This window comes from Dreissena polymorpha, chromosome 15, assembly GCF_020536995.1.
Source record: "Dreissena polymorpha isolate Duluth1 chromosome 15, UMN_Dpol_1.0, whole genome shotgun sequence".
Lineage (NCBI taxonomy): Eukaryota > Metazoa > Mollusca > Bivalvia > Myida > Dreissenidae > Dreissena > Dreissena polymorpha.
In genome coordinates this window covers 30410296-30554474 of record NC_068369.1, presented here as the reverse complement: position 1 = coordinate 30554474, position 144179 = coordinate 30410296, and the positions used below count along the sequence as shown (strand labels likewise).

The 144179-nt window shown below is 35.4% G+C and overlaps 4 protein-coding genes and 1 non-coding gene across 5 annotated transcripts in view; all 5 read left to right on the top strand.

The window, feature by feature from the left end:
- Nucleotides 1-47067: 47067 nt before the first annotated feature.
- Nucleotides 47068-47139, top strand: Trnap-agg (transfer RNA proline (anticodon AGG)). The gene has a single exon. It is a non-coding gene; the product is annotated as a tRNA-Pro (tRNA).
- A 1238-nt stretch (nt 47140-48377) lies between these two features.
- Nucleotides 48378-94167, top strand: LOC127859660 (uncharacterized). Its single transcript, XM_052397166.1, has 11 exons — nt 48378-48544; nt 51110-51241; nt 64668-64752; nt 65490-65628; nt 65914-66042; nt 66283-66364; nt 66614-67104; nt 90299-91711; nt 93395-93490; nt 93628-93702; nt 93815-94167. The coding sequence occupies exons 1-11, from the start codon at nt 48378-48380 to the stop codon at nt 94165-94167; spliced, it is 3162 nt and encodes a 1053-aa protein (XP_052253126.1).
- A 19341-nt stretch (nt 94168-113508) lies between these two features.
- Nucleotides 113509-116305, top strand: LOC127859659 (uncharacterized). Its single transcript, XM_052397165.1, has 3 exons — nt 113509-113575; nt 114295-114709; nt 116299-116305. The coding sequence occupies exons 1-3, from the start codon at nt 113509-113511 to the stop codon at nt 116303-116305; spliced, it is 489 nt and encodes a 162-aa protein (XP_052253125.1).
- Nucleotides 116306-117171: 866 nt separating this feature from the next.
- On the top strand, nt 117172-123002 carry LOC127860638 (uncharacterized protein CXorf38 homolog). Its single transcript, XM_052398862.1, has 4 exons — nt 117172-117309; nt 119230-119880; nt 121584-121742; nt 122457-123002. The coding sequence occupies exons 2-4, from the start codon at nt 119305-119307 to the stop codon at nt 122772-122774; spliced, it is 1053 nt and encodes a 350-aa protein (XP_052254822.1). The 5' UTR covers nt 117172-117309; nt 119230-119304; the 3' UTR covers nt 122775-123002.
- A 20227-nt stretch (nt 123003-143229) lies between these two features.
- Nucleotides 143230-144179, top strand: part of LOC127860637 (uncharacterized) — a 2828-nt gene continuing 1878 nt past the window's right edge. Inside the window, exon 1 of the mRNA XM_052398861.1 lies at nt 143230-143874. Within this exon, the coding sequence (XP_052254821.1) occupies nt 143239-143874 (636 nt within the window). The 5' untranslated portion in view covers nt 143230-143238. The remainder of the gene's footprint in view (nt 143875-144179) is intronic.

The window sequence follows — 144179 nt, the reverse complement described above, 5'->3', positions numbered from 1 at the left end:
TCTAACACAACGAATTGAGGCGGCCATGTAGCTTTGTAATTGGTCGAGAATGAAGAATCTGTCTGAAAAAAAAAAACATTAATAGATTTTCGTGATCATTACCACAAAGCATGGCTTTGAATGAATTTGCAATTATTTAACACCCTTCCCAGTTAAAACTGCTTAATTTCTTATTGTGTCGACCCGGACTAAAACAGCAGAATGAAAACGTAATAAATTACTTATTTATATAAATTAAAAATGTATACAAGCAAGCATCACCAAATTGACGTATATAAGGTAAACGATAAGAAATTAATGTTTAGACTGAGTGCACAAAGTTACAGGATTTTAAAGTGTTAATCATTAATCTGTCTTTACGAATTTTACTTTTTGACTGCATGCTTCGAGTAAGTAAATGGAGGGAGAAATCACTTGCGCTTGCTGCGCTCTCTGAAAATTGAGGCACGGCAATTATATACTTAAAAAGAATAATATATTTTTTCGCATCGATACGTGTATTCATAAACTTTTTTTCACAAAGTAGAGCAACATCTCTCTTGTGAGAAAAAACTCTCGGACATAACATGACAATCGTTACCAGTCCTCTGATGGATAATTCGACTCAAGGATGGTAATTGTGATAAGCCTGCTTTCCGTTTGGTTGTTGGGTAAGGTCAATGGTGATCTTATGGAGCTAAATACGCCGATTTTAATAATTAAATCAATGCGTTCAAATTTAATATATTATCTTAACCGCGTACCTCGCTGGAAAAACCATAAGCATTCTTAATTGATTCACCGGCTATATTTTTGTCATCCTTTGCCATCTGTTATACTTAAACTATTACGAAAATATACTTTTAACATACTTTGTATAATTTTGTTGTGAATTCGCACTTCGAGGCCGTAGAGCCAAACGGGATATTGTATCTTCAGATCCGTTGTTCCATTGTTCCACATCCCCCAGCTCAACATGGTCTGCTTGCTTTGTCGACATGTCATGTACCCGTCATACCACGTGCTCGGCGGGTTGCTTATAAAATTGGCCTCTGGAAAAAAATACTAATACTTATAGAGATGGCTCTAGCAAATATTGCTCATTCTTTCATTTAACTCACGCTAAATCCGTGTCAATATGTATATAAAGAGTCCTGATTTTGGAAAACATGGTTTAATGCAAGAGTGCAAAGTGTCAATCCAAATATGCCTTTGAAATCCGCACATGCTTATCAGCGACAACACTTTCTGCATTTATGGTATGTATTGTTTACAGCTATTACATTCTTAGCCAAAATACAATTTAGGCGAAAACTGTCGTCCCTGATTAGCCTGCGCGGACTGCACCACTTAATATTGACGACTCTTTGCACACATGCATTAAACACCGTTTTCCTTGTGTAAGACATGCATTAAACACCGTTTTCCTAGAGTGAGACATGCATTTAATACCGTTTTTCTAGAGTGAGACATGCATTAAACTCCGTTATTTTAGAGCGAGACGTGCATTAAACACCCTTTTTCAATAGTAAGACATGCATTAAAACCCGTTTTCCTAGAGCGACGCATGCATTAAACTCCGTTTTCCTAGAGCGAGACATGCATTAAACACCGTTTTCCTAGAGCGAGACATGCATTAAACACCGTTTTCCTAGAGCGAGACATGCATTAAACACCGTTTTCCTAGAGCGATACTTATTATTGAAACTTATTTTGTCATACAAAAGACACGCTCATATATTTTCAGACAGTTTAATACTTTGTCAGATATCCTCATACTTTGGACAACTCACTTCCAATTATCGGCTATTCATACATATCCGGATAACCAAATGCATAAAACTCCGTTCTCCCAAACTTAGCCAGGCGCATGTACAGACTGGCATCATTTTTTATTTTACTTTGTAAAATGTGTCCACATACAACGCAAAAGTAAACGTATATGACGGAATAACATGCCATCAAACAACATCCGGTGACAATCCACGGAAATTACATTAGTCATAACAAAACAAATAATATATTTTGCTTCTATTAAATTGAACATTAATAAACATTTAACAGAAATTAGTAGTGGTCACACTTAAATGTCGCAGAACAATCATTTGATACTTAAGAAGTTATTCAGAAAAGGTAAATAAAGAAAAATCCGTTGGTCATGTTTTATTATTGTGTTTGTTTTTAATGTGTGTGCTGTAGTTTTAAGTTGGTTGCGTTTGCGGCCGACTAAATTTACAGATTTTGCAAATCAGTATGTGCTTAGAAGCCTTAGCTACGGTAAGAACCGCAACTCACTATGGTAGGAGCGATTACCGCTGCCTGTCTGCACTGCATACGACAAATGCTTCTGCTCTACTTCTGCAGTGAGTGTATATACCAGCTTGTTAGACGACATTAGCCAGTCAAGTGTTTATCATTGAAATCTGTACATATTGGCTGCTTTCAGGGAAAACGGGGCTAATTGCATGTCAAATAAGATTAGCCTGTGCACACTGATTAGCCTGTGCAATGCGCACAAGCGAATCAAGGGCGAACAACTTCAGTGCCTTCAGCGCTTTGATTATGTTGTCGTTGTTGTTTGTTTGCATTTGTAGTTGACGGCGTTTGTTTTTTGGGGTTTGTTAGTTTTTGTTTGTTTTTTGGAGTGGCGTAGGGTAGGTTTTATGTTGTTGTTTTTGCTCTTTAGTTTATGCGACATAAATTATCACGAAGCAATCTAATGTTTTCGGAACCGTATAAATTTCTTTATGTTGGCCGTCCTGACACATAAATCTTACAATAGACTGGTAAACGAACATATCCCCAATACGTAATTAATTCCTCATTAACGACCGTGCGGAGTTTCGGTAATTTTGAGTTTCGGTAAACAAACCCACTCTGTTACGAAGCGAACTTAAACATCAAGCAGTTTACTTACCTATGCAAGTACCTACTTCATAACTAACAAATGTAGAATAATAACACCATTGTTGCATACTGACTTGATATGCAGTCAGCCTTACGAATAGACCTCGGTACGTAAAGCTTAACGAATACCCACGGCGGCGTATTTCGTATTGTGAAGCAAGTTGCGATATTTGTGTTATGGAAATTCTTTGTTAAAAATGAACTATGACTTAAACACATGATGATATAAAATACGTGTGCGAAACTACATGTTAAACAGAACGATGCATGCACGTTTCATACTTGTACACTGATACCGGTGTGGAAAGTATTTTCGGGCTTAGGAACAAACGTCTAAATTAAATAATCGAATGTGGTTCAAGTATACCCCTGAACCTTGCAGTTCAATGCTGGAGAGATAAGCACAGTTTAATGCAGCATACGGAGACAAACAGCAAAGAAATAGTGGAGCCTTGATCTGAGAATACGGGGCTTAATGTGGGTGCGTAAAGTGTCGTCCTTGATTAGCATGAGCAGTCTTCACATGATAATCAGGGACTACACGTTTCTATTTTATAGAATTTATTTGAATGAAGTCTCTTCTAAACACAAATACAGACTTACGAAAAAATGTCGGACCATACTTATTGACTTACAAATGACCTAAATAATTGCAATGCATAATCAAGAAATAAACTGTCAATTACTGTAAACTCATTTGCATTTGTCGCCATGGAATTTCATGGTTTCTGAAATAATGAATTTATGTAGACACGTAGGAATTTACGCCGATCATTTTCTGATGTGTTTGTGTTACATTCGTGGAGCGGTAAACCTACAAAGTCTACGGAAAATAAATGTCAAACGAATGTTTATGATTTTACAGTATTTCACGTCTATTTCCATATAATAGTATTTGTTAAATACAAGCATAAGTGTAACATAAACACGAGAGTGTTGCAAAAAATGTACACGGAGAAAGAGATTATATTATAACATACTGGTAAAACTTATTTATTCGTAAAATGGAAATTAACACGTGCGAAAGTAAGTACCGACACATAAAATGATCATTTTTTTTATTAATGAAAGTGACGTCGCATTAAATTTGTATAAAACATGTCAATTACATGATGTCATATGTCAAAACGGACCACCCTTTTTGACAGGACTTGTTCATAGTTTGGCAAAATGTTTACTTGCACTCAAATGTGGTATAAAAACGGTTTAAAGATAGCGTGTGACAGTTCACTTCAAAAGGGTTCCGGGTTCGAATTCCGATCATGGCAATATATTTTATTCAACTATGTGCGCTTTTATTTTAATAAAGACTTTTTCGAATATTAAATGCGTGTTATAATATGCAATAACTAATACGTTTAAAGGTATGCTAATCGGTAAACAAGTCCTTCGGACGCGATAAAGATTACAATGCAGTTCACAGACGATTAACCTTTGCGGACAGCACAGACTAATCTTGGACGACACTTTACACACATACATTAAACCCCTTTTGCACAGAGCAGTGCCCACATATTTGTTATATATATAGCTGAATACATTGTATATCAATCCAATAAAACATTTAAGATTACATGCACAAAGTGTGTGGTTTGCGGAAAGAACAGCGGAATTCGCAATCGGAAAGTGTCGTTTTGTGAACTTAGGGTGGGATCTTTGATATACAACATCCATCTAGCGTACGTGTATACACTACTGCGCTATATGACAATAAGTTATCTCGAACGACCAAAGTGCAATTTGATTTCTTTCAAGCGTCAACTCAGTTTGGTTTGATTCCTTACGAATAACAACTGTGTTTGATTTGATTTTGTACGAAATACAACGTTGGTCTGGGTAAAAGCAAACGCTATCGAAAGAAAAATATGTAAGGTATGATTCCTTAAAAACGAACTTACACAATTAATTTGCCTTGTTTCCTTACAAAAGACAATTATGATTGGTTTAATTTCTTAAAACCCAACTACGTGTCTTAAGATTTATTTCAAAAAATAATTGTTTCGGTTTTGTTTCTTATAGTTTGATGTTAACTCTGTTTAATTTGATTCTCAAAGATGGAAAACACAGTTTCGTTTGATGTATACGAAAAACAACTCTGGTTGGTTTGATTTCTTACGAACGGCATCTCAGGATATATTGATTCAGTCGAAATAAAACTGTATATTTAGATCGATTATTTGCAAACAACAACTGATTTTACTCAAAACGAGAGACAAATCGGTTTCGATTAATTCCTTACAAAAGACAGATCTGTTTCGTTTGATTATTCACAAACAAAAACTGTGTTTGAGTTCATACCTTATGACATATACACTATCTTTTATATGAGCACATAAATTAAGATAGACCCGTTTAATTCAAAACAGGTGATTCAGTAAGATATCAAAACATAATGGTAGTTTTCAGATAAACATTTTTTAGGCATAGTCTCGGATGCGCTCTAATTTTCTTAAGATTAAAATGTCTTTACTTTAATCATGTTGGTGGAATAATTCACGAGTGATCATAGACAATGATATTTTTAAGTGGCGCATCATGTATTCCACAAAATCCAACACATTTTATTTTTATTTTATGCTTACAAATGATTATTTTCGTATTTTTGCAATCTCGAACAATACAATTCACCGTTGGGCGTCCCCATGTATTTTAAAAGGAAGCTCATCCGTATGTTTTTTTATAAACATCAATGCAGAGTAGTCGCCCTTGGTAAAATTGGCTTTAATTAGGGGTCACAACGTTGTCTAAAATATATTAGTATGAGTCTCGCTCTAAAAAAAGGTGGCATAATGCATGTGGGTCACAGATTAGCCTATGTAGTGCACACAGGCAAATAAGGACCGACTCTTTTCGCATTTACTTCATTTTCGCTACGAAGAGACTTACTTTAACGAAAAATACCATACGAATGGACAGTTTCGAGCCTTATTAGCTGTCGAGGCCTGCACAGGCTAAGCTGGGACGACACTTTACGCACATGCATTTAGCCCCGTTTTTCCAGAGCTTGGCTCATATTTTATCGTCTTGTATTTGTGTAACATCTGGTGATAATGAACTATTAAACATACTTAATAATTGTCATGCGTAACCTAGAACGGAAACTATAATATATATTTTTTAATTTGTTTGTTCTAGTCACAATAACACATCGAGAAACAAAATGTCAATGAAACGTGTTCTGTTTTGTATGTTTCGTTTTTCGTTTTGCCCAACCAGAATAAATGCTCACACAAAAAATGACCCGTTTATTTCCCAAGTCACAAAAAACGCATAACAAATATACATGAATGTCCATTTATTTTACATGAACGATAATTTGGAATTTGCGATCCCTAGTTTACATTGTCTGACATCGCAAAAGATAGACAGGAAATAAATCAAGTCGGTTTACCGGTTGCGCTTGTGATAATCCGGAAAATCGATTGTGACAGCACGGGATACTTTTGTGTTGAGTATGACTTTCCATAACTTCCTAGTTTTAATATTTTACTCCCAACCACGTTCAACTTCTAAGAAAGGAACGATTAATGCCTACGAATTATCGGAATCGTGATAGGCGTTAACTTAGTAAAAAATGCACACATTTGCAGTAAAGGGTAGGCGAAATTACATTTACGAAATTCATTTTTCTCTAAAGTAAGTTGTGTGCGAATGTAGGTTAATATCGTATATGCAATAATTATTTTTTGCGAGGCCAAGAAACATAAAAGATATCTTGATAAAACTCCTGAAAGCGATTTAATACGGTAATCCATTTATTTAAATAATTACAACTGGCCGCGCGCCGCGCTCTTGGAAAACGGGGTTTAATGTATTTACGCAAAGTATCGTCCCAGATAAGCCATTGCAAAAGCTTATCAGGGACACCACTTTCTACAGAATCTGGATTTTCGCCATGAAGAGAATTCATGTCAACGAACAATACAATACAGGCGGAAAGTATCGTCTGTGATTAACCTGTGCGGACTGCAAGGGCTAATCTGGGACGACACTTTACGCACATACATTAAGCCCCGTTTTGCTAAATTTATTGTTCACGTTGGTGAAATAATGTTTATAAAACCAATCTAAAATAGTATTTATAATATTATTGTTGAAAATACATAAACAATCCATTAATGACACGCACTGTGTCCATGATAATTAGATACTTCGTATACCCTCATATCAGATACTAATTGCTGGTCAAAATATCATTGCAGTTCACCTTCAAAATATATTTCCAGTTTGCCTTAGTTAACTCGATGGCGTTGAAATAACGATTCCCACTCATGATACATCGGCTATCTCCGTACTCCTCCGTAAGATAGGCAACTAGGGAGGCGGAAAACTACAACGGGCGAGGCATGGTCAGGGGTGATTACCCCAAAAAAGGGTTAGGGTAAGGGTTAGGGTTAGGGGTCGGGTTAGGGGTCGGGTTAGGGGTCGGGTTAGGGTTAGGGTTGGGTTTAGGCTAACCCAAACCCTAACCCGACCCCTAACACTAACCCAAACCCTAACCCTAACCCTCTAACCCCCCCTTGCGCAATACCATACCATGCCTCGCCCGTTGTAGTTTTCCGCCTCCCGATTTAAGCAATAAATGTCTGCTGATCCAGAGTGAGCGATTCCGGGACTGACCAACCGCGAACTGACGTTGATACCTAACGGGTTAGAATGCAATGCAGTTTAAGAGAGGTCACTGTTCGCCTACTGAAACGATTTATTCCGTTAATCAATTTACGGAGGATTCCGGAGATAGTCGATGTTTCACGATTGTGTAAGTGAGGTCACGATTCACCTGCTTGATCTACGTATTGTTTGAAACTTAATGATATAACATGTTTAAAGGCAAATTTAGAAGAAACATAAATTGAAATGATAATACTTGGTTTAAAAAACTATCCTGATAGGTATCAACAATCCATATATTCTATAAAATATACTAGTGCTCATAAGGCATTATAGTAGCCATATGAGAACACAGCCTTTAAAGTTTAAAAGCTAACGAACTGACAATGTTCAAAATAAAAATGAGCGACATTCACAAACTGTATTGACTTCTAGACTTGAGTGATAAGCTGGTGTATCCCTTTAGCCGTGTTATTGTAAATCAAATAGTAAAACCGTAAGCGCACAGTTTGCATTGTTGTAAAACGCAGTGCTTATTTCCCATGCATATAAATGCACGCAGGATATAAATTGTGTTTCCGCTATACTACGCAAAATAGATAGTCAATTGAATGACCTGCTTATATTATTGCGATAAAGTGTTGTATATTCCACGCTTTCTATTTCGCGCAGTTGTGTTATTTTTCATTAATACGAAAACTCCATTTCTTCATTTGAGCCTATTTGCCGGAAATTTTCGGCAATTACAAATGTCAGCTGAGTTAAAGTCTGGGGGAGACAGCTAAGCCGAAAAAAAACTGAATGAAAACACACACGCGCGCACGTTCGCACGCTGATATCTTTATACAGATTCATCCCTGTATACTTTACTCTTCATGTTAACATACAAACGGTCATTTGCAAATCTATGTGCGACCCCCTATCCACACCCGTGCAGTGGACATTGCAATGCCTTAAGTGCCACAACCCTCGAGTTTTGTCCGCCCCCTCTTGATGACCGATCGTGATACATCAACTATCTGCTGAATGCTCCAACACCTATTTAATCTACAATACCAAGGCTAAAGGGATACAAGTTATTCAAAAGCTTCACACTCAATTCTAGAAATCAAAACAAATTGTGTGTTTCCCTAATATTTTTTGCACATTGTCAGCACCCGAGCTTTGTATTATTCAAAGGACATGTTCGTATATATATTTGTATGACTTCCATATTGCATTATGTGCACTAATGTATTTTATAGCATACATGCTTTGTTTTTTTAAAAAATCCGGATATTTGTTTAAACTTTTTTTTAAATTGGCATCTAAACATGTTAAAGCATTAAGTTTTCAAACATTCCGTAGATCAAGCAGGTGAATCTTGACATAACTTAAAATGCACGCTATTCCATAATCCCGCAAGTTATCAAGGTCAGTTCGAGGTCTGTTTCTCATGGAATCGTTATTTCAATGCTATCGAGATAACTTAAGCGAACTAAAATTATATTTTGAATGCGAACTGGAATTATACTTTGACCAGACATTACTTTTAAATAAGATATTACTATGGTGTATATAATTATCATGCACACATCACATGTCAATTATAGATTCTGTATGTACGTTCTACAATGTTGTTATAAATTCTTTTTTAGATTGGTTTAATAAAAAGATATTTCACCAACGTGAACAATATATTAAGCATGATCGCGATTATATCCGACACTATCAATAATCGGAACGAATTATAATGTCCGTCAAACCATTTAACAGGTCTGTTCGAATAACGCGCGCATAAATATTATAAACATGCATGGATTATTCGCGTTTGGCGGTTAAACTTTTTAGAAATCTCATTTGTATTCTTCGTTTGTATTTATGCATATATTTTATAAAAAATAAAAACAATGCGAAATTAGCCACGAAATCTTTCGCAACACCCCGTTATTGACGGTCGTCTAATGCAAGTAAAGACTGCACAGAATAATGCACTGGTGATTTTTTGTGTATCTCATTGATACAACTATCGTTAAAATCTCATCGATAATTTTTGAAAATGCGTGTAATACGAACAGAGCGTTCGTGTGGTGAAACATGTATTTAACTCGTTTGTTTTGCTTTGATTATTAATAAAGACTATTCCCTATACTAAATATGTGTTAGTATATAATATTTGTGACATTTTAAGGTTAGGATAATCTGTAAACAAGTCCCTTTATTACGATATACATACACTGTAGATCACGTTATAATTTTACATTAAACACAATGGTTGTATTGTCTTAGCTTCAGTAAATAAAACATATCTAATTAATCAATATAAAATGATTTTCCAACAATAATAAAATGGGACTTACCTAAAACTCCAATAGTAAAAACAAGTAAACATCCTGTATACATGACTTTATGTTTCAATCCCATGGCGTCAAACCAAAACGTTGAAACCCCAAGCATATTGTAGTCAATATCTCTTCTTCACAACACTAACACAAGTATTTTTTGCTCGTGAATGTTTGTCAAGTACGCCCGTAATATTACATAGATTAGTGGAGTATTTTCTTACAATTGAAAGTCTATCTTCCGTTTATAAAGTGATTAAACACCCACATCCGAAACGTTCAGTGTTTTCGCCGGAGAGAAGATGGGGCAAATATGTCTGCTTTTTCACAGTATCATTGTTCATAAACAAAGTCAACCTTGAGTAATTCTGATTTAAGCCCTCACCTTATATTCCGTTAAGTCATAACTCCATGAGCATTGCTTATTTTCTGTCATCAAAGCTATAATTATGACGCTTTAATTGTTACGCTACCAAAAACAAAAAAAATACTAAATGTTATAACTGAATGGGTGTTTAGAAGAGACTTCCTTGAAAATATAAAAGTACAATAAAATCGGAAAGTGTCGCCCCTGATTAGCCTGTGTGGACTGAACAGACTAATCTGGGACTACACTTTACACAAATGCCTTAAACCCAGACTTCCAATAAAGAGGCTTAATGATAATAGCTCTCTTAAGACAATTTGAGAACATTTTGGCCATGTGTTAATCTTGCAGCAACAGTTCCTAACATAATAACCTACATTATTTTGGCAAGATTGGAGTACTCCACTTTAGGACCCGTCTTTGACCTTTACGCTTCCGTTGACGTCAGTAGACAACACAAAACACATCAAGAAACAAGTGATGCCTTCAGTGTAACAACAATAGGTTTAAACGACGCAATTGTTTCTACAGAGAGTGACTGTATGAACAGGCTAGGACTAAAGAATGGTTTTGACCACATCAATATTAGATTTCATGTTAAGTGTTGAGTTTTATCTGTTGGTCTGTATCGTATAAGGCAAGAAACAATTGGCAATAATGGCATTACCGCGAATGCTAAACCATAAAAAATGTTTACCCGAACCTAGGTTTATCCGAAACCATGTTGTTCGTGTTTATTAAGGTATTCATATATCAGCAGCCGGATTTCGTTTTATTTGCCGCTGTTTTAAAGGCAAATTAACTACAGTCGCTGAAGTTCATTTAAATGGTTCGGTTTATTGAAAGCTCTCGAGTCAGTTTCCTGGATAGAGCAATATGGGGTGTGATTATAGACGTGTAAAGAACGCTAAAACAGTGGGAATTGAACCCGTGATATCTCGGTGCCAATGCGGAAAATTATATCCACAACGCCACGTCGACCGTTGTTTTCAATTTATCGTACCTTATCGGCAAATACACAACGATTTTAAGTTTTTTATGCAAGGATTTAACCAACGGCCAATAAATAACAATTCAATTCAAACATCATTGTATTGACATTGCTTCTCTGGAAATCTTTTTTTAAAGTAGTAGTATTACGACGGTTATTTGGTCTGCATATAAATGGAACAATAAGAAAGTATTATGTTAAAATGCGAAACATACTGACAACGTTTGAAGAAACATATTATTTAACGTGATTATATTTTAAGAGGCGTACGTTATTATGTTTGTCTTTGGCTGCGGTTCGTTAAACATTTTCGCACTTACTATTTTGTCAATGTAACGCAAGGAGGCCCGTCCATGGTCGCCTATATTCTTTTGTTTTACATAGTTTGATTACCATTGGTAATATTAAAGCGAGTTTATACGATTTTAATAGCAACATTTTATCCTCGCAAGATTAACAAACATATCAATATGACCGTGTGCTGTTATTTAAGCTCAAGTATTATTCTTTATTTGGCGAAATTAACCAAATATTGTTAAGTTGAATAGAAACCCAACCAAAGAAACAAACAAACAATAAAAAACACACATATAATTTTATCCCACCATCAGACGTGCATTGTCGAAATAAACCGCTTTGGAATAAATTTTCCTCTATTTCGGCAGTGCTGAAATATAGCTGTCACGCGCGGCGGAGAATGGTCATATAACTCGGAATCAACTATAAAGTAATCATTTTTAGTAAAGTCGAATCAGATTCAACAAAACAAACAATTTGATACCAAGATGTACTATATTTTTTTAACAAATAATGCAACTCAAAAAGCAAAAAAACATTATTTACAAATATTAAGTGCGCGTACTCGTGACGTCATTATTAACACATCATACGACACATTGCATGTTCTTTCACGCTAACGCTGCAGTTGTTTAGTGTTTTTTTTTCATTGTTTCTTAAAAATAGGGGACGTCGAGGTATGATAAACAGAAAAACAGGTTAGTTACTGATCTTTTTGTAAGGTATTAGGCTCGGCACGATTTAAATAATGAACCAATTTTTGCTTAAAATAACTTTGGGATTTTCCGTGTAGTTTTATTTTTCTATTCTTTTAATAAAGAAATAATTTACGACTTAGAAAATTGATGGGATAAATCGAATACTAGGTCGGTGCCGAATAAAGCAAAGTTTATTTTGCTCGGGACGAAAATCTGAACCACTCGCCAAGGCTCGTGGTACATATTTTCTAAGCCTCGCAAAATAAACTTTGCTTTATTCGGCACCGACCTAGTATTCTCTATTTGTCTTTCAAACATGCGCACAGTTCCTATTTGGCCTTCAATTAATTTGATGCAAATGTTTGGGGTAAATATATAACAAAAAACATGTACAGGCATATATTTTCTGCTGTGTCTTCAGCGCGTGCGATGATAATTTAAGAGGTTAATATCTTAAACATATGCAAGTGTTCAGTTTCTATTTGGTCTATTTAAACGTGATTTAGTTAGTAAGGTCAACATGTTAACAAGTACCGGCGCTCGATAATTAATCAGATTTGTTTTTATAGAACACTATATTTGCTTTTCTTTTAATCTTAAGTTGTCTTGATGCTGATTACATTTTTCAAGTGCGATTTGCTTCGAACAAATGCGTGCGTATCGACTTGGTAAGTGAATTCTTTATCAGCAGATGCTATATATCAATCTTACGGAGGATTCCGGATAATGTATACCTATCTAACGAAGGATGCCGAAGCTAGTCAATGTATATCTATCTTACGGATGATTCCGGAGATAGCCAATGTATATCTATCTTATAGAGGATTCATCATACATTTGTATATCTATCTTATAGAGGATTCATCAAACAGTCAAATAGTCGGTGTATCACGATTGGTGCTGAGTCATCAAGAGGAGACGGAAACAACTCGAGGGTTGTGACACTTTAAGCATTTGCAAAGTCCACTACAGTACATTGTATTTTGTTCAGTTTTATTAAAGGGGCTTTTTTCTGCTTGGGGCTGGAGAAAGGGGGGATCGCATATAGATTTGCAAATTACCGTTTGTATGTTAACTTGAAGAGGTGAGTATAAAGTGATGAAATTTAACATAAATATCCGCGTGTGAACTTTTGCACCAAGGTGCTTAGATTCAGTTTTTTTTCGGCGTAGCTTTCTCACCCAGACTGTACCTTAATTTATAGGCCTAAATGAATAAATGGGGTTTCGTTTTGAAGACAAAATAACAAATAGAAATAAAAAGCGTGCAATCTACAAAACCTTATCTAATTTACATCAACAGGTTATTCAATTGACTGCCTATTTTGAGTATTAAAGCGTAAGCAAAATTCCAATTCTTCTTTGAATTTATATGAAATTGATTCAGCACTGCGTTTTGCAACGATGTACACTGCGTGTTTAGCGTAAAACTTGCGCGCGTGGTGGTTGTATTCATTTTTTTCGGCTTAGCTGTCTCCCCCAGACTGTTATCATAATTGACATTTGTAACTGCCAACACATATCCTAAGAAAATTTCCGGCAAATAGGCTCAAATGAATAAATGGTTTTTCGTATTAATGAAAAATAACAACACTGCGCGAAATAGAAAGAGTGGAATCTACAAAACTTTATCTCATTAACCTAAACAGGTAATTCAATGTACTTACTATTTTGCGTGAATTTATATGAATGGGATTCAGCACAGCGTTTTGCAACGATGTAAACTGCGTGTTTAGCGTTTAACTGTTTTATCTACAATAACAAGGCTAAAAGGTTACACCAGCTTCTCACTCAATTCTAGAAATCAATACAGTCTGTGTGTGTCACTTAATATTATTGTGCACATTGTCAGCACGTGAGCTTTTAACCCGTTACCATTTAAATACTTTGTTGATGCATTTGTAGTCACTTAAGAAGTTAAATTGAATTAAAGACTTTTACTACTAGATTCAAGTTTTAAAGGCTTCATTTCCAACCCTTAGATACTCATGAGCAGCAAACAGCATAGAACCTGAACAGACAGAGAGTTACTCGCAGGCTGTTCTGGTTTTAATGTTGTTTTGTACATAGCCATTTTCAATTTGCCTCTGAGAGAAAGGGTTAAACTTCAAAGGCTATGTTCTCATATTTAGTAATGACTGCCATATTGCATTATGCACACTTATCTATTTTATAGCATGTATGGATTGGCGTTAACAATCCCGATAGGTTTTTTTTAAACTTTTTTTTTCAAAATTGGCCTTTTAACATGTTAAAGCATTAAGTTTCAAACAATACGAAGATCAAGCAGTTGAATCATCATCTCTCTTAAAATTCTTTCATCCCGCAAGGTATCAAGGTCAGTTCTCGGTCAGTCTGTCCGGTAATCGTTATTCGAACGCTATCAAGTGAACATAGACAAGCTGGAATTATATTTTAAAGGCGAACTGGAATTATATTTTTACCAGTAATATATCGAATGAAGATATACGGCGATATAATTATCGTGCACACATTTGCATGTCAATAATGGATTATTTATGTATTTTCAACAATAATATTGTAAATACTATGGAAGAATGGTTAAATACAAATTATTTCACGCATGTAGTTTGTGTTATTATTTTTTCATGTTGTTAATTAAATAAAACATACTTTACAATCACGTTACTCTTGCTTATTTTAATTTCTTTAATACTAAGCATGCTAAACTTTTGCAATCATGTCATGTCAATGTAAACATTAAAACATACAGTATGTTCCACTTCATACATAAACGTACCGTCGGTTGCGGTTTATAAATAACACACAATATTACACAATACAAAGATGATTCCGATTTGAAGCAACGACATATTAGTAATAATACCATTATTTTGTTATAAATGGTAATGTTGTTCGGGTATTGAATTGAAGCCATATTTTCCGCTGATTAATATAGCATTATGAACTTGTGTTTACAAACTTTCCCCTGTCTGGTCACAGTTAATGAAAAATAACGTTGTTATACTTAAGAATACGGGAAGTACTACATTTAAGTGCAATGACATGTTGAATGTTATATGTCAACATGTTATTAAACATTAGTTCGAATTGTTGTGTACCGCTAATCTACACGTTCTGTTTTACTGTATTTGTATGTACAAAAGTGAGACTTACATAAACTATTATGTCTGCCTGTCTGTCTGTCTATCTGTCTGTCTGTCTGTCTGTCTGTCTGTCTGTATGTCTGTCTGTCTGTCTGTCTGTGTGTCTGTCTGTCTGTCTGTCTGTCTGTCTGTCTGTCTGTCTGTCTGTCTGTCTGTCTGTCTGTCTGTCTGTCTGTCTGTCTCTGTCTGTCTGTATGTCTGTCTGTCTGTCTATCCGTCCATCCGTCCGTCCGTCCGTCTGTCCGTCCGTCTGTCTGCCTGTCTGTCTGTCTGTCTGTCTGTCTGTCTGTCTGTCTGTCTTTCTGTCTGTCTGTCTGTCTGTCTGTCTGTCTGTCTGTCTGTCTGTCTGTCTGTCTGTCTGTCTGTCTGTCTGTCTGTCTGTCTGTCTGTCTGTCTGTCTGTCTGTCTGTCTGTCTGTCTGTATGTTTGTCTGTCTGCCTATATGTCTGTCTGTCTGTCTGTATGTCTGTATGTCTGTATGTTTGTCTGTCTGTCTGTTTCGGCGATGTACATTGATTAACGTTAGTCTATTTGAGAAGTCGGGTCAAAATAACAATATACCGATTCTGTTAAAAGCTTTATCATCAGTATGATTTTTGTGTGGCTATAATTCACGTACGATTTGAATAGTATTTTCAGCATTGAATTTGTATATGAACTGTGAAAAGGGAGCTTAATACATTTGCGTAAAGTGTCGTTCCAGATTAGACGGTGCAGTCCGTACTGGCTAATCCAGGACGACTCTTTCAACTTTAATGATATCTATCTTTTAAAGATAAATCTTAGCAAAAATATTGTTTAAGTGGAAAGTGTCGTCCCTGATTAGCCTGTGCGGATTGAACAGGCATATCTGAGGCCACACTTTACGCACATGCATTAAACCCCTTTTTCACAAAGCAGGGCACATTTGTTTATAAACAATAATGACTCCTTAGTACACACACATCGAAATTCTTATATTAAATGTAATTACTCAGATGGGTTAGGGTTAGGGTTAGGGTTAGGGTTATTTGTTTATAAACAATAATGCCTCCTCAGCACACACACATCGACATTCTTATATTAAATTTAATTACTAAGATGAGAATAATATGTTATTTAAATATTCAAATGACCCAATCGAAACTTATCCCCTGAACTGCGAATCCGCTTGAGCATCGTTTTAGAGAAACCGGGCTTCATGCATGTGCGAAAAGTGTCGTCCCAGATAAGCCTGTGCAGTCCGCACGGGCTAATCTAGGACGACACTTTTTGCTTGTATGTAATTTTTCGTTTTGAGTAGGTCTCTTCTAAACCAAATCAAATGCGGCGTAAATTATCTTCCCTGATCACCCTGTGCGGACGACACAGGCTATTCTAGAACGACACAAATGCACTAAGTTTCGACACAAATGCACTAAGCCCCGTTTTCCCATGTCACGGCTCGTATTAACTTTGCCCGGAGACCAGTCTAAAAAGAACCCCCACTAGTGCAGGAAATCTCGTCTGCAGGTTTCACGTGTGCAATTAACTAACTAGTGCATCATGACTAAAACACGCCGAAATAGAGTCAAAGCACTGAACGCCCTGTTGGCGTTTAACATAGTTGCTAGTAACTTGCACTCGTTTTGTGCAGGATTGCTGATGGCCATTAAAGGGGCCATTTAACAGATTTTGGCATGTATAAAAGTGTGTCATTAAATGCTTTATATTGATAAATTTAAAAATTGGACTTAAACATCTCCAGTAAAAAAAAAAAAAAAATCTATTAAAAAAAAGAAAAAAAGTAACCCCCAACTGGGCTCAATTCACTGACCCCTGGAGTCATGGAGAAAAAAAGTCTCCCGCTTAGCCCACTCGGCTTTCCGTGCTCATGTTACGAGGGCATGTATTTTTTACTTTATATAAGCAATCCTCGTAGTTTTACAAAATATGACGACAACAACGGAACTTTCCAAATTATTCAATTGTTTCGCGTTGCAACGCTTTATAATTTTCAGGTTTTCAAATCGTCAAAAGATGCATATAATGGATATTTTAGAGCATGGTAAATGTTCAGTATTACCATTTCCTCACAAATATCATAATTAAAACGAAAATTAGCGAATCTGAAACAACTTTTTTTAATTTTGTCAATTTACCAAAACGTGGAAAGGCCCCTTTAATGATGCAAATATAAAAAATGTTTATAGTATTTTATGTGTGAGCATCGTGTAAATAAAACACAAAATAACAGACAAGAAAAGATTTTTGCGTTCCATTTCCAAATTTTTGAACGCAAATAGATATGCAGACGGTTCAATTTTCTATTTGAATACAAAGAAAGAATGCGCACGACTGCGCGATTATTAAGTGTGCTGGTGATATTGATGTGAAACAAGGACGCTAATCATGATATAAGATAAGATATTGTTGTAAATTATGTTAAAATGATACTTGTTAAAGTGGTTTTCTAAGGAAATGACAAAAATTAATGATACACAAGTTGTTTTATAACTGGTTTTCAAGGAAATAAATACAGAAATTCATTCGAAATATAACAGCATTGCAGCAATAGGTTGTGGGTTGATTGTATTCATATCTGATACATTAAAGCAAACGCAGAAAATTTAAATTAAGGAAATTAAAGCGAGGTTTAGAGCATATTATATAAGAATGAATAGCATTATGCGTTATGATGAATTTATTGGCAATTCGTGTTAAAATAATATTAATAAATGTATCGAATAATTAGTCATTTAGTGACTTGTGAATAATGCTGACGTGTTAACGTGTACACCAAGCGAACAATTAGTGATTTATTAACTTGTGAAATATGCTACCGTGTTAATCTGCGACTTCTGTGAAATGAATGTGCTGAACATGTATTTAAAAGGTGAAATACATATGATGGCATGAACTATTGCAAAACTACTGACCGTTGCCGACGAAAGGTTCACTTGTAATGTATGTTCTTGCTAAAGGTTTTTGGATAGCGAGTCCTTTGCAATCGCTCTTTAATTTGAGTATCGATCTGGGAAAACGGGGCTTAATGAATGTGCGTAAAGTGACGTCCCAGATAAGCCCGTACATTCCAGTCAACGAAAATCCAGTTTCTGTAGAAAGTGTTGTCCATGATTAGTCTCTACACAGGCTTATCTGGGACGACACTTTACGCAAATGCATTAAACCCCTTTTTTCCATGATCGCGGCTAATTGTGATTTATGATTTAGGAGTTTTTTCAAGATATCTTTAATATTTCGTGGCCTCGCACAAACAGCCTTGACTATTGCATATACGATATGAACCAATATACACCCACAACTTACTTCCGATAACAAATTATTTCGTAATTTATTTTTCGCCTACTCTTTACTGCCAATGTGTGATTTTTTTTACTAAGTTAAGACTAACGCAATTCCGATAATTCGTGGGCATTAATCGTTCCTTTCTCAGAGCTTGAACGTGGTCGGTAGTAAAATATATGAACACTAGGAAGTTATGATTAGTTAGATTCAACACCAAAGTACGCCGTGCTGAACGTGGTCGGTAGTAAAATATAAAAAAAGTAGGAAGTTATAATTAGTCAGACTCAACACCAAAGTACGCCGTGCTCTCTCAATCGATTTTCCGGATTATCACGTGCGCATCCGGTAAACCGACTTGATTGATTTCCTGTCGAAAGGCCGCTGGTGCACAAGCTATCTTTGGCGATGTCAGACTGTGTAAACTAGGGATCACAAAGTGCAACTTATCGTCCAAATTAAATAAATGGACATTCAGTTATATTTGTTTTGCGTTTTAGTGACTAGAGAAAAATAGTGATCAATTGTATGTGAGTGTTTATTCTGGTTGGGCAATATGAAAAACGAAACATAAAAAACAAACACGTTTTAATGCGATTTTGTTACTCGATTTGATATTGTAACTAGAACAAACAAATTTGAAAAATCCTGTTCATAGTTATTCTAAGTTACGTAGAAATAGTATTTTAGGAGAAAGTTTATTCTCACCAGCTGTTACAAAAATACAAGACGATATACTGCGATAAAATATGAGCCTCGTTCTAGAAAAAACGGGGCTTAATGCATGTGCGTAAAGAGTCGTGGCAGATAAGCCTGTGAAGTTCGCAACGGCTAAAGAGGCACGATACTTTCCGTTTTAATCTTTTGTTTTCCATTGACGTAAGTCTCTTCACATCGAAAATCAAGTTTAGGCGAAAAGTGTTGGCCCTGTAGCCCACATAGGCTAATCTGGGACGCACATGCATTATGACACGTTTTCCTAGAGCGAGGCTTATATCCTTTATATATCTTTGAATTCCCCATTGTGACCCCAATAAAAGGCACTTTTACCAAGGGCGACTACTATGCATTGATGTTTGACGTAAGGATGATCTTCCTTTTAAAATACATGGGGGCGCCCAATGGGGAATTATATTGTCCGGAATGGCTGCGTCACTCGTGAAAATATCATTTTCTATTACAACTCGTGAATTACAATCGATATTCACCAACTCCAACAAAACTCCTCCATATTTCTACTCACCTATACTCCGCTCACCAGCCATAAATGTCCCATATTTTTATGTGTGTACAACATGTTTAAGGTAGCGCACCCGTAATGGGCACCTTTCCAAATATAATCTAATGTATTATTTTCTTAATCAGCATCATTTCACTAAATACATGCAAATTTTTAGGTAGGCTTTCCATGCTTTTACAAAAAATATACTGATTTTTTCAAAACCAACCCTTGCTCGGCTTTTGTCCAGTTTATTTGCACCCCTGGGGTATATGACAGCAGTTCCATAATTCGTCCAGATTTCCAAATATGGGTGTAGTTGACGTGTACAGATGCAGTAAAGGTGTTTAAAGTTTAAATAAGATGAAGTAAGTATTCTTTTACATACATTTTTTATAACTTGTTATCTATGGAAGAGCGCCATAAAAGGTAAGTGGTTTCAGCCAAGTAGAAATTGGGTTGGTTAAAAACAGTAACATAAAATTCAAAATAGTATCATTGAAGTAATATTTTGAATTAGTTTTTATAGATACACTATATACAGCAAAAATACCAAGAAATACACGGATTAACCGTTCACTTTTTGAAATAAAAATAAAAATGTAACATGCATGATTCGTATTTTTAGCAGTAAATCACCCAATTTAGCCATAACGTTGTTTCAATTCTAAAAATTTAAGAATATGCATAACAATAGCAACATATTTATCAATTAACATAGCTTATATGCTATATTCATTCAAATTACGTTAGATAAGAAATAAAACGCGTCGTTAAAAAGTGTGCGTTGTCGGCAGGATTCGAACCTGCGCGGGAAGATCAAAAAAATAGTCTATCGCCTTAACCACTCGGCCATGACAACTTCACTTTAATTCCCGCTTAAATTAGATATCCATAAGTAAACAGGTAAAAAGGCTCCTCGATCTTTGAATAAATCGCGGGAAATCATTACGGGTGCGCTACCTTAAAGTAGAGAAAGTTTAATCCGAAGACAATTGGCCCGCTTCCGAGACTATGCCTATTAAATGTTCGTCTGGAAACTTTCATTATGTTTTGGTGGTTATCTGATATCTCACAGAAACACCTGTTTTTAATTAAACGTGTCTATCTTTCTTCATGTCTGTGCGCATTTAAAATATAGTGTGTATGAAAGCAAACACAGTTTTCGTTTGTGAGTAATTTTACGAAAAAGAGCTTTCTTTTGTAAGGAATCAAACGAAACCGATCTGTCTTTCGTTGCGAATACAATCAGTAGTAGTTCTAAAATAATCGTACAAAACATATTGTTGTATTTTTGTATTTTGAAGGAATCAATATATCCAGTGTTGCCGTTGGAGAGCATTAAAACCAAGAACAGATGTTGTTCAAAAGAAATAAAAACAACCAGAGTTGTCGTTCGTAAATAATCAAACAACACAGTGTTTTCTTTCTTGGGGAATAAGATTAAACAAAGTTAAAATCAAACCATAAGAAACCAAACCGAAACAGTTGTCTTTCGTAATAAATCAAGCGACACGTAGTTGGGTTTTAATAACTTAAGCCAATCATAATGGTATTTTAAAAGAAACAATGACAATTAAGTTCTCGTTTGTAAGCACTCAAACCTAACATATTTTGCTTTCGATACTAGTAATACGTGTCGGTCATTAAGAAGCAAACCAAGCGTAGATATCGTCCTTTTATTACTCAGACCAACGTTGTATTTCGTACAATATCAAACCAAACACAGCTGTCATTCGTAAGTGAACAGGCCAAACAAAGTTGGCGCTTGAAAGAAATAAAAGAAACTGAGTTATCGTTCGTATAAATTCATACCAAACAGATCTGTCGTTCGTAAGGAATCAAATCAAGTGGGTTGGGGTGGGAGCCCATATTAGTCCATGACTGTATATATTCATTTATTTGCAGACGTAAACCAATAGTGTTCTAAACGGAAAGATTTAGACGACACAATAACCTTAATTTTATAGACAAAACAAAACATGCAAAACCATTTAATGCAAAATGAATAGTGCATTTATTTCTCTACCATTTCGTTATACAATTAAACCAAATGTTATATTTATATTAACAATATTTAAACTCGCATGGTTGGACTGAATGTCGACCACAATGTTGGACTTGCGTTCACTAGACTTTGTCTCTGAAAATGAAAGCGTGGTCAGTTAATTAATTGTTAAATAAAACAGTTCGATATAACTTACAATGAGAAACGGGCATCCGAACAATTGATGACGATAATGAACATTTGCATCAACCTTCAAGGGTAAATGCTCACTGGAAAATCGACAGAATTCCCACAAAAAGTAAATGGATATTACTTAGCAAGGGCTATCAACAATCGACTTGTACTGCAAGATGTGCCGTTCGAAAAGAATCAACCCAAACAGAGTTGCCGTTCTTATGGAATCAACACAAACGGAGTTTTCATATGTCAAGTGCAAACAAACAAAGAAATTGCACTTTGGTCGTGCGACATAACTAATAGTATAATCATAAAGCGCAGTAGTTTATACAAGTAAGCTAGACGGAAACTGTATATTAAAGATTTCGCCCTGCATTCACAAAACGACACTTCCTGATTGAGAATTCCGCTTTTATTTCCGCAAACCACATAACTTGTGCGTACAATCTTTTTTTTTTTTTTTTTTTTTTTATTCAATATCATACATATAATGTAAACATGTATATGATCATACAACACAGTGATTGTATAAAGCAATAAAGTTCACACATGTTATACAAGATATGCTAATATATATAAATATTTTTTTTAGAGAGAAAAGAAAAGAACAACAGAGGAATAGTTATAAAAAATGATGAGTTGTATAAAGTCGGAAGAAAGCATACTGTATTTGTGTGTTTAGTTGTATATTCACAATGATCTTGTCAGGTTGAAAAAAAATATAAACAAAAACTATTTTAGAAAGATAAAAAAAAAACTATTTTAGGAAGATAAACTAACATTAGAGTGAAATGTATATAAGTGGACAAAACATTATGAGAATTTAATCCGATTCCATTTTTGTTCAAAGATTTGTAATGTGTCATTACTAAGGGCTATTTCTTTCTCAATCTGGATTTTTAGTTTAAGACTATGGACAAAACAATTAAAATTTGGTACTTGTTTTTTGTACTTCATGTTTAAGATAAAATATTTCATCAATATAACCATAAAATTCACAATATTATTACCGTCTATTGATTTCAATGAGTTAATTCCGAAACTTACATTTAAGAAAGATAGTTTAACGTTTAGTTGCTGTTGTTCAAGAAAAGATGTTAATTGATTCCAAATAGGCTGGATGTGTTTGCACTCCCAAAAAAGATGTTCTATAGTTTCAATGTTTTCACTGCAGAAGTCACACAGATTTGAGTTAGATAATTTGCATTTAAAGAGATATTTATTTGTAGCTATAATTCTATGGATGTATTTATATTGAAAATTTCTCAGTGTGCTTTCAATAGTTGCTTTATATGGCATGGTAAATATGTGTTTCCAATTAAGTTCATTTTCTCCAAAAAGGACTTGCCATTTATTTTGGATTTTGGAGTTTTCCGTAGGGTTTTTAATTTGTAGTTTGTAAAATATTTTATTTGTTTTGTTTTTTCTTCAAATGTTGTTTGAGTACATGGTGTATTATTTGTATTGATTTCAGATTTAATATGTATGGGTATGCTTTTGATTAGTGTGTAGTACTTTAGAAAATTGTTTGAAGGTATTCCGTATAAGTAGCATATATTATCAAAAGAGTAGAAATCCTTAATTCTATAGTCATATAATTGGTCGATATATTTAATGCTTCGTTCAAACCAATCTTTATAGAAAAACGTCTTATTGTTTGAAGTTATGTCTTTATTGTTCCATAAAATTGTTTTACTGCTGGTTTGGGTTTCTAAGTTATGAGTGACATCACTCCACGTGCGTACAATCTTAATTGTTTTAATGGATTGATATACAAGTTATTCAGCTATGTATATAGCATATATATGGGCCGAGCTCTGTGAAAAATGGGTTTAATGCATGTGCGTAAAGTGTCGTCCCAGATTAGCATGTGCAATCCGCCTAAAACGGATTTTTGCTAAGAAGAGACTTTTAGTAATCGAAAACTTTCATAAAGCGGAAAGTTTCGTCCATGATTAGCCTTTGCGGACTGCACATGTTAATCTGGGAAGAAACTTTATGCACATGCATTAACCCCCTTTTTCACAGAGCATGTTCCATATGTTTATTTATGCATGGTAGGTCACATTAGGTTGCGTATGTACTCATTGTTTTTGTGCAAATAACGTTTTACTACTGTTATAATCTTGAAGTGGTATGTTGATCTGCGTATTTTTCTCAACCAATAAATTAAATTAGAACTCATGACTGCGAGGAAATGGCTTTATATGAACGCTCCGGATGCTGTTGATTTATCATCCAATGTATCGAAGAGAAAAGTTGAATGGGAAAAAAGAAGTAGACGAAACTATGTAATATAATGAGCATAATTAACAAACACACCGGAGTAAATAATTTGTATACCACTTTTACAGCGAATTCGGTTGATTAAAGCCTCTTTATTAAATTTTGGCTATAATCAACGGCACGGCTATAATCAACGGCACGAAATGACGTAATCAACTGCCGAACCGGAACTACTTTTTTCCCACGCACCTTGTCACCTGTATTTGCCAAGTGCATCAATAATAAAAACAATCTCAAATGTTTGTCATTTTTAATGACCTTTAAACAAATAAAAGTAGTAAAAAACGTGTTTGTTGTCATATATTGTAATTAAAATTCTAGTATTAGGTAAATTTAACACTATGTTGCAAATAGGTTCTGTTGTTGTTGCTCCCCTTTGACGGAGTCAGTTCGAGTTGCTCCCCTTTAACCATAGAAAACAATCGTCTGCGAAATTGTAACACCTCAAAATGTCTGACGAATTTAACAAACCCAATTTCTCATTAATTTGGGATGAATTAAATGATGAAAATGAGAAACAAGCAACTGAAACAATGGAATTAACACTAAGCCAGTTCCAGGAACAATATGTGTTTGATCCATCTATTTTGTTTTCAAATGAGATTGAATTGACAACTGATAATGAAACCAGCCCTAGTAGTAACTTTGGTTCGGATGCACCATCCAGTAGCAATGCCATTCCCCCAACTTTTAATCATATTCCAGACATGCCTGACAATAAAGAGTTCTTAGATGTTAACCTCACTGATGTCGGTTATTTCATTGTCCAAAATAAAAATAAAAAGACTCTAGCGAAGACCTTGTATGACATAAACAAATTAAAAAAGTTTCTAATGTCAAAAGCTGAATCAAACGAAATTCGCCACATGGAACCAACTCTTCTTGATAAGTATTTGGCCACTTTCCTGTTGTCTCTTAAAAAGTCAAATGGCATAGATTTCGAACCAAGCTCCCTCCGTGGCATCATCGCTAGTTTTGACAGGTACCTGAAACGACATCACTATGGATGTTCAGTCATGGCAGGGACAGGAGCCCAATTTGCACTCACAAGTGACACGTACAATGCAAAGAAAAAAAGTTTTAAGAAACAAGTAAAATTAAGATGAACGGTTATAACTAAAAGAAATTGTCAAAATAACATTTTGAACATAAAACGTATAATTTTGACAAACATGGAAACAAATCCCAAGTGTAGTCTGTACGAAACTATTACGCTGGCGACATAAAGTTACAATTAATAAATAAAGGTCAAAAGTCACATTAAACAATAATAATGTAAGCCTACGAAAGATAGAATACTAAAAAAATAAATTTGAATTAAAAAATATAGTCGAACAGTTAAATGAAACAGTATAAGAAATATAAATCACCAATTTAGGTTCAGGGAAACCGTCCTAGGGAGGCCCATCCGCTGAGTGCTACCGACATCGATCTGCTCTGGGAGAAGGGAATCCTTGGCACCGATTCTTCGAAGGCCTTGTTAAAAATGCTATCTGATTGAACAACTGCCTTCATTTCGGTTTGCGAGGAACCACAGAGCAATACAATTTGCAGTAAGAAACCTTTTTAACACACAAACACACACAATATGTATCAATTTTTCTCATTATTTTGCACCCCGTTTCACAAAGTACATCCGCTTCAACTTAAATTCTGTCTTTTATTGTTGTTCATATCCGACATAAAATAAAGATGCTTGTATCTTGTATCTCGTTAGGAAGGGAGACGTTCGCCTCCTTGTGGACTCGAATGGTATGGAGTATCTCGAGTTAAACGAGCGCCAAACAAAAACACGCACAGGAGAAAACATTACTGACATAAGAAAAGTGTCTCCCAAGATGTTCGGCACTTCTGGACCTGTGTAAATTTACAAGATGTACTCGAATATGCGTCCATGTGATTTTTATTCAGCTCAGCACCCTTTCTACTTGGCAATACGCACATTTGACACTGCATCCCAGTGGTTCTTGCGTCAACAATTGGGTATCAACAAGCTAGGTCAGATGCTGAAGGCCATGGCAAAAGAAGCCGGCTTTCCCGAGCACAAGAGAATAACGAACCAATCAGTTCGCAAATTCCTGGTCCAAAAACTTCGAAATTCAAACGTTCCACCCACTGAAATCATGGCGATAACAGGGCACAAAAATGTCCAGTCCAGTCCATAATCAATTATTCCACCATATCTGTTGAACAGCAGCAAAAGTGTTCCAACATTCTTGCTCAGTCCAGTAAATGTAACAATCCACCAGCTTCCTCTTGTTGGCCTTCATGCACTGAAACTATGGCCGAAATGCAGCCTAGACAACCACTGTTTACCGTTGAACAAGTTGATCTTGATGTTCGCCCCACCCAGTCACTTCACTAGCAAATGTCTTTCTCTCGTTCAAACAACTTTGCCTCACAATTCTTTGGGGCCACTTTCCACATTCAAAATTGTTTTGTATATCCAAGGCTTAAATCCAAGTTATCATTGTTATTTTGTCTCGAAATAACCACATATTATAACAAAGAAGCAAATACTTTGCACCTCGTGATCGAGTTAATAGTTTGAATTTCGAAAATGAATTGTGTGTGGTGTTAGGCTTCACATGTTGTTCCTTGTATATAACAACTAAATGTTATATTGATGTTATAAAACTTTTAGATTTGCAATTCAATATGAATAAAATTGTAATTAATAACGCATGACTCTTTGTCACAGAACGATATTCTGAGTAAAACACTAACCTTGGTTACACTACAGTCATTATCAACGTACGACAAACACTCATGTAAACTAATTTTGTAAAAATAAAAATGTTCACTGAATAAAAAAGTGGGATAAATATAATAATAGGTTAGTGTTGACTATAGATCAGGTTTATCATGCTCGGCACGAACACGAAAAAGCACTCGCTCGTGCTTTTTGTTTTCTAAGCCTCGCATGATAAACCTGATCTTTAATCAACACTAACCTATTATTCTCTATATTGGCAATTGTGCACTGGTCTAATTGGATACAAATTGTTTCGTTGGCGAATACCCGGGCAGCCGAGGTAACTATTATGACCAACTTTGGCTAAAAATTAAATATTTTCTCCTGAAAGGTAACATGGGTAAGTCTGTACAAAATGTAGTCGTGAAGACTCAGCGATGACCTGTTAATAAACCTTTGAATTGCACACACATTTTAAAAGAGCACTATGCACCTTTTTCAATTAGTCATCGCCATAAACGCCCCATGGGGTAATGTATAATGCACTAATAAGATATAACATGATAAACTTGAATATTAAAGCCACATTAAAGATTCATATGTACTGGCACAGATGCGTCACAATAAATTACTTTCTAGTCACCAAACAGTAATGTTTACCATCCAATCGGTTTAGAAAATGCTAACGAGAAATGTGTTAACTGCCGGCTTATATATTTGATTGACGTCGGTCAATGAAGTAAACGTTTACCGCAGATGTTTAACAAATAATTACAGTTTAACCATTAACGTAATATAAAACGGTAATCAATTCAGTACATTAAAGATAATGTCGGGCATCATACTCACACGTTTTTATTGTATAAAATAGTACTTATGAAAAGGTTAAAGCAAATGGTCAGCAATTGAATGCGTATGGCGAGTAATTTGCGAAAACAATAATCTTTCAAGAATAAACGCGGTAGCACTTTAATTTCAGTACACCTATATTTATTATTTAGCTTTTCTATAGCCATGTGGTCATATTTGCTGATTAAAGTCCCTGCGTGCGCATTAAAAAAAAGTGTTTTTATAACAGTGCGAAATTGTTGCTGTCGTCTGTCAGGTGCCTGCGTGTTGCAACAGACCAGGTGCTGTAACTAAATATAGACAGTACATAAAGTATTTAATGATGAACACTTTAAATCGGAATAAATTCACACGATGAGAAAGTATTGGCCCATTGAAGCTAAAGTAAAATGTGTTAATTTACGACTTAAACATTGCAGTAGATGGTACGTTCATAAAAGATATTGGTGACGGGTGGAAGAGTAGAGGAGTTACACGTTAGTACGCGGTAGACTGGCACTGTCTTTTCCCAAGGCTACAGTCGCAATGAAAGAATCCTTGACCACTCGTCTCTGTCTTCCTGACAGCTTCACGAATAGTAATAGTTTTGTATGTGTATATATCCAAATCGATAAGAAGGCGTTGCGAGAAGAGGTCAAATTGGTTCCTGGAATATCTTGTACTTAAAACACCTGACTTCACGGCAATTCTGTACATGCCATTTTCATACCGGCCAACAATAACACCAATAATATTCCTAGGATCACCTCTGCCTCTATCAACTACGGGTATCGGAATCGCAACGTTATCCCCCGTACGCATGCCTTTAGTTGTACAAAGGATCGTTTGACCATTCTTTCGGCTTGAGATCATTGCGACTCTCTTGCTCTTTTACGTTATTCTGAGATGGCCTGGTGGCGTTGATCTAATAGTGAAGTAGTTGGAAGTGGCTGGTTGGTAGTAGCAGCGATAGATGGCAGTGGTTGGTTGGTAGTGGTACCTGACGTTGGCTGGTTGTTGGTAGTAGTTGGCGGTGGCTGGTTGATGGTAGTAGCAGTTGGCAGTGGCTCGTTGGTGGTAGTAGCAGTCGGCGGTGGCTGGTTGACGGTAGTAGTTGTTGGTGGCTGGTTTGAAGTAGAAGCAGTTGGCTTCGAAAGTATCTTCTATGGTTACATAGTAGACAGGTTGATCAGTAGGAGACTGTCTCATTGATAGTGGCTGGTTGGTAGTAGTAGCAGTTGGCAGTGGCTCGTTGGTGGTAGTAGCAGTCGGCGGTGGCTGGTTGACGGTAGTAGTTGTTGGTGGCTGGTTGGAAGTAAAAGCAGTTGGCTTCGAAAGTATCTTCTATGGTTACATAGTAGACAGGTTGATCAGTAGGAGACTGTCTCATTTTGATAAGATTGTCGACGTCACCACACTGCATTACTTCGTACTTCTTCAAAATGTAGTACTGATGACGTGATTTTGTGGAAGTAGTTTCATATGCGGCTTTCAGGTCATCTATTGTCTAGTAGTAAAAATCTTTCGGGACAAGATGTTTGTCATGTGTTGAATACCTCTTCAATAGAGCTTCTCTGAATTTCATCTCAACGTTTTTTTGATCCATGTCGTGAGTTTTAAATCGTATGATGTTTGCACACTTTGCGCATTAACCCTTCCATCTGCCAAAACGCCCGTGGACAACTCCATTGTGACAGCTTGTTTATTGCAATAGAAAAATGCACCAGTCGGTATAATATCTAGGCCCTTAATTGAAATGGTCCCACGTCTATTAGGAGTTGCTCAATTTGAAGTAGACCAGAGATAAGTTTATCACATACTGTCAAACTAACACATTTTCGATTATTGAAAAACGTCTTATATAACGCTTAAAATTGCGTGCGCGTATTCTTCACTCAATTTTTCAACTTATGAATTCTTTAATTAACGTTACCAAACATTTATACAAACATAAAGAGCTTTTTTCAATTGTACTACAAAGCCTGTTTATTGATTAAAAAAAGCCCATGTTTTCCATGCGGAGAACGCGATGTTTTACTTGTCAGCAATATTTTTGTATTTGGACACTCATTTTCAATTTTGATTATTTTTATGAATGCGATTGAAACTTAACTACAATAAACGTTTGTTTTTGTTTTGCAATTCAAACAGAATATTTAAAATCTATAGATATCACTTAATTAATGTTAACATTGAAAAAGATGGACATTTTAAGAACTTAGAACTTCTGTACAATAATGAAGTGTACCCTGACAATTGACTTATTGTAAATTCGGTCAATATTTACGGAGGTCATACATTCGTTAAGTGTGCTGTCTATAAAAGTGATGTCATTCTTCTTGTATGAAACAACTGAAGCAATTTCCATTAACATAAGAACTCATATTATGAGCCTGAAAGATAACTTTCATATTCTAGTTATGAAGTTGTATTGCAAGCAATTTTGTAAGTGAACGCAAGCAAACCTACAATTTATAATAACTCTCAAAATTGGTAAAAGAAAATGTCTTCCGTATTCACAAGTAACACATTTTAATAGTCCAAGAAATCAATTTGTATTGTTATCAAGTTACATAAACAGATTAAACAATATGACCCGCGTCATGCGAAAAGGGGTCTTATGCCACATGCGGCCAGACTAGCTGTTGACAATACAGCGCATCCGCGAAGTCTGGTAAGAGGCTATCCTTACCTCCAAGGAGACTACGAAACCTTGCGTGACTTTATAGCGGATAGAATAGCTCCTCACGAGACTGCGCGATTGCACAGGCTGGTCTGGAGCTACCCTGGCCGCATAAGGCATACAGCCCATTTCCACATGGCGCGGCTCATATGTCATTAAATATAAGATCATACCTAAACTTATTTTTTTTTATAAATAATCAATATGTTTTTGCATAATCATGGCATCATTTTAACTACTAACTACACTATTAAACAGAAATCAATATAATTATGAATCATTAAAATCAAACAAGGACATTTCACACATTCACTGAATCCTCTTTGAGGCCTCTAGTAAAACTGTGTAAAATTGTGTAACCATTTTCAGTCATTTCGCTAAATTTCTGAGAAAATTAAGCATTTCGTGAAGTTCCTAAGGGAAACAGTCATTTAACGAAACTCCTGAATCGTTTAGGAATTTCGTGAAGTTCCTAGTTTCACAGATTTACTGTAACATATGCAGTTTCAAAGCGCGGAAGGACAATATTAGCTTCGAAATGCAAAAGAAGGCGATGCCGTTTGATTCTGCAGCAGGAAATGATGGCGACCACTAAGGCTGTTGCCACGGCAACTCCCACACAGATAAGCGCTATGAGGATTTTCTCTTTCATCACTGGTTTATCTGGAAAGAACGCTGAGTGCGCATCATTTCAGTTGTTCTCATATGTAATATCATACAAATACATAATAGGTACGATTAAATTTTCAGCATTTAATTGATCATACACATAAAGCATTGCACAAAACTAAACACTATGGAAATAAATTAAATTGCAGTATGTTCTCAGTTTTGCGACGTATTAATAACGCAATAATTAGTATGCACTACAAGCTATTATGAACTGTTATTTTGGAATATGGGGTCGGGTTGAGGGGTGATAGGTATAACAAAATCCTAACACAGCGATCTAACTACCCTTGGCACGACTTTTATTGTCGATGGTGAAATTGTGCAAGTCGGAAGATTTGTTTGATGCGCTAGTGTTTAAATCACTACCGTTAGTTTCCGACGTAACTAGTGACGTCACAAACTCTGAGGTACCCGCTGATGATGTCACGGGTGTGGTTGGTGACGTCGGATCGTAGTTTGGCACTTTCGAATATTGTTCGCTGTAGTGTATAGTGTCGTGAACAGTTGATGAAAGGGTGAACAAACAATTTGAACATCATTTTCAGTGATTGTTTTACAATTTAATTAAAAAAATGTGTCGTTGGTACATTACGCACCGAACAACGAAACGTAAACCCCGATTATGAATACCGCATGAAAGTAGTTATAACATGAAATGCTTACCAATCTATCAATATTGTAAGAGTCGAAATATTTTTTCAGTTATCGGTTTTTAACATATTAATAAACAACACTTTGCCTTTTTCATGTATTGTGATTACTATTTGATACGCTTGAGAACTGGAAATTGATATTGAATTGACTATAAATACAATAAATCGAAATGTAATGTTCGCATAATCTTCGTCAACGTCAACACCACCACAAGTAACATATTCCTCAAAAAAGAACAGCATAATGTTTATCCTGCTTATCATTTTATAATTGTATTCCCATTCTTCATCGTCATTGTCATCACATTCATCAGCATCAAAGGCAGAAACAACAGCAATAGCATCAGCAGCTGCAGCAGCATTAGCATCACCATCATCATAATCATAATTAACATTGACACGCATACACATCATTAGCACAACAGGCATGTCATTCTTTATGTCTACAGTCATTAAAGAATCTCAATTCACAAACGCGATTAAAATGTTTTTCCCACTTATCTTAACTCAAAATCGTTGTGGTTTATTCGGTAAACAATGTTAAATCGAGCGTTGTGAGTTATTTTCACTTACTGTTTACGCAGACGAACGAATAGCTTTTGGTGCAGTTGTCTATTCAAAACACAAGGGACAAAATTGTCACAAAACCAGGTTTTCATTGTGAAAAAAAAAATCTGTTAAAGGGAGAAAACTCAAACTGAACTTTTGAAATGACCAAAAAAAATTAACCCCCTTTGTAAGTTTTTTTTTTTTTAAATCTATTTTTAGTCGTGGCGACCTTGACATTGGAGATATTGACGTGATTCTTTCGTGGGACACACCGTCCCATGATGGTGAACAAATGTGCCAAATGATTTTAAAATCTCACAATGAATGACATAGTTATGGCCAGGAGAAGCTCATTTATGGCCATTTTTGACATTTGAACTCAAAGTGTGACCTTGACCTTGGAGATATCGACGTAATTATTTCGCGCGACACACCGTCCAATGATGGTGAACAAATGTGCCAAATGATTTTAAAATCTGACGATGAACGACATAGTTATGGCTCGGACAAGCTCATTTATGGCCATTTTTGACCTTTGAACTCAAAGTGTGACCTTGACCTTGGAGATATCGACGTAATTATTTCGCGCGACACACCGTCCAATGATGGTGAACAAATGTGCCAAATGATTTTAAAATCTGACAATGAACGACATAGTTATGGCCCGGACAAGCTTATTCCGCCAGCCCGCCAGCCCGCCAGCCAGCCCGCCAGCCAGCCAGCCAGCCAGCCCGCCCGCATTCGCCAATCTAATAACCAGTTTCTTCCTTCGGAAAACCTTGTTAAAAATACAATGCACTGTGAGGTATTCCGCCAGCAAAACAAATGAATAATAGAAACAATTTAGCTTAAAGGGACATTTTTAGAGATTGTGTCATGCATTGAAGTTTGTCATTTAAAGCTTTAAAAATTGATAAATGTAAACATTAGAACTAAATAGCTCCATTAGTGAACACGACTAAAATTAAAAGAAAGAAAACGGTAATGCTCAACTGGGGTCAAACCACCGACTCTTAAAGTTTAAACCACTCGTCAATCGTGCTCGTACAGTGATTGGTGTATTTTATACTTTATATAAGCAATCCTAGTAGTGTCACAAAAATACAACGATACCAGTACAACTTTCTAACTGATTCAATTGTTTCGCGTTTGTAAAGCTTTATAATTTTCATGTTGTTGAAACGTCAAAAGATGTATATATTAGATGTGGATATTTAAGAGCATGGTAAATGTTCAGTATTACTGTTCCCTTGCAAATATCATAACTGCAACGAAAATTTGCGAATCTGAAACAATTGTTTTTCAGTTTTGTATATTAAGCAAAACGTGGAAAGGTCACTTTAAAGTGTGTGATACGTATATAGAGAATGGTACAAGTATGTGAAGTGTATCTCACGACCTTCATTATATACACAGCCTTAAAGCGGTTTAGGACCATTTTATCTAAATGTCCCATCGGAAATAAGCGCTCGGAATTTCGTGTAATGTCTTAGCTTATTTGTTTATTATAGTCTTATCAGCATATATACAATCACAACATACAATAAAACATAAGCATAATAATAAAATGCTGCCACTCGGAAGTATCGAGTTATAAAAAACTATCAAATCAACATAAGAATCATCATACTCTTATAGTGAAAGGAAAGGGAGCTTACCCCTGAGTTCAAATTACAGAAACTGTTACATGAACTACCGATTAACCTCTCTTTCAAATACAATAAAGTTATATAGTCTCCACTTAAGTCTGGACATCAATTAAAACAGCTGTGTACAATCATATAGTTATGAGACTCATTCACATATAGCACAGAACAGTTAAAGACTATGTTACATAATAGCATTTTGATTACCCCCCACTGACCTCACCTTAATTTTTACCATAAAAAATTAACCATAAAATACTGAAAGCGAAAATAAAGCACTATTGCGCAGAGTCAAAAAATGTCTTACAAAATCATATATCGCCTATGGTCAGACCATCAACGAACTGGTCAGTGGTGACACTCAAACACAGGGATAAAGCATAAAAAATGAGTAGGGGGGGGGATAAATAAAAATAAAATCATGAAAAGTGAGCAGTCTACCAAAAAATAAAAATATAACTGTCTAAACTGATTTTTTTTCCAAAATTTAAAATTTAGTCAATTTAACCGTATGTATACTTGCATTAACCTTTAAGTGTTTTATATATCTTATTACACTGTTGTAGAAGCTTTTTATAATAATAGTAAACATATTTTAATATATATTTATATGTAAAAGCACCATTCGCATGTATTATACTATATTGCTTCAATAGAGACCATTAACCTCGCCAGGTGTGTAGTGTATTATAGTGATCGTTAAACTTCTGTTGAGTGTAAATCATATGTATGTTTATAACAAATATAGCATGCATTTGACTTAAATAAAACAGAATTTAAAACTTTTAAAATTGTTTAAAAGCTTTACATAACAACCAACTTTGTAACATTCTCCCATGGGTGGACACTAAAAATACTATTTAATATACAACAGACGTTATATCGTGATAATTTGTATCAATCATGTGAAAAAAGAGCCACATAACAGAAAATTGGACCTAAGGGCTATTGCGACCATTTTGGCTCCAAAAAGAGCAGTCTGATCAGGATTCAAACTATTCAACATAATTGTCATTCAGTCAGTACTTCTAAAGATGTTAAGCGAACTCTTTGGATCCTGATCAGACTGCGCTTGAATTGATCTTGATCCAAACTTTGTGTAATGAAAGCTCAAGTACATAAAATGTGAATATTTTATTTAAGAAACCATGAGTTATAGACTTATAAAAACATGTGCTGCATTTCATTTTATATTCAGAGAGAGTTATAGTGTTTATATATGTAAAGTGAACACAAGAGGCATGACTACAATAGTTGGTGTGTAACATCGTTATGAGGTTCTCTTTGAAGTTTGTTCAAATCATGCAGAAAATTTGCCCTCCCTAGGGGTTACTCTTTTGCTTATAAATATAAATAATATAATCATTCTCTGAAACCGCAAGGCCCTTTGATTTGTTGCGTTGCATGCCAACCATATAGTGGTTCTTTGCTAAGTTTCCTCAAACCATGTCTCCGTGGTCAAAACTGTTTGCGCTTCAGGGGTCAACTGATTTATATAGATTAATGTCTTTGATAATCCCTTACAACACAGACACCGCAAGGGTCAGGGATTCAATATTTGGTGTGTAACATGTTAGTGTTTTCTTCTTCTAGGTGTGATCAAATCATACATTTGGAGTTAAGAATAACCCGTCCTTGTTTTACATGCTTAATATTTACTTATATAAGAGTTAAACACCATTATTCTCTCAAAACGCATGGATTAGGTGATAATTATTTTGTATGTGACTTTGTATGGCGGTTATCTTAGTAGGTTTGGTATCGTGTCCATTGGCTTCACATTAGCCCCAACAAAATATTGAGGCAACAGACACAATATACCTAGACACCTAGATTTATTGCATTGAACATTTTTTTAAGTGAAAGCCGTATAAAGAATTAAATACGACATGTAGCAAGGTTTGAAATTGTTCTAGTAGAATCACTCTGCTGACTGTATATAACTTACTAGCAAGATTAATTATATATAGAACACAACTTTTGAACTATGTAATTGTATATTTTAAAATAGTATTTTATTTTTAAAATTTCGTAAAAGACACACAGTATTGTCAAAATAATATGGTGTAAACTTTTGCACATATTATTTTGTTCCTCACTTATTTACAGTTCAAATGAAAATTTATTGAAATGTGTTGTCTGTATTATTTTAAGGAGAAACAGCAATAACATGTTTTGGATATATAATAAACAGAGAGAGCTATATAATTGTGAAGATAATAATAACCCTTGGAACAAATACATAGAGACGATTGAGCACCAGGGCCCTTGCTACACTTTGGGGGATTGGGGCCGGGGCCTTTAAAGGGGGGAATTTAACGTCGTTTTTGGCGAAAAGGGGAATTTTACAAGATCTTTTCACCAATCATTCAACACTTAATATTGCTCTATTTTAATGTAATTTACATAAATATATATTAAATTAAAGGTTTATAGCAAGAAACCAGCTGGCAACATAGGTATAAAAGTAAAAAATAAATATTTTTTTTTGTTTTGGAGGGCGGAATTTTTAGGTGAAAAAGGGGAAAAAAGTATACTATTTTAAGGTCGGAATGGGGCCGAAATTCGGCCCTAAAAACGGCCAAACGAGGGCCCTGAGCACATTTATCAACAGAGCATGAGGTGTGATAAATGTATTTGCATTCTCTGCAGTACAAATCTTGCAGTATGAACACATTATTTACAGTTGATAGAACATCATATTTCGGCTCAATAATAACTCATTTTTGAAACATAATGTCAAGAAAAATAAATAAAACTTTCTTGTTACTTTGACGGACATACGAACATCGGGACCCAATGTAATTTTCCTCAGAAGCTGTGTTGTATACATTTTTTTGTAAATAAAGAATATATATTGGTGGGTGGGGAATGGGATTATTGATGCAAGTACCTGTGGTTCAGTCCTCATGTTCATTATAAAGAAACGTAAAGTAGTACTTCTTGGACATTTTTGGGATGTTGATTTTTATCTTTAAAAATATTACAGGATATGCATTTTAATAAATACGCATATTTATTAAACCTACCCAAAACATTTTAACACATCGAAAGTTATCGATGGTGACACCTCTGCATCATCTGCAAAAACTCATTATTATTTTGAATTTCGTATCACATAATATGGGCATGATGTCAACAAGGGTGTTCTGAAGATTATCTTTTCTAATTGAAATTGTTTCTGCTCCGTTTTTAATTAATTTGATTTTAAAATATGCTAAATTTGTCTCGTTGATGTTAATGTCCGCCATTTCGGAAATGCAATATGAAAATCATTTGTTAAAGGGGCCTTTTCACAGATTTTGGCATTTTTTAACTTATTCATTAAATGCTTTATATTGATAAATGTAAACATTGGATCGTAAAAGCTCCAGTAAAAAATCAAGAATAAAATTTAAAAAAGGAAAAGAACATTGCCCGGAGCAGGTTTCGAACCAGTGACGCCTGGAGTCCTGCCAGAGTCCTGAAGTAAAAACGCTTTAGCCTACTGAGCTATTCCGCCGAGTACACATATTTGACGTATTTTATACGTTATATAAGCAATCTTCGTAGTTTCACAAAATTTAACGACAAAAACAGAACTCTCCAAATTATTCAATCGTTTCGCGTTGCAACGCTTTATAATTTTTAGGTTTTAAAATCGTCAAAAGATGCATATAATGGCTATATTAGACCATGGTAAATGTTCAGTATTACTGTTTCCTCACAAATATCATAACTGAAACGAAAATGTGCGAATCTGAAACAACTTTTTTCAATTTTGTCAATTTACCAAAGCGTGAAAAGATCCCTTTAAGTACTCACCGATTGGCTTTTAGCGTGTGGTATTGGCTGCAATAGCCAATGAAAATCACTGACGCTTTACAAGTCGAATTGGCACAACGAAACAACCCGTATTATAAACAAATTTTGAACAACACTTTCGGCAATATGCGCAGTTTTTTCTAGTTTTGGATAAAATACTAGGTCGGCGGGTGAAATGTAAATAAAAAAACGAAAGGGACTTTTATTTTTATTTGTATTTGTCAAAAAATAGGGTCGGTCGCTCCCGTAAAACAGATAATAAATAAAATGCTGGCCTTAATTATCAAATATAATAGGAAATGTTAAGTCATTTATACAATACAATTATTATGTATTAAAACAGTTTTTATTCTATGTCGGAAATGACAAACACACCATTTTATTAATACTATCTGAATGACGACTCAGTACATAAGTATAATTGATAGTATAACCAAATTTTAAACAGGGAATTGAATGATACACTAAAAACTTTAAATTTAAGAGTGTCTGAGTCAACTTGAAAGGTGTGTACTCGTGTCCCACCTAGAACATTAATTTTCATTATAGCACACTATATGAAATGCTAAGGTATGCAGTTGCTATTTATACAGAATATTATAGAAAAGTTGAAGAACATTGTAACAGTTTTTGGCTGTTAGTTTTACGATGTCATTGTTGGAGGGATTATATATAAGCTTTTCCTCATCACAAAGATTCACAAATTCTGGCATATGACTACTTGCTTTCTCCACCAATAGAGATATAATATGTTCATATGCATTGCATGATAGTAATACATGTTTTTTTACATTTAACCACAGTTTTACATGTTTGACACATTCTTCTGTCAACATAAATATGTTCATATCTACCAGTTTCAAGCTTTATTGGTGCTACTCCAATTCTGAATTTATCTAGTCCAGACTTATGATCATCCACATACATTGACATAGATTTAAGAACAACTTTTTCACAAAATGACTTTGACGATACTGTTACACAGTTACGTGCATATTCTACTAAATCTAACTTTGCCATATATCTATTAAACATGCATTCTTGCATCCAGTGTTATATTTCATTGAACATGCAGAAAATACCTTATAGTTTACTCTATTAACATCCATTCTAATAAATCTCTGCCACTGTCGGCATACAGATCTCCACTGTTTTACATGTAGTGGTTGTCATGCTAACTTTCCATATAGAGCTGCCGTAGGTGTATCCCGTCCTACCCCAAGATAGTGACGCGTTGCCATATTCTGTATGGCATTTATGCAGGAAAATGACCTGTTACCCCAACTAGAAGCACCATAAGATATGACTGGCCAAACCATTGAATCGTACAGCTTAACAAAAACATCATTTGTCATGGATCCCAATGATTTAGATTTGGCAAGTAATAACCCAATAGCTCTACCTGCACTCTTAGCTATACACTTAGCAATCTTATTATAATCAAGAAACTAATAAAGACACAAACCCAGGTAGGTATACTGTTCAATTATTTTAAGACTATGCTCACCACATGTAAAATCAAATGAAGTTCTATATACCGACTGAGGCCTAAAATGAGCAATGTTGCTTTTCGTAGGGTTGACTTTCATTGAGTTTGATGTACACAAGTTTGCTAACATATTTAAAAGAAGTTGAAGATAACTTTCAGATTCAACAATAAGTACAATATAATCTGCATATAGTAATATGGAGATCGTATTATTATATCTGCCAATTTCTTTTCCAACCGCTTTAATTTCATCTACTAGATCATTTATGAACAGATTAAACAGTAAAGGGGACAGCGAACAGCCCTGTATGAGTTTTACATCGAACCATTCCGTTGTAAGACCATTTATTCTTACACAAGACGAGACTTAAGTATACAATGACTGTATTGCGTGCTACATATTACCCTGAACATCTTAAATATTTAATTAGGTCCACAAAAGTGATATGTAAATAAAAATGCCTTACAAACATCTATGAAAGCACAAAATGTTGCTAACTTATGTTTCTTTCTAGTTTCAATAATATTAGTAAAAGACGACACATGTTGAATGGTACTGCGGCCTTTTCTAAAGCCATTTTGCTTGTTGTAGAGTATATGAGTTGATTCTGTCCATTTTGAAAAAAAGGTCATTTAATATTGTACAATATATCTTATACATGGTGAAATACAACGATAAACCCTATATGACATCGAATCTCTCGTATCAACAGTACTTGATTTTGGAATGGGTCTTAAATAATATTATCTTACTCCATTCTGACGCAATAATGACCTTTGAAAAACATATATTATGCAAAATATGAAGAGACGATACAGAACAGTCATTTTTCTATATATTCATAGGTACATTATCACAACCCCAGGCTTTACCATTTTTAGCCTGATTGACAGCTTTAAAAACTTCTTCAACATATATATTATTAATTAAAATCTCTGTATAACCACTCAAATGATTACCATTATGTAAAACATTGTCAATATATGTGCTACTCGCATCATAAGGTCTATTTAACAGATGGCTGAAGTCATTATTCCATTTTTCAAGAACAATAGTGATATTTGATACACCATTTTCTGTCTTAAAATCCATCTGTATGCGCTTACTCCTTGAGTGTGAGACCCCTACCCTGCCAATGGTTTTCCAGAATTAAGTCTGATTATTTTTGCAATTTGACAGTATTGACGCTTGCTTTGTTCTGCGGCTTTATCAACACTCTTACGTTCAGAAATGAACCGAGACTTCAGTACTGATTTTTCAGCACGACCATTACATTTCAGCCAATTACGTTCAGCTTCACAAACGGTATTCCAAAGGCAAGATAAGTTATTATTCAAACAAGGCTTCAATATTTTTCTTTTTTTATTAGATGTTCTACCATCAACAGTAATAGACTTAAATGGAATTTTACAATACATTTCTTGCCTAATATTATGACAAATATCTGCATATGCAGTATCTACCTCGTTTATTTCTTGTTAACTATGTTCTAGTTTAAAAATACACTGGTGAATACTATTTACAATATCATCTGAACGCATACAATTTTCAGGAAGACATTTTAAATAAAATTTATTATAAGTAATAGTGTTCTCTTCATTTCTGGACGAAAGTTCTACAGAGCTTTCACACAAACTCCCCAACTGCTCAGTCCACGATAATACCGAGTGATCTGCAATAGACACGACCGATAAATCATTCATAGTATTTATTACTGCAATAAGCTTGCTGGACCTTTTGACTGTGACATTAGAAAATTTATGAAAATACTAGTGTTCAACCAATCAATAGTCCACTACAGAACATCCTTTTGTAGAAACCGATGTCAAATCATTGTTATCACTATTTCTACCATTTACGACACAGATGTTACTGTAAATAAGAAATCAATAAGACAATCACCATACATATTTGACTTATAATCAACAATATTTATTTCTGGTAAGTTAACTTCTCCAACAATAAAATCAAAGTTATCACCAATACGACTATTTAAATCACCACTAATGAATAGCAAACATTATGTCTGGAACATATAGATACCAGCTAAAAGCTTATCATACAAATCGTGAACATCAGTCTGTCTAGACGAATTAATCGGTGGCAAGTAGCATACACAGTCATACAACTTATCAATTGAAATTTTACTTACAAATTTTAAGCATAAAATACCATTATAACTCTCATGAGGAATACTTATATCAAAACTGTTAAGCGACTCATCTTTAATAAGAAAAAAGCACCCGCAGATCCCGAACGTGCATTAGCATGAATATTTTTCATATTATTTCCAAACCAGGAGTATCCTGGTCAATGTATTATGGTGGACGAACCAGTTATCAGACACCTAAATAATTACGTTAATAAAATTGAAAAACACTCAAAATAACAAAAACAAATTGTGTTAACAAATGACTAACAGTTCAATCATTAAATAAATGAACTGTAAAGTTTTTCAGCAAATATCCTTCAATAATTCATAACAATGATTTCCTGGTTATTGTCACCTCTAACAGACAAAACAAAATGGCGGCCGATGTAAACATGACCTATTACCGGACAGTTCATAAAAACTACTCCAGTGAATAAAAACAAACATGAACCTGAATATTTATTATTGAAACATGAGCATTAACACAATTCAAAAAGCATTTAGCTTTGAACACAAAAACAAGTGTTTTCCTTTGGAATATTGTGGCAAGGACAATAAAACACGTAATTTCTTCTGACAACATTTGTGGCAGTGCAAAACTGCAAGTGCACCCAGTGGAAACAGTTATCGAAGTCACACTTGGCCCACTTCACAAATATCAAGGATACACAGTTTGCAAGTTCTTTCGGCTGAAAGCGGCTGCATACGCAGCAAGTTTCATCATCATCTTCATCCTCAGACGATTCAACATCAGTATTTAGATGGGAGGGTCAAGGCTCTGTGTAAGTGTGGTTTTTTATTGGTTCTTATCTAGTTGTTTGTTTCTCGTTTGTAAAACTGTTGTTTTTCTAGCCTTCAGCTTCGAATGTTTGTTCGATTGTTCAGTGTGTTGCTTGTTGTTCTGTTCATTTGTTGTTTCAGCTCTTTCTTTCAGTTTTTGTTCAACTAAAGGATCTGTTATGTCTTTGCCAGATGTAAATTCATGAATGCTGTTTTCTTTTCTTTCCATTGTTAAATTCTTCTTTTTTTGTTAATGACAACTTCCGCTTCGTAAAAGAAAACATCAGTATTTCTATCATGCGTGTTTTTTTTATTTCAGGAACAGATGGTTCAGCAACATATGGTAGCGAAGGAGTAAATTGGTCCTTGCTAACAGCTGAATCGTCAACAGGAAAAAAACCCGATTTTCTGAAGGCAGATCGAAGATTGTCGACAGACAATGCTGCTACATATGCAACAGATCCAAGAGAATCAACATTGTATCTTGTGATTCTTGTAGATTGATTTTCCCTGATGAATCTGTGACTTACGGAGATTTTTTGAACTGGTCCAAAACAACTCACATCAAGGGGTTGAATGACATGGCTTGTGTGAGCCGGTAAGATGAATATAATAATATTATTTTTCTTTGCCCAAACCAGCACTGGAGCATTTATGTGGCTTTTATGGCAATCAAGCAGAACACGGATAGGCTGTGACTTGTTTGCACATATCTGAGGAAATGGGTGTCCATGTAGTGAAGGAACACAGCTGAATTTGACCAGCCACTGTCAGACATACACCCTGATGACCCGTGTGTAGACCATTGCAGAAGATCTGCATTCAGGCGTTTCCCTTTACAAAACAAAGACAGGTGGAAGCTGTGTGCCTAATGCGTCGCAACATCCAATGATTGATGTAACGGAAGACCTTGACGAAGTAATTGCTGATGCCTTCAATGTGCCACTTATAATGAATGGTGGGATATGCTCGGTTTGGATACCTTGTTCGTCAAGGTTATAGACACACTCAGGTTTGTTGAGGAGGTCATGTTTTTCAACAACGCTCATCAAGTTGTTGAAAATTGGCCTCTGATGTGGCTTCAGCTCTGTATTTGGACAGTGCCCTCGGACGAATAACTCGCAACTCAGGACTGCTGTAAACCCCTAAACCATTTCACAGACAAAGGTTTATCATTTGGCCTCTTACCAAGGAACAGAGCAAATTTTGTAGCACTTGCAACAACTTCACTGATGGTATAACCATACCAAAGGGCATCCATTGTCTTGACATGGTCAACTAGTTTGACCTCTTCTCCCTTTCACACGGTCCCTTAGTGTAGTATGGGGTACACCATACTGTTTAGCAACAGTTCTTACTGGCACGCCACTGTCTTTTACTTTCAGGCATGCATTGTGAAAAGCTGTTGGAGAGTATAAACCTCTTTGTTTAATTATCTTCTTAGGTTTTGACTGAAATGAAAAAGAAAACAAACACTTTAGGTTTATGATGATCAATGGTCACGAAAAAAAGCTGTAATATTGTTTTGGAACTGCGCTGTAGCTCCACGTGAAAGAGCGAAAATTAAACAAAAGCCACATGACTATCACGTGACCCGGACTCGGCGAAAAAATCTGCATCTGCTGCAATTAAAATTGCAAACGGAAATATGCTTTTTGGTGTGTAAATGAACGTTGTGATAAATGCACTCAAAAAGAAATAGCAAAAAACATATAAAACCGTGTAAATAATAATAAATGCATTCCTTCTACCTTTTTTCGGCGCATTTGTTCAAGCTAAGTTGGCAAGTAGGTCATGGACTTCATGTACGACCATTTATTTATGGATGTGACGTCATGCGCACGTTTGCGCATGCGCATACTGAACCAAAACAAAACGTCCGATAATAGGTGCTGTTCGATAACAGGTACTTATACGATAAATCATTATAAGGTAAGATTCAGCAATACCTAAACTACCAAAATCAAGATAAAAGCATTTTGTTTCCTAACATAAAAAATATCACTATTTAGTATTGTACTCCAACCATTAACGTTCCAAAAACCTATTTTAGCCTATCTTCTTTGTTGCCAACGGTCACGTTGCTGGTTAACGCGACCTCTGGCTTGACCTCTTCCTCTTGGGCTCTGACCGCTTTGTCCAACATTGTTTCCACCACGACTAGCTGACCACGAAGTGCCAGCATTGTTAGTACCATCTTCATCACCGCGGTTGTCATTATTGTAAACACCACTATTGTTACCAAAATTATTACTTCTGCGCCCGTCATTTTGTGAACTATTATCGCGATTATCACTATGGTCTTTATGAAACACGCGATTTCCTTTAACCGAGTTGCTTCCACCTCTGTTAATTGCCTGCATAACGGAACGGAAGTTTGTTGCAGCAAGCCTTTCTTCCTTGGATTGGTCCTGATGAAAAAAAAAACACCTCGTGAAACGTTGTATGTCTCAGGTTAGACTTTGCTTTCAACACCTTCGCATGATCGCTCGCATTTCTAAATGAGGCGATAACTACCCCTGGGACAGATGATGTATTCTTCTCATGATTTTCTACTCTACGAGCTGATAATACAGTGACCTTAACTTCATATGGTTTCTTATCAACGAATTCACTTGTTCAACAATATTTTCATTTTCAATCTCTCTCAGTTTACGGATAACTTATTTGATTGCTCTCCCCTCCTCAATACTACAACTGTTAGTATTTGTAGAATTAACAGTCTCAATCTGCTGCACGGTATCTGCTACTGAATTAATCTTACCACTGATAGTGTAAATTTCACTCTGGAAGACTGCTCTAGAACGTATCCAATCTCTCATCCAGTGATTTATTTACCCGTTTCATCTCGTTAGTGACACGCTTATCCAGGATTTGTGATATTTCATCAGTCAATTTTCTTTCAAGCTCTGCCTCTAATTTGTCAATTCTACTCGAGAGGCTAGTATTCACATTTGTAATCTCTGGCTGGGAGCCTATTGGATGATCAGTTGTATTTTCGTTACTAGAGCCAGCTGTATCAGTTACATGAATATTATTTACCTTGGCTGGTGTTTTACCATATCGCGTTCATCTAGCATCCGCCATTCTGTCGGTTGTAATATTTACGGGACTATCACCACCACTCCTCACTTTCTTGCTAGTTATTACAGTACCATTCGAATCACTGGCACCCGCTGAACGTTTCCTGCCTGGTGTTCTCTCTACAGACTCCTGAAAACCGCTCGCATTCTGGGAAATAAAACCAAGATTTTCACAAAATGTTTGACTTTGAGATATAAACAGTATATGATGAACATGGTCTTTTGCATTGTCTTTGACTTCCATGTTAACCATGTGGAAATACAAAATATACAATTTTTTATCCGAAATTTATATCCGTAAATATGATCACATTATGATATCCGTTCAATTACCACGAGCGAAAATTCAAATCGACACCGCTTGAAGAAAAACTACAATAATGTCCAATATAATCGATATTATCGCTCGTCTTACATTTCAAAATGTTCAGCACGTACTGTTACATCAAATTGCTGCATAAGCTTCTTCTTTGTATTGAATAGATAATTTAACAAAATAATCCTCCCTCTTCAAGTCACATGTATATAGGTCAGAGAATACAATGTCATAAGTTATGCCACACTATGAAGTCCGTCTTCTATTGTAACATCACAATCGAGTTTCAAAAATGACTGAATACATTTATTGCGTTCTCTATCTTTGTCCGTTATACCCTGATATTAATAACGAAAATCCTTCTTGCATGTTCAACATGACGACTGTCAAAATGTCTCCTAAAATGTTTCACAAATAAATGGTCGCATTACACATGCGTATTATTTTTTTCATACGGGCCCTTTATGTGTACATGTTATAATTTTTTACAAAAAGTTCGCAACAAAAAACATACAAAAGACATAATCACAGATTATATAGTAAGTATAGAAATGTACAAGCAATCATTTGAAAAAATAATAAAGAAAAAAGAAAAAAGAAATACCTCGCAATTAAAACAGCTTTAAAGTGACAAGGGAGGTAAATAATCGTATTTCTTTCATGAGGTATTTATTCCCCTTTATCAAAAAAAATCCGATTTGAAAACTCCGACATGTCTTTTGGAAATTGAATGGCGAGTTTTAACCTCATGATACTATGTATAACAACAATCGATAAGTTAAACAATTTGATAATGGTATAGCTGAAAAGTGTTTTCAGACGCTGTTAAATTTTGCTTAAAATGATGCGTTGAAATTTATCAAACAATGCTTTTTTGACTTTGATAATGTGCCAACGATGTTACTTCACGCATTTATATTCTCTGATATATTGTTTTCATGGACCAAACACATTGTCGTCGTTTATTTCATTTTATCAATAGCTGAAGTATCAATTTTAAAATTGTATCGTTATTGCTGTATTTAGATTATGTTCGTTCAAATACGGAACGCTCCTAGCGTTTCAAACATTATGTATGTCCCATAACTATTTTCAAGTAAAATCAGTGTAATAATCAGACAATTTTTTTTAATAGTCATTAAATTATTCAGATGCTCAATTGAATGAAAATCAAAACAATTAATTTATAAAATTGTATTTATTATTTGTATGGATGACATTTTCAAAATAGTAGGGCTCGTCCGGGTTTGAACCCGGGACCTCTCTCATCCATAGCGAGAATAATACCCCTAGACCAACGAGCCGCATATACGTATCGTTACTTCATCGCAATCTAATAAGAAAGTTCTAATAATTTGCCATCACTTGTTGTGCAATCTTTATTAATTATTACCGTTATCGTGATGTAATGGCTATATCTAAGATCAACTATAAGAACCATTTAAGATACGTCAATAAACGTACGGCTAGTTGGTCTAGGGGTATGATTCTCGCTTAGGGTGCGAGAGGTCCCGGGTTCAAATCCCGGACGAGCCCAACATATTGTTTGCCAGCAGTCTGCTTTAAGTAAAATAATGACAATCTATGCCTTCGAAATGTTGTGTTTTTATTATTTAGTAGTCGTAATACTCGTTGATCTAATGATATGAGTATTCGGGTGCGAGAGGTCCAGGGTAAAACCCCGAGAGAGCCAACATACAACTAACTTGGAAGCTTGAAACCGAAAATACGCAATTAAAGATGTACATTTTGTTTCTATTTCTTATAGACAAGAACGCCATCATAAAGTTAAAATATGTGTTAACCACTGTTGTGGACGTTTTCATAGTTGAGAATATCTTTTTGAAAATGCATACTGATCATGTACATTAAAATAGCTTTCATATTGCACGCATCTTTGTATACCTTGTAAGTAAGGCTCGATTGGTCATTGTCGGCTCGGGTACTACTTAAATTAGTTTAGTTTAAACTTATTTATTTAAGCTCGATTTTATCAAAAGCCTAATGCTTATTTGCAACGCTCTCGAGTCCGTTTCCTGGTACTAAAACCAGTATTTGGTGTCATTGTGTGAGATCTAAAGATCGCTACCATTAGCATTCGAACTCTTGACCTCCCGATCGCTAGGCGGACACAATATCCGCAACGCCACGGCGACCTAAATGTACCCCGGGTACTCTTGAGTATACTTTAATGTACCCCGGGAACGGAAAATATACTAAAACGTACCCGGGAATTATATAACTAATTGATCTTTTTCGGTTCTTTTCCATTCATTATGTTCAAATGTATGCCAATGCTAGTAAAATAGCCTCTATGTTATAGAAACTCGAACTAAAAAAGAATATTGAGGCAGATTTTGTTCAAATAATTTTTTGTTTTATAATCCGTGGCGCGTTTCACGACATCGGAATTTTGGCGGAATAAAACTATTGTAAAACTCGTGTACAGTCAATATCGGCCGGGTATGACCAATCGAGCACAAGAAGTTAAGCAATATAAATGCGTATGATAGTAAGCCTAATACATTCGCTATTACGAATTTGAAGCCCTAAAAGCCCACATGTTCAAATAAAATGTCCATGTAAAACCAAGATATCACATGCATCCGTCTAAGATAATATAACTGAAATTGTGAATGTATATACGTTTATAAGCACCAGCTGCACCTTGGGCTTCATTCATTTTGAGACGACTTGGGGTGTGTCCCAGCACCTATACCGTAGAAACTTACAAAACTCATGAAAGTTGGGACGAATAATGTATTACGGATGCAATGTCCAGCTATTTAGCAAGTTTTGACAGACTTTCTAATTTGTGCTGTGGTATTGGGTTGTGGGAGAAGCCGGAGTACCCGCAGGCGCCATCTCCCCTGTCCGGTATGATGACCATCAAACAAACTCACATGTTTCCGGCAAAGGGGATTAAACCCGGGTCGCCTACGTGAGAAGCGCGTGATAGCATCGCGGTTGTTTTGCTCACCAACGCGATACTGCGCGCTTGTCCGCGGCGTCATAGCGAGATATGACAAAGCGCTACGAGATGTAGGTGACAGTATACTAAATACTTTTGGTGTTCAACGCTTTACCCTCTAAAAACAAAATCTTCATTTATTTTAAGACACAATTCCCTGTATGAGCACTTGCCGTGATTTGTTGAATATTTCTGTGTGCATGTGGTAGGGAAAACATTATTGTATACTATGTTCACTTTGCGTTTAATATTATTGTGAAAATACTGAGCTCAGGCCAGGGATTGAACCCACGACCTCCAGAGTGGTAGTCAGACACTTAAACACGTCGCTAAAGAGCTAGCTCAACAGCAAGGCTGTTGGAAGTGACCTTATTTCACTACACATTAAACCCCGTTTTCACAGAGCGAGTATTTATATATACATATGAGTCGTGTTCTTAGAAAAATGGGCTTAATGCATGTGCGTAAAGTGTCGTCCCAGATTAGCCTGTGAATACCGATTAGGCTTATCAAGGACGACACTTTCCGTCTAAATTTGATTTTTGCTAAGATGATTCTTAATTTAAACGAAAAATGTCATAAAAGCGGAAAGTGTCGTCCCTGATTAGGCTGTGCGGACTGTACAGGCTAGTCTGGGATGGCAGTTTATGCACAAGCATTATGCCAAGTTTTCTCAGAACGCGACTCATATATATATAAACTGAACCAAACAGCGCATTGCCGAAAACTTGCAATAGCTGATAGAATGTTCTTTTGATCTAAATCTATATCTAGTGTATTTATGTTATTCGAATTTTTATCGCAATAATATTATACGTTTATATGTTTCACTCAAGTATACGTATTAGTTATTTTGTATTATTATTATAAAATCAGCATAATTAAAAATGTTAAATATATATTATATGTATACATGCTAGAATTACATTTTAACCTTTTTTCTTATGTCATATTGCATAGAAAGCCTAGAGTTTATTGAGTAAGTTTCCTTGTTAGAACCATGACTTGAGACTGTTCGTCGTAAGACTGGACTCTTAGAATTCTTACTAGGATCAAACCCGGGCCCCCCCTCAGATCGCTAGACGGATAAATTTTGTCGAGGCGAGTGTTTATTTATGTTATATATTTTAATTATATGATATATTACACATTATATATACATTCTTACCACATTTATATAACGCCCTTTCCATACAGTATGTGTGTTCAGAGGCGCTTCATATTTTTCCCCCGATCACTGGGCCATAAGTCGTCCGTTAACATTTTGGCACAGTATGCAGCCACGGCACATTTCCCTCACAGGTACCCATTTATACACCTGGGTGGAGAGGAGCAACTATGCGATAAATTTATTGCTCAGGAAAATTCCGGTGGTCTTTGCGGGATTCAAACCAGGGACCTCTCGATCTCTAAGCCAGCGTCCTACCTTTAGCCCACTGATCCCATATATATATATATATATATTATATATATATATATATATATATATATATATATTATACGTATCAGAGAATAAATATTAAATAAACAATGATATAAATATATAATAATAATATAATATAAAATATATACGAGAAAATAACATGTTGCTTCTGGCTTTTTCAGAAAAAAACACGATGGAAAACATCATTATTATATCAACGGTCACAATCATGGGGGTCGCAGTTGCCGCCGCAGTTGTATTCGCAGTATATATCTGCTGTAAAATCAAAATATTTTCTGATTTGTGTATTAAAACCTAAAAATAGCAAATAATAGAATAATTTTTCGATTGCAAGGCGAATTTGGTTAAATAAATTTCTGAGCCAGGCGAAGTCCTGATGTAATTAAGTAAATGGGGTATGTTTGCACCTGACGCTACATATGCCCGGAATGGTCTCATTTATTTTAGACGCACTCTAGGAAAACGGGGCTTAATGCATCAGCGTAAAGTTTATTGCCAGGGTTTCGTCTTATCAAAGATCGTACGAAATTGTTAACTTACGATTGTATTTTGTAATTTTAAAGTATAAGAAATTATGATATGTATGTCTCAAATATAATGCATTTGTGACAGCTTCTTTGGAAATGAATGGAAATGTTCAACAAAAGAAATTACAAATGTTACGGTTACGTATATATGGAGCTTCACAAATTGCATCGTAAGGTGAGAATGTCGTACGATGTTTGATAGGACGACACTTTACGCTTCTATGGAAATATTCGTTATTCCAGTTTGGCGGAAAGTGTCGTCCCTGGTTAGCCAGATTAGACAGCAAATGCGTTAAACCCGGTTTTCCCGAAGCGTGGCTCTTTTTTACATTATTAATATATTAATAGCAGATTTTGCTTCATCATTTCGATCAATAAAATATATTTGCTCTTTTTGTAGCAAGTGTAAAAGTTTATTCAAATACATGGAAAACCGCAATATTGGTTTTATCGTTTAGCTTCTTTGAGTGAGATGTATAATTAGTTGCTTTACAGAAACTCGAAAAAAATGGTACATTGACTTGTGTAATATAAACGAAATCATACTGAGCTTATGTATTACAGGAAAGCGAACAAAGACCATCGGCCAAGAATATCCGACGGCATTTCTGAATCAACTGACCCTGTCGTTAATTCCAAAGATTTCCTGCACTACAAAATCTGTGACGTCAGCTACCATATAAGTCACGTCAGCGAGTATGCCACGCAATCGGATGTTCCGGATGACTGGCACAGCATTGCCCGTCACCGTCCGTCTGTTATGAAGGACGAATATGACACCCTTTCAAATTCCAAAGCGACGAAGAAATCCAATAGCCGAGTGGCGTTGGTGCACGCTTACAGTCACGTGTCAATAGTCCCAGCAAATGGGATACGCGAAAATGATTCAAAGATTGTACACGAATATGACGTGTCGACCTTGAATAGGCAACCTTCCATGACCATTTTAGACCAAAACGCTTACAGTCGCGCGGTAATAGTTCCAACCGATCGGAAACTTGAGAGCGATTCAAATATTGAAAATATATATGACGAGTCGACCTTGAATATGCAACCATCCGTGACCATTTTAGACCAAACCGCTTACAATCACGTGGCAATAGCTCCACCAATCAGAAACCTGAGAGAGATTCTAAAATGCAAAGCACATATGACGTGTCGACCTTGAATAGGCAACCATCCGTGTCCATTTTAGACCAAAACGCTTACAGTCACATGGCAATAGTTCCAACTTATCAGAAACTTGAGAGAGATTCAAATATTGGAAACACATATGACGTATCGACATTTAATAGGCAACCTTCTATGACAATGTTATACCAAAATGCCACCAGTCGAGTGGCAATAGTTCCAACCTATCAGATTCTGGAGAGAGATTCAAACATGGAAAACACATATGACGTGTCGACCTTGAGTAGGCAACCATCCGTGTCCATTTTATATTAAAACGATTACAGCCACGTGTCAATAGTGCCAATTAATCATGAACTTGAGAGAGATTCAATCGTGGAAAACATAATTTTCGTACCGACCTTGAATAGACAACCATCCGTGACCATTTTAGACCAAAACGCTTACAGTCACGTGTCAATCGTTTCAGTCAATCAGAAACGAGAGAGTGATACAAATATGGAAAACGCACATGGCAAGTCGACCGTTAATACACAAACTACCGTGACAATATCACACCAGGATGCCAGCGAGAATGTATACGGTTGTCTTTGGGAATATCAAGCATAACATTTGTTGAAGAAATAAGTGATATGTGTCATTCCTTTTCATATGTAAATATGAAAACTTCATCATATTGGGTGACATTAAACAATATTGCGGTGCTTGTTATGTAATTTCATATATTGCTGAAACTTATTTTAAATTTTGAGGAAAAGAGTTTTCTTTTAAAATGTAAAATCATTTCGTAAAAATAAACACATTATTTATAACTAACGTCGCCCGTCTGACAGTGTTACGAAATACGGCACAATTAGTGAAAGCCATTATAATCTCTTTCAAACGTTAAAGGAGACTTTTCACAGATTTTAGCATGTATTGAAGTTTGTCATTAAATGCTTTATATTGATAAATGTAAATATTGGGTCTAAACATTTCCAGTAAAAAACAAGCATAAAATTAAAGAAAAAAAAAATGTGATTGAACCTGTAGTAAGAGTCTATCTCTTAGACCACTTGGCAATCCGTGCGCATACAATGTGTGATGTATTTATACTTTATATAAGCAAATCTCTTAGTGTCCCAAAACATAACGACAACAACAGAATTCTCAAAATAATTCAATCGTTTCGCGTTGCAACGTTTTATATTTTTCAGCTTTAAAATTTTCACAAGATGCATATAATGGATATTTTAAAACAGTCAAATGCTCAGTATAATTGATTCCTCACAAATATCAGAACTACAACGACAATTTGCGAATCTGATACATTTTTGGGGGTCATTTTGTCAATTTACCAAAAGTGGAAGGCCCTGACTGTTATTGCACGCGCGCATAAGCGATCCTAAAATTAAATTGAGCACTCACGTTCTTTTCATGTTTAGAAATCTGTATTAGCGGCTAATACGATGTACGATGTGTGCAAATCGTCGTCCCTGATTAGCATGTGCAGTCTGGGCAGGCTTATCATGGACGATACTTTCTGCCTAAACTAGTATTTTATAAAAAGAGACTGTCTCTTTACGAAAAATATCATAAAAGCGGCTTATCTGGGCGACATTTTACGCACATGTATTAAACCCCTTTTTCCAAGAGCAAGACCCATATATATATATATACTTTTCGTGGACACGTATATTTGTGTTTTTCTAATAATGTTAACAAGTAGGAAGTTTTCTATAATGATCATTTCCACAGGTTTTGCGTAAAGTCGTTGATATCAAATTCGACGAAAATTAATGCCCCACGAATAAACAATATTTTACTGTATATGAACAATTGACACTTATTCAAACCATAACCGTTTATTTAGTTTATCATGTCATTTATATGTAACAGGGTATTCACTCTGACACTAATCTTTTAATAATACTAACCCACTCAAGACTGAGAGAAGTTCAGTGTGAGAGATACGTTGTGATGTATGAGTGAGTTTTATTTACTAACAGTGCATACTTTCATTGTGAGATGATTTTATGGTCATCTATACAATTTTAAATCATAACTCAACATTTGGTCACTTGTTTATAAAACCTTGTAAGAAGTAGTTTGCTATTTTCAATTGCCACTTTCTACAATAAGTCTTGAGGTCACTGACCATCATTTATACTTTATAGTGTTAAAAGCTTGGAACGTAAACCCTTTGCGTTATAAACTCAAACCCCGGCTACATATATTTACATCACACAGATTATTTTAAACATTTTGTCTTTGTTATAACATTACACACAATACAACAGTATAAAACCTTATGCCAAGGCTATTTTCATACACCATACTTTGAATTATTTAATTTTCTGAATATTATCATATTAAACAAAAACATGTTGTTTAGCTGGTATTAAACTTTTTGAAATATGGACGTCCAGTTGCAAATGTCAATATTTTAGTATCTCTTTCCTAGGCAACAGGTTTTCGTAAAATCACGTGGAAATTACACATCAAATTTAAATTGGCAGTATATTGGTTTGTTATTGTTTGAAGAATGTTTTATGAATGGGCCAATCCTTTGCCGCACGAGTTCTTGTTGCAGAACACTTTCCGGAACGTGACTCGACCACGTGTGCACGCACATTGCCTGCAAGGATCTGGGTCAGGGATAGGTTGACCTGCACAAATAAACAGACACTCTCCATGCTGAGTTGTCGTTGTCGCAGTCTGTTCAGGTTTTATGAAGTTTGCTACTCATCAGTGTCTAAGGGTTTGAAATAAAGCCTTTAAAACTTGAATATAGTAAAAAAGTCTTGAATTAAATGTCACATTCTAAGTGACTACAAAAGCGTCAAAATACGTATCTAAGTATTAAAGGATTAAATACGTATCTAAGTGGTAAAGGATTAAATACCTATCTAAGTGGTAAAGGTTTAAAAGACGGATCTAAGTGGTTAAGGATAAAAAATACGGATCTAAGTGGTAAATGGTTAAACAAATACGTATCTAAGTGGTACAGGGTTAAAAATACGTATATAAGTGGCAAAGGTTTACAAATACGTATCTACGTGGTAAAAGGTTAAAAGTACGTATCTAAGTGGTAAAGGGTTAAAAATACATATCTTAGTTGTAAAGGGTTATAATTATATCATACCTTTTTGCTTCTTCCAATCATAGCAGCATTGTCCCGTATGTTGAGGCCTCGTTTGACATTTAGCAGAAAGGTATTTTCCACATTTAAATTCTGAAAAAAGGATGCAAGATTTGCTTTAACGAGGTCTTAAATGAAATTGAATTCGAATTGTATGTGTACCAGCGCAAAAGGTGTATAAACATAACGATAATAAACATCCGTTGCCAGAAAATGTGTGTGAACTCCGAAAAAGACTTGCATATCACGGTTTATCACACAACGCAGTGATAATTCAGCCAATCAGAATATATTGTGTCGTATGCTAAATGATAAAGGTGTTGTCACATAAACACCTGAGCAATCCGCTCAGGCTAATAAGAGACGATACTTTTTCGCATAAAATGGATATTCCCTTTAAGTAACATAATACCCAAAATCAAATAATATTTCGAAAAAATATTTCGTAAAATAAAGTTACCCCTAACAAAATCAGTTTCCTTTATAGCAATAGCCAAAATGTCAACGCTAGCTGTGGTGTGATAACATAGCTTTAACCAGATACAAAATGCTCGTTTAAGGGTTTATAAACAAGAAATACTATCAAAGCGGAAAATAGCAGGCTCATCTGAGACGCCATTGTATGCACAAACGTTAAGCCCGGTTTTCCCACAGAGCGATACACACAACCTCCGCGCAGAGCTTTGACTGAAACCAGCATGGCTGAATCAAATCCCAACCACGTAATGAATGCCGAGCCACGTGGTACAATCATTTCACCGATGTTATTTTCATTTTTCGTCAATCGCTGTTGACGGTACCTTTAAGCCCTGTTTTCCCACAGATCGATACACACAACCTCCGCGCAGAGCTTTGACTGAAACCAGCATAGCTTGATCAAATCCCTGCCTTTATTACCAACCACGTGATGATAGCCTAGCCACGTGGTACAATAATTTCAACGTTTTTATTTATTTATTTTTTTATTTTGGTAATTATTTTGTTAATATGAGCCTAAGTTTATACACTATTTTCTAATTATCAAAGAAAATGATACCACTTTTCATAATATAATACTTAAATTAAAAAATCCTACCGATTCTGGTAGAAATTTCTTGTGATTGCAAAGTGTATGTTATGGCAAGGAACGACAACTCTGCGTGGAGATTGCGGTTCACACTCTGTCCGATTATGTTCATTACGTTCCAACGTCATGACATTATGTAACACGGTGTGTGTGGTACGTGATTTAAAAAAATATATTCGAGGCGAGAAACAATAATGTAAATGTTTACAATGTGCTAAAATGCTTCATTTGTAATCTAAACAGATTTAACCTAATACTTCACGATTAGTTGAAATTTGATACATTTTAAATATCAATGTCTATCATTCCCAATTACGTGGGCTTGACATAAAATAAGCGACCAGTCGCATAAAAATATTAATTCATTAGTAAATGTGTCTTATAGCACTTGGCATTTCGCAATGAGATGGTAATTGTTCATACATGCATTGGCATTAAGGCCAAACCGATATAGCGTATAAAGTTATTTTAAATAGCCGATAGGAATTTGTCATGCATGCATTGACATTAAGGCCAAGCCGATATAGCGTATAAAGTTAGTTCAAATAGCCCAAATGAAGCACGTTGTAATATGTTTCCAAGATTCCTGATGGTTCGAATGCTACATTAAAACAAAAGAGTCAATACACCATTACATGAACATTTGGATACATTAGTTTGAAACATGCCTGGCTATGTTTTCAGATAACAATTCATGTCTCGCTCGCATGACATCCCACGCGACTTAATACTGCAATGAATAGCAACATTACCGATATTTGTTGTACCGATTGAAGCATCAGTGAAACATAAACAAATCTTCAATAAAAGCACGTTCAGAAAGGAAGAGATTTAAATCGAAAACAAACATTTACCTTTTTGGGGTTCCTTTGTGTCTTCTTGGTGGTTGGTGGTGTCATTGTTTACGTTGTTACCAAGGATGTTGTTGGTTTCAGTGTTGTTGTAGGTGTCAGTATGGTTGTTGATGTAAATTTTAATGTTGATATTAAAAAGGTTGTTGGTGTAAGGGTTGTTGTTTGCGTTAGTGTGTTTGTTGATATCAGTGTGTTTGTTGATATCAGTGTGGTTGTTGATATCAGTGTGATTGTTGATATCAGTGTGTTGTTGATATCAGTGTGGTTGTTGATATCAGTGTGGTTGTTGATATCAGTGTGGTTGTTGATATCACTGTGTTTGTCGGCGTAAGAGTTGGCGTCATAGTTGTGGGTGGCGTCAAAGTTGTTATTGGAGACATAGTGGTTGTTGGTGTCAAAGTGGTTGTTGGCGTCAAAGTGGTTGTTGGCGTCATAATGGTTGTTGGCGTCATAATGTTTTTTAACGTCAAAGTGGTTTTTGGCGTCTTAATGGTTGTTGATGGCATTGTGGTTGTTGATGTCATTTTACGTATTTTATTTAGACTTTGGGTTGTCAAGACATCGTTGCTGCAAATTTCTAATAATGTTATGTTGTCTTTTGATATCTTCGAAATGAACGTGAGAAGTATACTTATATAGTCAGCTAAATAAAATTACAATCCATAGATCCGTCATAAATAACTGTACACATTTGTTTGCTCGTAAATCCACTGAAATACCTGTGAAAAACATTTACATACAGTCTAATGTATTCGCAATTCATGTTGCTTATTACATGAATTTATTACTGTTCAAAACTTCTGCTAAATCTAGATATGTTAATGTAGGTCGTCATCATACCTTGCACGATATTGTCATCGATATTGTCACAGAGGGTGACCAGGCTATCTGCAACGCCTTAAACCTGTGTAATTTTGGCAAACCTGTGACATACATAGAGGCAAGGAGACATGTCAGTTTCGGTAAGAACCTCCGTGTAGAGATTTGACTGGACCCAGCATAGCTGGATCAACTCCCTACCTTCATAACCAACCACGTGATTATAGCCCAACCACGTGGTACAATATTAGATAATTTAGATAATTATTTTTTTATTATTATGAACCTAAACTTATCCACCATTTTCAAAATGTTAAAGAAAATGATTTTACTTTTCATAATATGATACTCAAAACCAATACAATAATATCTTACCAAATCTGGTACGATTTTCTTGTGATGGAAGAGATTGGATGTGAGAGCAAGGAAAGACAACTCTGCATGGACATTGTGTCGTTAACCCTGCTTCTTGCAGTTGTTACCTTCCTAGTATTGTAGATTCTTTAAGCCACTACTAAAACCAAGATTAAAATATTACAACTTCTTTAATGTTTGGTGGACTTTGTTATTAAACTTGTGTTATTATGTACAAAGTAGTCCATTAAACTATCCAGTACGAGTCGCAGTGTAATATCACTATACATTTTGCATACCCGTTTTCGATCGTCCATGCACATTTTATGTAGTGCCTCTACATTCTTTGATCAGATGTATTTGTGTACCTAAATTTGCAGACAACTGCAGTTTTTCAGAAACCTTCTTTTTTCTTAAAATATTTTTTTATCGAAATTTTGCGAAAAAATAGAGAACTTACGTTATCTTATTTTTAATCGAAACGTTGAAAAGACCGGAGACTGGAAGACCAACATACAGTTTTCATGAACACTACTATATTTATGAATCCCTTTTAACACAATTTACAATCTTTCTTCCCACGCATTTAAAATTTTGATGTCTTCCTTATTTAAGATTTAAATCAGTTTTCAAGTCATCCTTTCAATAACATGTCACCATTATTTAAGTGTTCTATTGCAAAATCTGACACGGATATAAGATCGTATCTTGACAATATTTTAGAAATAGATTGTGTGCATATGAAGGTCCTGGAAAACAACGTCATACTTTAACGTTGTTCACGATACAATGATACAGCACGTGTGCCCAATGATGTTCGATCACATGCTACAGCGGATTAAATAACCGCTTTAAGTCATGTTTGGTTCTCAACGCAATATGCACAGTCTTAACGAACGTAAGACATTCGTTTTCCTGCAATTCATGTTATTATTGGGATTTATAAGTAACGTATTTTCGGTAATAACTTTTGCAGTATTTGTTTCAGTGATACTTAACATATTAATATCCACAGTTCATCCACTCTAGGTGACGTAAATAAAATGTCATTAAATGTACAGCCGTGTTTGTACAAAACACTTAGAAGTATACATCGATTTAAAGTCGTTACAGTCGCCCACTTAAGCATGCATTCAATATTGCCTGCTACATGTGACACCGTTGAAAAACTTCCTTGTTTAATGTTTAACCCTTTACATATGCGGGCATGTCATTACCAAATCGTAGCTTTATATGAACATGTAAGCTAGAATTTATCGACATTTAAAATGGCGATTTGTGTACCATTAATGGTGTTGTGGATCTGTATTCATACATGCCTGTTCACAGAAGGTAATGTAAATTTATTTCTATTATAATGTAACCTATATTTTGTTTTTGTTTGTGTTATTCATCGGCGACATAAAAGTGTATACAACTTAAATTTTGTGAAGTAATTAATTTATATATACAACACAACTTTAACTTTTAAGTTACAAACTGATTGATATACAAAATGAAATCATGCACAAAATTGCCTATGAGAACTGCCTATTCATTCAACATGTTCTTCATTATTTAACAATTGTTCTACATGTGGAAATATAATAACTTAGCGGAATCATTTAGGTAATTCTTCATTGTATTTTTTTCCGAAATCAATTCCTTATAAGGGTTGTTTTTATTTGAGTTGACATATTTAATAATATGTATGAAAATACCGTTTTATGTGTAAAAGCTATTTTATATGACCATTATTATTTATAAAGACTAACGGCAAGCTTGGGGACAAGAAATGTTAGTGAAGGTAAGAAGATATTATTTGGTACCTTTGGACACGTTTACAAATGCTTATTTAAATTTATTACGGAGCATAACTCAACAATATCTGTAAAGACCACCTTAAAGACATTTTAAGATCATTCAATGGCTACAACTAAACAAGTTTTCATTCAATGTGTATGTTTATAGATAGCATGTTCACAGCAAATGTTATATAAAAACACTATGAACATTATGTATATTTGCAGTTTAAAAGGATACATTTAAATTAAACATGATTTGTTTGAACAATGTAAATGACATTTGAAAGATTTAAGAGATGTTGTGTTGTTTCACACACACGTAAATCGACTTTTCTGATCACAACAGGGGCATGGTTCTGCTAAATTAGACGTCAGATATATGGGCCTTGTAAGTGACACTGTATGATTGCCCACAATGAAATGTGTGAAGTTTCAATTGAATATCCTAGTCCTGTACTTGGTGTTTGGACCCGTTTGCAAAATGTAGTTGGGGGCGTTTCTCAGTGGAATTGAGTTTATGGGTTTGTATACATGCAAAAAAAAACCAGGTGCTTGTCTGGCATCATGCCACGTTTTTGCTATTATTGATTCAAAGATGGCCGCTATTGACATAATACAATTTTTACTTTTATTCACAGTAACAACAATATATATTTATAATATATATATACTGACTAAATATAGTGTGTAGGATAAATTTATGTTATCAAGGTATCTTTTTAAAGTCAGAATGACCTTTAAACGGCATGTACAAGGTCATTTTGTCATTAATACCGCTCAGTCCTTTGATTCTTTGATTTCTTTTATTTGCTGAATTGACAGCTTTAATTTTATTAAAATGTAACGCTTATTTGTGCAGTTTTAAATTGTCAAATGTTCATTTGTATATGGTATTTGTATTAAAATCTATTAAAAATATGAATAGAACCATTAATCGCTATAGATAATCATTTAATTTTATGCTTATTAGTGCATTTTGATTGCAAACATTGATCCGATCCTTTTATTTACAAAAGCGGGAAAGTCACGGTACATGTAGTTTACATTTCTGCAAAGTATGTTTTTATGGAGAAATATATATTAGCATTACACAAAAATGGCAAAATAATGGAATTTGTAAAACACAAATATAGGATCTTGCATGAGAAGTCGTTTTGTATTGAATTTATTAAACAAATCATCTAAATAAAGATAAAAACGAGGCTTGCCGAGTTTTTATCTTTTTTTTAGATGACGAGTTTAGTAAATTCATCCCAAATAACCACGAATTTAAGATCCTATTTAAAAGATGACCAACACACTGTCTTTGTATGCTGTGCTCTTTTCACCGTTTATTAATATTATTAAAGAGTTTGACTGAAGAAATTCGCTGGAATAATGACGTCATTTCGTCAAAACATGACGTCATTTCACAGTAATATGACCTGTGTAATAACACCCGTGTAATAAATAAAATTGGGAATTACGTTATATACTCATAGAGCGTAGGTCATGTTATAAAATATTGTTATTAAGTTTTGTTATATTCTTTGACATTTATACAACAGCATAATACGTTATTACAACATGTTTTACAGTTATTGATTACTCACACATGTGGATGTTAAACCACCGATTTTTTGAAAACGAATATAACAATAAACCGTTTAAATTTAATTGTGTAGCTGTGCTAAAAGTAAACCCTTTTTTAGATCCACGCGATTTAACGTTACACTGCCTAGTCGGATTGAACTTCCTCATTCAGTCGAATAACATCTTTAGTTTAGGTTAACAACGGAAGATAATGTTCCTTTACAAACTTGTGCATGTTTTTCTACTGGCTACGGCGACAGTAAACGGTAAATGCAGTTTTTTAGTTGTATGTAAGTTCATCTTTATATATAATGATTTCGTAAAGAGACGTAAATATAAATTATCTTAAAGATTACAGTGGTGGAACGATATGGTGGTTTTATCAAAAAGAATTACATTGTATGTTAGCTTCTTTGATTTGTTACTGATGTGTGCGTGTTTATTTCGAAGTTTATGAGGTTCTTCCGCGTCTAAGGCTGCATTATGCGTGGATACAGAGTCTGCACAAGCACTCATACCTAATTAATTCACGAGACTCGCACATGTTTGGGACGAACTTCGATATAAAGCTGCCATGTCCAGTTATTTTTAGTTGTTACTGAGAGATGTTCAATTGCGTGTGGGTCTTTTGTCATGGTATGAAGCAAGAGTACCCGCAGGAAACACCACCTGTCCGATGGGGTGACCACAAGCAGATTTCATATGTTTTAGGAAACGGGGATGCAAACCGGGGCGCTGAGGTTAGGAGGGCGTTTACCAAACAAGGCGCTAATCTGACAGCCTCAATGTTTTTGATTAGTACCATTAATCACCTTGTAAAACGTTATACTAACTCCATAAATTAACTACTCGTTTACATTGTGACCTATAATGATGTATTGATGCGTAACCATCAAGTCTTTATAGTCATCTTTAGTTTGACATATTCATTTTTTTTAAACGGATTTACTGGCGCATATTGGTTTACACAAGTTGGAGAAGTTGAAATGATGTATACAGTTTATCGGCATACATCTTTAAACAACTACAATTGCCTCTATGTATCCGAAGTGACTTATCAACCAACAATAAATACCGGACATAAATGGACGACAAATTCAAACTGTATTTAAACAAACAGATTTAGATAAATATAATGATCGCAAATTATCCGGGTTCTACATCAGGATAACTTAGGCTTTATAGCAGTTATTCTATATCAAGTATGCAACAAGAAAGTGTTTTAACAATGTTAATGGCCCTTAATATCGTGCAAAGAAAGTTGTGAAAAAAGTGTAAGTCATAGCATGAAGTTTCACATACTCAAACAGCACTTGCAAATGCTCGAAAAATTTCCAAAGATAATTGATTAAGCATCGCGTTAAATGAATGTCCAACAATACGTTAGGATCAATATTATCGCACATATACGCATTGTCACTATATTAAATTAAAAAATAATCCTCGTTCAATTATCTCATTATTTTTTTGCGTTTAAATTTTGTTCAAAAATAAGTATAAGTTATTAGGATTAAACTAAGCACATCTTAAATGCTGATGTATTTGTTTTTACACATTAATTATTTGGAATACGAAAAACACCCTGTGTGCGTCCTTATATAGCAACCTCTGACGAAAACAATCTAATGATACATGCTTATTAGTATGATTTACAATGATATAAATACAAATGGTTAACTCGTGAATGCAACATAACTCAAACGGACGAAACGGACGAAACTATTTTGCGTAATAATATTATTTGTATTTGGCGTTTGAAGTCGGGCGCAGTAAGGTGACCTGTATGCAAACAACAATACATGTTAAAAGAAGCAACACGGAAAAAATACCACATACCTTTTATTACAGCGTGCATTTTTTTTTTGGGGGGGGGGGGGTTAAATATAGTTTACAATATCTTACATAAATTTTAAAGACTATGCCCCTGTATAGTGGGCTTTTAATTTTATGTTTCAAAGTTAGAGTGAATATCTTATATATTTGCTGGTATACACATATATACCTGACGTTGTGTTCACTAATAGACAATAACAAATAACTGTACACATTTTTAACGTACACTGCATCAGTTTAACAGTTTTATATATAATTATCTCAGTAGAGCATACTATTCGTTTTTATTAGACCACAGTAGGCTTGTTTAGCAGATATCACATGTGTCCGAATAGTATTTGTTCGCAAAACATTGGGGAACTACCAAACCTGTTGGTATCTTATACTTTCTTGGTTGGACAATATAACTGATTTCGCACTTTTGCTAGTTTAAACAATACTTAGAGTTACCAAAACATTCAACGTTCATATCTTAAATTCATATAGTTCATGCAAAGATTTATTATTTCATTTTAATAATAAATATATGATTGTATATTGGTTGATGTGTATGATTGAACTATATGTCACGAAAGAACAAATTCACAGTTCTGTAGCGACGGTTGAACATGTAAATGATTAATGAACTAGTGTGAGGTTATTATTAAATCATTAACCGTAAATTACACACACTTTTTCTTTATTTTATGATTACGTACAATACATATAGTATAGTAAAACATTCGCTGATGCAAATGCAGATACATTTTGTTTGTATTGAAAGATTTTTCGGACGTGTATTTACATTTGAAAATAAATAGCACACATAGTATAGTGTAAACTATCCTTGCTGTGTACCAAAATTAGCGTGTACTGTATTGAACTTAAGATTGTATTTACACGTACAATACATAGGTATCGACGAATCCACCATCTCTTTATCTTAACCATTCAATCAATTAACGAAATTGTTTCTCAATGCGCATCCAAGTCACTCGAGAAAGCTACGGCAAATTTAATCAAAGCGTATATATATATATATATATATATATATATATATATATATATATATATATATATATATATATATATATATATATATATATATATATATATATATACATTTTGATAATATTGGCCACACAAAAATCAATGCTAAAATAGAATTTCAAACGTTTCAACGCTCGTTAGATTATTCGGTTTTATATACTTGTTTTGGCTATCGAATTGTATCGGGGTAACACTCGGTGACCAACAATAAAAATTTGAATACAAACTAAACAAAAATAGACAATGTTATTAACATACAAAAGATAAAATTAAGAATATGACTATTATAACCATACTTTGTAGCTTTTTCGACAAGGTCTAACATGAGCAAACATAGTTTGCGTTTCAAATAATATATACTGACTGTTTTTATTCATATTAAATAATTCTTTGAGAAATGTTTTTCTTATAAATATTCATATACGTAGATTACTTGTCGGTGCGGATTTTCTCTAGAACAGATGAAATATTACCTTGTTCAAAGTAGCCTTTTTAACTTTTTGGCAGGTATCTTTTACGTGGGATGTTATTTGGATAGCATGAATAATCGTGTTCTCAGCTATGAGATGTCAGACCTAAAAAAAACAAACACACCAGAGGAGTGTGCACGTATCTGTAGAGACTACAGATACGCTGGCGTGGAGGTGAAATTTTACTTCTATACATGTGTTGTGCAATACTGTCAGTCTTTTTGTCGGGTGTATTGTACTTGAAATTTTTATTAAAGGCATCTTAGATTTCATGTACAAATTCAATGAATACATCCATGCATCGTAAAAGCTTATACCTGATTGCGATACTCTCTATTGGCGTTTTTGATAGATATCATTTTCGAACGATATAGATGGTACCCACACTGCCCTTGCAGACGCCATGTTAATTACAACTCCTTAAAGTCAGATTTTATAATTAATTTAATATCATTAACGAATCTTGCATGGACTATTGTATAAGCTTTCAAAGATCTATCCGATTAACATAAATAAGCACACGTTTCTATTTTTAACAAATGCGGTCACGACATTATATAATTATTAGCAGTTCCTACTTAAAATATTTTCATAGAACAATTAATAAAATAACAAGGTTGACCTTTTCTGATACTACCCACTCATAGAACGCGATGGAAAAGAACTATATTATAACTCAATTTAAAACCTGGCATATACATTTCGTAGTTTTAAAATGCAGGTACTATTTTTAGCAACGGTTCATGTCTAATCATAACCCTAACCCTAACCCTAACCTTTAAACAAGAAACCGGTGAATAAAACTAAAACTAATGACTGAATTGATTTATATGTCATGAACTTAAGCCTTTGCAAATTTTCAACTACAATAACAGTATAACTACACTACATCAACTTATTTCTGCATTTAGTTCGGGAAGAAATGCTTTTGTGGTAATTCAATCAGAGTCACAAATGTAAAGCCGGAGTCGGAATGCAATTATTCCTGTACAGGAGACAGCAGCAAGATGTGTGGTGGTTTGTGGAGGATAAACGTCTATACCAATTGGGGTAAGAGTACATTTCTTTTAGCTACCTGTAAATTTAATGTATCCGATAAGTTATTCATGCATTTGCTATTGCAGTTTTTCCATTTTAACAACTTTGTATCACAGTATATACTGACACTAAACATCAGACATATCCAATAACGTACATGAACTAATACACATTTTCACGAAAGCACAGCACGTGAAACTACAGCAAATTCGCTGAGCCATGAAATATGCACTGCTTATAGTTATACTGTTATGTTTTCTTATCGGTATGGTTCCTCTGTTGATGGCTCTATTCCAGAAGGTACTACCCATCCAAGTATTTACGAAGACGATCTGACCACCGACAGCTTAAAAACAGCACACATTAACAGTTCGACGACCAGGGATTTTAACGCCAAGATTCCTTCAACACACGACTCAACAGATAGTACGACTGTTCAATTTAAACATATCTCCTTTTAATTGGGATAATAGTAGCAAACTGTTCTTAGTATCACCATACATAACGCACTCGAATGTATTGCATCATTGGTATGTGTGTATGATCGTGTACACGAGATGAATGATGCCTATGAATTATATTACGTTTAAGTCATTTTCAGTAAATGCATATGAGACCAGTGCTAGAACTAACTTCTAGTAACGGTTTTTTAAATATTTATTCCAGCTAGTGCTGAATATATCGGATTGGCAGTTGGATTAATGTGCGGAGTCGGAGCAGTAGTTGTCATCATTGTACTACAAAGAAGGTTTTGTGATATATTTGACAATATTTTGACTTGCATTCCTGTTAAGAATGTAATTAAGCGTTTTCACAATGCCGGGGTATAAATTTATTAGCGTCTGCATTAAAATTTACCTCGCTAGAACATACGTGTAATATTTGTTTTAAATGTGAGTTTTATACATTATGCTTATATTTATATATCATTCGGAAACAGTTTATACATTTTATTGTATATGATAGTAATAACATAATTTGGAATAATCTTTTTCAGAGGTGCATTGGTGTGCAAACATGGGAGAAATACTGACACAACTAACAAAACGAATCCCGGATCACTTGCGATCACAAGCAGATCGTATGAAGATACCGTTGATAATCTTGATCATCATAACTATTTCATACTAGAACAACGCGCGCAAACAGTGGAGGACACTGTCGATCAAATCAACACAGCAGTTGAACCAAATGAGGATAACAGTGAGACTGATCATTATAATTCAATAGAGGTTACTGAAGTACAATATGAGGGTATAAACGATGGCAACGGTAATTATGATCACACAACTATTACCTTAACTGAACCCGTTACTAGGAAACCGGACAATATCTACAACAAACTCAATATAGACCGGCCTGGTAACTATGACCAACTAGGAAAACTCGAGCATAACATGTCGCAAGCAGGCAACGACTACGATACAACTGATTTGGCGAGAAGGAACGATGTCGTCGGCGACTATAGTCATATCACGCAGCCCGTTAGTACAACCGTTACAAGAGGAGACGAAACAATGATTTTAAACAAGGGGACTATAATGTTATGAATAAAACAAAGGTTAAACTTCCACCAGGTGAATCCAACAAATATGCTCACATCAAATTTAAAAGGCATTTAGTTAAAAATTAATTGAAAAGTCAATGTAACGGTACAATGTGTTCTTGTTATGTGATACAGAGACTGAAACAATCGTTTAAGGCGTATTTCTGTTACAGTAATTTGCAGTACACAGTTAATTATAGTTATTCCTATTTGAGGTTTGGCTATATGCTAGCTCTATTGTGTAAAACCAATAGACAATGACACGTGTGAAACAACTTTTACGACACAGAGTCATTTGCTTAGAATTTATGAACATATCGTTTCTATATATCCGGCAATAGAAACATATTTGAACGTCGACACAAATTATTGATGTATAGACCGGCATCCTCTCATATGATATCCAAAGTTGATTGTTGTTGCTTAAGGTCCCATACATTTTGTCCGTGGGCACTTAACACACGATTTTATATACGAAATGACGCAATAATAACAAATGAGTGTACGTGCTTATTTATGAATAGTATGTGTATAACATGTTTTGAAACGATTTCGTCTTCAGTACTTTCCTAGTAATAAGAGTAGAGATTGAACACGTATTGCTTATTAAATATTGCAATACAAAATCGGCACATTGTGTGCTGTATTTCAATAAACAGAATACGCATTTTGACATCAATTTCGGTTCAGTTTTAATATTGAACAAATTTATTAAAGGGTACAAATGTTTATAAATATTTGTGTATGGTGCAGTTTTAATATTGATGCAGTTATAAATAACGTTTTTTCTCGATTCCGTAGAAATAACTATTTATTTTCCGACTGTTTATATTACATAAACTTTTAAACATATTGGCCAAATGCCATTTCATGATGAGTACTTGTTTGAGAATTTTCCTTGAATGTTAATTTTTTGAAGAAAAGGAGAAAACACAATATTATGTGCATTTTATTGCTTACTAAATCGAAAGTAACATATCGTTACATTTTTATCATTTAAATTTAAATCCTTGTTGTAATTACTCTAAATGAAATTAAATGAGTGATCAGAGACAAATCAAGCTTTTAGAGTACTTAACAACGTTCAAGTAGCTCGAATACACTCTAAACAAAACAAAGAACACACTATGTTGGTTATGCACAAATATTTATTTTGTATTTCTTTAAACGACAAAGTATGTATAGCATGATATTACATATTACACTTAAAAAAAGTCGCTTTATCCATTACAAATACACCTATAGAGAACCGGACATTAATGAATGTATGCAATGAATAATGTATAATGCACTATAAATTAAACCTTGCTTATGCGTATGAAGGCATGTTATCATATAGCAAGTAAGTCTGTTCACTTGTGATGATTAAACTGCTACGCTTTTATTCTTCTTAACGTGGGTTATTCAAAAAGCTATATTATACACTATAATTCATCAAATACATTATGTTTGCAATAATTAAACACTTTAGCTTGTTTGTATATAAAATGTCAATAACATAGATTACACTTAGATATTTTTCTAAAGCAACACTTATTTAAAATTATGAGCTAAGGTTTTTGATTTAACATTTTACATGTGATCATTTGAATACATTTAAATCAAGCTCACGATAAAATCAAGCTTTTGTGACGATCGAACGCTTACGCGCGTGTTGTATGAATGGTTGAATCTTTTTGTACGTGGAAACGGTGAAACGCGATTTTCAACTTGAAAAGTGTTGCGCTAGAAAAGTATTTAAGTGTCTATAAGGGAGAGTATCTGGCACGACAGCTACTTTTAACTGGTTTTCGGATATTTGGTATTTGATAAGTGTTGACAAATATATTAAAAATGGTGCTGCAGTGGTGGTTGGATATAGATTAGAAGGTCGAGATTACGAAGCAAAAACTATGTACATGGTTATTTCATTTAAATAGGGGTTTAAACTAGAACTATCGTTAAAACTGTACAAGCATAAGTACATTTACAATCAAACTTTGTAATCTGGATTCAGTCAGTGTCATCATAACGTCAGTATCATCAACATCAGTTACTTAAACATTCGTTTTATTCTGAACAAAAGTTCTACCGTTGACACAAACCGTACAACAAACTCATATTTGTAGAGCAACATTTTATCTCGCGAAATGCCAAGATCCGTTTTAACTTCGCACCATAATACCGTAGTTAATGTGGCAATGTGTGAATTAAAAATCCGTGTGTTCGATATAATTTGCTAAGACAATTTTAAAAAGTACATGGTTAATGATTATAATATGACAATTAACAATTTATACTTGAGACATATTGTTGGTTTAAGTCAGTGTTTTATTTATTAAGATAGCACAATTAGGTTAAATGCTTTATACGAAGTTGTCCAAAATTTCCTTCTTAAATAATAACACACGTCGAGAAAGGAAAAACTCGATAAACATAATGATATTCACGTGTGTTTTCTTTTTGCAAAATTCAAAATTCACATTACGCACCAGGCACACACATGGACTCAAATAATCAATATATAACGTGTTTCATTCGTTCTGTAAAGTAATGTTGTTTTTACACGTATGCATACATACATATATTGTATACACATGTTAGATAGTTTGATTACAGTGATGATTATAGTGTTATGATATTATAAGCATTATTAACAGTATCCTTTAAATTTCATATATAGTTTGAAATACTCTTTGTTGATGTACGGTTGTGAACAAAAGTTACGGATATGAGTAAATAATATCTCATCGTTTAGGTTTAGTTCTATGAGTTCTAAGCAAGTTGAGAGAACGCTAGACGGTCATTAGGATCGTGGGTTTGCATCATTGTATTCAATTGAATCGAGCCTAGATCGCAGGACTGACAATAGAGGGATTGTGAGTTTGAATCCTGGTATTCAATTGAATGTAGCCAAGTGGACAGAGCACTAGACTGCATGTAGGAGGATAGTGAGTTTAAATCATCATATTCAATTAGATCTAGCGCAGTTCACAAAGCGCTAGAATGGCAATACCTAGACTGTGAGTGTGAATCTTTGTAATCAATAAGATCCAACTTAGTTTACAAACATCTTGACTGTTATTATTTGGATCCTGAATGTGACATTGAAACGGACTATGGATAATGAGCAAGTAAAATCCCTGGAACAAATGACTGATACACAATTTATCAATACACTATAGGCGTTACTGATGATTTGCTCTCTGTATCTTTCAGTGTTAAATTTGCTGATTATTAGTGAATATCAACACGGATCCTATACAAGCCAATGTAAGAAACCCGTAGGCGATGATACGTATCCATCGAATAATTTACTTGAACACTATAACATGGACATAGAGGCGAGTTCTTAAATGATTCTGATCAAGCCTCATTATTTATCAGTTCTAGATTGCCACAGGAAGAGCGTCATTGAGCTATGATTTTATGATAACTGCATTTAAAGCTGATGAAACTAGATAACATGGATTAAACGTAATTGACGTTAATAAACCCGTACTGAACGTAAACATATTTATTGTAAAAAAGATCCATATACAATATGGTGATTTGTACAGACTAATGTCTATCATCCACATTATTTATAGACGATACATTGGATAAACTTCGTAGTACATTTCTAAGCATTGCCAACAGCAGTAGTGGTCTTAATTTAAAGACTGTCATCCCTATAATCTTAAGAAAATAATAATTAAAATGCAAAAATGATTTTTCTTTAGTAAACTTGTTCCTCGAGTTGCATGCATTAATACACGGGCGTTTTTGCTTACTTATAACTTACACAGAAACGAACGGTTTAACCCGGATATTTATTGATTGGTACTCACATACTAGATGTACAAAATGTTGAATAAATACCTAGAATCAGGTGTATTGTTGTCTATAAAAGCGTTCACAACAGATGTTGAAGCTATCGGTCTTCCTTCCGGAGTACCAGCAACATCCGGAGGTCACCCGTTTCTTACCATTACCATATAATGTGCAATTAAGGTTAATAAAGCCGCGCAACTTTGGGAAATGTCATGTTATTAACCCAAATTATCGCCTTATAGCGATAATGATTGCATAAATGGGAGAACTTCATTCAAAAACAATATGTCATGTGTATTACTGACACATACGTTGGTAAACTCGATCTGTGAGTGTACTAATAAGAAACACTTAAGTCTTGCGCAAGGCACTTGAACTTTGACAATCTGGCTCATCTGTTAAATAATATAAATAAGTCAACTAATTGTTTAAAATTGCGATACAAACTCATGGAGACAGCCAGTTAAATGTTTCTATCTCTATCTATATGTTCAGACTGGTATTTATATAGGTTTATACTTAAATATGCATGTCAATGTAACTTTATATTGTTGATAGCATATGACGTTAACCCTTGGGCAGTATTTTCTAATGCTGTCGTCTTCTCAACTATGGGCTTTTGTTTTTAAATTTAGCGTTAGGTTTTAATAAGAAGCATAAAGCCTTTCGGGGGCTACTGCAAAACCGCTCTAACATATAAATGTATACACTAATTATGCGATCACACACGTGCAACTGGTGAACGTTTTTTATGAAATGCTGCTTCTAAAATTTATATCCGCATGTTATATGTGTATACCATGATTTTTATGTTAACATTAATAGGATTGTATATTTTGTCGTATGATTCAATTGTATGATGTACACATGTATCTGTTTTAATTTGTGTTCATAGTTATATATTTAAATTATATTTGCAGTGTTTTATCGACATGCAAATGGCGTTGTATAACAATTCCAAAGAAGTGACTTTATGTTAATATTTTGATAAACAAAATAATACGCCACATCTCTAGACTGTTGGCGCAAACCTACATATAATTTTTTGTTAATTCATTGTTGAGGTTACTAACTGTGTGACATGAAATTATTATTTTAATACGCATCAATAAAGCAATAAACCAGCGTTTGTATACATACTTATTAGAATGTATCGTGTTACGATACCATTACATATATGTTGGAGTTTATACAATTCCATTTTATAAAGTCATCCATACACTACTTCAGTTTTTAAAGTATGTAACTAAACATCGCCGTTTTATTGAAGAACACACTCCAACAATATAAACGCACGTTTCCGTCAGTTTCAACTGCAGTTGAAATAACATAAAAACGGAATTAAAAAAATATATTGACACTTGCCATCAACATCTCACAAGTGGAGGGGTTGGTGCACTTAAGATAACGTGTATCGTTTTATGGAAGGCCATAACGACTGAGGTGACTACATTATTTAAAATGCTTTAGTCTTAAGGTTCATGAAACTTAATTATGAATTGCTACTTGTAATGTACAAATCATAAAACGTTTGGACCTTTGATATACGATGAACATTATTATAAAGTGTAAGTTTATGTAAAATATAACCAAACTCAGTCAATACAATAAGGTATACAGTGACACCTATGATTACATACTGTCAGTCGAATGCAAAGTATTGACATGCATCATTATTGACTAATAAGGAACATAATACTATCAATTCATGGTGTTCGGTGTTCGCGCAAATTCGTCAACGAATTAAGTGGCAGCTTCTGTTTAATTTCCGAATGCAATCACAAGGCAGTACATATAACGATAATTTATATGATAATATGTCCACTATATTGCAATTATGCACCAATATATATTTACATTTTATATCTTTTAAACAGTTTAATACACATGAAAATGTTGATTTAAAAATCTGACCGATGCGTCCAAACGTAACAATGATCCGAATTACTAACAATTTAATTGAGACAAACACAACACTAGTCACTCTCAATTACTTACTGATACTAAATCAGAACGACAGTTTTTCCATTGTTCGTAACCCACATTAATGATAAACTTATAATAAAGGTATCAAACTATGTTGATAGTATATCGTTATGTTATATTTGTGTTATAATATTTTTAATTGTTTAAAATTGTTTAATTATCTCAAGATACAAGGTCCCATTGATGAAACACGACATGCAAGTGTTTGTGTAGGTTAATGAGTGTACAAAACTAATACTTACACTCTTAAATATACTAATTGATAGTGGAATAAAACAATACCATATGCTTATAATGTGTACATCATTCTGATCAGATCCCGTCGAAGAACTTCAGAGTGATACCGATGTGAATGATTTAATCAGCTCTGCCTCATTTAGTTTTAATCGAATCATTAAATTGATCACACGTACATGACATTAGAGTATTGTTGATAAATTGTTCAGATCAAATCTCCCTACATGACAGTCCTAGATGCGTCCTTGAGCTCTACTGATATGATATACATGTTTAGCTGATGAAATTAGTAGTTTTAGTATAGTTATATGCGCTTAAAATTGCAATGCTCGGTTACAGGCACATTGTAATGACCGCTTCATATTTGTACACAATTAAGAGTCGAAGGTAAGTAGTATTTTTTAGTATTTTTTTAGTTGTTTGATCTAATAAAAAGCATGTTAGCACATTACATTAAGAATCTTCAATGTAAACATCTATTTTTTTCATATTCTTGATAATTTTTATTTGATAATTCAATCAAACAATGAAGCGTACATGTACATTGTTGTTTACGAATGCTATATGTGGTATATATGGGAGCGTTAGGACAAGAATAATATGTTTACATTGTTTAAGTGTAATGCTATTAGTTATGTTACATCTTAATCAATTCTAGGAAACACTCGTTAATTATGGTGTTTCTGCGTAGTTTAAACTGACTTTATTTCCTCATTTAGTCAAATTTAATTTCAGGACCGCGAATAAAGACAAACTGTGGCTCTACCAAATTGTGTTTACGTTTATACTGGCATCAACGACATTGAAAGGTAAATATGTTATTGCATATGTATATTTAATTTCAGGTATATAAATCTGATGTCGAATATAGACGTAAAATGGCGTTAATGCCTCGTCTTAAAAGTAAGCATGCGGTGAAGATGATGCGGGTTTATCTTAAAGCATTATTTTGTCGAAGTTACGTATTTATTATTGATAAAAACAATAAATCAACATATATTATGTCAAACTTAGACCGTATCGTGTACTTCTTGTGTTTGTTTACATCGGATAATTCATGAATGTCTGCGTATGATCCCTAAACAGTCAATTTTATTTGAGGTATTAATTTCAATTGGCCAAATACTTAAACACATATTTAAACTGGAATCGTTTTTTAATTAAACATACATGTTCTATGCTGGATAGCTATTTACTGTTTGTATTAATGACACATGTCTAAAATGACAGTTATAAGTAAAATACAAGAAAAACACAAAATAAATATGAACACACACATTTTGGTAAAGTCATTTGCTGAGAATAACGACAGGTCAATTAATAATCATGATGGGATTCAAATCTATGTAACAATGACCAGGAGTTAAAAAAATATTCGATCAAAAACTCGAAAACAATTTTTTTTTTATATAATAAGCTAGCACTATTAATGAATAAAATGCGACAGAAGCTTTAACTATGCAGTACAAATACGTTCATATAGTGTGAACATATTTACACAAAAGGCAGCTTGCACTTGTTGACTAATGTTGGGGACATATATGTATGCAATGTATTTGATGTGTTCACTACTGTAACAGGGAGATATATAGAGAAGACATTGGTTTCTTTTTTTACCGATGATAAACTATGCAACTTCTGCAGTGTAATAAGAGAAGTGAAAAGAACAAATTGTTATTTTCACCGGTGAAAAGAACAAACTTTCGCAACTCCTTTTCTATTTTTAGATTATCATAAATAATTGTATATATATTTTATATGATCACTAATGAATTAAAACCGACACTCCTCCGAATCCAAGGTATTTTCTTTTTATTTTATGCTTTGTCACGGTTTTTTTACATTGTAAAAGTGCTTATCTGGATAATTTTGATTGTATAATGACGTCATTTCGTCACACTAATGACGTCATTTTGTGTTTTGAAATGATTTGAGGCAGGCCACGAGATAAACTCAGCAAAAGGGAAACAGCTGTTAATTATTTTCTTGAAAAGGGGCATAAAAGAAACAGAAAATGTGTTCATGTCAGTGTAAGATCGTTTGTTATTTCACTCGTGATCACAGAGAAATAATATTTTCACTCGTGGCTGCGCCAATCTTTAAACTCTATTTTCTATGATCAAGAGTGAAATAACAAACGATCTTACACATAAACAAATATCCTCTATAAGATTTAGTAGAGTGTCGACAACTTTTTATGCATGGGCGATAGAGGACACATTTATAAGTGTGACTCAGTCATTAGTGAAAGTGTGTTTGGTTCGATGATCACGATTCCTTTAAACAAAAGTCAACACATCTTCTGTTAATGTTTAGGGATGTCTAATGTTTATTTATTTTATTTAGAGAATCTCATGAAATGCAACGTGTTAATTTGTTAGGTTATATTATACGGCCCTTTTGTTTCGCAGTCTATACTGGGGGACATATTGTTTTTGCTCTCTCTGTTTGTTGGTTTGTTAGATTGTTGTTTGTTTGCGTCAAACTTTAAAATTGGTCATAACTTTAAATAATTATATATTTTATTAAATAAATATACACTAAAATTGCACTTCATATGGTGACGCGTTAATATAATATGTTGACAAAGTGACTACATATATTTCTGTTTGCACACATAAATTTTTCATTTTGTTAAACATTAGACAATTAGGACGTTTCATAATATAAGCACGCGTACACACTAAAGACGAGAACTTGAAACTCTATGAAAGAACATATTTTTAATTATTATTACTCCTTTACTAGTAAACTAGACATATACGTGTTTGGTTGGATAGCAAGATACAAGATATACAAGATACACACATGTTTTCGGACCAAATAGTGTTATTGTACATTTCATGAACGCATATCTGAATCGAAGAAAATAAAGAAGGCGCATGTATAGTGGCCATGCATTACATTATAAAAAAAACACATACACACGATTTTAATTTAATAAACGACAAAAAGTAAACAGTTATAGCATAAGAGCGAGAGGTCGTGTTTAAATTCGTGCTTCTAATAACATATAACATAAGGTTGCTCAGATGAAATTTATATTGGACCATAATGCAGTTATGGCACACGCAGCACTCCAAATACCATGCGTTACAAACATCTTGCGATGATGACTCAAATCACACATGTATGACATTGCAGCTGACTGTATATATATCTAAACGTTTGAACATTGCGACACAAGTAAAGTAACATTAGGCGATAGCATAGCCTTTTAGAATAACGTGTGTTTCATTACACAGTTAACACGTTTAAAAAAATGTTTTCCAAACTAACAGAAAGGGCAATGTGTTGGTATATAACTGTTTGACTGCTACCTGGGGACTGAGTTAATTTATTAAACTACCAATTTTTTTTTGCGAATTATAACAAGTATAGACCATGACAGTGAACAGAATGAAAATAAATAATTTCTTAATAACAAATATTTAAAAACATAAAATATATTTTAACATTTGTGTATATACCGCACATTCTTTGAAAAAGTCGATGGTCGCTTGAAGTTAATGGATACCTTCTTTGTAAGCCAAATTGAATGTGTTGAAGAAATTTGGCTCAAGCTCCTTAATATGGAAAACAAATCAAATACACACAGGATGTTACAGAAACATCTAAATCGACTTCTATGAAATAACTTATTTTATACTAACAGAAAGTGAAACGTTTTCTACAATAAGCACAACGCGTGTAATAACAACGAATTCAGCAACCCATGAACGATCCACAACTGATGGTTATACTCCTAAACGTTCTTCTACCAATGGTTCTACCTCTGATGATTCTAGTCCAGATAGTACTATCCCTGAAAATACTCCCCAGGAAAAGTCAACTCCTAGCACTTTAACAACTGCCTACCTAGAAGTTTCTTCGGCAATGCATATTACCTTTCAAACTCCTCTCCCGCCAAAGCCTACGGATATTACTTCTGGTATTAATAAAAATGAACAGCTCCCAAATATTGAACTGATAATTATTAATTCTACTGAGTCGAACTTAGAATAAATAACATCCTTAAAACAAATACTATATGTGTATGTGTGTATGTGCTTGAACATCGCACTACGAGAACAACGATGCCGATGATTATGGTTAAGATATGTTTAGTAAATTTAATCGAATTGAACACGATAACTAATATGTATTTAAAGTAACAACACTGCCAATAAAAGTAAGATACTCATCTAAATGGATGATTATAGTCATACTTATATAGTAATAAAGTTACGAAAATAGAATTAGTATCTATGTTAATACCATTGAAGAAATCTTTGGGCTAAGAGAGTATTGCATGATTTTTATAAAACATTTATATACATGCAGATTGACCTAAACGTTATTGAATGTTTCACCTCATTACCAGCTGAAGGTATAGGTATCGATTTTTCAGTTGGTTTACTCTGCGCAGTCGGATCAGTAGTTGTCATTATTTAACTACGAAGAAGGTATTGTGCTATCAGTAAAGTTAAATCACCGCATATAAATATAAAATAGCTTAATTAACCATAGAAATGCAGTAAACTATGAACACACACGTAATCATGCTATTTTAACCTCATTGTCAGTAATGAACATTTGTTAAAAGCATGCCCAATATATATGGGTACGCGTTAGAAATAACAACTTCGCCAGAAATGGCAATGATTTCACGTGAAAAAGGAAATGAAATCGTATAGTTTTATTCAATTATTGCAATAAAATAAAAGCAAGTTTTGATATCAGAAAAGTATTACCATTTTCAAATACGGTATCGACTTCAAATATTGGCACTAAGACGTGTGTAAATGGACTAGAGCAACCATTTGAAGGACTGTTTGACAGAGATTAAATGAATACACACTACTCTGAACTGGACATGAATATCGATTCTGCTGACGACACGGCTCGCTATGACAATATAGAAATGGGCCAGAGTATTTAAAGTGAATCAAATAACAACAGCAATTCCGAATACTTTATGAACAACGTTTCCTAGAAACATGCTTTATATGACATCCTGAATGAAAAGTTATTAACATAGGTTATACAGCACGGAAACCATACACTTTTCTTCCTTAACTACATATTCTTGAGAGAAAAATGCAAAAAACAGCATTATACTGCTCAACTTAGTAATGGTATTTATGACGCTTGAAATATTATTCGTTTACACATTTTCTTTCTAATGATGTCAGTATTCATTATTCTTGTAATCTGGTGAGTGTGTCCTGCTTTGTATCTCCAGACTCTTCCGAATTTTTCCTGTATGCATTTGTACATATCCACAAGAACACGTTATGTAAAGAATTCCATTTACTTAGTTTAGAATAAGGTGCCCGAAGTTACTTTAACAACTGCCTACCTAGAAGTTTCTTCGGCAATGCATATTACCTTTCAAACTCCTCTCCCGCCAAAGCCTACGGATATTACTTCTGGTATTAATAAAAATGAACAGCTCCCAAATATTGAACTGATAATTATTAATTCTACTGAGTCGAACTTAGAATAAATAACATCCTTAAAACAAATACTATATGTGTATGTGTGTATGTGCTTGAACATCGCACTACGAGAACAACGATGCCGATGATTATGGTTAAGATATGTTTAGTAAATTTAATCGAATTGAACACGATAACTAATATGTATTTAAAGTAACAACACTGCCAATAAAAGTAAGATACTCATCTAAATGGATGATTATAGTCATACTTATATAGTAATAAAGTTACGAAAATAGAATTAGTATCTATGTTAATACCATTGAAGAAATCTTTGGGCTAAGAGAGTATTGCATGATTTTTATAAAACATTTATATACATGCAGATTGACCTAAACGTTATTGAATGTTTCACCTCATTACCAGCTGAAGGTATAGGTATCGATTTTTCAGTTGGTTTACTCTGCGCAGTCGGATCAGTAGTTGTCATTATTTAACTACGAAGAAGGTATTGTGCTATCAGTAAAGTTAAATCACCGCATATAAATATAAAATAGCTTAATTAACCATAGAAATGCAGTAAACTATGAACACACACGTAATCATGCTATTTTAACCTCATTGTCAGTAATGAACATTTGTTAAAAGCATGCCCAATATATATGGGTACGCGTTAGAAATAACAACTTCGCCAGAAATGGCAATGATTTCACGTGAAAAAGGAAATGAAATCGTATAGTTTTATTCAATTATTGCAATAAAATAAAAGCAAGTTTTGATATCAGAAAAGTATTACCATTTTCAAATACGGTATCGACTTCAAATATTGGCACTAAGACGTGTGTAAATGGACTAGAGCAACCATTTGAAGGACTGTTTGACAGAGATGAAATGAATACACACTACTCTGAACTGGACATGAATATCGATTCTGCTGACGACACGGCTCGCTATGACAATATAGAAATGGGCCAGAGTATTTAAAGTGAATCAAATAACAACAGCAATTCCGAATACTTTATGAACAACGTTTCCTAGAAACATGCTTTATATGACATCCTGAATGAAAAGTTATTAACATAGGTTATACAGCACGGAAACCATACACTTTTCTTCCTTAACTACATATTCTTGAGAGAAAAATGCAAAAAACAGCATTATACTGCTCAACTTAGTAATGGTATTTATGACGCTTGAAATATTATTCGTTTACACATTTTCTTTCTAATGATGTCAGTATTCATTATTCTTGTAATCTGGTGAGTGTGTCCTGCTTTGTATCTCCAGACTCTTCCGAATTTTTCCTGTATGCATTTGTACATATCCACAAGAACACGTTATGTAAAGAATTCCATTTACTTAGTTTAGAATAAGGTGCCCGAAGTTATGTCACTGCATAATGTTTAAACATGCTAAACTATTTCAAAGTATATTTTAAATCTACATGCATGTAGATGAATATTAATATCAATAATGAAAATAACTAGCAAAATTTCTTCTGAATAAATGTTTTTCGTGTGGTCAGTATTTGTGAGCACGATTTGCATGTCAAGCCAGGTTTATGTATAGTTTTTTACACATTTAAATATAGCGATTGGTTTGGTTTTTTTTGTAGCGTATGTTTAACAGTACATCAGTCATTTCGAATTCAACCCAATTCGAATTCGAAGTCCTTGTTTCAGTAATAACCATGTTGTAGCTCTATCACCTTACAACAACAGCTTATCCGACATGAAGAGTTCATCTTGCCATACACTATTGTTTTAAAACATAATCTTAGTGTCCACAGATGTATTAATGCAATGTCACCTGTTATTTCAGCTTTTAAATACAGGTATTTAAATATGAGTTACACATTTGCTCAAGGCTTTTGAAAGATGGGTAGGTTTTAACTTCCTTAATTAGATATTCAATTTCAATGTGCGCTTGATAACTTCCGCATTTCCTTCCAAACGAAACAAAAATGTATATACACAGATCATTAACCTTATTATAACAACCGGTAATTGGCAAGCTACATGTACTTCTTTGTTCTAACTGTGTCTGCTTTATACAGGTAACAAAATGGTACAGCTTTTACAGTATTATTCATGGTTTGTGTGATGAACATTACATTGCTGGTTGTGTTCTTACTTATTTCGTATTATTCACGAATATAGCGTTGCAATTAAACATAGTGTGCTTATCTTTACAAAAGCAAACTTAAATGCACCAATTATGTCATCACACATATTCAGGTTGCTTTGGTCCGTGTGTTTCGTGTGTGTATATTTCAGTTAAAGTGTGTATTTTTATTGTTTAATTTTAACATGTAACACACGTATTCATGTGTCCCTAGGACTCGGGTGATCCCGCATTCCCCTTTTTATAAGATGTACTTATGTTGAAAAAACTGATCCAACATATGCAGTTGCACAAGTTACTATGTGTTTGTCCTGGAGCATCAATGAATGTTTAGTAAAGCGCGGCACAGTTACACTTTTTCGTTTTTTAATTATCGGCCATACCTCCGGGTTTGCCGAAAAAATTCAAATAGATATAGTTATCGGCTCGTTCGCATGATGGCTAATATGCTTTCATACTTAAGCCCTCTAACAGCCGAAGTTTCAAACTATGACGAACGGAAAAACGGACAGACGGACGTATGAAACATCTAAGCTATATTCCGAACTGTTTGCTTAAAGTTTCATAAAGGGAGTACAGCCAAAAACAGAGAGAAATGAAATTATATTACAATAACATTCCAAAATATGTATTGTTCAAATATCAATTTGCTCATTAATGAAATTTTAGTAAAACTTTTCAGAATAATAAAACAAACACTTCCATAATATTTTGTGAAATATTGCGATTGGATATACACTATTTGGGATTATTAAAATTAATTAATTTCATTTAAAATAAATAGTATATCAAACCGGGGTTTTGTAAGGCTAATAATAATTGATCAATTACAATATTATGACTAGGGTAATTTCTATATTTAGCTGTGCGCGTATACTTACATATGACCACCATAATACAGGAAGTGAGGGCATGGTTGCAAAGGTTATGTATAAAGTGCGATCAAAGGACAGATCAAAGCTTTGCTTGTTTGCTTGTTAAATATAAATGTCTGACAATAACCAAATAAAAGGCAATGCAATTTGTTGCCGCTAATACTTGTAACAATCTGGCAACGGTTTACACTGATTTACATTCGGTGACGTATGAATAAGGGATGATAAAGCTCATATATTAAACTGGCTTATTTAATGAAACAAATTCAGTTCCTGCACTGGTTATCACAAAGTACCCTCTGTTGGCAAACATTTGTAGTCATTAGTGAATATATTTTCAAACAGGTAAATTCACAAAAGTTAATGCGTTCGCCTGTGCCCCAGTTAATGTGCAACTCACCTTGTATATACATATCAATTAGAATAACTTAGTCAATGAAGTACATGAACCAAACGTTTTTAACTTTTTGTGTTTCTTGTCGGGATCATATCCTACATGCACTCAAGCAATATATTTTAAGAACGCTGTGTATTTCAATGTGACGTCATAATTATGAATGTTATCATATTTACCACAACTCATTTGTAATTGAGCCCCAATTGATAAACTTCATCTTTAACTGCTTAGCATGTATATAACGAGATTTAACTCATTCTCATTTATAACACCGTACTCTTTGGAATGCTTGTACAACTTGATAAAATAGTTCAATCACAACAATTAATATTAGCATTGAGACTAAATATTAAATGTTGGATTCAAACACCAAATTGTAAATGCCTTAATTTATTTTTAGTAAATATGCCCTATTGTTACGTATAGTACCATATTTTTATACTTAAGTATTTACATATAACGTCGTCGGTTCAATTAAGGTACTATACAACAACGAGTATTACATTATGTATACTCGAGTTCAAATGTATAATCAATTTGTATTCCCATAGTGTTATTAAACAATAACGGATGTAAACACGAATTGAAATGAAACACACCATTTGTACCTTCAAATTAAGTTCATTCATTGATATTAAATTAGTTCACTGATAGTAGCATTCACTCACAAGGCGGTAAGTAATATAAAATAAGCAAATGTTAAGTGGAAGTTACCGTTGCGTCCATGGTGATATTTTATATTTGTATTACGGCAATAGGATTGTTCGTGGTTCAATTTGAATGTTAATGTCCGACACATCAGATATGAAATCATTAACCACAATTACCTATGGAGTATCATTCTTTGTCAATTACACTACATAATGCATCAACAACGGGCTCGATTCAACATCTCAACGCGGCATCATAAATGGGGATGTTAGTTATATGCATGCAAAGTACAACGGAACAGTACTACTAATGTTCAACGGGTTTTCGAGCCTACAAACCCTGTGTACTGGCGCCATGGTGTTACCAATAGACCAGCAAACCCTGTGTACTGGCGTCATGGTGTTACCACTAGACCACCCTGTGTACTGGCGCCATGGTGTTACCACTAGACCACCCTGTGTACTGGCGCCATGGTGTTACCACTAGACCAAAAACCCTGTGTACTGGCGCCATGGTGTTACCACTAGACCAAAAACCCTGTGTACTGGCGCCATGGTGTTACCACTAGACCAGCAAACCCTGTGTACTGGCGCCATGGTGTATCCACTAGACCAAAAACCCTCTTACGACCACACTATAGTGATTTTAAACGAAAACTTCTGCGGCCATAGACAGATAGAGATTAATAAACCTGGTGCTATTAAAATAGTAAGTTACTATCGCCGCCTCAGACGACCAGACATTGTGCTATGGTGATGTGTTACACGTCATTTTCAGCAAATCAACGCAGACGTTTGTATCAAGATATTTATTAACATTCTTGCATATTAAAGTATTAATAAAATATGTGTATGCTGGTATTCGAAGTTCAAACAACTGCATTGGTTTTCTAAAGTGCTTTAGGGCTTGGATTTCGATCGAATACTAGCTTATGACCGTAATAACTATATTGTAAACGGGACAATAATCCGTATTCTCGAGGTATAACAATACCCACTTAATAACAGGCACAACAATTTAAATTTAAATACAATCACTCACTAATAGTTTGCAACATCAACCATAAATGAATTGTTGTAATGCTAACCACATGCTTATAACTAAAGCAGTTTCAGTCAGTCATAATATGTCAACGTTTATATTGGCAGCAATTTCAAGTTTACGTATTGCAGAGGGCGCTTAAGATTTAAGACTTATAATTTAAGATATTTACATGAAGCATAACGCGATTCGCTAATAAAGTAGACGAAGACGGAAAAAACAATACAAATGAAAATAACTTTTATCCCCATATTTCAAATATTGTAAACATATATATAAATTAACAATAAATGACAATAAATTACTTTATCCAATATTCAAAATCAAGACAAAATTGTTTTGAACATTACACCGCTCCATACTTTTCTACTTATGTGTATGAGTGCAAATGTAATCTCGTTTGTTTTAATATATCAAGTAAAGATATTCAATGACTACAAAGATAAAGTACTTGATATCAATTATCACTGAGGACTTGCATACACACTAACGTAATACTTATAGTAACATGACAAACATATAAACGCTCAAATAAAACTAAAGATAGAATGGGTAATGCCCCTTACTAGAAGATTGAATTACTTAAACACTACACGCATTACGCAAGACACTATGTTCAAGCAAAGGTTGGAACATACACAATCCCGTTATTGAATTATGCTGCGATGTATTAAACAATTCCGTATAACACAATAAGCAAAACGTCATTCTAGTTCACACTTTCGAAAGTTGATACAGTTTACATACTCTATATACATTGTCGTATTTAAATAAATAAATATACACATGTTAACACACATGCAATTTTAACTAAATGTTTATTTTTAATCCTTTACAATATATTGGATTATGGTAAATATTTGCATTTATATTATTTGAATGTTAATTTCATTTATAAGCAACCACATTTATTAAGTAAATGTATACATTTGCAGATATGGTTTGTCGAGTACACCACAACTCAGTGCAATTTTATCAAACTTTCTATTAAAACATAAACCAGTTGAATAGTCCATCCCGCATATTCCATTACTTAAACTGAGAGACCTGATAAACTGACGACTAGGACTGATTTGATTGAGGCTACCTTCAATGGATGTCACATATATATTTCCAATAGGATCAGCGGCAATTTGACCTGGACCAACTAGATTTTCATGATTATATCCAAATACTTTTTCACCATTTAAGTTCAACGCCATTAGTTTATCGGACGAACAATTTGAAAGTATATACAAGAGGATACACGCATTTATAGTGCAAGATTGTCCAAACTCTATAACGTCTGAGCCCACACTAATTTCACAAAGCAACGTTCCGGTATTATTAAGAAGGTATATTTGCCCATTTTCCCATGCCAAACATATGTACTGGTTAAGTTGGTCATTTCTAGTAACATCGCAATATGGAATTCTTGTTTTGAGTTCTGTGACAACGTGCACATTTCCATTACGTAGTCGTGCAAACGCAATTTTTCCAGCATATGGTAAAGTAATCACCATTTCTGTCGGACCTGTTTTTGAAACTGACCAAGGAATAGAGTCACAATTGAATTTTGACATTACAAAGTCACTATCTTCGTTAATCACTAATAACGCATTCACTTTGCGTAAAGATATAACGATGAACTTATCAATCCATATGCATGAACGAGGTTCGAGATATTTTGCCTTGTCAAACATGGGTATAATTCTTAAATTTGTATTAGATTTAAGCTGTAGAATTCGCTCCGTATATGGTTTATAATGACAGCTATCGATATCGGAGCCTGTCTCCCTTACATCACAAGCGAAGTCTTCAATTCTCAAGGCATTCTTTATGCCCATCAGTAAACTATCAAAAGAGGTATCCTCAACACATTTAAAGCTATATTTGCCTTTATTGTTCTCCTATTCATCTACGGTCGATTTTAGACGACATACCGATTCCTTTTCAATCTTTCGCTTTAGGAGAAGAACGTGTTCATTAGTTCCAAATTGTTCAACGTTTTCAATAAAAGCTAACTGCTGTTTGATGTGATTTAAAAACTGTCGTGACTGTTCATTGTTTGTTTTTATTTTTTCTCCTATCACTTTCTTCTTATCAGCAATAGATGATAACACTTCATTCTCAAGTTGCGTATACATGTTCAACAGTTTCTGTTTGACAGTTTGAAGTGATGATACGACTTTACTTTTCATTTCATATACCAATTCTTCATGTTTGCGTTCATGTTCTAAAAGACTCTCGCTTTGTTGTTGCAAGTCATGCAACACTGTCTTCAATCCGGTACAATCAACTTTTATGTCATGCACCATATCAGACAGTACCTTAACTTCCTCACACTTTCTATGATCAGCCATAGCACACTTATTACAGCACGACATATCGTGGTCTTTACACAGGGAAACCACTTCTTGCTTTTCGTGATTCGGACAGGCAATCAGGTTCTTTAGAAATTCATGTATTTCCTTCGGAGGTACATCCGCAAAGTCAACCAACTTGTGGTGCTTGGAAACCTTTATCCTTGCATGATCCTGTTTACAATGACCACAAAGTGGTTCCTCACATTCTCTACAATATACAACTCCCACTATTTCGCCTTTATCCACCAAACAGGGTCCGCATAAGTATTGTTTGACTGACATTTTAAGTGCACTGTGAAATAAAATCACGTCCATGTATGCATATGTTAAATCGAAAGTAGGGAACAAAATACCTGGCGTGTACAAACCCATCAGTTTATCGACACGACTGCCACCATTTTGGGTAATACTACCTGACGATCGATTTACACCTTCATCAGCGAAAAAAACATCCTCTTAAATCATGTAGATCTTGTACAGCGGTGTTTCCCCTCATATGATTAGTTTTACACTCAATTACATTTTGAAGGGAAGAAAATTAATTATACAAATACAAATTTATATAAACCATACTTTTAAAGTTGTTTGTTTAATGATATTATTAATGCCAAACCTATTTATATCGCTTCAACGATCCAAACTGTAATGTTTACTCGAACTTGTTAGGGAAGGAAACAATGTGCCCATGAAGGCATTGATAAAGACTATAGAGATTTTTTAAAACTTTCGCATTTTTTATGTCCAAAAACGGATTTCGGCTAGAATTCGAAGCGAATTTTAAATTTATCAAAACCTTATTTATGTTTTTTTTTCATATATCAGTTATTCTGGTATGTTGGTATAGGTTTTTTTATATAAAAACCGTGCATCTGTTGTTAGAAAAATTATTAGACCGTTGAAATAGTCCCCAGTTGTAAGGGTTATGTAAACACGACCGTGAACAAAATTTGAGGTTGTATAAATAAACATAAATTGTAATCATTTAGTACAATATATTACCGTACAACCATTGACGGTATATAAAGTTATTTTAATTTGAACAATCGCCGAAAAGGACGTTATCTAATATGACGTTACATGTGCATAATTGGCTTACTTTCATACCGGAAGAAGAATAATACATTTGAACCGCGAAGTTTATCGGAGTTTGTTGTCTTTTTGTATTTGCTGTACGTTCACTTCAGAACATTTATTGGGGAATAGTTCTAACCCCCTTTGAACTGACAAAGAAACACAAGAACCACTTATTAAAGGCCTCTGCGTTTCAAGTGTTTTCTTACTGACATCTACATCTTGTATGGGTTTGTAAGATCAATAAGGAACATATAGGACTATCAAGTCGTTTTATCTCTATAAATAGTTACCACTTTTCGTAATGAGATGGTTAAATGAACAAATTACACTCTATCTTCTTGATATTAAAGTGGCAGTTCGCGGAATAGACCGTTGTTTTGAATATAAATCGTATAGCGAGAAATAAACTTTACAGAAATTCATTGGAATATATTTTTAATCGGAGTTGACATCGCAAACCTGGTCAAAATCGGTTTAAATCGATAAAATAATATATAAATGATCATAAATACGTGCAATAGGCAAACATCATTGCAGCGTCGCGAGTTATGATAATTATATCTATATTTAGCTTTCGCTAAACATTATTAGCATATGAAAAATAAATACATAAACTTAGCAAAAACGTAGCGTTGCACCTCAGTTTCCGTCTGTAACATAAGTATTTGCATCTGTTCTTACCTTCTCTCCGCTAAATTCGCACGTATCCGCAATTTTGTTTGTTAAGGTTTGAATTAACGTGTCGAATCATGAATATTAATTAGGTCGTTTTCGTACTTAACCTACTCGACCCCAAAAATAATAATTGCCATATTGTTTGTTTTCAACCGATTTCAACCGAATTATCAGTGATATCCTCAATAAAACAATGGTTTCTTTTGAGAGATTCCATTTTAATTCAGACTCAATCTCATTTTTAGTTTCAGAGGACAGTAACACAAAATCGTGGATTTCATTCACATTAACGTGGATGTAATCGTGACGTGTTCATCATACCGTCGTAAGCATAGAACCAATAAGTTTTAAATACAAGCATCAAAAAGAATTTAGAACCAGCACATGCGCTTTGTGTTCAAAGCGCTTGTATGCCAAATAATTTGTATTTAAGTACATATCGTGTCATACTTGGTATAGATTGATACGATACCAACATTGAAATGATTTAATAATTTTCAGATTCATTTCGGACATTGTATAATGCTTTAAAAAGAAATTAATATGTCTAAATGTAGGAACATTAAGATATATGGTTGTTATAATATCCATGTGGGAATGTCTACGGCTTTCGAGTGGTTAGGGTAAAATGTACAACAATACCAGTGAGGCTTTCGACATATACACACTATGCTACTAATTCAAGTTATCGCTGAAAAACATTATACACGCTTTAGACTTTCACTATATTCGGTGATTATCGATAAACGAAAACATACTTGTATCATGTTTCTAACCCACAGGTGCTATTTTGAGTGTTCAAAAATATTGCCTGCATTCTTAATTTTTAAAATAACTTAAAATAATTTGAAAATTATTATAAATTCGTCAGACTGTGAACAAGTCCCTATATGTTTACATTAAAATGTAAATCACGGTGCAAATCAAAACGTGAATGCCTATATACTTAAAGATGTCAAACAATATTAGTTATGAAACACATTCCGAATGAACTAATCTTGAAAAACTATCAAAAATATCCAGTCAGCAAGATTCAAACATGATAATTTGGTCTAGCGGGTTTCTGCGTTTCATTGAACCGGAACATAAGATAGTCGGTCAACCGACATAGTTATGATGACCAATGAGAAAACGTAAACAGCGTGTTTGGTAAGTTTTGAATTTTTTATTTTTCCAAAAAGGAGTCTAAGTTTGACAATCGAATAGAGCAGTCACGTTTTCTTGTCGTGGCGGCCATATTGTGCTGCAAAATCGTACTTCACGAACGCTTAGCAAGCGTTGTATTAAAAAGTATTTCAAAAGAAATAAATCGCAATAAAAAGAGAAAAGAACTGTGTGTGCTATTGTGTGTTCTCAACGAACAATGTGTAAGTACGTTACAGTCCGACTATAATAGTGTTATATACATACTATGCTATAAATATTACAAAATACGTTAAATATATGGGACTTTTCTCAAGCAATCATTTAAGTTTAACAATATTGGTAAGCATTTACTTTTAAGCATTCCTATTGACATGATCGCTTTTGGTTAGGAATACTAAACTTATAACGTCTTTGAAATGTTTTAATTAACGTGTTTTCGTGATTCATACTTTATAATAGGGTAGGGCAATAATACAACACAAATGTTTAATTCCCTTCTTGTTTTCTACCACAAATACTTCTCAAAATAAAAGTAATCATCACCATCAAAGTCAGCATCATTATCTGTATCATTACCGTAGTCGTCACAATCATCATCAACATCATCATTGTCGTCGTCGTCTTCCTTCTCCTAATCATCCTCATTATCATCCTAAGCATCATCGTAACAATCATCATCACCATTGACTTTGTTGTCTACGACATCGATTTCGTTGTAGTCAATAACGGCAGCATCAACAATTTATAAACAATACACATCGTTTCGACAGATGTTTCTGCTACTGCGTGCACTGTTAGCAGTACGGAAGGTAACGGGATTGAAACGCCTACTGTGACAAACTGACTCTCGTGTGCAGGTGCATGGCCTTTGCAACGGAGTCCGGCGCAACACGTCCAGTGACTTGTCGGCATTGTTTACTTTTCTTTACATTTTATTGTGTTACGCATTATCGCCTTATTTTTACAGATTTTCAGTCATGGTACATTGGTTATTTAAACTACGCTTTTCTGCAAAACTATGCCCATCTAAACGGTGTTCTGAGGCATGATAAAATGCAACACAGCAAATATTAAATAAGTTTCGTAAGTGAAGTTATATAGTTAGTAAAAAGGAATACCTGCGTCAAATTATATCACATTACTTGTTAAACATATCCAATACGTTTATCCAAAAATAATATCATATAATACATTATGTGATATTTTATACATTCTAAACAAAATATATATTAAATAAGATTACATAACTTATTTTCTAAAACTATCGATCATTATATGAGCAACAATTGAAACAATATGTACCGTGTGAAAATGTAAGATTTAATATTGCATGTAGTTGTTTCACTTCTTAAATGGAATAATATGTATATCAGCATATACCGCCTCTTACGTCTGTGTCCCATTGGATGTAAACTCGGAATGCTCTGCTACCGGCACCTCTAACGTCTACACCCCTCTGGATGCCAACTCGGAATGCTCTGCTACCGGTGCCTCTTACGTCTGCACCCCTCTGGATGCCAACTCGGAATGCTCTGCTACCGGCACCTCTTACGTCTGCACCCCTCTGGAGGCCAACTCAGAATGCTATGCTACCGGCACCTCTAACGTCTGCACCCCTCTGGATGCCAACTCGGAATGCTATGCTACCGGCACATCTAACGTCTGCACCTCTCTGGATGCCAACTCGGAATGCTCTGCTACCGGCAGCTCTAACGTCTGCACACCTCTGGATGCCAACTCAGAATGCTATGCTACCGGCACCTCTAACGTCTGCACCCCTCTGGATGCCAACTCGGAATGCTATGCTACCGGCACCTCTTACGTCTGCACCCCTCTGGATGCCAACTCAGAATGCTCTGCTACCGGCACCTCTAACGTCTGCACTCCCCTGGATGCCAACTCAGAATGCTCTGCTACCGGCACCTCTAACGTCTGCACCCCTCTGGATGCCAACTCGGAATGCTCTGCTACCGGCACCTCTTACGTCTGCACTCCTCTGGATGCCAACTCGGAATGCTCTGCTACCGGCACATCTTACGTCTGCACCCCTCTGGATGCTTACTGGGAATGCTCTGCTACCGGCAACTCTAACGTCTGCACTTCTCTGGATGCCAACTCGGAATGCTCTGCTATCGGCACCTCTTACGTCTGCACTCCTCTGGATGCCAACTCAGAATGCTCTGCTACCGGAACCTCTAACGTCTGCACCCCTCTGGATGCCAACTCGGAATGCTCTGCTACCGGCACCTCTAACGTCTGCACCCCTCTGGATGCCAACTCAGAATGCTCTGCTACCGGCACCTCTAACGTCTGCACCCCTCTGGATGCCAACTCGGAATGCTCTGCTACCGGCACCTCTAACGTCTGCACCCCTCTGGATGCCAACTCGGAATGCTCTGCTACAGGCACCTCTTACGTCTGCACCCCTCTGGATGCCAACTCGGAATGCTCTGCTACCGGCACCTCTAACGTCTGCACCCCTCTGGATGCCAACTCGGAATGCTCTGCTACCGGCACCTCTAACGTCTGCACCCCTCTGGATGCTTACTGGGAATGCTCTGCTACCGGCACTTCTTACGTCTGCACTCCTCTGGATGCCAACTCAGAATGCTCTGCTACCGGCACCTCTAACGTCTGCACCCCTCTGGATGCCAACTCGGAATGCTCTGCTACCGGCACATCTTACGTCTGCACCCCTCTGGATGCTTACTGGGAATGCACCAATGACAAGTGTCAGTGCGTGGCTTCAACCCAACTGATGGGAAACGAAGGGAAATGTGCAAAAAGTATGCACATAATTTGAAGCTAAGGCAGCTGTAAACAAATGACCAGTTTAATGTTGATTGAAATCCATATCTTGCATGTTGATAACTTACAATAAATACATAATTTAGCATATCAAATAAAAAAAAAATACTACCACTTGTGCAATAAACATATTACAACACTAATAAGTAAACATATTAAGTCAAGAATCACACTAGAAGAAACTATTTCCTTCAAGGCCCCACCCATTGTGAATATAAAAATGACTAAATGATGCACCCCGCAATTGCGTTTACAGAAATTCATTCATTATTTGTTACGAAATATTTAAAATGTGGTTGGTTTCAATTCGTTTGTAGATATGTTGTTATATGAATTGATCTATGCATTTATCGGGTTTGAAAAATTGATTAAATTAATCTGACTACCTCTAGCTTCACACCAGTTATATATACATTTTGTATTTTGCTTTATTTTCAGAATGCACACAAGCTATAGATTTTACCGATACCAACTCGGAATGTTCTGGAACAAGCAACACTGCTAAATGCCTGTGCAGGATACAGCCTGGGAAGCAGTGGAACCTGTATCTCTGGTAAATATCAAGCTTCCACCTACATTGCGGGTGATCTACCCAGATGTTGAGGCACTTATACGAATCTTACTGACAATGCCAGCTACAAATGCCACAAGCAAGAAGACGTCCTCTACGCTTCGGAGAATTAAGACATATCAGAAACGCACAATGTCCCAAAGTAGACTCAACAACTTATGACTTTGTACGTTCACAAACAAAGAACGGTCGCTCTTGACTTAACTTAAAGTGCATAGGAGTTCGTTGCTCGAGGAGAAAGGCGCAGCTCTGTATTTGGAAAAAATTAAAGGTGTAACAGCACTGCAACTTAGCAATTAAACAAACTATTTTCAAACTATTTTCCCTAGTTTATCGCATTTAATAATAATATGGAGCCTGGTGCGGCGCCGTTTTACTTAGTAATATCGTGAACTTTGGCCTTAACAATCTCCCAGATGTCACGATTTAGCCTTCATGTTTCAAAACAATATTTACGGGGGCGGGGCATGCCTCCGGATCCCCTAGTAGTTTCGCGCTTTCGGCGCTCGCAGGCCTTAAAGCCTGACCACTTTGAAAAGTCCGACGACGGCCCTGCGAACAAAATATGTAGGAATATAACAATACAGATGTTTTTGATAATATTCTTTATTTCGTTTTTCTAAATTATCCCATGTTTTAAGGGGCACCGTTGAAGCCAGCGTTGGTTTAGCGTTGGTTTAACGGTAGCGAGCGGTAGCAAGCGTTGGCTTAGCGGTGACGCGAGCGTTGAAAGAGTGGCGTTCTGCGCATGCGCGCGTCGGCTCGGCGGGAGTTTAAAGTTGGTATAGCGGCAAACCGCTTCTAACTACGGAACTGAACGGATCGCTTTGATAGACGTTCTGATAATTTTTGATAGAAGTCGATAGTTGAAGTTCATCATGCCAAGTAGACAAAAGAAGTGGACAGCTGGATATGGAGAGGCAGCAGCCTCCAAGAAGATCATTACTGAGTAGGCAGCTGAACCAATGGAGTCAGATAAAAATTAGTACCCCACTAGTTGTGTCAAGAAATATTCAACACCTGTGAAAAACACTGTTACGTATTTTACTACAGCATTTTTAATTCATAATTTATGTGTTATATTTTGCAGAGACCAGTTATGCCACACCAGAATCCACTGCTAGCACAGCCACTGTTAACACAGCCACTGCTGCAACAGCCCAGGCAGGGACAGCTATTGATGAAGGTAATCACCAATAGAAATATTAAATTTAGTGATGATGATACTAATAATAATAATAACCATAAACTTTCAATCACGTTGACATTGTTCATTTAATATTCATTTGTTATATTTTGCATAGACCAGTAATGCCACACCAGAATCCACTGTTAGCACACCCACTGCTAACACAGCCACTGCTACCACAACCCAGGCAGGGGCAGCTGCTGATGAAGGTAATCACCAATGAAAATGTATGAAATGTAGTGATAATGATAATAATGAGAATAATTATCTTTCAATTACGTTGACCTTGTTTATTTATTATTCATTTGTTATTTTTTGCAGACTCTGATGACGAGCCCGAGAAGGCCCTGACACAGGACCAGCCTGACAATGAGGAAATACCCCCCGGTGATGACCAATCTGAGGAGGGCCGTGCTACTGCTGTTGCTGAAGGTAATGTTAATGTGAAAATATGCAATGAACAATCAATACAAAATGATCTTAATAATATATGTTTCAATTATACATACTCTGAACGGGACGATGAGCAGCGCCAGCCGCAGAAGAAGACTCGTTGCAAGGCCCTCCTGCTCGACAATGGCACTCAGGAGCAACTCATCGAGTGGGTCCGGGAGCACGAACTTTTCTGGAGGAAGGGGGCCACCGACTACAAGGCTACAAAGAAGAAGACGTAACTTTGGACCAGGATGGCAAGAGAACTGAACGTTGAGGAGGAGCTTAAGTTCTCAGGACATGGTGGAGTCAGTCCGGGACCTCTACGCTAAGCTTATCTGCAAGAAGTCTGGCCAGGCTGCAGCGAACTTGACGGACAGAGAACTGTTCAGCCAGAGGAACTGCGCTTGCCCAGGAAAGGCCAGCCGCTTAGAAACATACCCCTCACACAGGAAACTTAAGCAAACCAGCCTCCAAAAGCCTAGCCCTCGGCCTCGACCAGCATCTCTCGCAAGCCTTCCCACGACGTCGAGGAACAGGAAGAGGACGACGGTTACCTCTCGCTCATTGAAACTCAAGCGGCACTCACGAGGTCCCAGGGCACCCCACCTCCACTAGCTCTCTCTTCCACCACCACCAGACCACGCCGTCCGCCACCAGAGCCGAGCCTGAAGACGCCCCTGCGATGCTGGAGATGAGAGATAGTATGAAGGCTACCAAAGCCCTCCTGGAGAGACTGGTCCAAGCCCTGGAGATCAGCCATGCACGACAGCCCTTCATCACGTACATGTCCCAGTCTCTCCAACAACTACCTGAGGCCCAGTACCAGCTCACAGTATAGAGAATGACGGCCATCCTCCACGAGATGCAGTGACCCATCCCCACCCCTCCCTCTAGCTCAACCACCTCTAGCATCAGTACCTTCACCCTCACTCACCTTCTACCAGCAGCGGCCGCATTGCTACCAGCCCCAGACTCAGCATTACGGCTTCCAGCAGCAGCCTCAGCCTGAGCACAAGCCTCAGCACTTCCAGCAATCTTCCACCCCAAGGAGCTCCAGCGCAGGAATCATGTTGTCAGACATGCCGAAGTTTTACTCCTATAACTATGACCGAGCCAACATGAGCGCCGTCAGCGAAGGGTGGATTCTCCGGGACCTTCAAAGGCAGGATATAAATGCTAAATCCATACCAATCCCCGCCACAGCTCAAGTGACTGATGATTTACTGGCAGAGATAAAGGCCACCGTTGAGGAGAATCGAGACTGCTTGTGATGTGTTGAAGGGACTGCTCAGTTATTTCATGTGATTTTTGTTTAAGGGATGAGCTGGCAAGCTGTTTTGATGTTAATTGTTTTTATGTGCACTTGTGTGTTTGGGTGGTCTCAACAGTTTTTAGCTTTAATAAACAGCATTTTTATTAAACTATTCTTGACTACTTTATTTATTGGAATTTCTAATTTTAAACAAACCCTTCAAGTATTAAACAAGACATGTTTTCATGCGCTCTTCATGAGTGAGCTTTCTGGTGTTGTACGGCTTCATGAGGTAGGTCCGCAGTGAGAAGGCGTCATCTCCTATAATGAAGTAAGGCACATTCTGATTGTCATTGGGTAGGGGGTCTGGCTGAGGAAAGGCATGAATCCTATTCTTGTCCAGCCCACGATGTAGATCACTTTCATTGTAGATCTGAGGGTCTGAGGATGAGCATGAGATTGCCTGAGACGTCAATGTAGGTGAACTTGTAGTCAACATCCACCATGGCACACAGGATCACGCTTTAAAAGCCTTTGTAGTTGTAGAATTCTGAGCCAGAGTTAGGAGGAGCTTTACAGGCCACGTGTTAGCCATCAATGGCACCAACTGTGTGGGGAAAGTTCCATCTCTGGTACCATTTGTCAGCCAGGTCTCTCCATCCTTGTTCAGTTGTGGGGCAAAACAACAATTCATATGCGTACTCCTCAATGATGGCCTTTACCACTTCTCTTACTACCACACTGATGGTGTTGTGGGGAACCCTCCAGGCGTATTGCATGTTTCTGTAGGTGTTACCAGAGGCCAGGTGCCGTAGGGTGATTGCCACATTGAGACAAGTTTCCAGGCTTGGTCGGTAATTGGTATTTTGATTGGTCAATAGGGGGGTCAGCGTCTGTACAACTTCACCAAACATGGCTGGTGGCATCCTTATAAAGTGATGGAAGTCTCGTGGATCCTCATTCCTCAGCTCCACCATCAGCTTGTAATACAGTCCAGGTTCAGGCCTTCTCAGTATCCACTGTCTGACCCACACAACTCTGTCTCTCCTTCTTCTCTCTCTTCTCCTTATGTCAACAGCTTGTTGCAATCTGAGGAGGTTCTGATTCTGCTGCTGGACTAGTTCACCAATGACAACAAGTCTCACAGCATCCATGGTAGAACACTTTTACTGTAACTGAGCAAATTAAAATCAGGTCTGCACTCAACGGTAGTTCGATTTAAAATGGACTCCTGACTCATTGCTCTCCGTATTTATAGCCAAATTTTGGTCTCGCTCCAACAGCTCAATACCAACGCCAAACCAAAGTTCATCACTGCAATGGATCGCTACTTCAACGCCCGACACCGTTCCAGCAATTCCGTTTCCGTTCGAAAAACGCTTACAATCGCTCCACCAAACATTGTGAAACGTTTAATCGCCGCCCGGGCAAAGCTTAAAAGCAGCGGTTGTCCAGCAATCAAGATTTCTGCGTTGGCCTTGCGGACCTAAGCGTCCACGAACTTGCGTCTAGCGGTGCCAAACTTTGACTGAGCGTTGGTGGAACGGTGGTGAACTTTGTCGGAACGGAAAATTGCCCGCTTCTCACCGCTCGCAATATGTTGTGCAGCTCAAAACTTTCTGAGCGGTAGGAGGAACCATCAGCGGTGACCGAGCGTATACGGCGTTGCCTTAACGGGGGCCAACTTCTGTTTAACGATCGTGAACGGTCGTGAACGGTAGCGAGCGGTGATGATTGTCAACGCTCCAGGAACGCTCAAGCAAAGTTCCGGCGGTGTGACCGGGCCTTAATTAGATTTTTTTTTAACAAGGTATCTTTTCACAGATTTTGGGAGGTATTGAAGTTTGTCATTAGATGATTTTATTGATAAATGTAAACATTGGATCTAAAAAGCTAGAGTAAAAAACAAGAGAAAAAAACACCCTCAACTGGTCTAAGTAAAAGTCTATCGCTTAGACCACTCGGCCATCCGTGCTCATATAATGTTTGATGTATTTTATACTTTATATAAGCAATTCTCGCAATGTCACAAAATATAACGACAGCAACAGAACTCTCCAAATTATTCAATCGTTTCGCGTCGCAACGCTTTATAATTTTTAGATTTTTAAATCGTCAAAAGATGCATATAGTGGGTATTTAAAAGCATGGTAAATGATGAGTATTACTGTTTTCTCACAAATAACATAACTACAACAAAGAATCGCGAATCTGAAATAATTTACTTTTATTTTGTCATTTTACCGAACAAGAAAAGGCCCCTTTTACATACGCGTACAATTATGTCATCTTCATATGCAGAGGGGTTGTCTAATAATAGTGTTACGTGGTATGTTCTGGCATCGTCGTCGCCATCTTGATTCCCTTTTGATACTCATATGATAACCTTCTTATTTTGATTTATAACTAAGGGCTGTTGATATCAACAAGACTCGTGAAGTAATTGAAGCAACTAATTGGCGGTAAGCAAATTGTTTTTAACGTTAAATTGTAGCAGTTGTATACTTTATCATAAAGCAGGCCATCAAGTCTATTAATGTAATGTACACATTCGCAAACATTTAAAAGTGGGCAAACAAACATATAATAATAACTATATTGCATTACAGCTGCTCATAATAGCTCATCAACACAGTCGGATATAAAGATCAAAGCGGTTGATGTTGCTTGCGTTAGAAGTATCTGTTGTATCACATGCAGATCTGTATCAGCGCTGATGTTTCCTGATAATTGGTTCTTATTCTATATTTACGGCGCAACACGCAATTATTTGCGGATTTGTAGAAGGTAATTGATAGGTGTAAAAGAGATACAATCAACTAGGTTTTGAGCTATGTTTATCTTTGGAATATATGTTTGTGTGTAAAAGCAACATTGTGCTGATTTGCGTGTTTGACATGTTGAGCAGAGGACGGTTAACTATACTATAGACAATAATTGAACACATCGAGTGTAGTACATTGGCCAAGTATTGATTATTGTTTATGTTTTAGGCGTAGCTGTTTAACCCGACTGTTCACATTAAATGACCTTTCACAAGTGCCTATAACATGTTGGGGAATTTTTTTTAACCAGTAGACCCGAATACATCCGAATGTTTCATTGGCTGATTTGAGAGAACAAAAACACACCAAAACATTGGCCACATGACTGCGTCTTCGTACAGCGTACAGGATGTAAGACTATGCAGAGTAGAACAATCCGGACTATTCTCTGCACGTCTTTACGAAACATAGACAGACATATTGACAATTGTTAAAGGTACGCATGTTATTCCATCTTGCAGAAGTTCATGGTCTATTCGCGGTCAGTAAGTCGTCAGGGGAAGATATGAAGGACAATCGATAAACATTTTATATTGATAACACAGTAAGTTTTACTCTAAAGATATAAAATAACAAAAACAATTCGCAAATGAAATGCATTGTGATACAAAACTACCGAAATACAAGTGTCAGGATAAGAGAGAAATCGTTTATTTATCTAACCACACTTGCCAGTTTGCTACGTTGGCGCTTAGCCTATCTGGAAATCGTTCCTTTCAGCCAGAATACCGATATATTCCAGTGTGATATTTATTACACAGTCTGACTTCAATTTTTACAGTGAGATTTTCAAAGACCCGCGCCAAGCAAAAATGAGTATTCTGCCATATTCGGTTAGACTAGCGCAGGCTGTGAAATTTCGCAGGCTGGGATTGAACTATGCTGGCCGCCTACATAATCAGAGACATTTTCGCATGACGCGGTTAAAGTGTGACTTGAACATTAAAAAAGAAACCTGCGTCTTATTCAAAGTTTAAATGACGTATATTTTGATTGAAATATTCATTATATGTCCTGTCAGGACACATATGGTGTCACGTAATATAATTTTTATCTACGAACACTATAAAGAATGAATGTAGTTGACACTTGTTCGTAGTTTCATTACATCGTTACTCAAAAAGTTGTAACTCTGTTGCTCTGGTATCTTTCCTACCATTGAGTAATGATATGGTAATTAAATTGAATGCGTTTTAATTCCCTTTTATTATTGTAGAATTTGAGTTACAATTATATGAGGTAAAATTGTATTTACACGTAAATGTATCATGAATATTGCCGGGCCAAGTGTGAGGTTAAGCGCATTAAACCCCCAATGCTTTGCATTGACCGTTCCAAGGCGGTGACCCCAGCTTTATTCTTATATGTTTTTATGTTGTTTTATATTGTGCTGTTTTGTGCTGTTTTGTACTGTTTGGGCAATCGGTCACTTGCCTTAAATAAAGGACCAACTAATTGTTTATAATAAGAATTAAATACAACTCCAGAAGCTGGAGTTTCACCTATTTATATTAAATTTACGTGCACTTCATAACAAACATGTCATGCTGTGGGTATGCGACGAACACGTGAAAACAGCAATAATACAATTAAACTTTTGTTATCAATTTAATTATTTACACACATAAATTGTCTTCCTTTATTAAACAGTAAAGGTCTACGCAGAATATCTTTTTCTACACATATTTGTTGTTTCTACTTTACTTGTTTATAGATTGAATTGTGATGTCAGCACAAGAGCAAAAGTTCAATGCTTTATTTGCGTTCAAAGAGATTCGTTGTTGCGTAGATATAGCATTCTACTTACTTAAATTGGACGATATGGACGAATGTATATATACTCTTCAAAGTGAAAAATGCACATAGACACATCATGGAACTTTAAAATAAAGATTAGTTATACACAAATAATGGCGACCTGTAGTCTTCCATAAACTATACATCAGAGTTCCGGTATACATTGCCACAGAAATAAGTTTGCACTGAAAATGTTTATAGTACTATTTGTGATAGTTGAAACATTTTTCACAAGGTTCCTTAAATATGTTGTGAACTAGTTGTGTCAGTCCAGTAATCATTTATAATTAAAAAAAATATTAAGTTCCATGTGCAAAATTAAATGCTTTCGTACTTCTATAAATACGAACCATTTTTTTATTTTTTTATTTCTACAGACTATCATTCTTATTTTTAGCTCACCTGAGCACAATGTGCTCATGGTGAGCCTTTGTGATCGCTTTTTGTCCGTCGTTCGTTGTGCGTTGTGCGTTGTGCGTCATGCGGCGTCAATATTTGACTTGTTAACTCTCTAGAGGCCACATTGCTTGTCTGATCGTCATGAAAATTGGTCAGAAGATTTGTCTCAATGCTATCTTGGACGAGTTCGAAAATTATTACGGTTGTTTGAAAAATATAGCCAACAGGGGGCGGGGGATTTTTCCTAAAATGACTATATATGGCTATAGTAAAACGATGTTAACACTCTTGAAGCTACATATATTTCATATATTCATGACATTTATTCAGAAGATTCGTCCCGATGATATCTTACACGAGTTCGAAAATGATTTGGTTGGTTAAAAAAAGCCGCCAGGAGGAGGGGCATTTTTCTGTATATGGCTATAGTAAAACTTTTTAAACAATCTAGAGCCAACATTTATTTCATCCACCAAACGAATCCTTCCCGGGTTACGACTCGTCTCTCCTTTTCATGTTAAACGTAATTATCATCAACTTCTTTCGATCTCACAAGAAATGTTATTTTTTATCAATCGATGCGTTCAACTCTTTGCCGCATTTCGTTCGCTTTTCAAGATTCTTAAAATTTAATAAAAGTCTAGTGTCAAATACGTCTCCATGTCTCTTTGAAACTTTGGGCAAATTCGAACCCCAATAGACTTAAAATAGTTTAAAAATTGTTTGAATGATTCTGTTAGAGTTTGAAAATAATTGTAGATATAACATGCTCGGAGTTTATGAACACATCTACTAATATCATGATTGTCATTTATAATAATACACAACATGTACACGCCGGGTGCAATGCTGTCTAACACGTGTCAATTCAATATTTGAACCTTGTTCTTCATCTATGCCTTGGCTGTGTTAAGGGGACGTGTCAGTATATATCGATATATATTTAACAAGTTTAACATTTAAACATCCGAATTGTTGTGCAAGACTAATGCAGCACCAATGCCTAATCAGATGGCGCTTGCAAGCTCCGATGTTTAATGATTCGCCGATATCTAATGCATTGTCCGATTTATAATGCAATATCCGATGTCTAATGCAGTTTCCGATATCTAATGCAACTTCCGATGTATAATGCAGTGTCCGATTAATAATGCATAATCCGATGTCTAATGCAGTATCCGATGTCTAATGCAATTTCCGATGCCTATGCAATCTCCGATGTCTAATGCAGTATCCGATTTATATTGCAGTATCAGATGTATAATGCAATACCCGATGTATAATGCAGTATCCGATGTCTACTGAAATATCCGATGGCTAATGAACTTTCCAATGTCTTATTAAAGATGTATAAAAAGGGCTCATATAAGCAATGGCGTTACACTTAACTGATACTCGGCTCTGAAACTTTATGTATTACTATTTCTGAAATGCCGCGCTTATGCTTTTCAAGATACAAACACATACACAAGGATATATATATATATATATATATATATATATATATATATATATATATATATATATATATATATATATTTATTTATAACTCTCGTTTTATTTGAGAATAGACACTCTCTTCGGTACTGTCTGATATGCATGGACATTTGAAATAAAGTTCAATTATCAGCAGCCTTTTAAAGTGCTCTCACTTTTAATTGGACAAACACACATTTTGTCAGTAAAATATTTAGTACAGTTATGATACTGACCTTTGAATAGATATCGTATCTAACTGACAGCAGATTTGCAAAACAATATTAACGTGTATGACTTGTGGAAGTTGGACACATGTAACAAACAAACGCAGAATCTGTATTGATGTTTCAGTCCACTTTTTTGTGCGCGATTTGAAGTTGATAACATTCTGACACTGCATTATGTCAGGACCCGAACGGTGTCCCGCAACTACGTCCTAGTTACCTTTATAGACTCTCGAAAGTTGAGACGAGTTGTGAATTTTAGCTTTCTTGTACTGTTTTTTTTATATATGTTTGAATTTGGTGTGGTCTTGTGCCCTCCCTAATCATTTGAATCATTTGAAGAAACCTATTATTTTCAAAAATCCAGTAAAGGCGGAAAGTGTCGTCCCTGATAAACCTGTGCGGACTGCACGTGGTTATATGGGACGACTCTTTCAGCACTTGCATTAAACCCCGTTTTCCCACAGAGAGCCAAGGCTCAAATAAAAAGACGCTCTGGTGTTGAAATGAAAAGTAATACGTTAGTCTCTCAAAACCCGTACTCAATTAAATATTATGTTAATAAAAATGTATATTTAAAACAAATGTACACTTTTTAATTATTTTTTTTGGAACTACTCAACTTAACAATCAATGCAGGTGAAATACGTAACTAGTTATTTGTTTATATTTTATAATGTTCCCTTTCTACTTGTAGAACGAACGACGTAATTCTTGGTTTGCACAACGTAACATTATAAGCATTTTCCCCATATCAAATAATGTATTCGTTTACGGCAAACCATCCCAAAATATCCTCAATAATGTGCGAACGGCAGTAGTATAATTGCAGCCTGTGCCACTACATAATATTTATGCTAATTCGCAAATGAGCAGACTGTGCCGGATGTTGACAGATCAACGCCACATGGTTTTTGTACGCGACTTATGAATGAAAGCGATTGTGAAATAACTTGTCTTGAAGAATTGACGGAAACAAACCAAACAACACTGATCATTGCACATTTATTCAACGACAAACGCCAAACAGTTTAACTACGCAATTTATTATTTTAAAGGTTTGGCATAATAATGTCAAGGCTGGGATCAATTGTATTAAACAGGTTCCCCCGAGAAAGGCGGGAAATTTAAGTACATAATGTCTATCCCCCGTGACAAGCGGGAAGTGTGTTCGTGGAAACTATGCCAAAAAGGACCACGGCCGCAGGAAGTGGGCCTTCCGCCACACAGCGGCCACAAACACACGCCAGCCTTGACAAGCAATAACGATGAATTAAAATCGGGTTTGGAAAAACAAAACTTTGCTCAAATAAAAGGCTAGATTGCTCCGAACATGATAACGATCCTAACTAGAACTTGTGCGTGTCATCGGATTTGAAAAAGACAAGCGATTCAACAATGTCAGGGTATTTGATATAGCAACCTCCCGCATCTAAGAATAGTAACGCTATTCAGGAATTCTATATTTGTTTTCTTATGTATTTATGTTTACTATCAGCATAGCGCCAGTTAATACGCGGAAAGCTTAAGGAGTAAACTTGGATCGCGTCAGATAAAAGCTATTGTAGGTAGCCCACCATGTATCGATAATCATGGGAAATGTGTAACACTGATCGGGGTTCGATTGCGTTACGACCATACGAGGTGGTCAAGAGTACAGCATGTTGATATGTTGATTAAAGGGCAATTGCGAAATATAGGATTATTCTTTGTGTTCCAGGCGCATTCCGTCTTTTAAAACCCCACGTGATGTTGATACCTAAATATTGCAAGCCTAGATCAGAACCGTCTGCCACGTCTACTGCCCTATGATAGGCAGCCCATATCATCGATTATCCGATTATTCATACGTTCCTTACGTGACATTTTAAAACCCGATTAATATACAGTTTCAGACCACCAGGAACTCGGCCGTTGAGTTTTAAACCTTACAACAAAATGACACGTTATAAAGATTTTTAAATGTTACAAGTAAATACCACGGCGCCTAAAGTTATGAAACATAACAGAACAGTAAGTCATATATATGTTACGGTTGTATGTACGTGTTTATTTTTCAAGTAACGTGTACATCAATCAATAAAAATAAACATTTTAAGTCGTGCTTTCCAACGTAGACCACTTGGTTACCATACACCCCTTTTTAATATTTGATAGACAAGTATATGTAAACAACACGGCACTGCTAGCCAACTATAAAGCATTAAATAACGACCTTTATTCTTCCGGGAGCAAGTCCCAGTTCAGTAGAGATCTATGAATAATCTATTGATTTGTTTAATACATTAAATTTATCACAAGGCTTTTCACCATAAGCCAAATGGCGATCGTTTTACCACAACTTGAAAGCTGGAACTGCGTATCTTCCAATAATCGGATTTTTATTTATTTACAGACAAAGATGATCAACGGGCATTTTACCATAAGCCAATTGGCAAACCTGTATTTTCCGTAATTTCGGAAATATAGAAGCCCATTTATCGCTTCATTTACCAACCAAGTACCATTATATATAACCAACACAAATTTCTTCCGAGATTAAGTCCCGGTTAAAGTGGAGACCCGGGAAACGGCGTTATCTACCAAGAACTTCTTCATATTGATATTTTATTTAATATTTACTTATAGCCAAAAGTGATCACCGGACTTTTTCACCATAAGCCAATTTGGGCGATCGTTTCAACAGCATAATTTTTAAAATGAATAAGCACATTTTGTGCACCATCAACCAACCATGTACCATTATATATAACCACAACAAAGGTCTTCCGGGATTAAGTCCCGGTTCAGGTAGAGACCCGGGAACGGCGTTATCTACCAAGAACTTGATATTTATTTAATATTTTCTTATAGCCAAAAGTGATCACCGAGCTTTTCACCATAAGCCAATTTGGGTAATCGTTTCAACACCATAATTTTGAAAATACGTAAGCACATTTTAGTGCACCACCAACCAACCATGTACCATTATTTATAACCACCACAAAGTTCTTCCGGAATTAAGTTCCGGTTCCAGTAGAGCCCCGGGAACGGCGTTATCTACCAAGAACTTGATATTTATTTAATATTTACTTATAGCCAAACGTGATCACCGAGCTTTTCACCATAAGCCAATTTGGGCGATCGTTTCAACACCATAATTTTGAAAATACATAACACATTTTAGTGCACCACCAACCAACCATATATCATGGTATATATAAACCACCTTGTTTTTCTTTTTGGGATTAAGTCCCGGTTTTAGTAGAGGCACTGGAACTGCTTATTTACTAACAACCTGATATTTGTTTATTTATAGCCAACGTTGATCATCATAAGCCTATTGGTAATCGTTTAATAAAAATAATTTTCAAAAACAGAGGCGCTTTGAGGGTACCATCAACCAAACATATACCGAACCTATTTCAATATAACCAGATTGTTTGATCTCACAGGACTGAGCCCCATTCTATTATTTACTTAGAATCAAATTTGTGTGCGTGTCTTCTAAAGATAAGCCCATTGGTTATCATTTAAGCAAGTTCAAAAATTCACGAAGACGTACATTTAGGGCACCACAAACGAATGTATATGAATTTGTATTACCGCAGTTTATTGTATATATACATTATTATGTTATTGATGTGTTATATTTTGTTATTAGTATCATTATTATATGTATTTATTATTATTATTATTATTAATTTTGTTACATGGATTATATTACAAGTGCTGCAAGATACGCACCAACGCACATCAATTAATATAGTATGCAGATACAATTGATTGCTGGGATTTTTTAATTAAGGCTGCGATTATATTTGTTGTTTGTTGATTTTGTCTTCCTTGCAATAGGGACCCGTGAAATGCGTTTTTTTTCTAAGGTATAATAAGCAATTTTGCTTTACAAAACGCATTAACTTCAATCAATCAGACTCTAAGTGTAATGCCGACATGCATTAATATGGCTAGAAATGAACCTAGTTTTTTACGATATTTATATAAATACACCCATGGAACCATACTGAAGAAAAAAACGTAATGTTCCGTTCGTTTTTAATTTTATTAACATCACACTATCTAATAGTTTTAACGATTGAGTACGTAGCGAGAACACAAATTAGCATCCACCGATTGTTGGCGCATAATAATATCATCAATTAAATGTACAACTTTCATGCGTCAGATTTCCACGCATACTTTGAGGACCTAAACAACAAGACTAATATAGTATTATTACGACGAAGGTCAGTTGTTCAAACTGAATGCAAACGAATAAACCATAACGGCATTGATCAGTTTTTACGCACTGATGCATACTAGTACGCAAGTATTTCCCATTATATTGTAACACGTAAAACATAATATTAACCTTTAAACAAACAGATAATGCATAAATAAAACGATTTGAATTACGTCTACGCTTTACCCTACAAATTGGTGCACGTGAAAATCTTGATTTCCGCTCCATTGGACATGTATCACCTTACCGATAATATATACATTTTCATCCCATTTTCAACGCGACATTGACGGTATAACACCTTATGGAATATACTAGCCTGTATTCCACCTTGTGAGATATACCTGTCGCGTGCACGGATTACTTTTTATTCAATAACTGAATGATTTTTTCACAAGAAATAAAGTCGAGAAAACTTTAGCTTCAAAATTTTACGACCTTCAACCTTTAAATCTGCATAATTTTTCGCCATCCGTATAATGAATCAGCTGATTGATAGTCACATAAAATGACATACTTATTGCGTCATTTTCCCATAATTATTTTGACGATTTATTATAAACGCGACTTATTTAACATGTACATGTACTGTATATAGACATATTTGAATTGTCAATTTATCACATTCCTTATTTCGTTTAATGGGCATTGTTTATAATCCATGCATAATTATTTTTTTGACATTGAAGAATGTACAAGCCATACAAATATCGCACAATTCTTAAATAATCTGCAATATTTGCTTTCCGTTTTAATTCACGTTAGGCATAGAGCTGTGTTGTATAAGATGGTAAAAATTGCACCACACTGGAATTCGGAACGTCCCATTTGTACAAGGGTTTATTACCAACTCATTTATCTGTTGTGTAATGGAATGTTTTCCATTCTTTGTGTATTTATAATTTCATTTTTTTCTTGTACAATTAGGGCATTTGCCATAGACAAATAAAACATTGTGTAAGTTTAAACATAATGATGTCTGTATGCAGAAATCTGCAAATGCAACCGAGTTTAACAACGGCTATTATTTGATAAACTGTTCCGGTTCATTTAAACGGCAGTAATGTACATAGAGTGCATGACGTAGCGTGTGACGAAGAAATAAAGTTTATTGAGTTCATAAACTCATTTGAATATAGTGATAGGATGGCATAAGGGTCTTTATTTAACTGTGCTAAAATAATTATTTAAGACCCTAGATGCAAAATCGTCAATTATTGAGTTAAATGGATTATTAGATGGATTTTAACGTATAATTAAAGGTAAGATACTTGTTCGAACGTGTTTTGGTTTTTGTTATATGGATTATTGTTTCTACTTCCAGAATTTGTACGTTGTATCACCATATAAATCATTAACACGTTAAACAAAACGTCTACACGTTCAATGTTTTGAATGACGCCGGAAGCGCACCCAATAATTTCTCTATTGCAGACTATTTGCTGCTTTATTTCTAGGCATATTTGTTAAAGAGACACCTAGGAAACAAATTATCCGTTTGAAATGTTTGTCTCGTCTGTAATGACAAATAAAACAACATGTTTAACCAACCTTCAAAACCGCTCAGACGATTTCACGTTTCGTTTATATAACCGACGCCGTTACCTCCGGTTCGGTTTCAAGTCTATTCTCCGTGCCCATGGCTTGAGACGACAACGCTTCCTTCAAAAGACATCTTTCGACCCGTGGTGGCAATATTAAAACAATAAAATAATTGTGTTAATACAATCGGATAGAGAACAATGATTAGACAATAACTTCAAATTAATGCAAACATAAAATATCTAAAAATAAAGCTTTGTCTAATAATTCACGATAACTTAATATTAAAATTTACAAAACGCAATTTTGAGAAGTATACCATCACGTGGTCTGTCTTTCTTAATACTAAAAATTAAAAAAAAAATACAACACAAAAACACTTATGCAATATCTTTTCCCAGAATTTATAATGATTTTTATGTTATACATATACATTACACTAAATCTCTAAAGTGATACAACTGCTCATAATTATACAAGTTCTCCATTTAAATTTATGAAACCACGTGGTCGGTGTAACCGAATTCTAAAAATGCAAAATCTTTCATATCTTCCCAAAAATATATACTGCATGTCATATTCTAAATGTAAATACGCCTTACAAGATACAAATGTCTATAATTAAATAAGTTCTCCTTTGAAAAGAAAGAGTAAAAGACAAATTTATGAAACCACGTGGTTTTAAATGTAAACCTGTAAACCATAGCGCGACATACCCTGTGATGCGAGGAGCTAGTAAAAGAACGACAATTTGCATGGGCAGTGGTTTATTACTTAGTGGACGAGTCTATGTGTTAGAGTTGACTGGGTAATGAGTTGATGCTCAAATCGACCTATTCATAATTCATAAATTATGTGAAGTCAAATATATGCACTATAAAATATAATAGATTCGTATATTTTGTATATGTACCTGATGGGAAATGGCGGGAAAAAACACTACTTTCTATTTAAAAATAAACGTATTTGGCATATACTGACCAGTCTGCTATTAAACTTACTCCGACATGGACTTGCATAATTCAATTGTGTCATGCATACTTATTAAATATTAGTGCCAAATAACCACAGCTTTTTAAATGCATATTATTTGTTTATCGAAATAAAAAAAAATATCGATGGTCCCAATTTAAATTGCCGAACCTACATTTTTGGCATTTTGTTCCCATTTATAAAAAAATCTGGTGATTCAGAATACAATTTTGCCGTGCTCTGTGAAAAGGGGGTTAGTGCATATGCGTAAAGTGTCGTCCTTGATTAACCTGTGCAGTCCACACAGGCTAATCAGGGACGACATTTTCCGCTTTTATGATTTTTTCGTTTTAAAAAAGTATCTTCTTAGCAAATATCCAGTTTAGGCGGAAAGTATCATTCATAATTAGCCTGTTTGGATTGTACATGCTAATCTGGGATGACACTTTACGCACATGTATTAAACCACCTTTTCACATAACACGGCTCAGTTAATGCGCGCCCTCGCTCTTTCATTCAATTTAAAATCATTGTAACACAACTTGTTTCTGCCATGTTGAAATAACGAAGTATTTTCGATTAAAATCAAAATGATTCGCCTCATTCCATATGTAGACCTTAATAATTTAGGAAATAATGGTTCATCGTATCTGCGCGAACTTCACATGGTAAATGATTGGAATTTTTGAGAAATTTGTCCGCCCTTCAATGTATTTCTACGAAGAACTAACTCATTAATTATATTACTCCGAGTATTTAAACACCACACATTCATTATACTGATGCGATATTTACGCGACTTAACAAAAGTGGAACATTCAACACTAACAAATCAATATTTCGTTTTAAAAAGATACTTTTTGAATGAATTGTCCTGTATATCAAAGATATGTAACAGTGACTAGAAATGTCTGACTGGATAAACCTGTTGAGGTATGTGATCTTCGTTTGCTTTGTATTCGTATGAAATAGAGATATTCCCTGTTTGTCAGGTCTGATTATTATTTGTTTTCATGCTGTTGACTTAAGGAGACTTATAAAATATACATTGTAGATTTCTGCATCTTTAACTCCAAATAAATAGGCAATAAGATAGTAACAAAATTTAATCGAGCTAATTTTTCCTCGAACAATTGAGCTTAAATGCCTTTGCGCGTTAAAACCGACTCTCCCAATCGTGGATTAGTTAAAGCTGGCGATATAAAAACGCAAAAAGGAATAAAGCGCGGATGAGCTAATAAAACAGATATATAAGCGTTTAAAATCGACATTGAACCAATACTTCTAAGCGTTTGGGAAATTACAATTATCAATGTTTAGTTTATGCTTATTTAAATAATTTGTATTACGTATTTGTAAATGCATATTTGCAGTTCATGTGCATCAATCTTTAATAATGTTGAACACCTGCACATGTAAAATGTAGTATTTTAAATGTTGTAATGATCAAAATGTAATATCGGTAATGTAACTGTTACGTACCGATGCTTTAGGTATAACGTTAAATAACGCGGTTCCTTAAAACTTTTAAATATATGCAAATATTGTTCTACGCGAGTTCCATCAGCTTTCAGTGATGACACGAGTCGAATTAAGCGTCGGAAACGAATCGCATTGACCGGGGGGAGGGGACACACAACCAAAACAAATTGTTTGAAAAGGCAAGTATTTTGGTTATTTAATAAGGGTCGTATAGATCGAGAGGTCCCTTGTTCGAATCCCGCCCTGACCACTGGAATTTTCCTGAGCAAGAAATTTATCCCACAGTTGCTCCTCTCCACCCAGGTGTATAAATGGATACCTGTGTGGAAAATAGGCCAGTGTGCCGTGGCTGCATACTGCGCCAAAATGTTAACGGACGACTTATGACCCAGTGATCAGGTTAAAAAAATGTGAAGCGTCTCTGAACGCACATACTGTATGAAAGGGCCCTATATGAATTTGGTAAAAAAAAAAAAAAAATAAATAAATTAACATATGTGGCGCACAGCCAATCAGTCTCCACGTTCGTTCACAATTTACGTTAATAATACAGGTTACATATTATAAAAGTAAAAAAATCGTTGTTTAAATATTGATTAAATTACTATGAAACTGATGCAATTACAACTTGCTGATATTTGCTTGAAAAAAAAGAATTATTTTCTATCGGCAATAATATAAATAATGACTTAACTCAAATGACTCCATTGGCTTGTTTTTTTCCCAAACGCGTTAAATGCCAATGATTATTGTCATTACTGACCATTATTTTGGCACAACCGACCAAACCTTGCAGGTCACTAGAAAGACCAAATATTTGGTCACACTAATGACCAACATTGAAATAATCAAAGTTTACGTGACATGTGTAAATATTCTGTACGCATATATAGAGCTTGCCAAAGCGGGCTTTTACTGTGATGATTACTTCCCTTTGTATGAAGATCACCATGGACGACCATATGGAACTGAACGAATTGATTTAATTCGTGGCCACGAGGTAGCTAAAACTATTTCCTCTTTTGTTAAATGCACCATTTCTGTATTTACTGCATCTTTTTTTTTATTGCAATTCTTTTTTATGTAGTTTTTGCACTCCTCTGTTTCCTATCTCGTGGCCTTGAGTTACTAAGTCGAGGTCACGAGATAGACAAACAGAAGAGTGCAATTTAAAAAAAGTTGAGTGAATGTCTGCTCTATGCCACCGTACGTACTTCAACTAAATGATGCAATCTTGATACGTGATAACGTCGTCGTAATGTATTTAAAAAAGTGAACGTTTCATAACATAAATATTTCCTGAAAATGCGGCAGGTCATGATGGCGTCAAATATACCTCATGCGAAATCAAGAGTTCCCTGCTGTACTTACATTGTGCGGTAGGTCATATATCTAATTCATGTGAAGCTTCTAAGTTATAATAGTGTTTAAGGGAGACTACCGATATATGCAATGAATTTAGAGAAAAGCCAAGTTTGATTTCCCTTGATTCAACCATGCACTTTGTACAGGTATTACCTAAGTTAGATTATTATTATATGACAAATGTTATATACACACACTTCATGCGTTTGTTTAGTAATACAGGTCACTATTGAGAGTGATATACACTGTGTATTAAAATGACACTTAACAATGTCCTATTAAACGCTGATTCAGTAACGCTTTATCGGTACAGTTTTCTGTGTTAAGTTAGACTGTTAATTTCGCGAAAAGTGTTAAAACCCTTTAAGCTAAAGGTGTGCCCTATTGACACATGTCTTGTTTACCATTGGTTGCCAAAGTAGTGGCACTTAGTCATCATTAAGTAAAAATACATATTGGAGTATCTTTTTCTATATGTAATTAACTTGATAATTATTTAATTAATAATTGTATTGAATGAAAGCTCTCTTCGAACAGCTAGCTGATTGTGGTACGTTAAATGCATTTCAAATGATTCACCTATGTGCTTATTGTCTACGTTATTGGACGCGGGCTATGTCCTGATGTCCTGCTTCCATATTTTTATAAACAATTGATCGTGATGGTGAATACATTTTGTATCTTTTTGTTTAAAGTAAAAAAAATTCACATTACCCATTTTCGTTTCAGGTAGTACAAAACAGTCAGATGCACAATGTGAACAACAATTAAATTATAACTGCCAACATCATGACATGTTTGTAATTATTTTTAATGCAACTGTCACTTTTCAAAGTTCTATATTTTAACTTAGACATTAATTTATCTCGGTTATCCTAACTTTATATATCATTCGCCGACACTTGACTTCTAATAGTAATAATTCTATGACCTTTATGAAGATAGGATCAAATCAGAACACTAGTATCATCTAAGTTTATCATCTGAGCAGCCCAATGTCGCCTTACCAGTCCATCATATTGCTATCTAAACTATGCCATGATATGAACCCGTGTAAAACACGTGACAATTTCAAGCCAGTATCTCGATAATCTATGTTTAAAATAAATAATGTAAGTGTAACATTTCATCTATGTCATTTTTAAGATAGTTATAGACGATACCAAAGACGATAAACAAACACGTCCTGTCACCGTGATATTTAAATTTAACTTTTATACGCCCGTGATTAAAATATTTATATCGTTCATGTGATGGATAACATGAACTCTAATACGATTTTCAAATTAAATGCATCAGTGTAAAAATGCTATTTAACTCTAGATTTAAAATAATTGTACGTCCACGTCAATGATTTTTTCCATTGCATACAGTATACAAATTATATCAACAATTATATTTTAAACAGAAATTATTTTTGTCTAATTCGTACATCTAATTGGTTTTGCATAGACTAAAGCTTGTTAATAATAATTCTGCTGTCTTGCAACGATCTTAAAAGCGAACGGCTTAGAAATGGTGTCTCGGCTCGTGCGTATGTAACAGTTCAGTAACCTTGGATTCCTTTTATTTAAACAAATAATATTCTGGATTTGAAATATATAGTTGCTGCAATATAAATTATATCAAAAACAGAAGAGCCTTTCTTAATCATGCGTTTGCTTCGTCGATAAGTTTGGTTTCTTCAGCAAATCTTGTTGGGTATTATCCACTATATTTAAGACATAAAATAAACAAAAAAGCATAGCACGATAAGACGGATAGGTTAAGGATCATCATACAATCACATTTATACTCTCACTCCAAAATTCAGGATTGTGATACAGCATATTGCCAGACGCGATTTTATTAAATGACAGTATCTTTTGTACAGTCTTCATTTCTGTATATTATGTTATAATATCAAGTCTTTATTTTATTTTAGTATTTGCTGATAAGACAGACCAAAGAGAAACATCATCATTCTAATGGGTGACTTCAACGCCAAGATCGGAAATGACAACTGAAGATATGAGGAGATCATGGGGAAGCAAGGATTAGGCGAGATGAACGACAACGGGGAGATATTCGCCGACCTTTGCGCCACAAGTAACCTGGTCATCGGAGAAAGTGTTTTCCATCAAAGACGGATACAAAAGGCAACTTGGGTGCCACCAGAACTGTGAACGAAGAACCAGATTGACCACTTGTGCATCGCCTGGAAGTTTCGTCGCATTATTCAGGATGCACGTGTCAAGCGAGGAGCAGACGTGGCTTCGGACCATCATCTCCATGTCGCCCAATTGAAACTAAAGCTGAAGAAGAGTTGGACAGGGGGGCCCAGCCAACGCCAACGGTACAACACTGTCACTCTGACAGACACCTGGAAGCAAGAAGAGTTCAAGGTCACTCTCCAAAAAGTTCCAGGTCTTAGAGGAGCTGCTTGAAGAAGGGCCGATAGAGCAGAAGTGGCAGAACGTGAAAGAGGCAGTGATTTAAACATGCCAAGAAGTACTGGGCTCCAAGTCTTACACCCACAAGGAGTGGATATCAGCAGAGACGCTTCAGAAAGAGTACACCGAAGCAAATAGGTGCGTTAAGTGAAGTATTAAAGAAGACAAGCGGAACTACCTGGAGACGCTTGCAATAAAAGCAGAAGAGGAAGCCTATCAGAACAGAACTAAAGATCTAAATTCCATCACCAAGAGATCAGCAGGAGAGTTTGCCATGCCAGAGAGGCCAGTAAGATACTAAAATGGAGGAGTAATAACAGATGATGAAGGGTAGAAGAAGAGGTGGATAAAGCACTTCCAGGAGTTACTCAACAGGCCAGCTCCTGCGAACCAACCGGAGATTCTGCCAGCTACAAGTGATCTGCCAATCAAATGCTGCACCCCCACAAAGGAAGAGATCAGCAGCGCCATCAAGCAATTGCAGAAAGGCACATCTGCAGGACCTGACAGCATACCGGCTGTGGCGCTTAAGGCTGACGTGGAGACCAGTAAGGAGCTACTACACCCGCTCTTCAGCAAGATATGGTAAGAAGAAGAAATTCCAACAGAAAGAGGGTAACCTCATCAAGCTTCCCAAGAAAGGCGACCTCAGCTCCTGCTCCAACTACCAAAGAATCACACTTTTGTCTGTCCCAGGAAAGGTGTTTAATCGGATCCTGCTGAACCGAATGAAAGACTCAGTAGACCCGCATTTTTCCGACCAACAAGCAGGCTTCCGAAAGGAGAGATCGTGCATGGATCAGATCGCAACCCTGCGCATCATTCTGGAACAATCCCTGGAGTGGAATTCGCCGTTGTATGTCAACTTCATTGACTATGAAAAGACATTCGACAGCGTTGACCGAGAGTCCCTCTGGAGTCTGAGGCACTAATGAAAAGATCACCAACATCATCAGGAAGGAATGACCTGCAAAATTGTTCATGGCAGACAGCTCACGGATGCCTTTAAAGTGAGAACCGGTGTGAGTCAAGGCTGCTTACTCTCAACTTTCCTGTTCCTACTGGTCATAGACTGGGTAATAAAACATCAACGAGGCAGAAGCGCAATATAATTCAGCGGACACTCTGGAAACAGTTGGAAGACCTTGACTTTGGCGATGATTTGGCTTTTGTCTCCAAACCCCAAAACAGATCCAGGAAAAGACAAGGCCTCACCATCAACAGAGGAAAGAGCAAGGTGTTCAGGACCAACGCATCCAACAACACACCCATCCCAGTCCAAGGCGAGGCGCTGGAGGAGGTGGACAGCTTCACCTACCTCGTCAGCATTCTGGACAACTAGGGAGGAAAGGTTGTAGACGTCAGAACCCGCATCGGTAAAGCACGAGCAGCCTTCCATCAGCTGAAGAACATCTAGGGATCCAGCGTCATTGACATCACCACGGAGATTAGGCTCTTCAATACCATCATGAAGCTACTACTCTTCTATTGAGCAGAGACCTGGAAAAACACTGTCACCACCATAAAAACAATACAGGTCTTCATCAACACCTGCCATAGGAAGATCCTCAAGATCCGCTGGGCAGACAAGATCTATAACGAAGAATTATGGAGAAGATCAAACCAGCAGCCAGTTGAAGAAGACATCATTCAGAGACGTTGACGGTGGATAGACCTCCCTTTCGCAAGCCTGAAAGACAACAACAATCCAAAATAATGCCTTCTATAGCTTTAAAATGTACTAATTTATGTATAACGCAATATCAGCAATTACATTGTTTTGAAGCTTCTTTATGAAACTTTACATAATCAAACGTTTGCTGATAGAAACACAACACCATTGTTTTAGAATAGAATCTGCATGTTCAGTTGTAACATTACAAACATGTAAAAAATGGTAGTATAAATCATTCTAATTTTTTTTATTAGTTCATTATGTCTGTTCCAAACATACCGTATTTATATTTAAAAGGCAAATGTAAAAAGGGCATGAATTCTAGATGAAAACCGTACGATGATGCCATACACCAAACCTCTCTGGCTAACAATTTCAGATACGATGTTTAAGGCTCGAATAAATATAGACTTTAAAAACAAGTAACTTCTACGGCGTGGTAAGTTTTGCTAAATGGCTGAGATCTGAAAAACACTTGGTACAGGGCACCAATACAATCTTACAAGCCAAATAGCAAACATATTGGCCTTGCAAATTCATAGGGGAAGATTTGTTATTTTTTCACAATATGCATAGGAAGAAAACGAGTAACCCACAGGTTTCGGTCTTTATTAGTCTAGTGACATGAGTTGAACCAACTTGTTAGAAGACTACCAGATGATGTTACACTCCAAATATTAGATCCCTGACCCTTGCGGTTACAGAGAATAACACATTTATTTACTCTTCAGTTCTGTATAAATGTAAATCCTGGGGCGATTACAGTTTTGTCCCCAAGGACATACTTCAAGCATACATAGAGAATACTTATAAACTAGGTTACAGACCAAACATTTAATCCATTACCCTTGTGGACTCAACTATTAAGATTTAACACTTGTACTTTTTTATTTGTTATATCTAATTACTTATATATGCAGCGGACCGAAACAATTTGTACAACTTCTCAAGATGGTCTCCCAAGAATCATTAATGTATTTTTTTTAATCTGCCATGCAAGTAGGAGTAAATGTCGTTTGAATGATATGTTGACGCACAACGAATGAAGCACGACAGACGACGCACGACGGACAAAACACGTACACAAATCTCCAAGCACAGACTGATATAAAGACTGGTCGTTAAATTTTGTGATGAAAAGTATATTGAGTATACATGTAAGAGGTATGAAGAATGTTTTGTGCTTAGTAGAAACATAGAATACATAGTAAACGCAAATAAACGCATACTTTTATAATACGATATTTATTGGCGCATTGATCTCTTTTGAAAAAGTTGTGGTTTACTGATCTGTTGATTAATGTGTATTTCGAATCTTCATAAATAAAGATCTTTAATGAAAAATAATGATTTAGAAACTAATTGTTCGTGAAGTATATGCCTATAGGGCCCGGTGCTTTGAAATGTTATACTATTGCTATTATCTACACTATTATTTTTGCATATATAACACTAATAAACAGGATAATTGCCTCATTAAATACACAGTACCTGTTTATCTTATTTTCCACTGTCTAATCAGTTGTCATAATTGTATTATCTGCACTCATGTGTTTAAATAATCAGATAAGTCCTCACATGTCACACGGCGATGTCACATTCTGGATTGTCTTTCAAAACAAATGTTAAAAATTAACGCCGAGCTTAGACTTTTCAACGCAGCATGTTTTATTTAAATGACTGCACGCTTACAGCGCTGCAATCCTGCCGCCAAGGTTCGTGTACTTGTTTATTGATATAAACTGTTTAATTTTTAAATTAATTTTATTCTTAAACTTCAGGTTGCAATTATGTATCACTTATGTAATTGCGCCATAGACAGCTGTTTTTCCGCACTCGCTGAATCTACTAATATATTATAGTATGTACAATTATGACATCTTTCTTTTTTTTTTTAGTTCTCTCTCTTAATGTGATTTAATTCTATTCTATCCGACGTTTGTCCGTCCGTGTTTCATTCTAATTGCTTCAATCCTTCAGTGTTTTTGTAGAGCTAAAAATTTTTATTTGAGTGAAACCTGATTTAAACCCTTTTTTGTTCTTAAATTGCTAAACTATTTCGTTTCAGTACAATGCTTACTCTATAACTTTTAAAACGCACGTGAATTCATCCGGCGTTCGATTTAGAAAACGAGTTATTGAACTTGTCTCCTTAATTCAAATTACCCTCCATGTTATTAAAGTGCATGCCATTAGTATTCGGAAATATATATTTTCTGAATCCCCTTGATGGTTTTTGCTAATAAAATATTTAGTATTTGTTGTTTCTTGTTACAAACATTAAATACATCCTGAACTGACAAACTCTCCCAATTTCTTCATGTGTAGATTCTTTAAAATAATTTTTCTTTTAGCTTTAAGCTTTTAACTTGTACTGGCAGAATCTTTATAGTGTTAAACCCGAAGATGCTAGGTATTTTCAGCGTTCACGTAATATGCTTTTAGAGAATTATATGGACATGCGTTTTACTCCTTATTTTAATTCTTCCAGATAGTTTGTTAACCATTTTATTGTAATCGATCGTCAATATTTAATTTTACTTAAACACCGTAATCTGTTTAAATTTAATCTTTTTTCCAAAAGCCTGGTTCACGTTTGGATTGCGATTCAATCTTGATAGAAAGTGTCATATATAGGTCGATTTAATTATTGTATGGTTAATATCTCTTTAAAGTGCACGGGGAAACTACTTCTATCTAAGCAAGACTATACGACTCTTATCACTAAGATTTGTTCATCTTTCAGTAAACTTATGTTAAGTAGGATTTAAATATCACCAGATATCTATCATTTTATTGTTTTAAAGATTCTTTTGATTAAAATAAACTTACTTCAGAACTTGAGGAAACCCTATCACTTTTACCGTTCATGAAATAAAAACATTTAAATGCGTATCGTTGTGGAATTATTATGGTTATTGTGTGTTTTTAAGTGCATAAATATTACTTAATGATACTACTACATGTTCATCGAAAGAAATCTATCATTAATATCTTTACAAGTATAAGTTACTGTTGACTGTATGGCTTTCTTAATTATGATTTATACATTTTACTTTTGTTTTCTCCGCGTGAGTGGTCAAGATCCCACACCCAACAATTTCCATTAAAAAGCTTTTAACTCTTAAGTTAGGTGTATCTTCTGTCAAAAAATTATTAACGCGTATCAATATTATAGATATCGTTTTGATTTTGTGCATTTAAAAGGGCTTTTAAACAAAAGAAGATATAATAGAGAAAACAGTGGCAATTCTACACAGCACCGTAGTACACCCCACACCCCGATATGAAATTGATTACTTGTAGAATACTATACTCTAAATATTAACATGCTGGGCTAATCGTCGGTAAGGCAGGTCGCACAACTCGTTTAAATCCCCAATCGTTTACATTAAAAGTTACAAAAGGTTGTCCTTACCTTTTATCAAATCACTCGTCCTTCACACTCGTGTGAAACCCCTTAACATTTGAACTTTCGGCCGCGGTTATTTATTATTTCTTAATCTTCTCCTCATCAAGTTTATGCATTTATTATTATTATGCATATAAAGTGCTAAACAATTTAAATACAACTGGAGTTCTACATATGCAAATACCAAATCTTTTCGAATAGCATATTTGTTTTTATATTACAGATTCCATTCAAGAAGGCGTGCGATTCTTAACAGAACATGTAATTACCTTTGACTATTGAGCTCATTTAAATAAAAATGTCGAGTCTTGCTGACGTGTTCACTGAGAAAGAAAGGACGAACTGGCTCAAGGCGTGGTTGGCAGTAGACATAGCAAAGTCTGGTTTAGAACCATTCGTGGAAAACGAGGCTAAACTTGTACAAGCATGTATGTACAACACCATCTCGTCCGGTGGACAGGCACCGGGCACATGTAATGGTTGTTTGACAGCGAACTTGCTTAATTGCCCCACTCCAGGAACATGCAATAAACGAGGAGCACGCGGGACATGTACAGTTATGCATGATTCCATTGCAAAACAACCCCGGCCATGTCCTTTAAGCATATGCGACAAAGTTCTAATCGAAATTGAAAAGGCACATCGTTATACAAAACCGTCGTGGAGGAATACATCCTCGGATCAATGGGCCTCCAATTCTTGGCAAATAGCAAAGGCTTATTTACCTCCGGATGGTTATGCTGACAAGAGTTCGGTTAAAGAGACAGATTTCAACGGAATTATCAGTTTTATGATGAACTGCAAACACTTCGATTCCAAGTTTTCCTTTCCCATACCTCCGGGTAAACCCAATAATTCATGTCTACTAACAAAGGTAATAATATATTTATTGCACGCGTGTGTATATTCTTGTGTTGGCTATAAACTTGCTTAATTAAGGTTTTTCAAATATGCAGTTTACAGTTTATTGAAGTCCAGCGTTTAACCACCAAAATAAGAAATAATCACACATAGGCAGAGCACAGCTGGGACCCACCTGCTCACTATTATTATGTTTACACGTTGTTGTTCCGTTAAAATTAACATCAACGTTTTCACGAAGTTTTATGGCTGAACAAAATCCTAAAAATATGGAAATAAATAGTTATGTTAAATATTAATTCAAAATTTATATTTAAATTAAAGGTAGTGTTTGTATTTCAAGCTAAATACGGTGTTTTCTCTCTCTTTGCGTGATTAATCAATGCAACACGTTTTATATATAAGACGACGTGTGGTAATGTAGATAAATCCTACACACAGTTGGATATCATATTGCTTCTAATCAAACTCTGACCAAAAGCAGGAAAACGAATATTTTATGCAAGAACACTTGATGAAATTAAAGTAAAACATATCCAGTAAAGCATCCGTAATTTCACGTTATAATGATTGATTTCACCATTTAATATCCAAACGTATTATAATGATTGGAATAATATAGTCTCATTTTTCGGGAAATGAAGGTGTTTCATATAGTTTCTTTAAAATACAGCTACCGAAATAAGATATATGCGAAATATTTTTATCTTATTAATTAACTTTATAATATTAGATAAGAATGTGTTCAATTTGTTCGCCTCATACAAGTTGAGCCTCGCCAATACAGCTCGAAACTCGCCTTATACGAGTAAAAAGCGGCCAATGTAGATAAAACACGGCTTATACGGCAAAAAATTGGCCAATACGAGATTCAGCCAATAAGAAACCAAGAAAAACTCGGCCTTATATGAGAATCTAAAAATTCGACAATTTTTGGTCGCCATTTTGTTGAATAGCAAAAACATGTAATTGGAAAGTAAAATTCAAGCTTTTCTTCTGAATAATATTATAAAGTTAATTAATAAAATTGTCATAAATTAGTTGAATTCATATTTTATTTGTTATTGAGCTTCAGACAGTCGTATTGTCCTTCGGCCTGTGGCCTTAGGCCAATACGACTGTCTTTAGCTCAATAACAACGTCTATATGTATTCAACTAATTAATAACATTATATTATTACACAAGCTTATTGAGTTAATATCAATAACTTTAATTCATGTTTGCAACTGTACTGCAGATACATCACACTTTCGTTGCTCAAACACTTTTAATTCTTCAAATAATTATATTTTAATGTTATTTTTTACAAATTTCAAAATATAGAACTATTGGGAGTCGAAATTACGAAACCACACTAAAGTTATCATGTTCAATAAACCAACAGCATTAATTTCACGTAATTATTGCACTTATTTTGCACTTCGGTCACTGTTTAGTCTGTATTACTTAACACACATATTATGATCCCAACAGCTAAATATATTTCAGAGTTTAAAAGTGAACGGGTAACAGGACGTTCAAAATGTATTGCATGTCTGTAAACATGATATTTTGTAAAAAAGTATAACCTAACGTAGAGATCTGATTTTTACACGTTTAGGTCAATAGATTATTGTAAGCGTGTATTCATATTTTGATACATTTTGCTTTAACAAATACTATTGCATATATTATATTGTCACATTGATGATATAAAATGTGGAATATTTTTAAAGGCACGAGATATTGGACGAATTGTCCGACATTCGTCTCAATGTAAAGTGACAGACAGAGATCTCCAGGATATCTTTACAACACTGAATGACCTGCTGACTGACCCAATGTGTCTCGCAAACGACGGAAGTGCACAAGAGGCTGTGAGGAAATTAAGAGATGTAAAATGTTAGGACGAACATATAACTGGTTTTAATTAGCCTCACCATGATGTAAGTAAAACACTATAATACGCTTTGAAGAACAGAGGACTTTGTATTAAATCGAAATACATGTACACAGAATACTTGTATTAAACCTGTTTCTACATTTACCAATAGTCAGATGTTAAAAGAAACTCTTAAAGGGATCTTTTCACGTTTTGGTAAATTGACAAAATTAAAAATGATGTTTCAGATTCGCAAATATTCGTTTTAGTTATGATATTTGTGAAGAAACAGTGATACTTAACATTTACCATGGTCTAGTATAGCCATTATATGCATCTTTTGACGATTTTAAAACCTTAGAATTATAAAGCTTTGCAACGCTAAACGATTGAATAATTTGGAGAGTTCTGTTGTTGTCGTTAAATTTTGCGAACTACGATGATTGCGTATATAAAGTATAAAATACGCTTCTCATACATACTTGGCAGGATGGTCGAGCGGTCTAATTGGTTGTAACTCCAGGACACCGGGGGTCACTGGTTCGAGCCCTGCTGTGGGCTACTTTTTTCCTTTTTTTAAATTTTATTCTTGAATTTTTACTGGAGCTTTTTAGATCCAATGTTTGCATTTATCAATATAACGAATTTAACGACAAACTTCAAAACATGCCAAAATCTGTAATACATTGTTAAAAACGAATGCCAACTAATCGCCTTCTGTTTGCAGCTTGCAAATGACGTATTTAAAATAACCACAGCGGAAATGATTCAATTATTAAAGGCTGCACAAGACACTCTAAAACAAGCTGAACATAGTTCACATAAAACGCTTGATGAGATTCGGGTGTACCTTAAACGTTGTAAGAAGGATTTAAAACAACACGTCGACACATGTAAACAGGAACTGGATCAACACACCGACAAATGTAAAGGTGTTCTGGATGGATATTATCGAAAGCCTTACGAATGTAATTACGAGCAATGTTGTGAAGGTATGTCTGACCGTATCATTTGTCTAACAATCGATTTCAGGTTTCATATTTAAAACAAAGTGCATCTTCAGCAGCAGCAGCACCAGCCGGAGATAAACCTTACTTAAGCATGTGATTCTTCGTTTATTGCCAGGAACAAAGAAAAGACATACACATACACAACAAACACACACATACATGAATTTAACTTGGGTCACCGCCTTATTACGGTTAATGCAAAGCATGGGGGATAAAATTAATTTTATCGAACTCATCAACATTTGCAAAGTGATATTTATTTAATTGTTTTAAAGATTAATACCATAGCAATACCTTTTTAATTAGATACTACTAAAAAAATACACCTTAATTTAAATACAAGTTTACTTATCAATGGGTGGGCACAATTCAGTCCAATAGAATTGTAACATTTTGAAGCACAATGGACAATACTAAAATAAGTACCAATAACAACTGTATATCTAACAAAAAATGTTAGATGCATCATAAATTTGAATGTTTAGATCATCTTCATAACAAAACTCATGAAGAGGCCGTTAAATGGTTGTAAAAGACCTATTGACATACATGCAAGCTTGCTTGTGTATGTTCAAACAGCAGATATATATATAACATATAAATATGATCTAAACATGGGACATTTAAATGGATATTCAATGTAGTCCAAATCAAGCAAGAACATTTATTATTGTTAAATGCGGACATGCAATATGTGTAATTAAATACTCTAAGCTAAAAAATGTATGTGCCAGTATTACGTTTCGCGGCGACGTATACGTTTCGCGGCGACGATGACGCCATGGTTGTGACACCATGTCGAGTTGGTTGGGACAATGGCGTAAATAATCTGGTTATTTAACTATAACACGAACATTTGATGACGATGAAAGGAGGCTTAGGTGAAACGAGTGTTTGATGACACGCTACAAATGACAGTGTGTTATTTACACGTTGATTAGATGCACGTTTCACTAATTGTATTGATGATGCCACGATAATTCGATGATGATGATACTATAGTTCGATAAATATGCCACGATGGTTCGATGCTGATGACATTATTGTTCGTTTCCGATGGTTCAATGTCGATGACAAGATGGTTCGTTTAGGATTACGCGCACTTCCAGCTTTGATGTTATCGTTTGATGATGATGTCAGGATGGTGACAGACCGATTACTTGATGGTTTGGCGAAAATGACGGTTAAATTAGGTTCGGACGTTTATTGTGATTGGATTATTAACGATTATATCAATATCCAATGACAAGTTGGTTTGGTTTCACGAATATTTGATGACGATGACCCTATGCCAATGATATGAGTGTAAGATGGCAATAACATGATGGTTCGATGTTAAAATCACAAGATCACAAGATGGCTCGATTCATATGACACAAAAGATTGATCATGATTACGCAATGGTTTGTTGACGATACAATGATGGCTTGATAAGAGAACACGATTGTTGGGTGACAATGGCACGATAGATTTACGACGAGTGAAGGCTTAAAGATGAGAAAACGAGTGTTGGATTATAATGACACGATGGTTTTACGACAAATGTGGCTTCATGACGAGAACACCATTGTTGGGTGACAATGAAATAATTATTTTACGCCAAATGATGGTTTGATGACGAGCCCACGATTATTGGTTGACAATGACACGATGGTCTTACGACAAATGATGGCTTGATGACGAGAACACGATTCTTAGGTGACAATGACAACATTGTTTAACGACAAATGATGTCTTGATGACGAAAATATAATATGATTGTTGAGTGACAATGACACGATGGTTTTACGACAAATAATGGATTGATGACGAAAATACGATTGTTGGATGACAATGACACGATGGTTTTACGACAAATGAAAGCTTGATGACGAGAACACGATAGTTTGGCGACAATGAAATGATGATTTTACGACAAATGATGGCTTGATGGCAGGAACACGATTGTAAGATGACAATCTTACGATGGTTTTACGACAAGTGATGGCTTTATGGCGAGAATACGATTGTTGGGTGACAGTGACACGATGTTTTACGACCAATGATAGCTCGATGACGAGAATACGATTGTTTGATGACAATGACACGGTTTTTTGCGACGAAAACACCATAGTTCCTCGAATATGACAAGATAGTTCGATGACGACGACAACTTGACAATAATACGATGTCTATCTTTTTAAATATACCGTTCCAAAGCGTCGTTACCGTAGCCGCTGGCACCATTGACGCTTTCCAAATTATTTGTATATTTATGTATTATATAAATTGCCGTTTCTCAAAATGAAGTTGTATGCGGCGGCCCAATAAATTTTAACGATTTTAAATCATACATTCACATAGATTTGCACTCAAGTATAAACACCTCCGTTAAACACGACCACCACCGCTAAGGACCGGACGATTTAGAAATACATTGAGCATTCTACATTTTGATTAGATTTTATATTTTTTCAACTTATTCCGAATTATTTTTAAAATCGTTTAAATCGGTGAATGTGATGCGATTCAGCGAAAAATAGTTCATCCACAATTGTCCAGAAACATACGTTTCATAGCCCATTTTGAAACGTAAAGACCTATATAATATTATAATTTGTGACTTGGTGAAGTTTTTAAAAGCAAATCAATGTTTTTTCCTGTGTGAGAAGCAAATCTCTTTAAAAAAAACAGGAAGTGGTGCCAAAGCGCATGTTAAGCTATAATTAAGTGACATTTTTGTTATCGCGGTTATTTCGTACATGTATTATATTCCCAGGACTTATATTTGTTAATTGAATACTTTAATTGTCAAATATATAATCTGAGTCGTGCGCATTTTGACACATATTTTATCAAAACAATTATTTTTTCTAATAAAGCCTTGAAGTGTTAAAAGGCTTATCTGTATTAGATTATAAAAAGAATTAACACTACACAGCTGTTACACTGAACGGGCGTATGCATCTATGCGTGATCCGCCTCCGTATATACAACCTTAACCAGCCCCCTGTTAATAATACATTTGTAATGATTTCTTCCAACAATTACAGCGCAATATTACTTCGTGAATACGTTATCAACACGCAACGTGTTAAACAAGGTGACCCATATAGTGCCAACTTTTAAAGGCCCAGTAAATTGTAAATTTTATATTATCAATCACTACCATAATCAAATTATCAATATAAGTGAAGGTATATCAAAGTTTTATAGGGCTAACATGATCCGTATAATAGAAACTAGCAACTTGTACATACGATATGTATGGTCAAATGCTTGAATAAGGTTTTGTTTATATATCGAAGTTTGAACTTCATGCTTCAATATTGCTTTGCAATATTGCTTGTCGTTTTAATTGTTTTCTACCAACTACGCAAGGCGTTTAATACAAAGTTGTTGGTTTCCACTAACAGGACTGATCCTAATTTTTGGTGCCTTTTTGTGTGGTATTTCAGGTTTATTTTTCAATATTTTTTCGTCTTAATTAGTTCGTAATGATATCAAATCGAAACGAAAAGTATCATAAGTCTAAATACAAAAATAATGTGCTGTTAACAGATATTTAAGAGATATGTCATTGAATATACTATTTTTATTGAAAAGTATTATAAAACAGGTAACGAATACAGACCGACTTACCTTTATTGTTTTGAGATGTTAGTGGATAAAAACAACACATTTTAGACTTATAGAGATTTTTTAACTCGTGTTATTTTTGTTTAAATTAAGCATTTGGATCAGGGGACAAAACTCATTCTTTCAAGCAGAAGTAAACTCTTTTATCCTGAATTACCTTAGTGTTTGAACAACACTTTTTTAATTAATTGATTTGAGTATGTTGGGTTTTTAGCTGATGAAGTTATTGAGTATTACATTTTTTTCGGTATATAGTGTACAGTCTGTTTTATTTATGTTGCTGACTTCTTAACTGAGTTGGTTTCTAATATAATAACATATTTACCTCCTGTTTTATTTATAGAACGTGTGTATGTTATCTATTTATATATGTTAACGTATTTACGTTGAAAACAATATGTCAAAAAGGAAAACGTTTATATCAACTATAAGTCATGTGATTATATTATTCTGATACGATTGTTAAATCAAATATGTTGCATTGGCGCTACCTCCTTTGCAAGGTCCTATCTCGTTTGGAAGAATGCAAAGTTATGTCTTAGATTGTTAACAAGCCAATCCCTCTGTGAATGCAGTAACTTGTATACGTTGAAAGCTATCGTTTGATGTCGTTAGCGATTCAATTGAATGAACCTACAGACAAAACACATCGATTAGCTTTCAAAAAAAAAATCCACCATGTCACAACTCAAACACACATCGATTAGCTTTTAAAAAAATCCACCATGTCACAACTCAAACAGGTCCTCATGTTTCCAAATGGTTTGTAAGTGTATGTACGTTTGCGGATGGGTTGAACTAAGCTGAATTTAACTATGTATAAACTAAGAAACAAATTATTAACAAATTATTATTATAAACAAATGCGTAATATGTCGGAAAAAAACACTCTCTACTTAGAATAATCCGTGTATTTTCAAATCTATAGGGCCTAAGCGCCACATAGGAAGAATCATTTGCTCGTGTAATTATGTATTTCAAAAAATAGGTGGCGCCCTTGATTAATTCGGGATTTTCTTAATTAAAAAGTTGTCTCCCATTCGGGTAGGTATCACGAGTATCCCGAGTAAAAAGCGGTCCGTCTAAAATGCGTATATGTCTCATATTTGCGGATATGACCGAAAAGTGCGGATATGGACGAATATTAGCAATATCGACACTTTTTCTTCATTGTTCATTTCAATGTTCAATGAATAATACACAATGTGTATTAAAGGGATCTTTTCACGGTTTGGTCAATTGACAAAATTGAGAAAAGTTGTTTCAGATTGGCAAATTTTCGGTTTAGTGATAATATTTTTGAGGAAACAGTATTACTGAACATTTTCCATGCTCTAATATAGCCATTATATGCATTTTTGACGATTTAAAAACCTAAAAAGTATAAAGCGTTGCAACGCGAAACGATTGAATTATTTGGAGAGTTCTGTTGCTGTCGTTTAAATTTGTGAAACTACGAAAATTGCTTATATAAGGTATAAAATACGCAGCTTATGTATGCTTGGTAGGATAGCTCAGTTGGCTAATGCGTTTTTAATTAAGGATTCCGGGGGTCACTGGTTCGAGCCCTGCTGAGGGCTACTTTTTTTTCCTTTTTTTAAATTTTATTTTTGATTTTTTACTGGAGCTTTTAAAATTGAATGTTCACATTTGTCAATATAAAGTATTTTAATGACAAACTTCAAAACATGCCAAAACCTGTGAAAAGGCCCCTTTAAATATGCAAGGTAAAATGTCTTATATTTGTTTTTTACTATATATTATAGTTTATTGGTACGTAAACATATGCACGTTATTGTATTTATTCAAATGAACAAAAGATATCGTAGTGCTACATTTAAATGTTTCAAGAAAGATTATAACCATTATATTAGCGCTGTTATTGAAAAGCAATGCATGTCCCGCATTTTTTTCGATTTTTCTTTAATATTTCAACAGTTGATATCCAATATCCCGAAAAGTCAAAATATGAAGCCTATTTGTTTAAGATTAATATTACAGCTGTTAATGTAAAAAATGTTATAAAACATAATATTAAAATTTTAGCGGGACATGCATTGCTTTTTAATAACAGTGCAACTATAATGGTTGTATGAACATGATGTGGACAATTTGGATTATGACTACAAAACATGCTACCTGCCTAGTACTTCCGAATGGACATGTAGGGCAGAGGTGACAGGGATATTTTCTGGAAGTGGCTGTCTTAATATACACTGCTTTTTTTCATGTTTTGTTACTACTTTGCGCTGAGGTAAATTTCAGTAGGCATTTTGTTTCGGTCAACAGAGTTTGGACCGATTCCGTCTCGAAAGTGGTCGGAACAGACTTGAGTATACGCCGTTGGAAATCATTTTTTCCTAAATGCTGTCATCCAAGCTTTACTTGTAATGAGTCTTTAGGCAATTTATGTAATGTTACTTTTGTTGAAAATGTACCTATTATACCGCTACAATTAAGGCATTTGACGATGCAACAGTAGTATTTCCCCATTGTATTCCTTAACACCAGAAGTAGGTATACCTGCCCGCACGAACGACAACTCTGTCAAGACGGAATTACGAAAATCGGGACATATTGTTTAATAGTTAAACTAAAGATTTTCGGTGGGATAATGACGTCATTTCGTCAAAAAATGTCGTAGGTCGCCGTGGTGTAATGGATATGGTGTCCGCCTTGCGACCGGGAGGTCATGGGTTCGATCCCCACCGTGGGAGCGTTCTTTAGATTTCCCCCAAAGACACCAAGTACTGGTTCTAGGCCCAGGAAACGGACTCGAGAGCGTTTATATAAGCCTAAGGCTTTCGACGCAATCGAGCTAAAATAAATAGGTTTAAACTAAAATATGTCGTCATTTCACAGTAAAAAGTGAAAACTATCGATATCTTTCACAGTTAATTTTCGCTGTTTGAAACATTGAAATTATCAGTTTTCATTCACTTATATTTATCAATAAACCACCGGAGAGCATAAAATAAATAGTAACAATCAAATATAAGATTTTTTTACCTTGCATACAGTTATTATAGCACTACAAAAATAGATCCTTCATTGGATAAACCACATTCGTCGATTTTATCATATTCGCGCATTTGAAATCATCATTTATTTTCAAATGAAAATTGCCACTTGAAACAGTGACATTTCAGACAATATTTACTGCATTCATAACATTCAGTATATTTAAATAAACGTTTTTATTTCAAATAAAAATATAATCAGGGAAAAGTAACATCATTAATTACTTGTGGTCTGGCGATAATCGGCCCAAAAATAGTTTAATATTTTCTTAAGCATATTGTATATCTAAATACTAAAGTTTTGAAACGACATCAAAAATAATAATACATTCAGTATATAATATAAACATTATGTAAACTTATACAACAAAACATATGTGGTGTCGGCATGGTTATATTGTTTGAAGTGTGTAGCCCTAAAACTATCTTCTGGCACTTCGTCATGTTCGAGGATATGAATTAAGAGTTGGAATAATGATAATGTCTATTGAATTGTTATATTTTGAGACAATACTAACATATTTAACCCATATTGTGTTTTTTTTTATTATTAAACATTGCAGACAAAATGTCGATATTGCCTGTATTCGTCCATATCCGCACTTTTCGGTCAATCCGCGGAAATGAGTCTTATCGCATGTTAGACAGACCGCGTTTTACTCGGGATACTCGTGATACCTACCCGAATGGGAGACACCTTCTTAAGTACGAAAAGACCTAATAGCCATGGTAAATTCAAATAACCTGAAGCCATGAAGTAACAACATGCGCTAACAGGTGAGTGATGGTTATCTTTAAAACCGTCAGATTGCAAAGTAAGGATTAAACTTGGAAGACGGGTAGGTTGAAACTATATCCACAACACAACATCAACTATTATTTGTATATTTGGTTATGCATTCCGAAGCACTATATAGAGGACAATTAAAAAACATTAACACATTTTTTCAGGTCATTATATATAAATAGAATACATTATTTGTTTGTCGAGTTGATGTGGTCGTTATAAAACTCATAATGGTAAATTTTACATAATATTACTGTCATACTTTTAAACGTTTATCGTATGAATATAGTACTTTCAATGATGTCCATAGGTAAGTTATTTATCAACCGCAGTAACCCTGCAACTGTACACTGCAAGTAAAAAGTTATCAGGGCATTATCTGGACATTACAAATCATCTACAGAAATTCAAACAAATTGATATACCTGGGAATTTTGATTGTGTCCAGTCTCACGAGGTGCATACTATCGTTATATGATGTCGAAATAATAATAATTAAAACGCGTTTAAAATTATTTCAAGAGAGAAACCATATATGTCAACATTTATGTTTAAACTTCGTGACCCCAATAATTATCAGCTTCCGACGCGCTAGACGTATTAGCCGTCCGTACACCCCTTTAAATATCGAAGAATGGTATGTTCTAAATATTGAATAATGGTATGTTCTACTAAATGTTATGCACCGTGGAAAAACGCACTACATTAACTGAATTTAATCAACACTTAAATTATATGACATTTGGTTATATCGCCTTGATTGTTTGACAACATTCTCATTATTGTTTACTTTAAAAAGGGATTTCCAAGATTCGACAGCTTCATTTGTGCGTTCGAAATTTGTCGAGAAAAGCCGTGAAGAAACACGATTTAATTTTCATTGGTGTTCGTATATTCTACCATGCGCCGGCGCTTACCATTTCAGGAAAAGCTCTGGATTGCTCTACATAGTCTTTACTTTAATTAAAATATTCAATAAGAATATTCGAAAAAACTTTAAACTAATGGAATCGGTTCTATGACAGTTTTCAAAATAATGTAAATTACATATATATCTCAAAAGACAATTTTAAATTGTAAACAAACAAGATGGAAAAAAGAATCCATCATGATAAATATTGCATTGAGTTTATAAATAGTTTATTTTACATGTAACATTAATGAACGATCACGGACTAACCAAAGATAATTCTATAAACCGTAAACTTGAGTGTGTCATTTTGCTATAATATAAATTATCCATATAATTTATATGATAATTTATATGATAGTAAAATGACAAGCTCAAGTTTACGGTTTATAGTATTATCTTATTACTTTGACGATTTCTGTCGTAATATACCGTTGTTTACTTTTTTATTAAATAATCATTTTCTAAAATCTCATAAATAAATAAAGAATATAGCAATAAACGTATTGTGGTTGAAGTCTAGAGCATGTTATATTAATTAAATGCCATGACAACATTTCATTATTTTGGCTTCGAGTCGGGGGCTGTCCATTTTAAGATATTTTCTTTGCACGTCATGACTATTTTATGACATTTTTAGCCTGTAATCAGGTGAATATTTCTTTGGATGCCGAATCGAGTAAATCAGTAATTGTTACCTGGAAAAAATTCAAGATGTGGAGTTTAAATCTTCTAGTTTTGAAGTGAAAAAAGGTGAAGAAAACTGATTAAAAATATTTGGAAGATATGTGTAAAACATAATTCTGTATAGTTTATCAAGAAAACTTAAGCTTAAGCTTCAGCTAAATTATTTGTAAACACAAAGGTTTGTCTTTTGTAACGCTGCAGTGTATTAGCGCGTTATAATTTTTTATTATCGACCCTTCCAGGAAAACATTTTACGGATTATGATTGCAAAGTTACTGCTTGAATTTTAATAACACTTAAAACTCGAACAAAAGAAGTGAAGTTTTTCTACGTTAATTACGGTGTGTCAAATTTAAGCAAGATAAATGGTCTTGCAAAACCATGCAATCGAGGCGCGAAAGCATTCCCTCATTGGGAGACGATGTCCCAAGGGTGGATTAAAAGAGTAAATTGGTATGTCTGTGACACCACATTTTTCGCATGTGTAGATGCCATTATTAGGATAAGATACGACGTGTCGCATTCATGCTGTGTTTTATGACACTTAAAGATGCAGATAAACCTTGTTTCTATTAATCACCAAATAACTGATAAACAAAATATTTATTTAAAAAATACGAACTATTATGTGATTATCAAATCCATTAGAGAAACTATTTAAATATTAAAATATATTAACTATAATCGCTTCACTTCATTTAATTGTTCAGGTGCCTATACGAATTGTATCATAGGTTTTTTAAGTTATTTTATAATTTTAGATTTTCGCGACCGGTTGATAAAGTTCTATACGACGACGAAGAAAACTGTGTCTGTTTCACCACTAAGTGAGGGTCGTGACAAACCCATCTCGGATGTTTTTGTGCAACCGAAATTGAGCCACGTTACAATAGAGAAAGATGGATCTAGAAAGAAAACGGGAAACCCGGTTAACCATTACAAAGCCTTATTTTATAAAGACGAAAAGCTAAGTAGCCGTGTATTTGTTCAAGGAGAACCGGGGATGGGGAAAACTACATTCCTCACTAAACTGGCTCTTGACTGGTGTGATGCAGTGTCTGAGCACAATCCTGATCACAGGCCTACATTTAGTGATGTCGATACATTGAAGGAGTTCCGGTTTCTCTTTCAAATATCACTACGAGATGCAAGGGGCCAACGGGAGGTTATAGAGATGATTAAAACACAAATTATCGACATGATATACCCTGGTGAAGTAAAACGTGAAGAGACCGTTAAGCGTTTACCACATATCCTAGAACGAGAGACATACATCGTTTCTATGGATGGGCTTAATGAATGGGTTGATCGTTTGAATCAATTTGTTATACCGTTACTTGCACAATTGCATTCAAAGTGTGTGTCCATTATTACATCACGGCCATGGAAAATGGCGGATGAGCGAATCAAAGATTCTGAAATAAAAAAATTAATAGAAGTTGAAGGAATAATTGATGAAGAAGAACTAGCAAATAAAATTATAAACAGTCTTCACACTGGTAATGTGAAGACAACCCCTGAATTCATGAAGTACGTGAACGAACGTCAATTTGGGAATTTGTTGAAGTCACCCTGGCTGCAAACTCTGTTAGTCAATTGTTGGATGAACAAGATGGAATTGAGTGGCTCCTTGTGTGAAATAAATTGTATTTTACTAGACACACTTTTTAAAAATGCACGTGCGAAAAAGGGATATTTTCAAAAAGGAAATTCGTTTCAATGTTTAACAAATACAAGTTTTATTCAGCGGCAGATCAATACATTTGATGCACTTGCGAATGTTGCATTTAATTGTACATTTTCATCGAGTAAATCCCCAGTGTTCACCGAACGGGGAGTATTGAATCACATGTCAGAACAACAGTTGAAATTTTGTCTTCATGCTGGTGTTTTAACGAAAAGCTTCAATATAGCAGGTCAGAATGCACAGTTTTCATTTTTACACGAGACTTTACAGGAATTTATGACTGCCTATCATATCGCAAATTCCAAGCAGGACCTTATAAACCAGTTCCGAACCGGATCTAAATATAATGTTTTAGAGATGAGCCAGACTATAATATATCTATGTGGACTCGACTGTAAAAAAGCTAATACTCTTATTAATTGTCTGGTTGACGACGAGTTCCTCAAAGCCATAAGCCACGGACTGGGCATGTATATTAAAGGATTTTATAATCAGGAAAACTTATTAACATTTCAGGACGACAATGGCACAAAAAGGAACGTTTTAAAATCAAATAATGATAACACAGATAACGACGCACGTTGCTTCGCACTATCAGTTTTGTTCCAGCGCATGATCATTGCTGGATGCATAGAAGCAACTGCCAGCGGTGAAAATGAAATTTGCTTGAATTGTAGAGACTTCATATTTAATCAGAATCTTACTGAGTCCAATTCAAAGGCGTTAGAACTGCTTTTATTGTACAACTGTGCAGCTGTGCGGTCACTTATTGTAGAAAGTAATTGTCTACAAATAAGCGAAATATTGACAGTCATACATAAATCCAAACATTGTCTTACACGTGTTATGATAACAATGACACCGGAAATATGTAAAGCATTACATCATACGAGCATACGGGAGCTGAACTGTATCGGACAATTTGACGTATCATCATGTTCCTATGTTCTGCCGTCCCTGTCTCAATTAACATATTTGAGAATAGAAGACACAAGCTTTTTGCAAGACATAGCTCTTCCTGAAACAATACAAAACATTGTATTGTCGAAATGCAAATGTTTCTCTGAATGGCTGTGCAGCTTGTTGATCACGCTCTCTTCATTAGATCACCATGTCCAGTGTGAGCTGTGGGATGTTGTTTTGCAGTTAAGTGAAGACATCCGTGGAGACGAAGCGCATACACATATATCGGACTTGAGATCTGAAATACTGTCACATGACCTGTCCAACATTGAGATATTAGTGAACAATGGCAGTAAGGAACTGTTTGAACTATTACGTGATACTAGTATTGGGATCCTTAACCTGCCGACGGCTAATTGTGCCTCATTAGCATCCGAGATTCTTCACACGCTGAATAAGCTAACTAAGCTTTATTTGTGGGGAACCTATACGGGTAGATATGATCTGAGACTGCCTGCGTCATTGCAATGTATTAGTCTTGGGGAAGGCGAGTGTTCATCTGAGTGGCTGTGCAGCTTGTTGATCACGCTTTCTTCATTAAATTATCCTATCAAGTGTGAGCTGTGGGATGTTGTATTGCAGTTAAGTGAAGACATCAATATAGACGAAGCGCATACACATATATCGGACTTGCGATCTCAAATACTGTCACATGACCTGTCCAATGTTGAGATATTAGTGGAAAATGGCAGTAAGGAACTGTTTGAACTATTACGTGATACTAGTATTGGGATCCTTAAACTGAGAACGGCTAATTGTGCCTCATTAGCATCCGAGATTCTTCACACGCTGAATAAGCTAACTAAGCTTTATTTGCGGGGAACCTATACGGGTAGATGTGATCTGAGACTGCCTGCGTCATTGCAATGTATTAGTCTCGGGGAAGGCGAGTGTTCATCTGAGTGGCTATGCAGCTTGTTGATCACGCTCTCTTCATTAGATCATCCTGTCAAGTGTGAGCTGTGGGATGTTGTATTGCAGTTAAGTGAAGACATCAATATAGACGAAGCGCATACACATATATCGGACTTGCGATCTCAAATACTGTCACATGACCTGTCCAATATTGACATATTAGTGAAAAATGGCAGTAAGGAACTGTTTGAACTATTACGTGATACTAGTATTGGGATCCTAGCCCTGAGGACGGCTAATTGTGCCTCATTAGCATTCGAGATTCTTCACACGCTGAATAAGCTAACTAAGCTTTATTTGTGGGGAACCTATACGGGTAGATATGATCTGAGACTGCCTGCGTCATTGCAATGTATTAGTCTTGTGGAAGGCGAGTGTTCATCTGAGTGGCTGTGCAGCTTGTTGATCTCGCTCTCTTCATTAAATTATCCTGTCATGTGTGAGCTGTGGGATGTTGTATTGCAGTTAAGTGAAGACATCAATATAGACGAAGCGCATACACATATATCGGACTTGCGATCTCAAATACTGTCACATGACCTGTCCAATATTGACATATTAGTGAAAAATGGCAGTAAGGAACTGTTTGAACTATTACGTGATACTAGTATTGGGATCCTTCACCTGATGACGGCTAATTGTGCCTCATTAGCATCCGAGATTTTTCACACGCTGAATAAACTAACTAAGCTTTATATATTTGGAACCTATACTGGTCGGTGTGATCTGAGACTGCCTGCGTCGTTGCAGTGTATAAGTCTGCCGAAAGACGAGTGTTCATCTGAATGGCTGCGCAGCTTGTTGATCACGCTCTCATCATTAGATCATCCTGTCAAGTGTGAGCTGTGGGATGTTGTATTGCAGTTAAGTGAAGACATCAATGGAGACGAAGCGTATACACATATTTCGGACTTGCGATCTCAAATACTGTCACATGACCTGTCCAATATTGACATATTAGTGATAAATGGCAGTAAGGAACTGTTCGAACTATTACGTGATACTAGTATTGGGATCCTTAACCTGATGACGGCTAATTGTGCCTCATTAGCATCCGAGATTCTTTACACGCTGAATAAGCTAACTAAGCTTTATTTGTGGGGAACCTTTACGGGTAGATATGATCTGAGACTGCCTGCGTCATTGCAATGTATTAGTCTCAGGGAAGGCGAGTGTTCATCTGAGTGGCTGTGCAGCTTGTTGATCACGCTCTCTTCATTAAATCATCCTGTCAAGTGTCAGCTGTGGGATGTTGTATTGCAGTTAAGTGAAGACATCAATGGAGACGAAGCGCATACACATATTTCGGACTTGCGATCTCAAATACTGTCACATGACCTGTCCAACATTGAGATATTAGTGAAAATTGGCAGTAAGGAACTGTTTGAACTATTACGTGATACTAGTATAGGGATCCTTCACCTGATGACGGCTAATTGTGCCTCATTAGCATTCGAGATTTTTCACACGCTGAATAAACTAACTAAGCTTTATATGTTGGGAACCTATACTGGTCGGTGTGATCTAAGACTGCCTGCGTCGTTGCAGTGTATATATCTGCCGAAAGGCGGGTGTTCATATGAATGGCTGTGCAGCTTGTTGATCACGCTCTCTTCATTAGATCATCCTGTCCAGTGTGAGCTGTGGGATGTTGTATTGCAGTTAAGTGAAGACATCCGTGGAGACGAAGCGCATACACATATTTCGGACATGCGATCTCAAATACTGTCACATGACCTGTCCAATATTGACATATTAGTGAAACATGGCAGTAAGGAACTGTTCGAACTATTACGTGATACTAGTATTGGGACCCTTAACCTGAGGACGGCTAATTGTGCCTCATTAGCATCCGAGATTCTTCACACGCTGAATAAGCTAACTAAGCTTTATTTGTGGGGAACCTATACGGGTAGATATGATCTGAGACTGCCTGCGTCATTGCAATGTATTAGTATCGGGAAAGGCGAGTGTTCATCTGAGTGGCTGTGCAGCTTGTTGATCACGCTCTTTTCATTAAATCATCCTGTCAAGTGTGAGCTGTGTGATGTTGTATTGCAGTTAAGTGAAGACATCAATGGAGACGAAGCGCATACACATATTTCGGACTTGCGATCTCAAATACTGTCACATGACCTGTCCAACATTGAGATATTAGTGAAAATTGGCAGTAAGGAACTGTTTGAACTATTACGTGATACTAGTATAGGGATCCTTCACCTGATGACGGCTAATTGTGCCTCATTAGCATCCGAGATTTTTCACACGCTGAATAAACTAACTAAGCTTTATATGTTAGGAACCTATACTGGTCGGTGTGATCTAAGACTGCCTGCGTCGTTGCAGTGTATAAGTCTGCCGAAAGGCGAATGTTCATCTGAATGGCTGCGCAGCTTGTTGATCACGCTCTCTTCATTAGACCATCCTGTCAAGTGTCAGCTGTGTGATGTTGTATTGCCGTTAAGTGAAGACATCCGTGGAAACAAAGCGCATACACATACATCAGACTTGCGAACTAAAATACTGTCACATGACCTGTCCAATGTTGAGATATTCGTGGAAAATGGCAGTAAGGAACTGTTTGAACTATTACGTGATACTAGTATTGGGATCCTAGACCTGAGGACGGCTGAATGTGCCTCATTAGCATCCGAGATTCTTCACACGCTGAATAAGCTAACTAAGCTTTATTTGCGGGGAACCTTTACTGGTCGGTGTGATCTGAGACTGCCTGCGTCGTTGCAGTGTATATGTCTGCCGAAAGGCGAATGTTCATCTGAATGGCTGCGCAGCTTATTGATAACGCTCTCTTCATTAGATCATCCTGTCAAGTGTGAGCTGTGGGATGTTGTATTGCAGTCAAGTGAAGACATCAATGGAGACAAAGCGCATACACATATATCGGAGTTGCGATCTCAAATACTGTCACATGACCTGTCCAATGTTAAGATAGTCGTGAAAAATGGCAGTAAGGAACTGTTTGAACTATTACGTGATACTAGTATAGGGATCCTTTACCTGATGACGGCTAATTGTGCCTCATTAGCATCCGAGATTCTTCACACGCTGAATAAGCTAACTAAGCTTTATTTGCGGGGAACCTTTACTGGTCGGTGTGATCTGAGACTGCCTGCATCGTTGCAGTGTATATGTCTGCCGAAAGGCGGATGTTCATCTGAATGGCTGCGCAGCTTATTGATAACGCTCTCTTCTGTAGATCATCCTGTCCAGTGTCAGCTGTGGGATGTTGTATTGCAGTTAAGTGAAGACATCCGTGGAGACGAAGCGCATACACATATATCGGAGTTGCGATCTCAAATACTGTCACATGACCTGTCCAATGTTGAGATATTCGTGAAAAATGGCAGTAAGGAACTGTTTGAACTATTACGTGATACTAGTATAGGGGTACTTTACCTGATGACGGCTAATTGTGCCTCATTAGCATCCGAGATTCTTCACACGCTGAATAAGCTAACTAAGCTTTATTTGTGGGGAACCTATACGGGTAGATATGATCTGAGACTGCCTGCGTCATTGCAATGTATTAGTCTCGGGGAAGGCGAGTGTTCATCTGAGTGGCTGTGCAGCTTGTTGATCACGCTCTCTTCATTAAATCATCCTGTCAAGTGTCAGCTGTGGGATGTTGTATTGCAGTTAAGTGAAGACATCCGTGGAGACGAAGCGCATACACATATATCGGACTTGCGATCTCAAATACTGTCACATGACCTGTCCAATGTTGATATATTCGTGAAAAATGGCAGTGTGGAACTGTTTGAACTATTACGTGATACTAGTATTGGGATCCTTAAACTGATGACGGCTAATTGTGCCTCATTAGCATCCGAGATTCTTCACACGCTGAATAAGCTAACTAAGCTTTATTTGTGGGGAACCTATACGGGTAGATGTGATCTGAGACTGCCTGCGTCATTGCAATGTATAAGTCTGCCGAAAGGCGAGTGTTCATATGAATGGCTGTGCAGCTTGTTGATCACGCTCTCTTCATTAGATCATCCTGTCAAGTGTAAGCTGTGGGATGTTGTATTGCAGTTAGGTGAAGACATCCGTGGAGACGAAGCGCATACACATATATCGGACCTGCGATCTCAAATACTGTCACATGACCTGTCCAATGTTGATATATTCGTGGAAAATGGCAGTAAGGAACTGTTTGAACTATTACGTGATACTACAGTACAGCTCACGCAAAAAAAACATATTCCGCGATCCGCGGAGTCAGCCGCCATCTTGTGTTCGCGGAGTCGACTCGGAATCGACTATCTGGTCGCCGAGTAGCCGCGTCTGTCCGCCGAGGCACTCCGCATCTGGTCTCCGCGACACGCCTCGGCATGATGCCGAGGAATTTGTTGATGATGTCGAGTCATTCGGCGGACAATCGTATTAATTATAATTAACAATGTACATGTACCTCGGATAGAAATGGACTCCGAGTTTCGCATCATAAAATTTATTACATGGAGCGTTACTACGTTGCGAAACATTCACTACATAATACATTGGCAATAAGGTTATGCATTATCTGTCCAAATTATCTTTATTAACTGTTTCTTTACCCTTTCCCTGATAGATGCGTATAATCCCGAGTCTATCGTTTCCCCGATACATGCGTTTATGACTGTCATTATCGATTACCACATACATGCGAATTTTTCCGTCTCTATCCATTACCCGCTAATCCCGTGTATTCCATTTTCAAATGCAAATTCTGATTATTACTGACGAGAAAAGTGCTCAAGAAAACTCATTAAAGCGGGTATATACGATTTTGTCAAATATTTATGAATTTATATAAAATGTGTAAAAAAACTTATTATATATATATTTAAATTAAAATAAAAGTTAAGAAGAGCATGTGTCGAAAAATGCGAAATAAGCCAGATATTTAATTCTGAAATTGAAAACGGCTGTAAAGCCGAATTCGCCAGCATGTATATCATACATGTACGATGTGAATCTAAACTTAGTTTGACGGTTTATTTGATTTCCTGCAACGATATCTATTCATACGACACACGAACACTAACTCCAATCCTAATACAAAGACGAATGCTTCGGTTATTGTAGGAAAATATGTTCGTCACAATCGGCTCGGGCCGCTAATGTGGATTTGCTGCATTTTATGTAATTCGGCTTTAATGTATCATTTTTCTTGTCTATTTTGTGTAATTGTAACATATTTTATCAATATATGACAATTAAACACATATAAAAAATCGTATATACCCGCTTTAACACAGACATCCAACATTTTTCTAAAATATCAAATGAATTTCGGCATATGTTTCTAATTAAATATTTGATGAAATACCCGGAAGGTGTCCAATCGGAACAAGGGTAACACAAATAAATACATGATATTTTCGTGTCCAGTGTTTGTCTAAAACAAAAAGCGCGCGAAAATAGGCGTGGGTAAATTTATTGATACACAAAACTACGTTGCGCAGACAACATTGTAAAACTTCGTAGTGAATTTCCATTTGAGTATCGGGGTATCTCGCAAATGATTTTGACATTTTCCTGAATAAAATAAAAGTTCAAAACGCTGTATCATTTTCATATTTTAGTTCGTTCAATATTGCAACAATTACTGTATCGTATCTGATTGCACACAAAGTGCCGTGTAAAGTTAATATTCTTTTACAACGACCAATAAAAAACTTCATCTATATTTAGATTTTATGCAACATGTTTAGGTCATTTTCTGAAAATTGGGAGAAAGGAAAAACGATTTTTCGAAAATAAACCAACGTTTTTTTTCCATTTAACTTGTCATAATTATTTATATTTTGTTTCGTCTGTGTATGTTTGATTGGTTCTCATTTGTTTTAAGCAAATCTTATGAAAAAATATCGTAATGGTAAATGTTTAACGCAAGTCCCGTTTCCGAGATCATATACGAGAATTACTTCGATATGTTTACTGATAAATTATGGTTTAGACAGACGACACGTGCTTATCTAAAGTGTGTGTTTTTTGTTACCGGTGCTTGATTGAGCAATAAAACAAAGACGCAGTCGGCGGTTTTTAGAAGGCCTTTTGTACTGACCAACATAATAATTAATAGTGCGCGTGCTTATCTAACATTTAGGGATAAAACACACAGGAGACTAGACACTTTGTGCTTGTTTGGGCCATAACCGGTGGTTATTTTCAGTAGCACATGTGTCCAGAAACTAACGAGTTCGGGTAATAAAGCACTGCGATTATGATCTGAAAACTGCATGGAGTCTGAAATGAAACAAAATGCCGACAAATCAAAAGATTAACCGCCTGATGTTTCAGTATAAAAAATGCCGACAAATCAAAAGATAAACCGCCTAATGTTTCAGTATAAAATTCGATATTTTAAGGCGGGGTTCTCACTGCATTTCCTTTTGCACTCGCATACGCTTGTATTACTTGTTATATCCTCGTATTATTTGCACAGATTTATTAAAATTACAATGAAAATGCTCACGCTTTACAGGCAGATAACGTGATATTACACATCTTTATTTTCGCGCAATTTCTAAGAGAACAGCAGATTTACACGTGTATTTAATTGTCACAATAATGATACTGTTTTGCGTCGCAATATTATTTTGGTAGTCACATTTATGCCGAGTTTAATGTTTCAATATATTGCCCGATAATTTCGTTTATTAAATTGATATTTAGATGCAACATGTACATGGCCATTTCTGAAAATCGGGACGAAGTGAAAGTAATCATTTTTAAATATCAACGAATATAAGTTTTTATTAAAATTGTCAACATTATTTATATTTGTTTTCTATGTGTGTAGTTGTATGGTTCTCATATCGTCGCTGTCGTTCTCAAACCTCGTAGCTACACTGCCAAGTTTTCAGGAGAGAGAAAAAACCGTCTCATTTTTTTATAACGATGTTTTAGAAATTGAAATTCTGTAAAAATACCAAACAAATGAAGCTGCAAAATATGGTATAAGCCGTAGACGCGTAAGTCATACTGATAAGTCATACTGATGTTCAGAAACGGTAGCTACGATATTGTGTCACCACAGTTGTGTCATTTGTAGCGTCCGTGGTATGAGGTACGACAATTCGTCCTGATAAGAAACCTCGTACAGTGTAAATGCAAATATAAAAACGTTTTGTCAAAATTGTCCAAACGAAATGACATACCTATAAGTTAAATGACGTCGCTACGACTTTTCGCCGGAAAAAAAAGCTAACAATCAAGCTACAACATTTTGTCACATGCATTTTTCAAGGGCTCTGATTGGCGTAGAGCTGCGAGATATAGCACAAAACACGCGCCAGACTTCATATATTCGGAAAAGACGAAAAAACATTTTTGAAAATTTTGGAGCTACGAGGTTTGAGAACGACAGCGACGATATGTTTTTTTTTCGCAAATTTTATGATACTCAATATGTTATTTTCGATGTTTAAAGCAAATCTTGTTTCCGAGATCATGTTCGGTATTAAACTGTGTAAGATTCATTGATATGGTTATAATGACCTACAAAATCATTATGTATGAAGTTCCGTATGCCGAGAAGCTGACCAAAGGTTTACACAATCACGCAGAAGTAAACATATCAACGTATTATTTGCATCTGTTTCTAATAATCGTTTATGTAAAAAATATTTAACATGTGTTATAGTATACAGTAAATATTTGTATTTTTTTTCGGCGAACCGCCGCGTGTAAAGACGCGGCGTGATGCCGCGGATCGATGCCGAGGCAGGAACAGACGCGGCCTAACTCCGCGAATTATCGCGGAGTGCCTCGGCATGATGCCGAGGGAATACTCGTTGTGGATGCGGAGTAATTTCGAAAACATAAGAGTGTGTCCGCGGCGTAGCCGCGGATTTTGTTGGTTTTGCGTGAGCTGTACTGTAGTATTGGGATCCTTCACCTGATGACGGCTAATTGTGCCTCATTAGCATCCGAGATTCTTCACACGCTGAATAAGCTAACTAAGCTTTATTTGTGGGGAACCTATACGGGTAGATATGATCTGAGACTGCCTGCGTCATTGCAATGTATTAGTATCGGGGAAGGCGAGTGTTCATCTGAGTGGCTGTGCAGCTTGTTGATCACGCTCTTTTCATTAAATCATCCTGTCAAGTGTGAGCTGTGTGATGTTGTATTGCAGTTAAGTGAAGACATCAATGGAGACGAAGCGCATACACATATTTCGGACTTGCGATCTCAAATACTGTCACAAGACCTGTCCAACATTGAGATATTAGTGGAAAATGGCAGTAAGGAACTGTTTGAACTATTACGTGATACTAGTATAGGGATCCTTCACCTGATGACGGCTAATTGTGCCTCATTAGCATCCGAGATTCTTCACACGCTGAATAAGCTAACTAAGCTTTATTTGTTGGGAACCTATACGGGTAGATATGATCTGAGACTGCCTGCGTCATTGCAATGTATTAGTATCGGGGAAGGCGAGTGTTCATCTGAGTGGCTGTGCAGCTTGTTGATCACGCTCTCTTCATTAAATCATCCTGTCAAGTGTGAGCTGTGGGATGTTGTATTGCAGGTAAGTGAAGACATCCGTGGAGACGAAGCGCATACACATACATCGGACTTGCGATCTGAAATACTGTCACATGACCTGTCCAATGTTGATATATTCGTGAAAAATGGCAGTAAGGAACTGTTTGAACTATTACGTGATACTAGTATAGGGATACTTAACCTGATGACGGCTAATTGTGCCTCATTAGCATCCGAGATTCTTCACACGCTGAATAAGCTAACTAAGCTTTATTTGCGGGGAACCTTTACTGGTCGGTGTGATCTGAGACTGCCTGCCTCGTTGCAGTGTATAAGTCTGCCGAAAGG

Coding starts and splice junctions, on each gene's coding strand:
- LOC127860638 (XM_052398862.1), top strand. CDS start 119,305: ATGTCGAGTCTTGCTGACGTGTTCACTGAGAAAGAAAGGACGAACTGG. Junction 119,881..121,583: donor ATTCATGTCTACTAACAAAG/GTAATAATATAT, acceptor ATATTTTTAAAG/GCACGAGATATTGGACGAAT. Junction 121,743..122,456: donor CTGTGAGGAAATTAAGAGAT/GTAAAATGTTAG, acceptor TTCTGTTTGCAG/CTTGCAAATGACGTATTTAA.
- LOC127859659 (XM_052397165.1), top strand. CDS start 113,509: ATGGGGAAGCAAGGATTAGGCGAGATGAACGACAACGGGGAGATATTC. Junction 113,576..114,294: donor CGCCGACCTTTGCGCCACAA/GTAACCTGGTCA, acceptor GTTACTCAACAG/GCCAGCTCCTGCGAACCAAC.
- LOC127859660 (XM_052397166.1), top strand. CDS start 48,378: ATGTCCAGCTATTTAGCAAGTTTTGACAGACTTTCTAATTTGTGCTGT. Junction 66,043..66,282: donor AACACACGACTCAACAGATA/GTACGACTGTTC, acceptor TATTTATTCCAG/CTAGTGCTGAATATATCGGA. Junction 91,712..93,394: donor CGAAGGGAAATGTGCAAAAA/GTATGCACATAA, acceptor TATATTTTGCAG/AGACCAGTTATGCCACACCA.